Source organism: Nicotiana sylvestris, chromosome 7 (genome assembly GCF_000393655.2).
Source record: "Nicotiana sylvestris chromosome 7, ASM39365v2, whole genome shotgun sequence".
NCBI lineage: Eukaryota > Viridiplantae > Streptophyta > Magnoliopsida > Solanales > Solanaceae > Nicotiana > Nicotiana sylvestris.
In genome coordinates this window covers 45734651-45878829 of record NC_091063.1, presented here as the reverse complement: position 1 = coordinate 45878829, position 144179 = coordinate 45734651, and the positions used below count along the sequence as shown (strand labels likewise).

Sequence of the window (144179 nt, the reverse complement as noted above, 5' to 3'; positions counted from 1 at the left end):
TGAAACTCGGCCATTAATGGAGTTTGGATTAATGGAGTTTGGCAAGAAAAGAGTTCAGAGAGGGGAGTTTGGATGTGTCGATTACTGGAGGTGGAGGTGGGGTTTATTTTATTTACTTTATTAAATTAGTCAAAACAAATATATAAAATTATAGGCGGTCCAGTGAATTTTAGCGAAAAAAACGAGGGAAATGAATAACCGTTCCCGTTGAGATTTTTTTGCTAAACCCGTTCCATATACATGCCTATTGAGACGATTTACAAATCCGTTGCTAAACAAATCTCTATGGCAAGGTTTTGTTACAATTGCAACGGTTTTATGTCCAAAGTGTGCTATACCACCCAAAGTTCTATTGTAACGGTTGCAACCGTTACTATATCTACTCTATGGCAACGATTTACAAACCGTTGCCAAAATATCTGTTCCCATAGGCCCATTTTTTGGTAGTGTGAGTCCCCCACAATACTAAAATCGTCCATAAACACCTCCAAAATATCCTCCACCATATTGGCGAAAATGACCATCATACATCGCTGAAATGTAGCCGGTGCATTACACAACCCAAAAGGCATCCTAGAGAAAGCAAATGTGTCATATGGACAAGTGAATGTGGTCTTCTCCTGATCTTCTGGAGCAATCAAGATTCGGTTGTACCCAGAATAACCATCCAAGAAGCAATAGAAGGTTTAGTTGGTGGAGTCTTTCTATTCTCGAGATCTAATGGCTCATAAGAATAAGAGCTCATTCCATGTAAAGCATTCACGCACTCCACTCGGCTTGCATCCTCATTGACATCAAGATTCAACAAAACGGCCTCCAATGGGTCCTCCACATTGATCATTGCACTGGTATCATCAATTATTAATGTTGTGACGAGGTAAAAAAAAGAGCACACCTCGGTACTGTTGGGCTGCTTCATAGATTTGCACACATGAAAGACCACCTTTTCATCACCCACCCAGAAGGTGAGTTCCCCTACTTTCACATCTACAAATGCCTTCCCCGTAGCTCGGAAAGGTTTGCCCAGTATGATAGGAACTTCGTAGTCCACTTCGTAGTCCAAGATCACAAAGTCAGCTGGCAAGATAAATTTGTCCATATGGACAAGCACATCATCAATAATACCCAAAGGTTTCTTCATCGATCTATCCGCCATTGTAATCTCATGGAAGTCGGCCTAGGTTGCCCAATACCCAAAGTTTTAAAAACTGAGTAAGCCATCAAATTGATACTAGCTCCCAAATCACATAGAGCCTTGGCAAAATCCGCACTCCCAATGGTGCAAGAAATGGTGAAAGCACCGGGATCTTCAAGCTTCAGGGCCATTGAATGCACTATAGCACTAACTTGGTGAGTTATCTTTATAGTTTCACAATCCATAAAACGCTTCTTTGTGACCAAGTCTTTCATGAATTTTGCATAGCCCGACATTTGTTCAAGAGCCTCCACCAAAGGGGCGTTAATGGACAAGCTCTTCATTATGTAAATGAACTTATTAAACTGATTATTATTCTTTTGCTTCGCGAGCCTTTGAGGATAAGGTGGAGGTGGCCTTGGCAAAGGTGCCTTGGCTTTAGGCACAACCGGCTCCGGCATGTCGATTACGTGTTCCCTAGATGGGTTCACGTCATTTTGAGTTTCCACCTCGACATATTGAATATCAATCCTCACTTCATTGTTTAAATTTTCATCAACTATATCTTCAACTACCAAAGGGACTTCTTCTTCTTGCAACTCAACATCATCACCCAAAACTTGCTTTTGCTTAGAGGCATTCACATCACCGCCTCTCCCACTGCTTGTTGTAACCGCCATAACATGATTGTTCCCACCCTTTCGGTTCACTACCGTATCACTTAGTAGAGCACCATTAGGGCAAGTATTTAAAGACTAAGAGATTTGGCCTAATTGCACCTCCAAATTTCTGATAGAGGTATTGTGGGAAGCCAACTGTGCATTAGAATCAGCATTCTTTTTCATCATCTGTTCGAACATCATTTCAATTCTACCCAAATCAGTGCCAGAAGAACTAGGACCTTGAGAAGGAAAATAGGGTGGATTGTTCGGTTGTTGGTACATTGGGGGCCTTTGTAAGCCTTGCCCCCGGTTCTATCCACCTTGATTGTTATTGCCACCCCAATTGTTGTTATTACCATTCCAATTCCTTTGGTTGCCTTGATTGTTGTTCTGATTGCCCCAGCTGTTGTTTTGGTTGTTGTTCCACTAATTACTATTTTTTTGTTGTTGATTGCCCCAATTGCTATTGCTTTGTTGTTGATTGCCCCAATTACCTTGAGGTCTCCACCGTTGTTGGTTGGAAGAGTTGCCCCATTGGCGTTGATAATTGTTTACATATTGAACCTCTTCACTTTGTTCATCATAACCATCATTTTGAAACCCATCACAATCATCATCAAATTGCTCAGAATTTCCTTGATTTTGTTGCCTTCTTTTGTGCATATTAACACCCTTCATGGCATTCACTTGGCGAGGATTTTGAACTTGCTGCAACTGTACCTTTGCCAATTGGTTCATAGTAGTTGTAAGCTCAACTATAACTTGCCCGTGATCATGTAGTTCCTTGTACAAATGAATAACCTGGGGCCACCTTGAGGCACATTGGCTCTACTTTGCCATGTGGAAGAAGTGTCAGCCATCTCGTCAAGTACATCGCATGCCTCATCATATGACAGCTTCATAAAATTGCCCCCGGCAAGTTGGTTTACTATGCATTGGTTTGTGGTGTTAATGCCCCAATAGAAGGTTTGTTGGATTATAGTCTCAGTCATATCATTGTTGGGGCATTCCTTCACCATCGTTCTATAACGCTCTCAAATCTCATGCAAAGGTTCCGTGGGCTCTTGCTTGAAAGCTAATATCTCATCACGCAATGCCGCCATATGCCCCAGTGAGAAAACTTTAGCAATGAACTTATCCGCCAACTCATCCCAAGTTGTGATGGAATGGTTGGGAAGTCGCTCGAGCTAATCCAATGCCTTCCCTCTAAGTGAGAATGGGAAGAGTCTCAACCTAAGAGCATTCTCGGACACATTCGTCTGTTTGCTCCCCCAACATGTATCCACGAACCCCTTGAGATGTTTGTAGGCATTTTGATTTGCAGCGCCTGTAAAATACCTAAGCTGCTCAAGTAAGGTCAACATCACATTGGTTATCTGAAAATTGCACACCCGAATTCGGGGTGGAACAATAGCACTTACATAGCCTTGGTTCGGAATTACTTTAGGATCCACTCTTGGAGGTGGCGGAGGAGGTTCTTGAATATCACCATTCGGATTAGTATTGGCATTGCGGCCTCTACGTTTTCCTTGAGGTACAAGAGGCACCTCATCTTCCCCGACATCATCTACCTCCTCCCCCCCAATCACGTTTCCAAGAGGGTCATTAGCGTTGTCCGCTGCCATTAGGTACCTGAGTTGTGACACAAACAAGTAAGTAACAAATAAGGAAAGAAGAACAATACACAAAACTAACTAAATGGATAGCCAAAACCGTTATCTCCCCGGCAACGATGCTAAAAAGGTGTTCGCAGCCTACTCCGCACTACTAATTATGTAGCGAGAGAGGGTCGGAGCAGCTTTTACCCGATTTTAGGTCGGGATCGATTTCCACAAAGAGCTAGAATTTGGAATCGAGTATCTATCTAGTTTAGGATTGCGTATGTGTTCCAAATTACACTTCTAATCATTTTTGGGGTTTTCATTTTACTTCTACTATTATCAAACTACAAATGGTAAATGCAACTAGATAAAGCTAAGAGTTAATGCTATGGGTTGTTCAAATGATTTAAAAGGCACTAGGGTAGTGACTTTCGCCTAGGTGGTCAATTGACGGGTACTTGAGTCTAAAGCACAATTGACATGATTGGGGAGTATGATATAACCATTGCACTATTTTACCCACTCTACTCTCTCGGTGGTTCGAGTGATTTTGCCCGAATTGGTTTTCTCAAGACCAATTGGGTATGCAAATTTGCACAAGCAACTAGGGTTCAAGTCAGGTATTACTCTCTCGAGGTTTAACCCTTTAACTGGGGCTATCAATCTCTTGAGTACGCCCCAATTCCTTGTTGGACCAATTTCGGAGACTTAAGTTCTCTTTCTCAAGAAGAACCCAAGTCAACTAAACTCAAACTAGTGTTTGCAACCACTAATTCAGAAACTAACCATGAAATAGGCCCAAATATCAAACACCCATAGTCAATATAGCTCTAAAATACAAGATCCATCAATTACCCATACTAGGGTTGAGCCACAACCCTAACTTATGGGTCTAGCTACTCATAATTAAAGAAGGAAAATAAGAAATAGATGAAGAACAACTCATATTAATTAATTGATAAGATAAATAACAAGATTCAATGATGAAAAGTAAATGAAATTTCCCAAAATAGCTAAGAATCTCGAACCCACGAGTGCAGCTGCTTAATTACAATATCTGATACCCTAAAAAATGAAAAAGAAGCTATTTATACTAAGTTGAAAATTCTGAACAAAAATGCCCCTGTGGGGTTAGTGCAGACCACACAAAATGTTGTGTGGCCGCACTAGGGCTCTGAATATGAAGATCTAACTCTTTGAACTCAGGCACTGCGGACTGCAAAGAATGGACTGCATTCGCGAAGGTTCTAGTGCGGTCCACACAAAATGGAATGTGGACCGCATTGACTTGAATCCTTGAAACTGGTACTTCTCTGATCTTGGGTTCTGTGGACCTCACTAAATTGAGTGCAGATGCATTGCCTTCAGTGCGGACCGCACAAATCCTAGTGCGGACGTATTGCCTTCGGTGCGGACCGCACAAATCCTAGTGCAGCCGCAATGCCTTTGTGCCTTGAAAGTCATGCTCTATGAACCTCACAGTGTGGACCCTACAGAATGTAGTGCGGCCGCATTGGCCTTGCTTTGCCTGAGCTTTGTCTTGTCTTGGTACTTGTGCAAGTTCCACTCCTTTTGAGCTGATCTTTGACATCTTGTCACTTTGTTGATCAAATCTGCAATCAACACAACTTGTGAGCCTTTTGGGACTATTTTGTATGAATTTTTAATCAAAGCATAAGCAAGAAGGAGGATAAAATACGTTAAAATCCCTAGTTATCAATGACACGTCACACAAGGGTCCATAATAATATTTCTGATCACAATATCCGCCCGAAATCAAATTCCAGGACTAGCCATAAGCCTCATATTCAATAGGAACCCATTTCAAACCTTTACAACACTGATGATGATTCAAGAACCACGAAAACCTCATAACTAACACCCAAATAAACAAGCCACAACTAAAACCAATGGGAACATACCCCGCAAAGCTAAAATTTAAGAAGCATAAAACTAAAATGACTGGATATGTAAAGAGAGGCACACAAGAGAACTACCAAACAAGCCTGATAGGCACAACTCTCTATCAGTAAAAATTCTACAAATGAATACAAGGAAAAATCAAAATATTTGAACAAATGGCAAGGATCTCATCTTGATATACTCTCAACCACGGCATGCAGCCCGACTCAACACATATAATCACATGAAATCACGAAGGTCTCGCACTCAACTCTGAATCACAAGTAGGATATACATCAAACCAGCTAGAACCTCTCACTAGATCAATTCCGTCACAATTTACAACAAGTGTTGGCTCCCATACCCGTGGAGCACAAAAATCATAGCTCGTAGCCAAAAATACTCAAAAGTTACATCAAACCTACCATATTGGACAATAGGAATTTACTGCGAGTCTCATAACTCTCAATAATAAATAAAAAGAGACGATAGATGCGGCTATCACTCATAGAACCTCCCAACACTGTACCACATAAACGGAGTGCAAATCATGAAACACACCCATAAGTGGAGCAACAAATAGGGGAACTCACCCCGATAAGCAGAACTGTAATGAAATACAGATGGTGCTCATCTATAACAAATTAAAAGCATACCTGAATGAAATCATCTGGCAGAACGGCCTTAAGACTACTATATGAAATACATCAACGGGCCGGGCCTCCCCTTCTTGGTGCCCTCTACTCACTTGAATACCTCGTTGTGACATATCTGCCCAAAATCTGGAGAAATCTCTCACCATGTGGCTAGTATCTCTACACTCAAATCAATCCCTCTACTAACGTGGCTATGGGAACTGTGCGGTACGGGTACTCTAAGACCCATGAACACCTGAATCACTGTGCAAAGCCTGAAGCGCAAACTGAACTGGCTGACCCACGAAACCTATACCAAGTTGCACCCTACCTCCAAAATAAGGACTAGTAGACCTCTCCAGTCTACGAGGCATTCTCGCCTTCCCAAACTCTCTCTCCTGATCTCGTTTGTCCTTTCGCTCCCGGTCCAACATGCCCTCTAACCGGTGAGCGATCCCTACCACCTGCTGAAATGAAACATCTGACTCTAACTCTCGAGTCATATTGAACTAAATATCATGCCTGAGCCCCTCAATGAATCTATGAACTCCCTCTCTAACTGGGGTAACCAAGGTAGGGTCATGTCTGGCCAAATCACTAAATTTTGACGGCATACTCTAATATTGACATGGTGCCCTAACACAGCTGCTCAAACTCCGCGCGCCTTGCATCCCGAAGTGACTGAGGTACAAACTCTCTCAAAACATCCCTGAAAGCTGATCCCATGTAAGTGAGGTTGCATCCTCCGTCCTACCCAACTCATAGGCCCACCACCACTGATAAGCTGCTCCCTTAAGCTCGAACATAGCAAAAACAACTCCACTCGCCTTTGCAATACCCATAGTGCGGAGAATGCGATGGCACTCCTCTATAAAACTCGGTGCGCTCTCTGAAGCCCAACCACTGAATGTAGGAAGGTCATAGTCCTTGAACCTTGCAAATCTAAATTGCCCTTCCTCAAATGTTGTTGCCCTGACTATGAGCTGAACTGGGACCACAGGCTATGTCGCCCTGACACCTGGAACCTAACCAATGTGAAATCGATGCTCTGAATATGGTAGTTGTGGCATGTATTCCTCTTCGGCCTCTATCTCTGCCTCTAGCAACACCTGCTCTGGGAGCAACACCGTTGATAAGTGCAGCTCGTGTCCTCACTGTTGGTGAGAGAATGGAATGATAAAAGTTCAAACTCTGAGATCAATAAGCTCGCACGATAGGAATGAAAGAAGTGAGACTGTCCTAATAGTTTCGTAGCCTCTCGAAGATAAGTAGAGACATCTCCGTACCGATCCGCAAGACTCTACTAAACTCGCTTATGACTCGTAGCACCTATGAACCTCGAGCTCTGATACCAATTTGTCACGAACCAATTTTCCTTCTGTTTGGGTATCGTGATGGCACCTAGTCTTAGGGACTAGGTAAGCCTAAATCATACTGGAATACAACAATAATAAATGAATTTTAATAGTCTCTGTAATGACCCAGCCGGTCGTTGCATGAGTCACCGCTCAGTTTCCCCCATTTCTACTTTTTTATATGTTGTTCAGTTGTATTACGTGATATCGGGTTGTTTGGTTCGGGTTCGGAGTGACTTTGTAGATAAATGAGATACTTAGTCTTTTAGTTGAAAAAGTCAACCAAAAGTCGACTTATGAGTAAATAATCTCAGAATATGGTTTTTATGGTTCGGATAGCTTCGTTAGGTGATTTGGAACTTAGGAACATGATCAGAATGTAATTCGGAGGTCCGTGGTAGATTTAGGTTGGAATTGGCGAAGTTGGAATTTTGGCGTTTTCCGGTTGGTAGTGAAAATTTTGATATCGGGATTGAAATGGAATTCTGAAAATTGGAGTAGGTGCGTTGTGTCATTTGTGACGTGTGTGCAAAATTTCAGATCATTCGGAGGAGGTTTGATAGACTTTTTGACCATTTGCGGAATTCGAAAGTTTTGGAATCCTTAGGCTTGAATCCGAGGGTGATTTGGTGTTTCGGAGTTGTTTTGATTGTTTCAAAGATTGGTATAAGCTTGAATAGTGGTATATGACTTGTTCGTGATTTTGGTTGAGGCCCCTGGGGCCTCAAGATGATTTCGGATAGTTATCAGAAAGTTTGGGAGTTGGAGTTTGCAGCTGGAGCTGCTGAGGTTCTGTCATAACAGCACCTGAGGTTAGGGGACTGCATGTGCGATGAATGCAGAAGCGAGAAATAGCCGCAGGTGCGGCCACAGGTGAAGAAGGCAGAAGTCGCAGATGCGGAGCAAGGGACGCACCTGCATGACCGCAAGTGCGTATATTTCGTCGTAGGTGCGGTCAGGGAATTTAAATGAAAAACCACAGAAGTGGCTAGGTAGGCACAGGAGCGGTCCCGTAGATGTGGGAAATGGACCGCAGATGCGGTATCGCTGGGCAGAAGGTATAAAAAGGCCCTCTTCGCGAATTTTTCTAAGCTTTGCCATTTTTGAAGACGGGAAGAGAGCTAGGGCAGTGATCTTTCAAGGGAATCAAAGAGTTTCAGTTGGGTAAGCTTCTTAAGCCTTATTATTTATGTTTATGGCCATTTTTCCATTGTTTAATCATGGTATTAGTTGGAAATTAGGGAAGAAAGTTGGGAGATTAGGGCTTGGAATTGAAGTCTTTGATTTAGGGATTTGAGGAATCGTTTGTGGTCGGATTTTGGTGTATTTGGTATGTATTAACTCGTGAGAGTGTAAGGATTCTAGTTTTGTGAATTTAATCGGAATTCGAGACGTGGGCCCGGGGGTCGGATTTGGTTAATTTCGGGATTTTTGAGTTAAATTGATAAATTTCGTATGGGTTTCACTCCTTTAGCGTATATTGATGGTTGTATACTGATTTTGGTTAGATTCGGGGCATTTGGAGGCCGAATCGAGAGGCAAGGGCATCGCGAGCTAGAGTTTGGCTTGGCTTGAGGTAAGTAATGCTTCCAAACTTGGTTCTAAGGGTTCTAAACCCCGAACTATGTATTCTATGATTTCTATTGAGGTGACGCAAATACCAAGTGACAAGCGCGTGGGCGTACACCGTAAGAACTGTGGACTAGGTCATTCCATGGCATCGCTTAGTGACTCTTTCATGATGATATCTGTGTTGTAATTATGTGATTAAGTTAATGAACTACAAATCATGTTAATTATCATGTTAAGGCTTCACGCCAATACTGTTGAGACCCGAGAGGTCATTTCTTGCTGTCATGTCATTAGCTTCATTACTATTCTGTACTCAGTCATGTTCATGCATAATATATCATGCCTCAGTCTCGATTATATCTATTTGACATATCATATCATTGTTCGGGCTAGTATCATGACATTTGTGAGCCCGTGTGTGTGAGGGTAGAGAGTAATGAATTAGAGAGGCCGAGAGCCTGATGTTGAGTGACACTATAGGATCGGGTTGCATGCTACAGCGAAATATTAATCATGCCTTCGTTGGCTGGATATAGCGCTTGGGCTAAGAGAAGCCCCTCCAGAGTCTTTACACCCCCAGTGAGCGCAATTGATGATATTGAGGGATGGATCTTCCCTGGACATGGATCTTGTCCGAAGTACTAATACCTGGAGATTGATCTTCTCCATGGGGCAGGATGACCTTCCTCGGTATTGGATGACTATGGTCAGTGATGTGTATATATTCTGGGATGGATCTTCCCTGGGCCGGATGGCCATATACAGTACCGAGTGGTTGATCACTTGTGAGTGGTGGTATATGGAACATTGATCATACTGCTTTGTGCATTGTTACTTAGAGATTTCTTGGGCTTTATACTCTGTACTGGTCATATTGTATTTACTTACTACTGAGCTATTACTTGTATTTCAAGCATGCCTACTTTTCCGTACAGTTTATTTGTATACCTATTGAGGTTTGGTTCGTCACTACCATCAGTCCGTAGTTTGGACTTGTTATTTACTGAGTTGGTGTACTCACATTACCCCCTGCACCCCCTGTGTGCAGATCCAAGTATCTCGGGTTATGGTAGCGGTTGTTTATCATATCGGTTGGAGACTCTTCTTTGGAGATTGCGAGGTAGTTGCCTGGCGACCACAGTTCTGCCTTTTCCTTCCTTATCTTCCTTGTAGTACTTTTGTTAGATATTCTCAGACTATGTAGTCTTGTTTATTTCGAACAGTTATAGTATTTTGCTCATGACTTAATGACACCCGAGATCGGGCTTGTACTTTCTTTCCGCTTGTTATGACTTCTACTTTTACTTTTTATCAAATTTCTGTTAAAAATGTTGTTTTCTTAAGTTTTTAAATGAAATATGGAGTATTTTGAAAAGTGTTGGCTGGCCTAGTTTCATGATAGGCACCATCACGACTAGGCCGATTTTTGGGTCGTGACATGTTGGTATTAGAGCCTAGGTTACATAGGTCTCACGAGTCATTAGCGGGTTTAATAGAGTCTCGCAAATTGATATAGAGACGTCTGTACTTATCCTCGGGAGGCTGTAGAACCTTTAGGAAAACTTCACATTCTTGAATTCTTGTCGTGCCAATTTGTTGACTCTAAAACTAAACTTTTATTATTCTATTCTCTCACATATGGTGAGGACATGTGCTATCGGTCAGGACGGACGACCACCAATACCACCAGTCGAGGTCGCGGTAGGGGCAGAGTTGTGGCCCGTATAGTAGCTAGGGCAGCACATGCAGATCAACCCGCCGCCCTAGTTCATGATCAAGTTCTAGTGGGGGATGCTCCGGCAGTACCAGCTTAGGCACCGACTATGCCTATTGTTATTATGGGTCTCAAGGAGACCTTGGCTCAAATTCTGACCATATGCACCAGTCTTGCTCAGGCAGTCGCGGTTTCTACCACAGTAGCTACTTTTCAGGCCGGTGTAGGCACTCAGACTCCTACTGCCCGTACACCCGAGCAGGTTATTCAGGGACTCCAAACACCTGAGGCACCACCAGCCTAGTCGGTTGCACTTGCTCAGGATTTTGTAGTTCCAGTTATGCTTGATAACGAGCAACATCGATTGGAGAGATTTGGTAGACTTATGCCTCCGACTTTCAGTAGTGTAGAGGGTGAGTATGCCCAGGCCTATTGGTGCACTTCCCCTTACCTGGCATCAGTTTTTTATTCTCTTCCTAGAGAAGTATGTACTCATTCCCGCAGAGAGGAGCTACACAGGCAGTTCGAGCAGCTTCGTCAAGGGGATATGACTATGTCGCAGTATGAGATGAGATTTTTCGAGTTGGCCCGTCATTCTATCTAGCTAGTTCCCACGGATAGGAAGAGGATCAGGAGGTTTGTTGATGGCCTCAACTATCAGCTACAGATTTTTCTGACCAGAGAGAGGGTATCTGGCGCTCCTTTTGAGGAGGTAGTTGACATTGCTAGAGAGATAGAGTCAGTTCGCCGCCAGGAGCGGGATGAGAGGGAGGCCAAGAGGTTTCGAGGATCTAGTAGCTTCAGTGGTATTCCCTCGGGAGGTCAGCTTCAGCACGACAGATGCAGTCCATTCAGACATGCTCAGCCAGCCCGTTTAAGTTACCGTGGTGGGTCATCTAGCCATGCTTCTCACAGTTCACATTAGGGTCACTCATCTCTCAGTGCCCTTCTAGCTTAGAGTTCGACTCAGGCACCATCAGTTTAGGGCTCATCTATGCCGGGTCCTTCTAGTGGACATCCCGGTACTCGGGGCTCCCTTCTGTCTGCACCGCCACTTGCTGCAAGGAGTTGCTTTGAGTGTGGAGATTTGGGTCATATCAAGAGGTTCCATCCCCGTCTTACGGGAGGCACATCCCAGTAGAGGAGTCAGCCTTCGACTTTAGCACCAGTTACTTCCCCACCCGCTCAGTCAGCTCGGGGTAGAGGTTAGTCAGCTAGGGGTCGCCTTAGAGGGGGAGGTCGATCAGGTGGTGGTCAGGCCCATTTCTATGCCCTCCCAGCCAGACCAGATGTTATTACTTCAGATGTAGTAATTACAGGTATTATCTCAGTCTGCCACAGAGATGCCTCTGTATTATTTGATCCCGGTTCCACCTTTTTATATGTGTCATCATATTTTGCCCATTATTTGGATACTCCCTGCGAGTCTCTTGTTTTATCTATTCATGTATCTACTCCGGTGGGTGATACTATTATTGTGGACCGTGTATATCGATCGTGTGTAGTGACTATTGGGGGTTTGGATACCCGAGTGGATCTCTTGTTGCTTAGTATGGTTGACTTTGATGTGATATTGGGCATGGATTGGTTATCTCCGTGTCGTGCTATTTTGGATTGTCATGCTAAGACAATGACGTTGGCTATGCCGGGAGTACCATGGATTGAGTGGCAAGGTTCAACGGATTATGTACCGAGTAGAGTGATTTCATTTTTGAAGGCCCAACGGATGATTGGGAAGGGTTGTTTTTCTTATCTGGCATTTGTGAGGGATGTTAGTGCAAAGACTCCTACCATTGATTCAGTTCCGGTAGTGAGGGACTTTTGGATATGTTTCCTGCGGACCTGCTGGGCATGCCACTAGGCAGGGATATTGATTTGGTGGCGGGCACTCAGCCCATTTCTATTCCAATGTATCGTATGGCACTGACGGAGTTGAAGGAACAGCTTTAGGAACTCCTTGATAAAGGGTTTATTCGACCTAGTATGTCGTCGTGGGGTGCGCCTGTTCTGTTTGTGAAGAAGAAGGATGGAACTATGAGTATGTGCATTGATTACAGACAATTGAACAAGGTCACAATCAAGAACAAGTATACTTTGCCTCGTATCGATGATTTATTTGACCGGCTTTAGGGAGCGAGGGTGTTCTCCAAGATTGATCTCCGTTTTGGGTATCACTAGTTGAAGATTAGGGAATCGGATATTCTTAAGACAGCCTTCAGGACCAGATATGGTCATTATGAGTTCCTTGTGATGTCGTTTGGGATGACCAATGCCCCAGCAGCGTTCATGCATTTGATGAATAGTGTGTTTCGGCCTTATCTCGACTCATTCGTTATTGTATTCATTAATGATATTCTGGTATATTCGCGTAGTTAGGAGGAGCACGCAGAGCATTTGAGAGTTGTATTGCAGAGATTGAGGGAGGAGAAACTTTATACAAAGTTCTCTAAATATGAGTTTTGGCTCAGTTTAGTGGCTTTCTTGGGGCACGTGGTGTCCAGTGAGGGTATTCAGGTTGATCTGAAGAAGATAGAGGCGGTTCACAGTTGGCCCAGACCGTCCTCAGCCACAGAGATTCGCAACTTTCTTGGTTTGGCGGGTTATTACCGCCGGTGCGTTCAGGGATTTTCATCTATAGAATCACCCTTGACCAAATTGACTCAGAAGGGTGCTCCTTGCAGGTGGTCAGATGAGTGCGAGGCGAGCTTTCAAAAGCTAAAGACTGCTTTGACCATAGCTCCAGTGTTAGTTTTGCCATCAACTTTAGGTTTATATACAGTGTATTGCGATGCTTTGAGAGTTGGTATCGGGTGTGTGTTGATGCAGGAGGGGAGAGTGATTGCTTATGCTTCTCGTCAGTTGAAGCCCCATGAGAAAAACTAACCCGTTCATGATCTAGAGTAGGTTGCCATTGTTCATGTGTTGAAGATTTGGAGGCATTATTTGTATGGTGTGTCTTGTGAGGTGTTTACTGATCATCGTTGCCTCTAGCACTGGTTCAAGTAGAAGGATCTCAATTTGAGGCAGTGGAGATGGTTGGAGCTGCTAAAGGATTATGATAGCACCATCTTGTACCATCCGATAAAGGCCAATGTAGTGGCTGATGCCTTGAGTAGGAAGGCGGTAAGTATGGGGAATTTGGCGTATATTCCTATTGGGGAGAGACCTCTTGCAGTTGATGTTCAGGCCTTGGCTAATTGGTTCGTGAGGTTGGATATTTCGGAGCCCACTGGGGTATTAGCTTGTGTGATTTCTCGGTCTTCCTTAATTGATCGCATTAGAGAGCGCCAGTATGATGATCCTCATTTGCTTGTCCTCAAGGACAAGGTTCAACACGATGATGCCAAAGATGCGACTGTTGGTGATGATGGGGTTTTGAGGATGTAGGGCCGGATATATGTGCCTAATGTAGATGGGTTTCGGGAGTTGATTCTAGAGGCGGCCCATAACTCGCGGTATTCCATCCATCCGGGTGCCACGAAGATGTACCATGATTTGAGACAGCATTACTGGTGGAGAAGAATGAAGAAGGATATTGTAGGATTTGTAGCTCGGTGTCTCATTTGTCAATAAGTGAAATATGAGCATTAGAGACCGGGTGGCTTGCTTCAGCAGATAGATATTCCAGAGTGGAAGTGGGAACAGATCACAATGGATTTTTTAGTTGGACTACCACGGACTTTGAAGAAGTTCGATGCTATTTGGGTGATTGTGGATCGGCTGACCAAGTCCGCACACTTCATTCTTATGTGTACTACCTATTCTTCGGAGCGTTTGGCAGAGATCTATATTAGAGAGATTGTTCGCTTGCATGGTGTCCCATTTTCCATCATTTCAGATAGGGGTACTCAGTTTACTTTGTAGTTTTGGAGAGTCGTGCAGAAAGAGTTGGGTACTCAGGTTGAGTTGAGCACAGCTTTTCACCCTCAGACGGACGGGCAGTCCGAGTGCACTATTTAGATATTGGAGGACATATTGCGCGCTTGTGTGATTGATTTTGGGGGTTCATGGGATCAGTTTCTACTGCTCGCGAGTTTGCTTACAATAACAGTTATCAGTCGAGCATTCAGATGGCTCCATATGAGGCTTTATATGAGAGACGGTGTACATCTCTAGTTGGTTGGTTTGAGCCCAGCAAGGCTAGGCTTTTGGGTACAAACTTGGTGCAGGAGGCTTTGGACAAGGTGAAGGTGATTCAGGAGTGGCTTCGTACAGCGCAGTCGAGACAAAAGAGTTATGTTAACAGGAAGTTTGTGATGTGTCCTACATGGTTGGGGAGAAGATTCTACTGAAGGTTTCGCCCATGAATGGCGTTATGATATTTGGGAAGAAGGGTAAATTGAGTCCTCAGCTCATTGGGCCTTTTGAGGTGCTTCGGAGGATTGGGGAAGTGGCTTATGAGCTTGCTTTTCCACTCAGCTTATCGAGTGTGCATCAGGTATTTTATGTTTCTATGCTCCGGAAGTATATTGGCGATCCGTCTCATGTTTTGGATTTCATCACGGTTCAGCTAGACAGTGATTTGACTTATGATGTGGAGCCAATGGCTATTTTGGAGCGTCAGGTTTGAAAGTTGAGATCAAAGGATATAGCTTCAGTGAAAGTGTAGTGGAGAGGTCGGCCCCTGGACGAAGCTACCTCGGAGACCGAGCGAGAGATGTGGAGCAGATATCCTCACCTATTTGAGGCTTCAGGTATGTTTCTTGACTCGTTCAAGGACGAATGTTTGTTTAAGAGGGGGAGGATATAACGACCCGGCCGGTCGTTTCATGAGGTACAGCTCCATTTCTCCCATTTCTGCTTCTTTATGTGTCATTCAATTGTATTACGTGGTATTGGGTTGTTTGGTTCGGGTTCGGAGTGGTTTTGTAGAGAAATGAGACACTTAGTCTCTTAAATTGGCCTTTTAGCTAGAAAAGTCAACCGAAAGTTGACTTGTGAGTAAAAGATCTCGGAATATGGTTTTTATGGTTCAGATAGCTTCGTTAGGTGATTTGGAACTTAGTAGCATGATCGAAAGGTAATTCGGAGGTTCGTGGTAGATTTATGTTGGAATTGGCGAAGTTGGAATTTTGGCGTTTTCCTGTTGGTAGTGGAAATTTTGTTATCGGGGTCAAATAGAATTTCGGAAATTGGAGTAGGTCAGTTGTGTCATTTGTGACGTATGTGCAAAATTTCAGGTCATTCGGAGGAGGTTTGATAGACTTTTTGACCGTTTGCAGAATTAGGAAGTTTTGGAATCCTTAAGCTTTAATCCGAGGGTGATTTGGTGTTTCGGCATTGTTTTGAGTGTTCAGAAGATTGGTATAAGTTTGAATAGTGGTATATGACTTGTTCGTACTTTTTGTTGAGGTCCCAAAGGCCTCGGGATGATTTCGGATAGTTATTAGAAAGTTTGGGAGATGGAGTTTGCAACTGGAGTTGTTGAGGTTTTGTCATAACCGCACATGCGATTAGGGGACCGCAGGTGCGATGACCGCAGGAGCGAGAAACAGTCGTAGGTGCTTCCATAGGTGAAGAAGGCAGAAGTCGCAGATGCGGAGAAAGGGACGCACCTGCGTGACCGCAGGTGCGTGTATTTCGTCGTAGGTGCGGTTAGGGAATTTAAATTAAAAACCACAGAAGCGGATGGGTAGGCGCAAGAGTAGTCCCATAGATGTGGGAAATAGACCACAGATGCGGTATCGCTTGGCAGAAGGTATAAAAAGGCCCCCTTTGCAAATTTTGCTAAGTTTTGCCATTTTTGAAGAAGGGAAGAGAGCTCGGGCAGTGATCTTTCAAGGGAATCGAATGGTTTCAGTTGGGGAAGCTTCTTAAGCCTTATTATTTGTGTTTATGGCCATTTTTTCATTGTTTAATCATGGTATTAGTGGGAAATTAGGGAAGAAAATTGGGAGATTAGGGCTTGAAATTAGAGGCTTTGATTTAGGAATTTGAGGGGTCGTTTGTGGTCGAATTTTGGTGTATTTGGTATGTACAAAACTCGTGAGAGTGTAAGGATTCTAGTTTTGTGAATTTTACCAGAATCCGAGACATGGGACCGAGGTTCGGGTTTGGCTAATTTCGGGAATTTTGAGTTAAATTGATAATTTTCGTATGGGTTTCACTCCTTTAGCGTATATTGATGGTTGTATACTAATTTTGGTTAGATTCGGGGTATTTGGAGGGCGAATCAAGAGGCAAGGGCGTCGTGGGCTAGAGTTTGGCTTGGCTTGAGATACGTAACGCTTTAAAACTTGGTTCTGAGGGTTCGAAACCCTGAACTATGTGTTCTATGATTTCTATTGAGGTGACGCAAATGCCAAGTGACGGGCGTGTGGGCATACACCGTGAGAACTGCGGCCTGGGTCATTCCATGGCACTGCTTAATGACTCTTTCATGCTGATATCTGTGTTGTAATTATGTGATTAAGTTAATGAACTGCAAATCATGCTAATTATCATGTTAAGGCTTCACGTCAATACTGTTGAGACCCTATCGCGCCCCTTTTTTCCCCTTTTTGCGGGGAAGTTCGGGTTTCGACATTCATGGGGGAACAATTCATTTCTTTTTTGGAATTGGGTATTTGAAGAGTCGCCACCTAACGGATTATGGTGCGTTAGGGCACCTAGAGGGATTGACCTATGAACTAGTTTGCATCACCAGAAATTAGAGTAAGGGCTCGAAATAACCTTAAGGGGAAGGTGCCTCGCGATCTACAATGGTGGGTCCCGACCAAACTTAAACTATATGAATTAGTCAATTAACAACCAAGCAAATATTTGCAAAATAAAGTAGCTTTCCCCATGCATATATGATCAAGGAAGTTCAGATAGTGAAGGTAAAGAGATTTGGACAGCTTATGTATATGTAAAGGGGGTTCAGAGAATTTAAACACATATGGGAATTGGGAAAGGGGAGTCCTAGGTTGGTTAGCCTACAGGATTATACCCATGCAATGCCCGGTAATCACTCCTCAACGAGGGGCTACACATGACTTTAGCACGCAGGTCATTATATCCTTACTACCCAATTCCCTCCCCTTGGTCATAGCTTAAAGCGTTCTAGCAACCTTAAAAGATATCTTATGTGTGCACTACCTGTCCCTTTCTTGTGACCTTGGGGGTATTTAGGACCTCTAATTTAGGTAGTTCTAGACTATCCTAAGGTACTTAAAGGAGAAAATTCTAGGTGACAACCAAAACAATTAGGACTGGACCAAAGATAGAACAATTAAAGGCTCAAGTTTTACCTCCACAAATAGAGCAAGCAAATGCACGTCTCAAACACAGTTTTCAGATATTTAAGAGAAGCCCTAGAAAAGGATATCTAGGTGAGCGGAGAATATGCATTATTGTGTTAAGACCAGAGTGTAAAAACTTAATCAGTTTGCCTACTGATTTAAAAAAACCTGTTGAATATGGGCAGTCACAAATAACAGAGCATAATTTTACAGTTTTGCAGGATTTTAATTGCCCTACAGGCTTTCCTAGGCGTGTAATATTGATGTCCTATAAGCATGATATCTAATCATTAATCAGGAGTGTAGTAAATCAGTAAACAAGTTTAGGCAGGCAGTTTGTATCCTATAGGCTACTGTCTAGGTGTAATGACTAATTTAGATTTGCAGAAATCGGTTTTCAAATACCCTATAGGCGTAATATCTAAATGCAGTAGTTAGCTAAAACTTTATTGATATGCAGAAACTGTTTTAAACCTTGGCACTATTTTCAAAAAGATTACATGCGTAATGTCTAAACACACAAGATTGATTTTTTTAAACCTTATAGGCATGGTATCTCAACATTGCAATAAACTATAAGCTTAGTTTTCTAAATGAACAAATATTGCAATAATTATAGGCATGGTGTCTAATGTAGGTAAATAACCCTAAGAAACATGGTTTCTAATGCATGCAAACAGTCATAATAACCTAAGACATGATTTCTACCCAAATTCCCACCAAAAATACATATAATAATCCCTCCTAATTTACTAATTTCCCCAATATATGTTTATAAAGTAATTAATATTACAAGCCAAATGTAAATAAATTACAGGAATGGTAATAGTATACTATAGGGAGCCTGGATAGACCCAAAGTAAAACTTGGGGAACCAGGCCTTCAAACAGTCTCAAATGCCACATCTCATAGTGCCAGTGAGGGTATCTTAGTATGTCAAAGTTCCCAAGGGCCTCAAGGACCCAGGGCAGTGCTCACACCAAGGCCTCTTTTAAAGATCAACAACTTGTGAAGTGTGGAATAGCCAACCCCAGTGTGTCAAAGTTCAGAGGGGTCTCATGGACTCCAAAGCAATACTCACACTGGAGGGGCAGGACCCTAAGTGTTCTAAGAATTAGAAGTGGATAGTGATCTACAAGAGTAGTTTTGAGAAAAAATAGTTTTAAACTTTCAAGAAACCAGAAACAAATAGAGTCATTCAATTCCTGGAACTTAGGCAAAGGTTCCAGCAAACAAACAACATTCAAAAATGGGATTACTTAAGTTAGCTATTACTAAGTGACCAAACACAAGGCAAGGCATGCAGAGGATCAAACAGCCACATACAAAAGGGAAGCAGGGATTGGGGGTCATATTGGAAATGAGGAATGAGCATGAGTCTAATTCATATGGATACACAGAAGTTTTACTGAAGCAGGAACCAAACAGGTTGAGAGCAAGGTACACATGGATTCAACGAAATAAAAGCAAACAAGTGATAGCAGTGGACATGCAAGTTTGATCAGGACAGAAGGGAAATGCCTACTAATTATAAGGAATCATACAAGTCAAGTCAAATAATAGGAAGCTTGCAGCATAAACAAAGGTGATACATAGGCTGACTGAGAACAAATGGTATGAAACACATAGGTTCAGTTATAGATAGGCTAGTCTAGAAGATTCTACTGATTAAATAACATAAGAAAAGACATGTTAGGAACATGCAGTGTATAAACTAAATGCATGCAGAGGTTTGCATGATAGTAAAATGGGAGCATACCAGTTGAAAATTTGCAATAAAAGAATGAGGTAAAAAGGATCCAAGACCTAGTCTTGGCTTCCAGCCGGATAGATAGTGCAGTAAACATATGACAGAAGTTTGCAACAAAGAGAGAGCAAGAATTTTTTAGTGCTTTGTCTTAAGTCTATATGTGTATATTGTGAACTGATGCCCTTTCGAGCCAGAACAATGGGGGGTTTTATAGTATGCAATAGAGTAGGACACATAAGGTAATGAGCCAATCATATGCACATAAGGTATGGAAATTAATTAACCATCAGTCATGGCTCAATTAAGGGGCCAGAATCCCATAGATGGTACTTAATTTAGGGAAGTCTCACACGGAATCCCTTAGCAAATCAAAACCAGGTTAATAAGGTAAGAAATAATCAGACAACCTATCAAGTGGAAGCAGTCACGAACAAATTAGCCACAAAATCAGATTAGTATTACTTAATTTAAGGAAAGTTACATATGGAATCAACCAGTAATTAAGGGCTAGGCTAAATAAGGCAAGAATCAACTCTGAAATTAATCAGAAGTTAGTTATGAACAATCAAAGCATAAAATCAGGCTAGTAGTATCAATTACTAGTTACACATAAGGCAAGAAGGTAAAATCTAATAAGGAAAGCCCAATTTCAAGCCTTAATTTAAGTAAGTAAACTAATTAACATTTAATTGACAAAATCAAAGGTGAACGAGCAAAAGATAGTAGCATAAATAGTTGTATAACTGAAACCCTAAGAAATACAAAGACATATAGATGGAGATTGATTAAATCAAGTAAAAATTAGTCGAAAAGTAAAATAAGAAAATCAGAGATGAAAACATTTAAACGCTAAAACCTTTTTGCAGAAATCTATCATAAATAAAAACCCTAGCTTTTTAAGGTAAAATAAAATCAGTTAACAAATAATAGTAAGACGGAAAATCTTAAGGGAGAAATACCAAACAAACTCAGAACCGCTTCAGATATCTAAGCTGATTCAACCAGAAAATAGCTAGGTTTGTAAAAATTAGACATAAGCGAATCAAATCTGGTTTGAACCAGAAATTTGAAACCATAAGAACACAAAAATCAGTATTCACGGATATCGGAGCGAACATGGATATAATAATCGAGAAATGAGAAACTTTGAACCTGATTTGGTTCAATTCTCTTGAGATTCACATTAGGAAACATAGAAATCATATAACCAGTAGAGAGATGAGACCGGATTGGGCATGAAATCGAAGGAAACCCCCATGAATCAAGAGGGATATTAGTGACGATAGGTTAGGGTTAGAGGGTGAGGAGAGGAGATGAGAGAATTCAGAGGCGGCGGGTTTGGGCGAATGAGTTAGGGTTTGGGGGTTTTGATACATTAAAAGGGAGGTTGGTTTAAGGTCGTTGATCTTCTGAGATCAACGACCAGGACTGAACATTAGGTGGGGTGGGTTGAAACTAACGGGGTATTTGGCTCTGGGTTTGGGTCGGACGGGAAGGGGGTAATTGGGCTAGGTTAAGTTTGAAATTTGGGTCTTTGCTATGGCTATATTTTAAATACTCAATTAATTTAGTAAAATAATTTTATAAAATAATTTATAAATGATAAAAATGTGATTTATGTGTGAAAATATTTTAAAATACTTACTTAATATTATAAAAATATGAAAAACCATTTTCTGTATAGATAATATAATTTTGCACATATATAGGCTACTTCTGCAAAATACAAATTCTAGACTAAAAATGCAAATGTGATTGTAAAAATATAATTAAAATATTGAGGGTTTATATGGGCATAAAATGATGAATTTAAATAATCAATCTTAATAAAAATAATACGAAGAATAGTTATTGAATATTTGTATAAATAAAATACAGAAATAAATTAGTTTTTAAGTCCTTTCAAAATTATAAAAAAATTATAAAAATATTTGTGCATGTTTGTGAGTGTGTATGCAATATTTTGAAAGTATGTATATATATATAAATATATATGAAGGAAAAATTGTGTATCAACAGACCCGAGAGGTCGTTTCTTGCTGTCATGTCATTAGCTTTATTACGATTTTGTACTCAGTCTTGTTCATGTATATTATATCATGCCTTAGTCTCGATTATTGCTATTTGACATATCATATCATTATTCAGCTAGTAACATGACACTTTTGAGCCTGTATGTATGAGACTGGAGAGTAATGACTGAGAGAGGCCGAGAGCCTGATGTTGAGTGACACTATAGGATCGGGCTGCATGTTGTAGCGAGATATTGATCATGCCTTCGTTGGCTGGATATAGCGCTTGGGATAAGAGAAGCCCATTTAGAGTCTTTACACCCCTAGTGAGCGTAGTTGATGATATTGAGGGATGGATTTTACCTGGACATGGATCTTGTCTGAAGTACTGATACCTGGAGATTGATCTTCTCCATGGGGCCGGATGGCCTTCCTCGGTACTAGATGACTATGGTCAATGATGTGTATATATTCCGGATGGATCTTCCCTGGGCCGGATGGCCATATACAGTACCGAGTGGTTGAGCACTTATGAGTGGTGGTATACGGAATATTGATCATACTGCTTTGTGCATTATTACTTAGAGATTTCCTGAGCTTTATACTCTATACTGGTCATGTTGTATTTACATACTACTGAGCTTTTACTTGAACTGCAAGCATGCCTACTTTACCGTAAAGTTTATTTGTATACCTATTGAGGTTTGGTTCGTTACTACCGTCCGTCCATATTTTGGACTTATTACTTACTGAGTTGGTGTACTCACGTTACCCCCTGCACCCCTGTGTGCAAATCCAGGTATCTCGGGGCACGATAGCAATTGTTGATCATACCAGTTGGAGACTCTTTTTTGGAGATTTTGAGGTAGCTGCCTGGCGACCGCAGTTCCGCCTTATCCTTCCTTATCTTCCTTGTCGTACTTTTGTTGGATATTCTCAGACTATGTAGTCTTATTTATTTCGAACAGTTGTAGTATTTTGCTCATGACTTAGTGACACCAGAGATCGGGCTTGTACTTTTTTCGGCTTGTTTTGACTTCTACTTTTACCTTTTATCGGATTTCTGTTAAAAATATTGTTTTCTTAAGTTCTTAAATGAAATATGGAGTATTTTGAAAAGGGTTGTTTGGCCTAGTTTCACGATAGGCGCCATCATAACCGGGCTAATTTTTGGGTCGTGACAGCCCCGAAGCAGAAATCTCTACAAAATTTATAACTCTCAAACCCGGTAGTACAAGTCATAAGCTCTATAGAGTTTCGCTACAACTTCTAAACACAATCGTATGGAAATAAGTACAACAGTGTGAATATAAAAAAGGATGGTAACTCTAAAGCCTATGAAACGCAGCAGCAGGGCTACCTTGAGTCTCCTCGGTAAGGATCCGCATAGCTACTAGCGAACAATACCTGAATTTGCACAAAAAATATGCAGAAGTGTAGTATGAGCACACCATAGCAGTGCCTAGTAAGTATTAAGACTAACCTCGATGGAGAAGTGATGAGGAACAGTCAAGACACCTACTGGTCTAATAAACAAAACATGATATTTATATAGAGACTACGTAGTATGTCTAACAATATAGTAATTGCAATAAGGAAAGAAAACAGCAAGTACTCAGCGGAACACCATAAGGAAAACACGGAAAGGTAAGCGAGGATACAACCCAAATCCGAAATCACAAATACAGTAAAGACAAGTCATAACTCAACATCTCCGATAGTTTTCACCTTAAGTCTTAACCAGCAAGCGTCAATCAAATAGTCAAACCTTTCAAGTGATAAAAAAAATATTTCGAAATATACTTCCTTCAAATAAATGTTCTTTTCAAAAGAGTTCTTTCAAAAATAAATGCTTTTCGAATATAATCTTTTCAAACAAATATCCATCGCATATAAGTCACCCTGTAACATTTCAAAATAGTTAATTAAAAATAAGTACCTTCGAATATATTCTTTTAAAATAGATAATCTTCGAATATAAGTCACCCTTATCTCATAATCATACAATACGGGTCTCAATACCTGAACCCTAACACTTGGCATCCTGTGCCCTCATCACACCTCCTAATCATACTGACAACTCACGTGCCCAAAAGGGTCATTCTCACATGGAAGGCAAATAACAAGGGTGTGCGTCTATACTCAGAAATCTCAAGGAGCCTCCTATCCGATAAGGATGCTTGGCCATGTGTATGCTTGTGCAAGTGTCCTATCATAGTTCATACCAGCTAGTAAGCATTAGGACAAAAACGGACAACACATATACAGTTTACACAGGGATAGGATAAATGAGAACAACAGCTCAGAACACAGTGATTTTAACAAGGGATCTCCCAGGATATCGTCCCGTAGTCCCAAATGTAAATGTGCAGAGGATCTCCCAGGATATCGTCCCGTAGTCCAAATCGTAAATATGTAGGGAAATCTCCCAGAATACCAATCCATAGTTCCAAAGTAAATATCCAGTACGTGGGGATCTCCCGGGATATCATCCCGTAGACCCAATTATAAATGTGCAGGGGGGTCTCTCTGAATACTGATCCGTAGTCCGAAAGTAAATACATGAAGAAACTGTAGGACCAACTCACAAGGAATAACCACACAAAAAAATGATGGCATAAAGGGAACAGTTCAACAAAAGGGAAATCTAACATATAGCAACGATCCACAATATACAAGTCAATAACAAGAAAATTAACACGAGTTAAGTAGTCCCAAATAAAAGCAAGTCAGCAAAGGTATAGGTTATCTAACTCCTTTTAAGGTTGGACAAATATGAGGATATCCGACAATTCAATTATGGAAAGATGATCTTAGCTTCACTTAAGACTAAACAGTTATAGGAGGGGATGATGATAAATTCCCAATTAAGACAAGCAGTTATGAAAAGATAGCATGACAATAGGAGAAGCGAAATTCTTCAGTTAAGTCAAATAGGAGTCGATTAGGCAATAACAGTGAATCATGAAGCAATTAATTCTAATTAAGCATATAGAGGTGAAACTAGTAAATAGGAAACTGATTCATGTCAAGAACACATTCATACACAGTGAATATAAAGATCTAAAAACCCTAAAGGCCAATTTTCCACAAAATAAGTCCGAGCACGCACTCGTCACCTCGCGTACATGAACTACAATCAACATAGATGACTCAAATCCTAAGGGAAAGTCCCCCACACAAGGTTACACAAGATAGTTATTTCGACTTGCTCCAATTTAATCCACTAGTAGGCCTTTTTCCTCGATTATCCAATTATGAATGGCTCGAATCTAGCCAAAGAAATTCGATACAGTCAACAAAATTTATAGAATCAATTTCATAGAAAAATACTACATTTTTCAATAAAAATTCGAAATTAACTCAAAAATCACCCATGGGGCCCACGTCTCGGAATCCGATGGAAGTCATGGAATATGAAAGTCCACTCATTCACGAGTCTAACCATACTAAAATTACTAAATTCCGATAATAATTTGACCCCCAAATCCTCAAATCTATCTAAGAGGGTTTTCAAACTTTTCCAACTTAAATCACAGATTAAATGCTAAAATTAGTAATAGATTCGGGTAATATAACCAAAATTGAGTTAAGAACATTTACCCCGTTGTTTTCTCTAAAAATCCCTCAAAAAATCACCTCATCCGAGCTTCCTTGGTCCAAAAATGGAAGAATGGGACGAATTTGGACTTTATTCTGCTGCCTAGGGGTTTGTTCTTCGCATTCAAGACCCTTCTCTCGCGCTCGCGATGAACAAATTCCTCATCAGCAATTTCCAAACTCATTCCAGACAGCCTTTAGTATAATGGTCATAACGTTTTGCACACCTCCAAATGACAAATGGTTTGATGTTCTGAAAACTAGAAACCAAGGGCTATAGTTTCATAGGTTGCTCATTTCCTAAGTCATTATATATTGTGAGATATAAGCTTCTAAAGTCAACCATGTGCAGCAGAGATTTTTGAACTCTCCCCGGACAGCCAGTAGTGTAACTACCAAAAATTTTTGTACACAAATATAAATGACAATTAATTTAAATTTCTGAAAACTAGACACAAAGGGCTACAACTTTTATTTTTGGATCACCTCCAAATTCCTTATAGATTTTGAGATATGAGCCTCCGAAGTCAGACCTGTGCAACCGAGATTTTCTTCTTCGCGAACGCGAAGAACAAACTTCCAGAAGCCAAATTCTTCTTCGCTAACGTGAGAGGCTCCTCGTGAACGCGAAGAACAACATCAGATATCAGAAAATCAGCGTCCAAAGTAGCCCAAAATAATCCGAAACACACCCGAGTCCCCCGGGACCCCAACCAAATATACCAACAAGTCCTAAAACATGATACGGACTTGGTCGAAACTTCAAATCACATCAAACAATGTTAAAACCGCGAATCACACCCCAATTCAAGCTTAATGAAACTAAGAACTTCCAACTTCTATATTCGATGCTGAAACCTATCAAATCAAGTCCGATTGACTTCAAATTTTGTACACAAGTCATAAATGACATAACGGAGCTAGAAAAAAATTTCAGAACTAGATTTCGACCCCAATATCAAAAGGTCAACTCCCTGGTCAAACTTTCAAACTTAAATTTCTTATTTTCACCATTTCAAGCCTAATTTAGCTACAAACCTCGAAATAAATATCCGGACACACCCCAAAAACCCAAAATCACCATACGGAGATATTGAAATCATCAAAAATTCATTCCGGGATCGTTTACACATATTTCACCTTCCGGTCAAATTATTCAACTTAAGCTTTCTTCTTGGAGATTAAGTGTCTCAATTAATTTCAAAACCTTACTAGACCCGAACCAATTACCCCGGCAAGTCACATAACAACTGTAAAGCATAAATTTAGCAGTAAATGAGGAAACAAAATTGTATTATTCAAAATGACTGACCGGATCGTTACAGTTCATGCGATGCATTAGTTTAAACCAAATGGTCTTCTGGAGGATTGATTAGAATGTTATAATATTTAGAAGAATTAACTCAAATAATCACCCACCCAACCGTTAAATTGAAAATATCAGTGAATGTATAATATATGTATTATATAATATAAATTGTATATAAGTAATATATATATATATATATATATATATCTAAATTACACATAACTTTATTGTTTTCCCAATGTTTTAAAGGGTTTTCTCCTATTATTTCTATTTCATCTAATATTTTTATTATATTATCTAAAGCAGTTTTATATCTATCTGATTCAGATATCTGAATTTGCCAATAACCTAATTTAAATCAAATTTGGAAAATATAATGGCATCATGTAATCTATCTAATAAATCCTTTTTATTAGGAATAGGATATCTAATCCATTTTAACACCTTATTAAGGGGTTTGTAACTAATGACTAATCTAGGAACTCCTCGTTCCTGTTCAGCATGCTTATTAATATGGTTATGATTATTTGCCTGGTACAGAAGTCATATGCATCTGTTATAGGATTTATTACAAACTTTTATATACTTTAAATCCTATGTGTAAAATTATGGATTTCAAAAACAAAACTATTCTTATAGAAACCAACTTTGGTAGATCTAAAGTAACCACCAGAAGACCTATCAAATGGGATGAAATTGATTTCCCTAAAGAATGGGTCATAGAGGAAGCTGTTGCACCTCGAAACACTGGTAATACTGAGGTTACAGAAATAGACCAAACCTCATATGGCATTGTTAAAATTAGGTTCAATGAACCCGATCAAACTGATAATATTAGTTTATCATCTAGACTAACTAGATCAAATTCTTCATATATTTCTCCAATTGATTATGTGGTAGATTTTTCATTTAGAGCATCCATATCTCAAATTAGAGAAAATAATAGAGTTAATGATGTTATTATCAGTAAGGATAATATTGTCAAGATTAATAATACTGCAGATCTTGACCCTACTCCATCCGATATGGATTTTTCAAATGGGTTTGAAAATGATTGAAAACCAAATAGATTTTAGTCCGGGTTCACCGGCAAGAAAAATGATTTTAGAAGAATTTCTAAAACCCAGATGGGCTGTTGTCAGAAAATGGTTTCATGAAAACATGAGTCCTGAATTGGTACAATTTTTTAGACATGACTTTTATGCAGACATTAGCAAGAACAATAAAATTATTGCTTTTGTTCCATGGTTTATGTCTAAGCATGTTTATTACTATATTTTTGTGTTAGAAAGAGATTATATGCTCACAAATGGAAATATTGTTTATTCTATTTTTCCATCCCAACAATCTTTTCATATAGGGAAAAAAGATAAAATTATTTACTGCACTGCTTTTTCAAAAATATTTAAACATGATGTTGCTACTATAACTGCTAAAAATTTGAATACCATGCTTACTCAGAATAATTATACTAATATATATGTGAGTATTCTGGGTGAACAGGTTATTAAGATCCATGAGAAATTGGACAAGCTTATAGCTGAGGTCCAAAATATCCAACAGAAGGATACTAAAGGTAAAGAGAAAATCGTTACTGCAAGTATCCAACCACCTCCTGAGGTAAAAGACTTTAAATTGAAAAGTCTGGATGACGTAAGTCTAGAAAATATTGAAGAACTTCTTGTTAAGAAGCTAGGTGAATTTAGAGCTAGTCCTCTAAGTTTTGAGCATGTATCTACTAGCAATCTGAAAGTAGATGACGAGATTAATAAAATCTCTGAAAAGTATGCTCGAAAACCATACCAAAGAATGTTTTATTATCCAAGACCAACTCCTCAAGATGTCCTAATAGAAGAACAGGACAATGACCACTACCACCAGGGTTATAGTGGGTCAGATATCTACGAGTGGAATATAGATGGTATTGCTGAAAGACAGATCTATATGACAGTACATAGAATGCTTATGTACAGTACTATCTGTAAGGTTAATAAGAATACAAATAGGGCAATTGGAAAAATGATTATTGCCGGATTTACTGGTCAGCTAAAAGACTGGTGGGATAATTATCTCACTCATGACCAGCATTTTCAAATAATGAACGCAACCAAGACTGAAGATGATAAGACTGTTCAAAACTTAGTCTATTGTTTAGTCATGAATATCATCGAACACTTTTCTGGAAGATGGTTTGATAATAGTGAGACCATTAGAACGATGCTCCAGAATTTGAAGTGTAAAACCCTCAAATCTTTTCGATGGTATAAAGATGTTTTCTTATCCAGAGTGATGGAATTACCAGAGAGTAATAGTACTCATTGGAAGTCTAAATTCATAGATGGACTCCCGCCCTTATTTGCTGAAAGGATTCGAAATGTTCTTAGAGGCACAGGAATGAGTATTGATTATAATAATTACTCATATGGTAAACTATTTAGTGTATGCACTCAGGAAGGTTTAACTCTGTGTAATGAGATCAAGATAAACCAACAAATTAAGAAACATCGTCTCACAGAGAGACAGCAATTAGGTGAATGTGAACAGTTCGCCATTGATATATCTTCCAAGAAGAAGAAATCCCATAAAAAGGATTTTAAAAGGAAAAAGGGTTCGCCGGAGAAACGACATGAAAAGACCCGAAGAAGAAAGGCTTTTCATAAAGCTAGAAAGAGTTTTATTAAATCCAAACCCTCAGGCCTGTTATAAATGTGGTAGAGTAGGTCATTACGCTAAGGATTGTAAAATCAAGGACAAGATCAAGGAACTTGATTTAGATGATCATATCAAAGATTCTTTATGTAAGATTCTTTTAAATTCTTCTCCAGAAATATCTGACACTGATGAAGGTTCTTCATTAACAAATGAAGACCTAAGGGTCCTTCATGAAGAAAGTTATACTTCATCTTCTGAAGAAGAGCAAGAGTCCTGTAATAAGGAACAATGCTCAAATCATTGTTATAATACCGACTATGAATTTTTTAATATTTACTCCCAATTTAGAGACTTGAAGATCAATGTTCTATCTAACAAAAATTTGATTGATCTTTTAAGGGTTATTAAAGACCCTAAATTAAGATCCCAACTAATAGATAAGATTCCTACTAGTGCAGAAGTAGGAACAGAGGTGAAAAATATTCCATCTCAAAAAGGACCTTACACCATGTCTGAAATAAGAAAAATGGTGAAAAACAAGTTTCAGCCTGAAAGGCTTGCTACTATCCAAGATTTAAGTATTGAGATAAATTATCTCAAGAAAGAAATCTCGGAATTAAAGGCTTCAAATGTAGACTTAGATGAAAGGATTTTCAGATTAGAAAATTCTGTGGTGATTAATACAGATCCCAGTGTTAAGATTACTGAGGTAGATAATATTGCTAGTTCTTCAGAAGAGAAAACTGCTAATACTTTACTGGCAGTAAGGGATTTTCCTGAAGATGAATTTTTAAAAAAATTGCAATATTTTATTACCCAAAAGTTTTAAATAAAAATAACTCTTTTAATTGACTACAATTTCAAAAAAGAGTTTGTTGCTTTATTTGATAGTGGAGCAGATTTAAATTGTATAAAAGAAGGAGTAATACCCTCCAGATATTTTCATAAAACCACTCATCGTTTAAAAAATGCTAGTGGTGGTGCAATGGGTATTTCATATAAATTACCTAGGGCTTATATTTCCAACAGGACACATGCATTCCTGAAAGCTTTGTTTTGGTAAAAGACATTGATAGGGATGTAATACTTGGTGTCCCATTTTTTATTAAATTAATGTCTTTTTATATTGGGATACAAAAAGTTTTACTGGTACTTACAATAGTAAAAGTATCACTTTTTGAATGAGATTATTTCTAATAATATTTCTTCAAAAATCAATCAAATTGAATTTTTGAAAAATGAAATTTGTTCCATTACGATTGAACAAGATTTAAAATATCCTAAGTTAGTAGAAAAATTAATTTTCTCAAAAACCAATTTTCTACTTCTATTTGTGGTGACCATTCGAATCAATTTTGGAGTAGAAAAAAGCATATTATAAGTCTTCCTTATGAAGAAGACTTTTCTGAGGATAATATCCCTACCAAGGCTCAACCTTGTCAGATGAACTCTGAGTATTTGGAGTTATGCAAAAAGGAAATTGATTCCTTACAACAAAAGGGTTTAATTAGACCCTCAAAGTCCAAATGGTCTTGTACTGCTTTTTATGTTAATAAGCATGCTGAACCGGAACGAGGAGTTCCTAGATTAGTCATTAATTACAAACACCTTAATAAGGTGTTAAAATGGATTAGATATCCTATTCCTAATAAAAAAGATTTATTAGATAGATTACATGATGCCATTACATTTTCCAAATTTGATTTAAAATCAGGTTATTGTCAAATTCAGATATCTGAATCAGATAGATACAAAACTGCTTTCAATGTGCCAATGGGTCAATATGAATGGAATGTTATGTCCTTTGGTTTGAAAAATGCTCCCTCTGAATTTCAAAAAACTATGAATGATATTTTCCTTTCTTATACGGAGTTCATAATTATTTATATTGATGATATTCTAGTATTTTCAAAAAATATAGAATCTCATTTCAAACATTTAGATTTGTTCAAAAAGATTATTATTCAAAATGGTTTAGTTATATCAAAACCAAAAATGACGATTTTCCAAACTTCTGTTAGATTTTTGGGTCATAACATTGAGAAGGGTAGGATTATTCCTATAAGTAGAAGTATTGAATTTGCTTCTAAGTTCCCTGGTATAATTACTGATAAAACCCAGCTTCAGAGATTTCTAGGAAGCTTAAATTATATTTCTCCTTTTATAAAGGACCTTGCTAAAGATACTGCTCTTCTTTATGAAAGACTAAAGAAGAACCCTAAAGCTTGGACTGACAGTCATATTGAAGCAGTCAAGAAAAGGTTAATAACCTTCCCTGTTTGACTCACGTCAATCCCACCTGGGCAAAGGTTGTGGAAATTGATGCCTCTGATATTGGTTATGGCGGGATATTAAAACAATGTTCTCCAGTAGATAAATAAGAATATCTTGTTCAGTTTTATTCTGGTAAATGGAATGACTCCCAGAAAAATTATGCGACTGTTGCTAAAGAAATTCTTGCTATTGTCAAATGTGTTATGAAATTTCAGGCTAATTTATATAATCAAATTTTTTTGATTAAGACTGATTGCCAAGCAGCAAAATTTATCTTTAATAAAGATTTTAAACATGATGTTTCTAAACAAATGTTTGCAAGGTGGCAAGCTTTATTAGCCCCTTTTGATTTCGAAATTATATACAAAAAAGGGTCTGATAATACCCTTCCTGATTTTCTTACAAGAGAATATTTGAACTAATAGTTCTCCATTTGTCTCTACAGATTATGAGGCCTGTATACAGACCTCCTCGGCAACGAGGAAGAGAAAGGGCATCTACTAATAATAGAGAGAGTAATACTCTCGCCCAAATCGGAAATCAAAGGCTAATAGCCACTAATCTGACACAAGGTAATACCGAAAATCCGTTATACAAGGAATTTATGGATTTTATACAATCCAAGAAAGATGAAGGTACATCATCTAAGGTATCAACCTATTCCTCAGTTATATCAGAGGATAGTAATGAAAATTTTGAGTTTTATACTCAAAAATAAACAAAAGGGTTAATAATTCTTTTGGAACAATCTGACCTTAAATGGAAGGATAACCCTTGGCAAATAATGGCCAGGTATTTTGATACAGCGTCATACGCTACTCCTGCTTATAAATACAGGATGCACTATGAGATTATACTCTCAATAACAGGATCTGCTGAAATTCAGCACTTTTATCCTGCTAATACCAGAAAAACTTATAGTTTTTCAAAGATCATTATTAAAAAAGTTATACCTTCTGATGAATGGGGTATCAGTACCCTCAAGGATCGTGAATATACACATCCTGACCAAAAAAATTTTGTCAAATTTAATTATTGGGACTATGTAGAGAGTTTTAATAAAACTTTCCTTTATGAAAATCCTAATAGAAAACATTCTTGGTTTATTAAACTCTGTCCTAATATGTTCGGACAGCAAATTCCAAAGTGGTTTTTCAAATGGTGGAAGTTATACGGTCCATCATTAGAAATTCTTCCAAGCCTATTTAAAAGCTTAAATTCTCAATGGGTAGATATATCTCCCAAAATTATTTCACTACAAAAAGATAATATCTTTTATAAGGGCATTGCTGCCATGTACTTTTTCATAGAATTTTCTATCACATAGATAATGAAATGCGATGTACAAGTTGTTTATACCAGTGAAGAAATTCCCTGTTTAAATAGAATCTTTTATCATAAGTTTTGGACAAAATTACTCCAGTCCAACCAGCAAAGGAAGTTATATGGTGAAGAGTTAATCGAACAAATACAGGCTAAAATAGAGGCATATGTCTTAGACAGAACACAGGTTGCAGAGGAAAAATTAAGTCCTTTTGAAATGATCACAAAGAGGCTCCAAATGAAGAAAGGGGCTATATCGAAGAAAGAGATCCTTGCTCGTACTTCGAAGAAATAAAAAGGATCTAGCAAACAAATTTGAAACAACAATCAGAGATGATATCTCTATGGCCTCCATTGGAAGTACTTCAAATGATTAAGTATGTCTAGCAGGTGAAGCGCAGAGCCCCTCGGACACAGAAATCAATATTGAAGAAATTGAAGATTTCCTTACAAAGCTGAAGGAAAATGCCGAAGAATCTTCGGAGAAAAACGACAAAAGGAAAAGCAAAGTCTGAATTATTGAAGGCCCCATCAGATAAATTATTGGGGTAATAAAGACAACTTTAATAAAGTAAAGGGTCCCTCCATTATTGAAGGGAATCTGCTTTTATAAAGCAATTTTTCTGTTTGTAATTATAGGATTTTATCTTTTTATCTTGTCTGCCACACCTGTAATTATTTTGTCGGCCAGTTCTACTTTTTAGTTTTGTTTGTTTGTAGGTTGATCCATTATATAAGGATCATTTTCCATTCTTTAGAGGCAGGCGTTAGCCAAAGTATTAGATCTGCCTTCTCTCTAGTCTCTCTCTCTACTTGTAAAGAACCCCTTCTGTAATATTTTCCATTTTGAAATAAAATCAAAAAGGTCGCTTGGCCACAACTAAGGGTCTCTGGTCTGGTACTGTTCTTCTCCTTCCCTCTTCTATTTTTGCAGTACTGTTAGCCTAAATGATAGGTTAAACAGGTAAGTGTTAAACTTGATTCTCGAAGGTTATTTACTATGCATGTTTGGTAGTTAGGAGTTTACTGTGTCAACCCGATAGGGTTTTGGGTTAAGAACTATATAGACCAGGCAGTTACCAATCTCGATAGTAGACCTTGGTTAGGCCAACCTAAACGGTGGGGCTCGTAAACCCATTTAGGCAGGTGGCCGTTGAAGGGTTGTGAGGAGCCTCATGGTTTAAGGTTTACTGTAGAGGTTAGTATCTGGCCAGGACTGGTGTTCTTGTAATTCATTCCTGAGCCCTAATTGGAAGCGATCCTGTAGCCCCTTTTTTCTGGTATTAGCAGGATAAAAGTGCTGAATTTCAGCAAATCCTATTGTTGAGAGTATAATCTCATAGTGCATCCTATATTTATAAGCAGGAGTAGTGTATGACGCTGTATCAAAATATCTGGCCATTATTTGCCAAGGGTTATCCTTCCATTTAAGGTCGGACTGTTCCAAAAGAATTATTAACCCTTTTGTTTCTTTTTGAGTATAAAACTCAAAATTTTCATTACTATTCTCTGATATAACTGAGGAATAGGTTGGTACATTAGATGATGTACCTTCATCTTTCTTGGATTGTATAAAATCCATGAATTCCTTGTATAACGGATGTTCGGTCTTTTCATGTCGTTTCTCCAGCGAACCCTTTTTCCTTTTAAAATCATTTTTATGGGATTTCTTCTTCTTGGAAGATATATCAATGGCGAACTGAGAGGAGTATGAGTTACCTCAACAATTAGACCTACTTAATAAGTGGACTATCCCATTAGTCAAACCTAAGGTAATATACCAATTAGGTACCTTCGAAAGAATAGGTTTAAAATAAGTAGTTAAACTACTGAAGAGATTATCACTGTAGATAGTGGCCTTGCTACGTTCAGATTATTATCTGAAAGTGATTTAGACCCTTATAGGGATTCACATAGATTCATGCATATAGGCGTAATACAAGTCGTCTTTAAGCCACTTACTTTAAGAGGCTTACCTGAAAGCTTTATAGCAGCTCTCAGAGATGGCAGACACCAAAACTGGAAAAAATCTCTCATAGGGACTGTGCAAACCAGTTTGGCCTATGGCCCTGTTTATTTTAATGCTTATCCTAACTTGCAGATTTCTCTTAATGATGAGAATTCTTTAAATGCTTTAATACTTAGCATTAAATTACATGGTTATGATTATTTGCTTGATACAGAAGTCATATGCATCTGTTATAGGATTTATTACAAATCTTTATATACTTTAAATCTTATGTGCAAAATTATGGATTTCAAAAACGAAATTATTCTTATAAAAAACAACTGTGGTAGATCCAAAGTAACCACCAGAAGACCTATCAAATGGGATGAAATTGATTTCCCTAAAGAATGGGTCATAGAGGAAGTTGTTGCACCTCGAAATACTGGTAATACTGAGGTTACATAAATAGAATAAACCTCAGATGACACTGTTAAAATCAGGTTCAATGAACCCGATCAAACTGATAATATCAGTTTATCATCAAGACTAACTAGATCAAATTCTTCATATATTTCTCCAATAGATTATGTGGTAGATTTTTCATCTAGAACATCCACATCTCAAATTAGAGAAAATAATAGAGTTAATGATGTTAGTATCAGTAGGGATAATATTCTCAATGGGTAGATATATCTCCCAAAATCATTTCACTACAAAAGGATAATATCTTTTATGAGGGCATTGCTGCCATGTACTTTTTCATAGAATTTTCTATCCCATGGATAATGAAATGGGATGTACAAGTTGGTTATACCAGTGAAGGAATTCCCTGTTTAAATAGAATCTTTTATCATAAGTTTTGGACAAAATTACTCCAGTCCAACCAGCAAGGGAAGTTATTTGGTGAAGAGTTAATCCAACAAATACAGGCTAACATAGAGGCCTATGTCAAATTAAACAGAACGCAGGTTGCAGAGGAAAAATTAAGTCCTTTTGAAATGATCACAAAGAGGCTCCAAATGAGTAAGGTCTTTTTTGAAATGGATTATTTTCCACTTCTGTTCCTACTTCTGCACTAGTAGGAATCTTATCTATTATTTGTATTCCTGTTTTAAATTATATAATTTTGTTTCGATATCTATTGAAGTATAGTCTTTTTCTAATATATCTTTGTCTTCATTTTCTTCTAGTATTAAGGTTTTAGATTCTTCTTTAATCTTACAACATGTATTTTTATCTTTAAATTCTTTACAACATTCTTTCTGATTTTTTTTATACGATTAAGGGTCTGATTTGTCCCTCTACTATCATAAATGGGCCTTATTTATCCCTCGTTTAAGTTTTCTAACAAAAATATCCCTACAATTATATATTTGGTGCATATTTATCCCTTACACGTTAAAAATACCCTCCCAGATTTTAAAATTCACATGGCATCCCCTTATTGGACCAACTGACTCTCCCCATTTTTTAATTCAAACTCACCCGATCCCTGCAACAAAACTACACCCACCCATGTGTTAAAAAAACTTTTTTTTTTTCATCTGACTAGTTCCTTCTCTCTCTATCTCCTTCATCAAGAAGCCTTTTTTTTTATTTGACTATCTTTTTTTTATCTGACTATCTTTTTTTCATGTAGTGATGTTTTAATATTATTCTCTATATTTTCTAGTGAATGTGTTGCTTTGTTGCAAAATTCTAAGTAAACAGAGAACTATGATTTTCTTTTCATGTGCCCCTTTCTCTAGGATAAATTTGAATAGTTTTTAGATGAAGTATGGTAATTGATACTTGCATTTACCAAAAGAAGTTAATATAATGGTAAACAATAATCAACAAAATGATGCGAACATAAAATTAGATCCCGCAGAGTGAAGAGACGAAATGGGATAAAACAAAAATATTAATTCTAGGAAGTGCAATACTAAAATAATAGGAGTACAAACTTCAACTAAAATCAACTGCATATTGCTTAATACAAACAAAGATAACTGCAAAGTTCATAGTGGAAATCCACCATACAAACTTCAACTAAAATCAACTGCATATTGCTTAAAACAAATAAAGATAACTGCAAAGTTCATAATAGAAATCCACCGCACAAAAACTAAAATCAACTACATATTGCTTAACTTAGAAAACTTGAGAATTCAGTTTGATGGACTATTCAGTTTGATGGACTGTTGGATGCAAAATTATAACCTCCAAAAACTTACAGACCCTTGGTAAGTTGAAGGAGATAGAGAGAGAAAGATATAGTCAGATGAAAAAAAAAAGATTTTTTAATGGATGGGTGGGTATAGGTTTGTTGCTGGGATCGGGCGGGTTTGAATTAAAAAAAATGGGGCGGGTCAGTTAGTCCAATAAGGGAATGCCACGTGGATTTTAAAAGCTGGGAGAGTATTTTTAACGTGTAAGGAATAAATATGCATTTAATGTATAATGGTAGGGATATTTTTATTAAAAAACTTAAACGGAGGATAAATAAGGCTCATTTATGATAGTAGAGGGGTAAATCAGACCCTCCCCCGCTCTCTCTCTCTCTCTCTCTCTCTCTCTCTCTCTCTCTCTCTCTCTCTCTCTCTCTCTATATATATATATATATATATATATATATATATATATATATATATATATGGTTAAAAAAAGTAAACAATGAGTATGATAGATTATTTCTATAAAAATCCCTAAAATTCAAGTCGAAAAAGTAAATTTTGAAATGTCTAACATTTATACTTGTTTGACTTAATCTATACTTGTTTAAGTCTCGAATAATATGAATATTAATATAGGCAGAGGCAGACTCAGAATTTAAAATTACTGAATTTAAATTTGTACTAACCTCATTATACTGTTAAAACTATGGGTCCAAACCTAGTATATATATATATATACTCCGATTAAAAGTTACGAGTTCAAATGTAACTATAGGCTCTAGGCTACATCCGACTCTTAATTTGGATTCTAGAAAAGGAGAAAAGTTACTAGTATTTGAAGTTTAAAAAAAAAAAAAGGCAGTCTCTCAGATTAAAAGTTTTTTAATAATTTTTTTAACGGAGACATTTTTATTAACCATTTGAAAAAGAAAATATCTGAAAGGTTACCTACCTTGGGCTTCATTTTTTTCTTTGGTCTTATGAGTTGGACTTCTAATAAACAATTACAGGGATCACAGCTGCAAAAGCAATGCCTGGAGAATACTCCATGGTAAGTTTAATTTGACTATTTAAGCACTCTAGATATTTTTATTATATTAATTAATACTCCTAGAAAAGTAGATTGACAATAAGAAATAGGCATGTGTTTCATTTAGGTATTTTAGGTTTCTTAATTAGTTACAACCATTCATAGTGGGACTACTTATTCAGTACTTTCTACGTAGTCAAAAATCAAAAGTTGTCTTCCTTATCCTCATTAAAATAACAACTTGTTAAAAGAGAGGACAAGACATCAGCATTGAGTAAGATTCTACTAAAAAAAATGTTGTATTCATGTTTTTAGCTATACAATGACGTATTGATAAGTTAGGATTATACTAATCCGCAAATGGTTTCTTGTGGGAATAAATAATTGAATCACTGTTTTCTAGCACATCATAACAGCAAGAAAAAATCATATATAGAAAAACCTGTCTTTTAATTATATCTGTGTGCCAAATGCAAATCAGATGAGTCATGAAACGACATAAAACGGATATTGTGGTACTAAGAATATGTCAACATACAAATACCCCACAAATATAACCAAAATTATAAGTAATATATTTACGCTTACAGATTATTGTCTGTAATATACGCTTACAGATTATTGTCTTACAATAGATTAAAAAATAAATGCAGTAACTTCTAGAATATAATAAATATATATAATACTGACACGTGGAATTACAACAAAATGGCATGTAAACTTTACAAAATATTTAATTAATATACATCCTGTACTTAGGAAAGGGGGTGAGTGAATTGGCGAATCTTGTCTAATGGCAAAAACTTCTCAGAGGCGAATCAAAGCATCTAAATTGTGAAGTTACTTCAAATATTGTTTTTTTTTAAAATTAAAATAATTTTAATATTAGAAATGTTTGACTCAAAAGATATTAAAATATTTTTTGAACAAATTAATTAAAGATGAAGGGGTAAATTGTAGCTGAAGATAATAAACTCTAGGATGATAATAATAGGGAAGAGAATTGTAAACTTTCTTTTCTTTCAAGGTTGGTGAGTTTTACAAAGTGTTCATTACCTGTTACAAGGCTCTCATCCCTCTTATATACTGAGGAATTCCTTCCAACCGTAGAAACGAAATGTCAAGAATCTTTTGAGGAATATTTTCCATATCTCCTAATGGGCTTACTCTACTGCCGAGGTCGTATTGTTCCTTCTTTTACCACAAGGTCGTATCCCTCTGGGCGTCGACTCGCGAATGCTCGGTCGTTTATCGTGCTTACTGTAGATCGTGGTCGGTCAAATTCAGACCCATACAGTTAGTCCCTCTGCTCGTCGGGGTTGCGACCGGGTGCATCCTTGATGAGCGGACGCTATGCCTTCTTTGGGAGAGATTTGACCCGTTGGAACGTTACGACGTGGCCAACGAGAGGTGGCTATCACATTCAGCGAAGCCCCAAAGAGTACACGCTACCCGGGGGTGATGTCAGCTTTACGTGCGTCATCATTACGCGAATTTTCGAGGCAAGGACTGACGGTTTGGCGCTTTGATTCTTGCGCCGATTTGAGGCCAACCGCCTCGGTTCTGGTGCCACCCAACCCTATAAATAGATTAGGGGTTTATTTTTTGAAAAAATTTAGCCATTTCTCTCTTGATAGCTCAGTCTTCTTCATTTTGTTCTTATATCCTCCTGCTTCTGTTTCCATTCTTCACCGGAAGTTTCTTCTTTTTTTACTCCCTTTGTGTTGCTACTTCTTTAAACGATACTATATCGAGGTCTCGTCGTACTAGCGAAAAGGTTCCTGAAGTCACCCCATCATCCACAGTGCCTATTTCCGGCAGCGGAGGAGTGGTGGTAGAAGAAGGTGACAGCCCTCTTACGGTGGATGAGCTACTACTGAGGCATCCCTTGTCTCGGAGTGATTTCCTCAAAGATCCACCCCCTACTCCAAACCCCGTATTTTCTGAGACGGAGCGGTTCATCTTGATGCCCTCCGTATAAAGTATGGTATTCCCGCCCATGTAGAGATGATTCCGGTGGGGAAAGATTACGTTGACGTCCACAGACCTAGGTACTGTGCTTTCTACGAGTATCCTTTCATGATCGGCTACACCCTTCCTCTATTCCCTTTAGTGGAGGAATTCTATAGATTTTACCAGGTTTGCCCAGCACAGTTTTCGTCGTACACGCTTAAGGTGCTTCTACTATTGACTAAGTATGCAGAGTTGGCGGAGTGTAGTGTCTCTGTCCATCATCTTTTGCACCTATTCACGCCCGGTTTCCTCAGGGGTACCATGGTGCATTTGAGACTTTGTGGTACGAAAGGGCTGGTGGTCGGGACGAACGATCGGGCAAGCCGTAAGTTTTGGCACAAGTATTTCTTTATCAAGACCGAACACGTCGTTTCTGACTTCGCCAGGTTTTGCGGAGCGATGGAACGGAACCCGTAAGTGCCGTCGTTTATTATGTTCCCCTCTCTTCTGTAATTATCGTAACTTTTACTTACTCGTCGTTTTGTAGCTATGGGCCGTCCACCTTGCCCTATTGTGGGTATTAAGGATTGGGTAGCCCGCTTGTTGCCTCATGCGGTAGAAACTCGGACTTGGCCTGCCTTCGTGCAGCGTTATAGCCCTAGGGTTTCCTCAGGTAAATATTTGACTCACTGCCTTGTTGGCCATGCGACCTCGCTTAATAGTACGACCCTTTGTGATAATAGGTCGGGGAGCTTCTAGACGGAGGGCGCCAGTTTCTGCCTTTAGATAAGTCGTTGCTACTGCGGACACGCGATTAATCTTGTGTGAGTCTGTTCGGGAGGGTCGTCCTCAACCTATTCAACTGGGAGATTCATCTCGAACTGTGGCCACGAGGGAAGAGGCTTATTCGGTACCAACCTCACATCCTTTGGATGGATCATCCGATAGGGATGAGCCGTTGAAGAGAAAAATGAGGAGGCTAGAACTGGGGAAGGGAGCGGCTACGGACGCCGACGGCAGCAGGGCATCCCGGACAGCCCCGGTGCCCGTATTTATGGCCGATGCCATTTTTGTCGGGGAGATCCCCCCAAGTGGAGGGAGTTGGTCGGGAGCCGGTTCAGTGCGCTCCATTGAAGGTGGTGCATCGTCTAATGTCGGAGGGCCTCGTGTCGAGGGTGACGGCTCTGGTTCGAATATCGACCCAGAGGATGTTAATGAATCTGTGGGTCGCCATACCCATGTAGAGGTTAGGATGGACGGGTCCGATCGTCATATGGTAGTACCGGGGAACTACAACATGCTTCTGAACAGCGAGTAGGTGGCGTCGACCCTTGCTCCTCTATGTGTCGCTCCTGAAAGCGAGATGCTTGGAGCAATGAGCGACGTGGAGTTATCTCAGAAGGTCGTTGGTATGGCCCTGCAGGTAGGTGCCTTTCCTTCTCTTTTTGTCGTTGGATTGGTGCGATAATCATCGTTTTGCATTTTGCTTCTAACTTCTGCCCTTCTCTTTTTTCAGACCCTCGTCCTGGAGGTGGAGAGATAGCGTCATGAGAGAAAAAGGACGGGCCTTTATGAGAAGATGCCGTCCAAGTATCAGTAGTATCGTGCTAAGCATCGGGCGATGTCCAACATCTATCATCAGGATCCTGAGTTCCAGGTGTTTCGTGAGGGGCTCAAGCAATGGGAGGACCAATTGGAGCGCAAGATAGAGGAGTTGAAGGAGAGGGACGAGGTGCTTGTGAAGGCGGTCGCCCGTAATAGTGAACTGGAGGCCTCCCTTAAGGCGAAGGAGGACGAGTTCGAATTGAGCCAGGGGTGATGGCTGAGAATGCCGACTTACAGCTGAAGGTGTCCGATTTGATCGCCTAGTTGAGTGCTAAGGTAGCGGAGATTGTGGGGCTCAAGGGTGAGATGAACGTAAGCAGCAGCTATTTATGACTCGGTATCTTTGGAGGATGCCCTCCGTATTTCCAAGTCAGAACTGACTGGGGAGAGGGAAGCCTCTGGTCGTCAAGTTGCAGGGCTCGAAGGGCGTGTCAAGGAGCTGGAAACGGAGTTGGCCGCATTGAAAGGACAAATGGCCTCGCTGAGGGTGGAGGAGGCAAGTCGATGTTCTCAGCCTTCTATGTCTCGTGCCTCAGCTGATTCGGACGTGCCCCGCCGTTTGTACGAGTTGTGGGTCCATGCGGAGGCTCGGCTTGACGTGTATAAGGCTTTTCACGACGAAGGTAGGGCTACAGAGGCGGAGGTTCAGGTTGTGCATGCCGAAGCTCGTGTAGCTCGTGAGTCATACGGGTACGACCCCTCGCACACCTAAGGAGGAAGGCTTCAATTCTAATGACGCGAATCGCCTTACTTCAGATTCGTGGTATGAAGGCGCTTACCCCATTGAGGATGATGTGTAGTCTTGGTTTGTATTTACTTTTGTTTAGGAATTTTTGCACGGGTCATACTTGGGCCTGTTTGTAGGGGTGAATGTAAATGATATTTTGCTGTAATGTAAAATTTACTTTTGTCGGCTTGTTTATTCGTTTGTTGTTTTTTCTTTGCATTTTATCGCACATGATATTGACACCCTTGGCTATTGGGATGTCGCTTCGACTGTCGTCGAAGTAGAATCCCGTCATGGTTCGAACGAGGTCGAACTTAAATTGTCGTCGATGGCCTTAGCCATTGGGATGTTGCTTCGAACTGTCGTCGAAGTAGAATCCCGTCGTGGCTCGAACGAGGTCGATCTGATATTTTCGTCGATGGCCTTGGCCATTGGGATGTTGCTTCGAACTGTCATCGAAGTAGAATCCCGTCGTGGTTCAATTGAGGTCGAACTTAAATTGTCGTCGATGGCCTTGGCCATTGGGATGTTTCTTCGAACTGTAGTCGAAGTAGAATCCCATCGTGGTTCGACTGAGGTCAAACTTAAATCATCATCGATGGCCTTAGCCATTGGGATGTTGCTTCGAACTATCGTCGAAGTAGAATCCCGTCGTGGTTCGACTGAGGTTGAACTTAAATTGTCGTCGGTGGCCTTGGCCATTGGGATGTTGCTTCGAACTGTCGTCGAAGTTGAATCCCGTCGTGGTTCAATTGAGGCCGAACTTAAATTGTCGTCCATGGCCTTGGCCATTGGGATGTTACTTCGAACTGTCATTGAAGTAGAATCTCGTCGTGGTTCGACTAAGGTCGAACTTAAATTGTCGTCAATGGCCTTGGCCATTGGGATTTTGCTTCGAACGGTCATCGAAGTAGAATCCCGTCATGGTTCGACTGAGGTCGAACTTAAATTGTCGTCGATGGCCTTGGCCATTGGAATGTTGCTTCGAACTATCGTCGAAGTAGAATCCCGTCGTGGTTCGACTGAGGTCGAACTTAAATTATCGTCGATGGCCTTGGCCATTGGGATGTTGCTTCGAACTGTCGTCAAAGTAGAATCCCGTTGTGGTTCGACTAAGGTCGAACGTAAATTGTCGTAGATGGCCTTGGCCATTGGGATGTTGCTTCAAATTGTAGTCGAAGTAGAATCTCATTGTGGTTTGAACCAGGTCGAACTTAAAATCTTTGAAGACGGTCGTATTCCCGTAGGAAGACATCACATGTCAATTAGGGGAGATCTGATTCTGCACTTACAATGGATATTTGATTTCGTAAATATAATGGAGATTTGATTCCGTAAATATAATGGAGATTTGATTCCGTACATATAATAGATATTTGATTATCTATATGTAGTCCCTTCATTACTTCGATCTGGAGATCACATTGACGGGTCGATGTAATGAACAACACATCGCTTCTTAAGGCGTCCCCCTTGCCACCTCATTAAAAACCTCCCCAGGAAAACCTGATTGGGACAAAACTCGGGTAAGGAAAAAAGAGTACGACATAGGTGACACCTTTTAGAAGTGGAAATACTTGAGATAGGCGACGTTCCAGTTGTTTTGGAGCAGTTTTCCCTCCATTGTTTCTAGTTAGAACGCTTATTTGCTTGCTGCTGCTACGATTTTATATGGTCCGTCCCAGTTCGTCCTCAATTTTCCCTCATTAGGGTCTTTTGATGCTTGTGTTTTGGCCTTGAGGACGTAGTCGCCAACTTTGAGTAGTCGCACCTTGGCTCTCTTGTTGTAGTATCTTTCTACTTGCTGCTTCTGGGCTACCATTCTTATGTGGGCCATGTCTCTTCGTTCTTCTACTTCATCCAGATCTTGTAGCCTACTTTTGTCGTTGCCTGTTCCGCTCTCGTTGGAGTATCTCAAGCTGGGCTCCCCGACCTCGACGGGTATAACTACGTCGGTCCCATAGACCAGTGAGTATGGCGTTTCTCCTGTGCTGGATTTTGGCGTAGCGCGGTATGCCCATAATACTTCAGGTAGTAGTTCAGCCATAACCCTTTAGATTCCTCAAGCTTCTTTTTCAACATGTTCAATATTACTTTATTAGAGGACTCGGCTTGGCTATTGGCCAAGGGTGATATGGCATGCAGAGTATTCGTTTGATGCGCCACTTTTCAAAAACTCCAGTCGTTCTTTTTCCAACGAATTGAGGTTCGTTGTCACAGCTGATTTCCTTGGGATGCCAAAACGGCATATAATTTTTTCCATATGAAGGCGATGACCTCCTGCTCACGTATCTGATTGTATGCACCTGTTTCCACCCATTTAGAGAAGTAGTCAGTTAAAACCAAAAGGAAGCGTACCTTACCTCGTCCTGTTGGGTGGGGGCCGACTATGTCCATTCCCCATTTTATGAATGGCCATGGAGAAGTGACGGAATGGAGGAGTTCTCCTGCTTGATGTATCATAGGGGCATACTTTTGACATTGCTCACATCTTCGAACATAGTCCGCGGCTTATTTTTTCATGGTAGGCCAGTAGTTGCTGGTGCGGATGAGGCATCGAACGAGGGTGCAATTTCCTGTGTGGGAGCCGCAATGCCCTTCGTGTACTTCTTCCAGTACTCGTCTTGTTTGATGTGGTCCAAGACATTTGGCTAGGGGGCCGCCGAATGTTCTTTTGTAGAGATCGTCGTTTACTAGGCTGTATCGGGTTGCCTGTACCCAGAGTTTTTTGGCTTCTTTTTTATCTTGCGGGAGCATTCCATCCTGTAAATAGGCTATGAAGCAGTTATGCCAGTCCCAAGTTAGGTTTATAGAATGTACCTCGACGTGATCTATTGCGGAATGAAGGAGGGTGACCACGTTTTCTTAGTTGATATTCCTGGTGGCCACAGCTAGTTTGGCGAGGCCATTTGCTTCAATATTCTGTGCCCTGGGTATTTGGTCGAGGCGGCATTCATCGAATTCTGGCAGCAGTTTGTGGATTTCTGACTAGTATCTTTGTAGTCTCTGCTTTTTGATTTGGAAAGTCCCGGTGACTTGATTTACAATGAGTTGAGAGTCACAGTGGAGGATGAGTCGTCGGGCACTGTATTTATAACAGCCTCATATTCAGCCTCGTTGTTAGTCATCTCGGGGAATCGTATGGACTAGCGAATTACTTCGTCCGTATGAACCTCGAGGACGAGTCCCAGTCCCAATCCCGAGGCATTAGAGGCACTATTAGTGTAGAGTATCGACGTATGCGTAGAAGCGCGGAGTGCTTCTTGTTCTGCCTTGGGCAATGTCTCCGTGCTGAAATCAACGACGAAGTCGGCGAGCACCTGCGACTTAATTGCAGTTCGCGGTTGGTATGTTATGTCGTGCTCGCTTAATTCTATGGCCCACTTGGCAAGTCTACCTAATAGTTCGGGTTTGTGCAGGATACCTCTTAGGGGGAAGGTTGTTACCACTTTTATAGGGTAACATTGAAAATATGGTCTAAGCTTTCGTGAATCCACGACCAGTGCCAGAGCTAATTTTTCAAGGTGAGAGTACCTTGTCTCGGCATCGATTAAAGTTTTGCTGATATAATAAATTGGAGATTGCATACCTTTATTTTCACGGACCAAGACTGCACTTACTGCGACTTCAGAAACTGCTAAATACACAAGCAGACACTCACCTGGATCCACTTTGACGAGTAGTGGTGGCGAAGACAGATATGCTTTTAGTTTTCTCAGTGCGTCGACACATTCCTCGTTCCATTCCAGCCTATGGTCTTTTCTCAGCACATTGAAGAATTTGTGGCATCTGTCTGAGGATCGGGAAATGAACCTTGATAAGGCGACTATTCGCCCTGTTAGCTTCTGCACCTGCTTTTTGCTGGTTAGTACCTCTGGTATTGCGTCGATGGCTTTGATTTGATCCGGGTTTACTTCAATTCCCCTTTGTGATACGAGGAAGCCAAGGAAATTTCCTAAGGTTACACCGAAGGCGCACTTCTCGGGATTTAACATCATCTCGTACTACCTTAATATTTCGAAGGCTTCTTTCAGATGGCCAACGTGATCCTCCTTCTTTGTCGACTTTACCAGCATGTCATCGATATAGACCTCCATGGTCTTGCCGAGCTGCACTTTGAACATTTTAGTGACTAGCCTCTGGTACGTGGCCCCTGCATTCTTGAGCCCGAACGACATCACTTTATAGCAATATATTCCTTGGTGAGTGATAAAGGTTGTCTTTTCTTGATCTTCTTCAGCCATTATAATTTGGTTGTAACTGGAGTAGGCATCCAAGAATCTCAGCGATTCGTGCCCCGCTGTCGCATTGATCAGTTAGTTGATATGGGGTAACGAGAAGGAATCCTTTGGGCATGCTTTGTTTAGATCGGTGAAGTCAACACACATTTGCCATTTCCCGTTCTTTTTTACCATGACCACGTGGCGACCCATTGGGGGTATTTCGATTCTCTGATGGAACCGTTGGTGAGTAATTTATCCACCTCTTCATTGGCTGCCTCATTGATTGCGGCATTGAACTTTCTCCTCATTTGTCTTACCGACGGATAGAGTGGGTCGACATTCAGTCTATGAGTGGCGATGTCCTTTGGGATTCCTGGCATATCTGAGTGGGAGAAGGCAAATAAATCGGCGTTGTTAGTTAAAAATTCATGATACTTACCTGGCCGAGAGGTTGTGCCCTATATAAGCCTTTTTGTGTTATCGGCATCGTCCAATTGGACGGGGTCAAGATCCTCTATAGTTGCCTTGCAAGCTTCTATGATATCCAAGTCTTTGATGGCCTCTGTTGGTAGGTCGGGTTTAGTTCCCGACATGGCTGATTGCTATACCTCCGCACTTGCTCCTTTCAGTTGTTTGGTATGCGTGCAATCTTGGGCGATCCGATAGCATTCTTGGCTAGTGCATGGCTCACCTCGGATGCTTAATATCCCCCACGGGGTGGTAAATTTGATCACTTGATAGAAGCTTGAAGGGACGACTCGCATGATGTGTATCCATAGTCGCCCTATGATGGCGTTGTAGGCTGTTTCCTGGTTCATGACGTGGAATGTTGTCTCCATGGTGATCCCTCCTGCTAGGACAAGGAGCACTATTTCTTCGGATGTCCACTCTACTGCATTATTAATAACTGTTAGTGTTATGCAACGCGGTATTATTTTATCCTCAAGCCTCATTTGCGTGAGAACCCACAGGTGAACGATACACGCGCCGCTTTCGTTATCTACCATGATTCTTTTTACATCTGTATCAGCGATGCGTAAAGTTATAACCAAAGCATCATATTAAGGGAAAGACAAACGATCAGCATCCAACTTATCAAAGATGATACTGTCTTTGAGGTCATCATACCGTTCGTGGGAGACCGTCCGTTTGAGTTTGTGTGTGGTGGTGAACTTCACATGGTTGATTACTGTGTCGTCGACACCGCCAATGATCATCTGTATGGTGCGCGCTGGTGAGGGTGGCTTTGGAGGTCCTTGAGATGGATCGCGCCCTCGAGCGAAGTTGGCCCTTCCTTTATCGCTGAGCAGTTCTTTTAGGTACCCTTGGTTCAGCATCCTAACTACTTCCTGCCGCAGACCTATACAATATTCGGTCTTGTGTCCTCTTTCTTGGTTGGAATTCACAGAGGACGTTTGACCTCATGGTGCTTGGGTCCGATTTCATTTTTTGCGGCCATTACACCTTCGTGCCCAGCTTCTCCAGTGCGTACACTATCTCTAAAGAGGAAACACAAAAGTTATGAGTAGATAGTAGTGGAGGCATACCTTTTTCACTTCGAAGGGGTGCAGTGTGTCGTAGCACGACATCTGTATGTCTTGAAGGGGGCGGGTTAGATGTTCGGACATAGGGCTGATGCCTTTCTCGATTGAAACGTGGTAGTTGATCTCTTCGCCCATCGTTACATCGATCTCTCCTTGCCTCGGTCTGAACCGACATTAATCGTTGAATCGGGGTCGTCCTCATCTGCCCTTACCTCAGCGCAATAGGCGTTGTGGATCTCTTCCTATGTGGTGGGGGGATACTTCATGAGTCTACTGAGCAGTTTTTTGGTTGATTTTGATCCGTTCCTATTTAACCCATTTTTAAAGGCTATTACTGCCATCCCTTCTGACACATTTGGCAGGCTCATCCTTACTCTATTAAATCGGGCCGAGAAATCCCGAAGTCCTTCGCCCATCGTTTGCTTGATGACGAAGATATCATTGACCCTAGCAAATTTATCCGCCATCTCTTCAAACGTTGATATAGATCGCGCTGGTAACTGGGAGTACCATGTCAATGCTCCCCCTGTCAAGGTCCCACCAAACTTTTTTAACAGCACAGATGGTACTTGTTCCTTTGACAGATCGTTGCCTTTTATCGCAGTAATATAATAGATTAGATGATCCTCCGGGTCTGTGGTCCCGTCGTATATTTTCAAGTATGGTAGCATCTTTAAGGTTTTTGGAATAGGATGAGGAGCAGCCCCGTCGCTGTATGGCTGTTCGACTAATCGGCCCATATCGCGTTTTGGTAATAGCTTAGGGGCGCCTGGTATTTTGTCAAACCCCTGATGCTCCTTCATTTGATCACGGAGTGTTTTGTTCTCGTTTTTCATCTCTTCCATTTTCTTTAAGATGGCCATGAGTGCATCGTCACCTCCATCAGTGACAGTGCGGGTGTTACCCGTTCGCGTAGTGCTCGGCTCATTGGTGATAGTTGCAATTTCTGTAGGTGGCAAGTCTTCGACATCTCCTTGAGGAGGTTTTTCGAGCATGTTGTTCCGAGCACTTGTCAACCATTCTTCTAGCAGCTTTTTGACTACTGGTGGTGCTTCCCCCACCGTGGACGTTGAGGCTCCCCTTTCCCGCAAGATCGTTAGATCCCCGTGTGGAAGAAGTGAGATCTCCCCCTCCGGTGTAACTCTTGGTGTTGTATTCTCAGCGTCTTCTCTACCGTCTTCGTTGAGGGAGTTCAGGAGATTATTTGAGACATCTACTATCGCCTTCAGCCTCGCTTCCTTTTCCGCCATTGTTGGTTTTGATGAGGTTTTAAGAGCAGTAATCGTCACTTTCAAGAACCTAGATGAGAATTATGATATCAGTTATGAAAATCTCCACAGACGGTGCCAAATTGTTTGACTCAAAAGATATTAAAATCTTTTTTGAACAAATCAATCAAAGATGAAGGGGTAAATTGTAGCTGAAGATAATAAACTCTAGGATGATAACAATAGGGAAGAGAGTTATAAACTTTCTTTTCTTTCAAGGTTGGTGAGTTTTACAAAGTGTTCATGACCTGTTACAAGGCTCTCATCTCTCTTATATACTGAGGAATTCCTTCCAACCGCAGAAACGACATGTCAAGAATCTTTTGAGGAATATTCTCCATATCTCCTAATGGACTTACTCTACTGCCGAGGTCGTATTGTTCCTTCATTAACCACAAGGCCGTATCCCTCTGGGCATTGACTCGCGGATGCTCGGTCGTTTGTCGTGCTCACTGTAGGTCGTGGTCGGTCAAATTCAGACCCATACAAGAAACTAAATAAAGATACAAGAAATTATATATTTATTTCTTATAATTATACATATTTAGAAAAGGATAAAACATAAGAATTAATGTTTGTTCCCATATGGTAATGGTAACATTACTATGAACTTGGGGTGTACAAAGGAAACCGACAAACCGCATCAACCTGATAATCCAAATCAAACCGAGAAAAAAAACCCGACTATAATTTGGTTTGATTTGGTTTGGTGTTGGAAAAAAAACCTGACCATAATTGGTTTGGTTTGGTTTTAACTAAAAAAAGTTAAACTGAAACCAAACCAACCCGACATTACATATATAAAAAATTTAGATATATTTAATATATAAATATACTTATTGTGATATAATTTATAAATATTTCTTAAACTTTTTCATAATTTTATCCTTTAAGGTATTATTTCAAGGTTGGACTTAGAACTTTTGAATGTTCCAATAAGTTTTATATCCATTAATATTAGTAACTTAAATAATGCTAACTAAAGCCCAAACCAAAATCAAATCAATATTAATGCTAACAAAAGACATTAAATTCAATCTTACGAACTGCAATGTATTGAATATCTATTTTTTGTTTTGCAATAATTTAGATAAAAATGCTTAATCTATTTTTCTTTTTTCTTTAGCGTTTAGTCATGTAATTAATACTCCCTTATTAATCTACTTATTTTAATATGACTTAGTACTTTTAGATTATGTTTATTTTTATTATGGCTGTTTTAATTAGCAATATTTATATTACATAATTTTATTGTCTTTATTGTTGAATATTGTAGGATAATGCCATGACACATCTCATATTTTATATTATTTTCTTGGAATATACCTTATATAGTTGTATCTAGGATTAAAGAAATATTTTGAGCACAAGTTATGTGTTTTGTTCTACGAAGAAAAAACCCAAATAACCTGAAAACCTGAGAAAAACTGAGATTGAAAATCCGGGTTTTATTGTTTTGATTTGGTTTATAGATTTGATAATCCGACACAATTGATTTGATTTGGTCTTTAGATTTGATAACCCGACACAATTAATTTAATTTGGTAATTGCAAAATCCAAATCAACCCGACCTATGTACACCCCTACGGTATGAACTATAAAGCATAGTGAATGGAACATTTTATGAACACTAAATCTATGGGTCACTATCATTTCTTTTTCATCATCAAGGGAATTAATAGGTGTTAGAAGCAAGGGATTTAAAATATGTCATTTTCTTCTCTACTGCAATATTCGGATTTTTGGAGTGCAGAAATCACGAGCATCACGAGATGAACGCCAGGTTATAATTATATACACTGCCGCCAGGAGCGGAGCTAGAAGTTCAAGTACGGGTTTTGTCAAATACAACGGCTTTTGTTTAAATAGTATATTTATGTTAATAAATTTAATTAATATGTATAAATATTAAATTTAGAATTCAATTATTAGCATTTGAATTTTCGTCGTTTAAAAATTTAGTAGAACTTATAAAGTTGAAATCTTAGTTCCGCCTGTGATCGCCGTACACATGGCTGCAATGCGTCTTCACAACTTTTTATTATCACTTCTTCAATTATTATACATATTGTTTACATATTAACATTGTTAACTTGGTTTTCCTAGTTGTAAGTTAAATAGCTTTTAACCTTTCTTGGCACCTACTGGCTACTCACTAGTAACCTTTCCTCCAAAACTCGGAATTAAGGCCAAAAGCAAGTGATAATCACATCATTTTGGTTTTAGTTTGGATTAGGGATGTATGAAATTCATAAATTAAATGCTGAATTAAAGTCAGAGGCGAATCCAGAATGTTAACTGTACAGCTCAAAATCTGATCAATAGAATTTTACTTAAGGAAGAACGAGCAGGAGTCAACCAAGCCGAAGTCACGTACAGGAAGCAATATACCGGCGAATGATTCAGCTACGGTCGAGGTCGAGCACTTAGTTCGGCCTGAACGGCTAGTTCAATACTTAGACATTTTTAGAGGAATATTTTACAAGATATTCCAGGAACTTAGGTACTCCGGTTAAGGACCGCTGGGTAAGGAAAATATTTTGTATAAATATCATGAGAGAGAGTAACAGAAGGGGGCTGATGGGAACATACACAGACACATACATCTCTCTGAAGGAGAAGATGTTCCCTCCTCTCAAGCTCTTCGCCAAAAAAGGAGAAAAGAGCTTAGAATCCTGGCATATATTCACTTTTAATTCAACTTTATCAAATGTACGGAGATTTGTCTTGTTCAAGAATGGTGACTCTTTTCCTTTATGTATTCTTCGTTATCATTTGATATTATTGAAGCTATCATCCTTTTCTTACATTATGGAATTCAATCGCAACTGTAATCAAATTTTATGCTCGGCAATGCTTGTTTATTCATGTCTTCTATCTCAGATCTAGAATAAATTATCTCTGACTAGGATTTACCTCATATTTTCTTATTTAATTAGTTTAACAAAAAGGGCTTAAAACTTTTTAGTCAAACATTAACGCCTAACAGTGACCTCAAGGGCTAATAAGTAAATTCGGAATTAATATTTATTCATATTTTATCAAGCTTTTGGTTTTTTGTGAAGAGACAATCCAATCAATTTCCCGTGACAACCGTAAATTAAAGATGAGAACACTATGACTTCATCTAGTTAAATTACTTGGCTTAGGTAATGGAATTGATTCTTGAATTAACTATGCGTGAAGCTAGTTAAAGAAAAAGAAAGAGAGATACACTACCCATAATTAAGAAGCTTTAGAAGAAAAGAAAAAAGAAAGTGTGGAGGAAAGCTTCTTCGATGGAAGGACCATAAAATTAATTAATATGGAAATTGAGAAACTAATTGAAAAGGAGTACTTAATTAAAATCATATTCCAATTTGCAACCATACATCTAAATTGGTCTATTACGTACCACTAGACTATTCCGTTAGAAGTTCATGTTCCTAGAAAGAGCACAATTCTAGAAATAGAAGTATGATAAATCTTCATTGAGAAAGGAGCATGCATAGCATCTCATGCCCAAGAATTTAATATAAATTATTAGTTTGTATTGCGTTAAGAAATTATGTGTAGTTAATTTTTTAAAGTATCTTAGGCTTCACTGAGAAAGGAGCATTTATAAAATATAAGTCGCGAGTTCGAGTCGTGGAAGCAATCACTAATTCTTACATTAAAATAAGATATTTATATCATACTCTATTGGGTGCGGTACTTCTCTGAATCTTACGTGAATGCAGAATACTTTATGTATCGAACTGTCTTTTTTTCCAGAAAGGATTCTTTTGATTTTGCATCAGTGTTTGGTATCTGCCTCGCACCCGATTAATTTGAATTCGTGCTGTAGAAGGTGATATAGCTTCTCATCTTAATCTTTTTCATTCTAAAAAATACCACAATTCTTGATGATTAGAAAGATCAAATACGAAACTTTTTACCAAGGAAAGACTCTTATTATCATAATTAAATTCAACAAGTAAAATTATGAAATACTAGTAGAGAACAAAAGGACGTCCGGGTTATGTGGCGGACATTATTTTGTCTTTGTGGTCACGTCCACGTCATCAGCTACGTGGTACGCCACATTATTTTTTAAAATTATTTTGGAGCGACATTGTCAATGCCACGTTGTGGGACCCATCGCACCTCTAGATCCTATCTATTGCTTATGTCATCCCCATAAGTGCTGACATCGACTATTACATATGTTTTCCGAATAAACTGTGTCGTTTAGATGACGTTCTCATTGCGCATCGTCCGCTTATCGATTCTCCTTTTTCTCTACCTGTTTACGTCACACTCCATGTGCTTCTAATGGCTACACCTTTTTTTATTTTCCTTTAAAGAAACAATTATTGCGAAATTCTTTTTTTGATAGAGTCAAAAGCTCAAAAGAGTAGAATCAATATTCCTTGTTTCGTACAAAATCATCATAACCCAATTGATGAAGAGTCCGGAACCAAAATGTGGTTCTTTTGGACTCAAACTACACAAATAGATGGTAAAAAAATGATATTTTTATATATAGCGCCATAATACCTGGCGCTATATATTAACAGTAATAGCACCGTTAATGTATAGCGCCAGGTATTGTGGCGCTATACTGTAAAATCTGACACGTCCAGGTATAGCGCCACAATACCTGGCGCTATACATACATCATTAATGTATAACGCCAGGTATAGTGGCGCTATACATAGATATTCCTGGCCCCACCAATAATTCGTGACTTTAATAATTTAAAAGCGTATAGTGCCAACTTTTTGGGCGCTATACCTATATAAAAAAAATCTCTGCTAGTCATTTCCTATATAAAGAGGTTAGGATTGTATAGAAATTCATTCAAAAAAAATTTTACCTCTTGTTGAAACGTTTATTGTTCTTAAATTTCTCCAGCATTTTTTCATTATGTCTGAAGAGCGTAGAATAAGAGTTTCATTATATTGGGGAGGGGGGGGAGGGAGGGGTGAAGTTGTGATGGAGAATAACTTTGTGGGCTACAGTTTATCTGCTCAGTGTCATGTTAAATTGCCACTTACAATAGAGTACGATAAATTGATATCGTTGTTATGCAAAAAACTGAGTGTGAGGAAACGTTCAGTGATACTTAAAATAACCGGAAGATATCCGTATTCCGTCACTCCGCAAGGGGTTGTTTTTTACTCGAAGTTTAACATCGACGATGATGAAACTTTGAGTGATTTTCTGAGGACTCCGGACGAATGCCGGGAATTTCTTGTAATCACAATGTTGGAGATGTACGTGAAGGTCGAAGACGTTCCAAAAAACGAGGTTGTGCGTAGTAGAGATAACTCCCAGTCATCGGGTGGTTATTCTGGAGCAGTTTTTGCCGGACAGATTTCGGATGAAAGAGTTTTCCTTGATTTAAACTTATCACCGCCAGCGAATGAGCAGCGAGAAAATAATTTATACCCTGTTTTCCGTAATTCACAAGACGAGTGGTAAACTTCAATTTTCATTTGTGCTAATTATGTATATTTTTGGCGTATTGAATTTGTATTAACGCTCATATATTTAATAAGGGGTACCGGCCGGATATGAATTTTACAAGTGGCCCATCCGGTAGTTATCACTTAATTGAAAACGTCCATCATGAAATTTCATCACATTACGACTTGTAAGTGAAGTGATATAGCCATGTGGAAATCATTTATTAATTCAGTAGCTTATATTTTGTTGGTTGTGCAGTGAAAACGAGCAAGTTGAACCACCCGTACTCACTCAATTTACCGAAAACGACGTATTACATCGGGATCTGGTAGATGCACAGAGTGAGGAACAGAACAGTGATTACGATAACAATGCCGATGAATCCGGAGACGAGACACCCTTTTTCGTGAGGATGGTGATGAGCAGGATGAGGAGGAAGGACCTGATTTGGAGAGAGACCCCCCTAGACGAAGAGTGTATGAGTCTGAAGTGCCGTTTCATTCAAGGGAGATTTCTTACATTGATAACTTGCCAACCGTGCCGGATGTGGAAGCACTAACAAGGGATTTTGATGAAATCCGGATAGCAATGTGAGATGAGTCTAGACCAACGGTGCTTGCAAATGGGATGCTTTTTCCTGATAAAACGCGCTTAAGCAGGGCTTGTAAAATGCACAACGTAAAAGAGTGTCGTGAGATGCAGGTATAGGAGTCAAGTCCGATGGTATACAAGGTTGTTTGCCGCAGGTGGTTTTGGCCATGTAATTGGATGTTGCGTGCGACCAAGAAAAAGACAGGTATGTGGAAAGTGGGTAAATACATTCCCACCCACACATGCAAAATGGACACATTCAACGGGAATCACTTCAACTTGGATATTGACTTGATTTCTCTTGTACTTATTCCGCATATCGAAGCGTCCATAAGGTATATAATCAAAGAGTGCATTACATAGGTCCACTAGGAATATGGCCATACCATTACGAAAAGAAAGGTAGTTCTCGGGCGCAAACGAGCGTTTGAAATTGTCTACGGTAATTGGGATAAGTCATTTGCATCTCTGCCAAAGTACATGGCCGCACTGCAGCACTTTAACCCCAGGACAGTTGTTGAATGGAAGCTTGAGCGGAGTCCGGGAACACTAGAATACATATTCAATTACGTGTTCTGGGCGTTTAAGCCAGCAATTGATGGTTTTTCGCATTGTCGTCCAGTAATATCCATAGACGGAACTCATGTCTATGGAAAGTACGGTATCAAGCTATTGATAGTTGTGGCAATAGATGCTAATGGACAGATATTTCCTCTAGCTTTTGATGTTTGTGCCAATGAAAGCACAGAGACGTGGACGCTGTTTTTGAACCACATGAAAGAGCGCGTTGTCAAACAGCGTTCAGGTATTTGTCTAATATCTGATCGGCACGGTGGTATATTAAATTTTGTGGAGCACTTTCCTACATGGCAAGAACCTTATGCATACCACTGTTACTGTGTGAGGCACTTTAAGGCCAATTTCCAGAAGGCACGTCCCAACAAGGATCTACATGATTTGATGTGGATGGCAGCAACAGACTACCAACAACATAAATTCCGGAGGCATATGGATTCTATCAGGCAAGAAGACGAGGCGGCCTATCGTTGGTTAATGCGACATGACCCTGAAAAGTGGACGTTGTATGCGGATAGTGGCAGACGATGGAGAATTCTTACTACAAATGTGTCAGAGTCCTTCAACGGGTTATTGAAGTCGGCAAGAGGATTGCCCGTCACAGCCATGGTGCGGATGTCGTTCAAGCAGATGGCGGAGAGGTTTGTTGAACGGTCTGCAGCTGCAACAGAATTGATGGAGAGGGGTGTTGAATTTATGCTAGTGCCTATGAAGAGATTTGAGAAATACAGACGGCGAGTACATTGGCATTCATTTTTGCAGTATGATAACGAAAGAGGTATTTTTGAAGTTCGCACCGCTATCCATAATAATCGGGGTAATAATGTACATACTGTAAATGAATCTGTAAGGCTATACTCATATGGGAAATGGTCCATCTACCACATGTCTTGCTCACATGCCATCAAGTGTTTTCAACGTGTTGGTTATGCGGAGACCAACTATGTTGATCAACAATATAGTGTTTCCAAATACCTAAACACATATAGTGGTCAGTTGCAGTCAGTGGGTGCTGACATTATTGGCCTCCGGAACCATTTAAAATGGTGTGAAACAAGTCCTATTTGCGTAAAAGACAGGTGCAGAAGAGAACACGTATACAGAACCAAATGGATGTTAGTGACACCGTTTATGCGCGCAAATGTGGTATATGCTCGCAAACAGGACACAACCGTCGTAAATGTCCTTCGGCTGGTTTGGGTGGTAAAAGTAATCAAGCTCGTGGTGTGTGTTCTTCTAGTGTACCTAACTACCCATGAGTTGATATTGTAATAATTAGTTGTTATGTCTATGTTGCAAGATTTATGAAATAAAATTATGCTTGTTAACTGTGATTTGTACTTTCCCATTTTACCTATTTAAATAATAATTTAATAAAATTATCTGTATATTTATTATATGTGCGTTGTCTTGTCAAACTGAAAAGGCTGACCAGCTGACATAAAGTTGTCTTGCCAACATCATGATATTTAACACGCAAAGTATAACGCAATTAGATAGTACGTTATGTGTGCATTGTCTTGTCGAACTGAAAAAGCTGACCAACTGACATAAAGTTGTCTTGTCAACGTCATGATATTTAACACGCAAAGTATAGTGCCATTAGATAGTCCGTTATGTGTGTGTCGTCTTGTCGAACTGAAAAAACTGACCAGCTGACATAAAGTTGTTTTGTCAACATCATGATATTTAACACGCAAAGTATAGCACCATTAGATAGTCCGTTATGTGTGCGTTGTCTTGTCGAACTAAAAAAGCTGACCAGCTGACATAAAGTTATCTTGTCACTATCATGATATTTAAACGCAAAGTATAGCGCCATTAGATAGTACGTTATGTGCGCGTTGTCTTGTTGAACTGAAAAAGCTGACCAACTGACATAAAGTTATCTTGTCAACATCATAATATTTAACACGCAAAGTATAGCACCATTAGATAGTACGTTATGTGTGTGTTGTCTCGCCTATAAATAACGGGCTTTATTGTAGTTATGTTGTGTGCTCAAAATTTACTAAAAACAAATATTTTATTAAAAGTAAGGTTTTTTTTACTAAAATCAAATGTTACACAAATGGCTCAACCTCTTCATCCACCGAAGTGCAACTGTGGAAAAGCATGCTTGATGCAAAATTGTTGGGACAATGGTGAAGTTGGACGCCGCTACTGGCACTGTATGAACCAGTTTTACAAGGTTCCCAGCGAACCTATTTGTGATTTTCAGGAATGGGTTGATGAACCATGTTATCAAGAATGTTACAGAGAACAACTGCAGTTTCTTCATAATATGTGTTTAAGACAACAGGAACATGAAAAAGAAAGCAATATAATTATTGCAGACTTGAGGGCGAACCTGAAGGAGGTGGGAGAAGAAAAATGGAAAACACAATGGAATTGTGAAGCACAAAAGGATCGAAAAAAATATAAACTGGAACTTGCGGAGGTGAAGGCGAAACTGAAAGAGGTAGAAGAAGAAAAAGAACAATTGGAAGAACGATTTAAGTGGTTGGAGCGGAGAATAAATAGCAACCACGGCTAAACATTGGCATATATGTGTTTAGTGTATTTTTCATATTTCATGTATTTTTATTATGTTGGTCTGCTATGTTTGTGTTTGTGATTGTGTTTGTGCTGTAGTAATGTTTTCCTTGTTTGTTGTACTAAATTTTATTTTAATTGAAGTAGAAGTTAAGTTTAAGTGCTTGTGTTGTACTACATTTTATTTTAATTGAAATGGAAGTTAAGTTTAAGTGTTTGTGTTGTACTAAATTTTATTTTATGAAACTATCAAACGAATGAAGAACTAAAAAAAGTAATGCGCATATTCGATTAAATAATATTGTTAATGTATACAAAAATATTATTTACACCATGTCAATGTGTCCCGCATCCGGTATGTCTCAATGCAGCCGCTGGCCTGAGGCGTATCCCCTCCCGCCCGGGTACGTTATCAGGATCATCATCATCAAGTCGTCTCCTTATAGCCAGATGCGGCGTAGGATGACATGTATCGGTGGTGCTGTCAACTCCAGTAGAAGGCTACATAATAATATGAAACTTAGTATAGAAAACTACATAACAATTCACAACAATTTATATTGTCTTACCATCATCGTCTCTAGATCCTGAATGTAGTCATCTGTCGCTGCATCGCATGAAGCCTTAAAAAGGAAATTAATAAAGTTAAAGAAAATAAATAAGTTACAATTAAAACAAATTCAAATTCAATACTAATAAACTCATACCTGCGCATGTGATGTGGAGCCATAACTCAGTCGCCGCCCACTATAAAAATCTCGGGTCGGTCGATCCTCAACAGTGGTAGACAGGCCTGGGAAGTATCTACCCCAATCCACTCCTTGAATATCCGAGCCCGTGATCAATAATTGACCCGATGGGGTCACCTGCAATGACACTGGAGTGCGATAAATTCCAAGGCTGTAAGACGGCATGTCCGTCTCATGCATGTCACCTGCCATATCAGCAGCAACATCATCAGCAGGAGCCTCAACGCCCCCTTGCTGGGGACCACCTCCTCTCCGCCCACGACCACGTCGTCCGGCACCACCAGCTCATCGGCCACCACCAGCTCGTGGGATACCACGACCCCGATGGTACTGTGCTGGGTCCATATAATCAGCCTCGTGTGCCAAACGCTGATCCGATCGGGCTCGCTGCAGTGTCTGGGCAACCACATCCATGAATCGACGACTAAACTCCTGCATGGCCACAGGATCGTGGACATAATTGCATCTGCTGCCCCATATGATAGACGGTATGCAATCCAATCGCCTACACAAAGTAAAAAATATAAACTACACATTTGGCACTAAATTACAGCTATATAACTAATAATAACAGAAAACATACCAGGGCCTCGTGTCTCCCGGCAAATGGGACGTACCGGCCGTGTGCCTGATGAACTGGGTTCCCGATAAAAAGTCGGGAAACAGTGCAGTACCATGCCATATAACGTGGAATAGGAAAGTGTTGCGGAGGTGGGGTCAAGTCCCCTCGCCTGTCCCAGGTACCCTACTGCTCGTTAAGCCATGCCATAAATGTGTCATCCGCCCTGGACCGATCATCCCTCTCATAATGTAAAGCATGTCATGCAGGCGGAGTCGGTATAGGTTGCGGCAGGCCAAATTGACTAAATACCCGCTCGGAGGCATGGTGCTCGACAATATCGAGGCATATGAGCGGGACAGAAGCCCTCCAAGTATGTCGGCCGAACATGCAATACGCTGGCAGGGTACCTATCACCTCATCGTTGTACGGTGTCCAGATGAACTATCAAATAAAAACACAAACCGTTAGTATGCACAACACTAAGTTAATCTATAACAAGTAAGTTTAGTTAGATATTCACCTGTATGTCTTCCAGCAGATCCAACACATCCCTGTAGAGGGGGAGATTATGATGGGCATCATACTCTCGTGCAAGAGTACGACACATAACCCACCTACAGGCTAGAGGGAGTTGCAGAATTTCTACATTAGCCGGTAGCTGTGGTAGAGGTGGCCAAAACTGCAGAAATCGCTCCCAGACCCAAACCTAACATACAAAGTTGACGTAAAGTATAAGATTAACTATAACTAGGTAGAATTGTAACTAATGGACATATTATTTGAATATGTTGTCACCTGTAGAAGCGGCATAAAGCCACCAACGTCTTTCTGTGTGCCGATGCAAGCCCGACACATCTGCCTGTATTGATATGAGATGACAACACCACCCCAGCTGTACAAAGATATATCCTCGAACCGGGCAATATAATGCAGAAAACGGAGGCTCACTAGGTTCCCCGAAGTATTCGGGAACAAGACCTCCCCAAATAGAAGGAGCAACAGCAGCCTCGTATATCGCTGTACATCCACCTCCGCTGACTCATCGGTGATAGTCTGGTGGATCTGCACCAGGTGTCTCTAATGGGGACCAACTATATACGACTGGACCCAGATGCTACCGCCTCGTCCTCCGGCATGAAACCCGTGAGCATGTACAGCATATCCCAATATGCCTGCCACGAATAATATCTCATGGTCGCAGGCAGTAAAACTGGCAAGCCATCAGCGGACAAGCCATATAAAATCTCAGCGTCCTGGAGTGTGATGGTGACCTTGCCGATGGGCAAATGGAAAGTATGTGTCTCCGGTCGCCACCACTCAATCAAGGCCGTGATCAAAGCATAGTCGAGTTGTATCCGGCCAATCCTAATAATCCTATATAATCCCATCTCCTCCAGTTAATGGACCACGCGGGGATGTAGAACGCGGGGAGGACTCAAAAACTCCCACAATAGATTCACTCTCCTAGCCTGGAAAGTCTACGTAAGCAACTGTCCGTCCCATATATACTCGGATCTATGCTGGGGCTGTAGGGCTAATAGATCCAACGTCCGGGGGCCGGGATGTATAGTCGCGTCCATGTCGTCAACTGTAAATTCATATTTTTTAATAACTTAATTGTACAAATTATATATATATATATATATGGGTTCAGGGCTCGATATTTTGAGGACCAGTGACACCAAACTATCATTAATAATTATGTGTTTTTATTATAATTTAAATTCATATTTTTTAATAACATAATTGTACAAATTATATATATATAATTATGTGTTTTTATTATAATTTAAATTCATATTTTTTAATAACTTAATTTTACAAATTATATATATATATATATATATATATATAATTATGTGTTTTTATTATAATTTAAATTCATATTTTTTAATAACTTAATTGTATAAATTATATATATATATATATATATATATGTGTGTGTGTGTGTGTGTGTGTGTATATATATATGTGTGTGTGTGTGTGTGTTTTTATTATAATTTAAATTCATATTTTTTATTAACTTAATTGTACAAATTATATATATATGGATTTTTATACAATTATTAACTTAATTGTACAAAGTTTGCATTTTCAACAACCAGTATAAGTTACTTAAACAAAAGGAATTCTAAGCTAAAATACTACAAATTACTACGCTACAAGGCTCTAAATTTTACTACACTATAAGGGTCTACGTTTTACTATGCTAAAAAGGTCTGAATTTTACTACGCTAAAAAATAATCTAAACTAATCATAAATAACAAATAAATTTAATTGCAAATAAAATACAAAACGGCATGAAAACACATATATATAAATCAGGATATTAACAGACAAATTTATTTTACTAATTTATATTTTTTTAGAAAACACTAATATTAAATCCGGATAAATTTAACATGCTAGTTTCGGAAAAAAAACACAAACCGAAATAGAACACATACAAATCAAATAATATGCATTATTATAAATGTTTCAACTTAAAATAAATAGAAATACCTCGATTTAGAATTTTGGCAAAGCAAAAAGATTAAAATTTTGACTCCGGAATTGTGAATCAACAATAACACGAAGCTCTACTCGAATATGGGACCCTTTTTCTTCGATTTTTATGTGTCGGGGGGACTCAATTTTTTTTTTTAAAATGGCAGAAACGGGGTGGTGTGGGACCAAGAAGAGATGGAGTCTTTAAAAAATGGAGGATGAATTGAGATGGAAGACGGAGGGGTATAAAATATCTATGTATAGCGCCACCATACCTGGCGCTATACATTAATGATGTATGTATAGCGCTAGGTATTGTGGCGCTATACCTAGACGTGTCAGATTTTACAGTATAGCGCCACAATACCTGGCGCTATACATTAACAGTGCCGTTACTGTTAGTATATAGCGTCAGATATTATGACGCTATATATAAAAATGTCATTTTTTTTTACCATTTATTTATGTAGTTTGAGTCCAAAAGAACCACATTTTGATTCCGAAACCAATTGATGAAGACCTATCAACAATCTAAAGTCTCTTTTTGATTAGTGTTTGATATTTATATTGGGATTTTGATTAATTTGAGTTGTATGGAAGAAAGATGCTTCGTATCAGAATTTTTTCATTCCAAAAATTTAAATATAAAAGTTTTGATTAAGAAAGGAGAGATTGTATCCATCCTATCACGACTTATGTATAACCTAATGTTTCTTCAAACATTATGGCGATAAAACAAATTGCACAAATTTCAGATAAGACTTTTTTGCAAAACTGTCTTTCAATCAAACATCAATTTTCGTAAAAGCTCGAAAACTATCTAAAAGCAGATTTTACCTTTTCTTAAAAAGCAAAAGAATATTTTTAGTGTTTTTCGAGAAACAATTTTTACCAAAAAAAAAAAAATCAATTTACCAAAAATTTCTTTTTGTTATGAAACAATAAAATAAGAAGAAGAGTATTGCAAAGAAAAGTAGGAAGAGAGAATCCTTATTGATTTGGGATGAATTACAATGGAATAGAATCTCTCTATTTATAGGGAGAGAGTGACTTAGCCACCAAGTAATAAATCCTAGAATCTCTCAAAATATAGATATTCACCATAAATAAAATTCTATTTATAACACTTCCCCTTGAATGTCTATTCAACAGAAAATGTGCCTCGTTAAAACCTTAACTAAAATAAATCCCAGTGAAAAAAAAATTCTAGTAAAGAAAAAAGAGTACACATATCTAACAATACGCCTTTTGGTTGTCTCGTTAAGAACCTTGCAAGGAAAACTCAGTGGGACAAAACCTTGTAAGGGAAAAAAGAGTGCAACGCGCATTAACTCCCTCTGATGAGAGCATCAATTCACATACTTGAGCCTTCACATTCCAATCTTGTGCACCATCTTCAAGAGATCATTGTTAGAGATTTGATAAATAAATCAACCATATTAACTTGAATGAATATTTTGCACCTTGAAATCATCATTCGTGATACATATATAATGTCTTCATAAATATCGTGAAATGACTCTTCAATATCTCCATAGAGGTATTCTCGCTATCACATTATCATGCTTATAGTTATAGTAAAATACATTTGTGCACAAATTGCACTAAGGAAGTAGTACTTCAAGATCAAGAATTGTATATGCTTCAAGCAACTTAAATCCTTCATGGAATGTCATATAAGTTAAGTCATATAATAGACTTTAGATGTATATCAAGTTTTCATGTCATGCTAGACATATAAGATAACGAAAACTGATTGCACGTGCCATTGACTTTATACTTTCAAGTGTTTGAACTACGTGTCCAAAACTACATGTATTTCATATGAAACCAATTCTATTCGAATTGTTTCTTCAGACTTAAGATCCTCATATATATTTAGTGTTATCATAAATGTCGTCAACGAACATTTTATATCGGTTCCAACCTCCTTATTTTTCATAAAGACATAACATAGAGATCTCTTCATTCATATTTTCAAGTATCTGAATCTCTCATGAGATTTTATGAAGTGTTATGTCATGTGATATTCTAGATCACTTGCCTCCTTTATTATGATCATTTTGATCATTTGCTCATTTGCTCATCTTCTTTATGAAGAAGTTTATTTGAAACTGATTTATCTATACGCTTAAGCGTACCATAGAATTTGTCCTTCTAGGACTTAATATGAGCATTTCCAATGAGAATATAGTTACTTTCTTTGGGTCAGCAAATGCGTATGGCATGCTTTGCAATATGTTGCAAATGAATTATCTTTTTATGAATTTCAAGTTCATATTATCTTATTCGAGGATCTAGATATACAAATGATAATTCATTCCACGTAACCTTTTCTCAACTGTTTATCATGTCTCCCCCTCATGTTAGAAAAACTAACTTATTTTCTCAACTTTGAGAATCCACCTTTGTGCGTTATGGTGTTAATCCAAATGTAAACCACACATCAATAATAATAAGATGAAATTATTTGATGGAATTATTTGGTTCCTGACCTTGAACCACTTGTGAGGGGAGAATGTAATATACTTTGGTATATAACATATATCAAATTGATATAGATAACTTTGTTCTCATAAGCAATTGTTTAGCTATTAAGTGAAGGCACTCAATAAATTATTTTGCTAAACCAACTGTGATGTAAACCAACTTATCAAGATGGACTTCTTGAATAGAAAATCTAGAAAGTATGCTCAAAATTAAATTATTGAGCAAGTTACCTCGCAAAACATCATGTTGCGGGTTAATAATAATTGCACATGTAACCATCTCATAGATGCATCTTGCGTGACATACATGGCAGGTGAATGGGCCCATATTCACCTTTGATATTTCCAGCATTCATGGGATTTAATCCCAATTTTAATTGGTCTATTAATTAATGAGAACAACATAAGAGAATTCGTACAGAATTTTTTAGTTCTTTAATATTTATCCATGTGAATTCTCTTTTATTTTTCACATCATACTTAAATTAACATAGTTAAACCAATTATGCCAACTGAATAAACTATCAATATTGATAAAGTTCAGATTTACACTATAACGTGTGCAATTATCAATAAACTCCAAGTTTATTATGATATGGGTTTTTATATCAATAAACATCCACTTTAGTGTGGTATTCTTTTATTTATGTAGTACAAACTGGAGAATAAAGCGGGTAATTTTTCACATACATATTACTCCGCTACAAGTTGTAGTAATAGAAAATATTAAATCTTTCCTTTTTTTATAGTCTCAATATAATCAACTGCTTTCGCGTATACTTTGGAAACTGAATAAGTTTCTATGAGGCTTGCTACAACATAATACCTTATTGGTAATCAATTGTGTTTCTCCAAAATAGTATAATTGGCTCTTGCATAGTTCTCAATTAATTGTGTAGTACCACATATTCGTCAACATCCATATGGTGAATATCTCTTTTAAGGAGAAAGTTATACCATTATTATGGTCAAAATTATATGCAAGATTTGTTTCTTGCATTACCCACTTTTAATAATTACATTGCCAAAGTATTTTGGCGTACAATAAGTACGTGGCCAATAACCATTTATGCCATAATAATGACATTATTTTCTTATTTCCTTTCAAACCCCCTTCTAGAGGTGAGTGTGGTACACTAGCACGTTCATATTCTTCCAAGAATGAATATGTATTCATAAATCAGATGTTGTCACATTCACATCATGAATGGACTATAATCATCTATATGTGCTTTATAAAATCTCATGTCAAATCGATGATAAATATTACTTTCACAAAGTGAAGGATTATTTTGAGAATCCTTTATTGTTCTCATTACCACAATGATGACGATTAATAATTTTGTCTATTGCCACATACACATCCATTGATACATTCATAGTAATAATTTTGTCTTCTTTCAGACTTATCACATATTTCTATCACATTCTCTTAAGGGAATGAGAATAGAGCAAATTCAATGGAACGGGTTTTTACTTCTTGTGCTCACGATCATACATGACTTTGATCATGGCAAGACATGAAAATTTTACCACTTTGGGTGGTTATAATTTCTTTTAAACTCCATTAGAGTTACAATCAAAATTTACTGTCTTTGCTTGTATTTAAAATCAGATTATAGAATAAAAGAAAAAAAATACGATAAAATACATACTTTAAATCCAGAATTTAATCATGAAGGAAGTTCATGGAACAATTGACAATTATTATGCTCAATCCCAAAGCTTTTACTCAATTGGTTAGAGTCTTGTGTTGATAACGTGTTATGAAAGAATAAAAGAAGAAGAGTATTGCGGAGAAAAGTAGGGAGAAAGAATTCTTATTGATTTGAGATGAATTACAATATAATAGAACCCTCTATTTATAGGGAGAGAGTGACTTAGTCACCAAGTAATAAACCCTAGAATTTCTCTAAATATATACATTCACCATAAATAAAATTCTATTTATAACATTTTTAGATTTTTTTTAAGCCAACACCTTTTTTGAGTTCCACATTAGTAAAGTTTATTTTTGTTACCAAATAAAAAGGAAGACGGACAACCCAGAAGTAATTTAAGCTTATACCTCTTTCTAATTGGATAACCGGAAGACTAATTCAAAGAGTACTCTTATAACTCAATTTATGTGTATATTTTTTAGTACCGAAAAGAATACCTTGCTTTTTTGTTTAAAAATTATTTAACGTTAAATTTCATATTCTATTCTTACTGAGATACGATAAATACATAAATATCTATGGCCATTTTGGACTAAAAATTTCAATTTTATCCCAAAACTTTTTGTTCAATTAAAAATACAAGTAGTTTTTTCCACAAAGAGAGATAAGGGAAAAGCCAAAATTAGAGAAGTGTTACAAATTGGAATCTACGACGAAATAAGCCAATAAAGGGATAAAAACGAAATGACTGACGTCAAGGAATGATGCAACATAATGCTTGGTAGAACTAAAAACAGTTAAATGCATGATTTGTTTCCAATGCATGATTTGCTTACGACATGCCTGATATCATCTTTATTTAAGCTATCCAAGCAACTTATTAACAATTTTGAGTTGTTGACTATAGTTTCTTAAACATTCTCTACATATTCCTAATTGATTAAATAAAGTCTTAATTTTTATGTAATTTGAAATTTTAAACTATATAATACTATACTAAGAAATTAAGAAATCAATATTTAAATTTAGGAAAAAATTAAATGCATTAAAATGCGTACTCTATACTAAAATTTAGATATAATTCACCTTAATTTCTTTATTTAAATTGTAACTGAGTATGGAAGATTACTTCGTCTCCATCTAATATAGATAAATCATCCTTATCTAAAGATAGATAATAGATGGGGTATCTTGTATTGTCACATTTGAATTTGAATGGGTCAATTATAGCGTAAATCAGTAAATGACCTAACTTACTAAGCACCTTTTCCCATGAGAGTATGAGATTAGGCCAGCCATTTCTCATCAATTATAGATTGGATAAATAGTCATCAAAAGTAATTAGTACGTCAACCAAATTTTAGATTAGTTTATCTATAACGTATAATCCCACATCAAAACTTCAACCGAAAGCTCGACTACCAAATATACCAATATAGATAGATTACAGCATATTCCCCACTTTCTCCAAAAACTAAACATATATATATATAATTTGGTGAGATTGTTTTTTATTATTGGTTCGTAGAAGTTAAACCAGTCAAATTTTCTTAAATTTTTATGGAGCAAGTGCACAAATATCTATTCTCAAGGTTATTATTTAGAGATTACCCAATACTTATTATTGTGCTGAAATGTTAAACTAAAAATCTTAATATCAGGACAACTCCGGGCATTTTTGTCTCGAAAAATAGATAGATTTATGATTGACATAAATCTAAAATTAATTTAACTTCTATAAATTGATGGCGTAGGTGATTAATTTATATATATATATATATATAATTTGGTGAGATTGTTTTTTATTTTTGGTTCGTAGAAGTTAAACCAGTCAAATTTTCTTAAATTTTTATGGAGCAAGTGCACAAATATCTATTCTCAAGGTTATTATTTAGAGATTACCCAATACTTATTATTGTGCTGAAATGTTAAACTAAAAATCTTAATATCAGGACAACTCCGGGCATTTTTGTCTCGAAAAATTAAACTGAAAAACTGAAATCCAAGATGCACTGACTAATTTTTAAATGGCATCCCTTTGAAGTGGCTATCTGATGTCATTTTTACAATTTTTATAAACTATATCCATATATATAATTTGCATTAATTTTGCACCCGATACAGAATATATACAAGACCGACAATAGAGGTCATAATCAGGATTACCTAAGGATAATGTAAGCAAATGGTACCCACACTTAGATACACAGCATAGGCAAGTGATGACATATTTTAACGTAAGCCACAACCTTATGTTACGCGTATTATATCGTAACTACCGTTGACACCCACCCCCTTATAATTAGCGCCCCCCCCCCCCCCGTCCCTACCTACAACCTCTCGTATATATATATTCATATCCAACTTATGTATAGATCTTACACTACATATAATCCTATATATCTCCTATATGCACAATATCTAAGCTACACAGAGAAAAAAAAACTAAAGAAAATCATAGCTACAATCTCTCTTTCTTCTTCTACTTCTCCTTTCTTATTATTACGTTTTTGACCATGCAACAAGCACTTCCTTACAAATCATCATGTTTATCTTTAACTTTAAAAGATCCCAAACCCCTCAACCAAATGAATCATAGTACCACCAGCAGCAGCAGTAGTACTTGTATGTATGTTAAAGGTTCAAAAGAGGAATTGAAGAATATGGTTAAAGACAACGCTGTTATAGTTGTTGGTAGACGAGGTTGTTGTATGAGCCATGTTGTCAAACGTTTGTTGCAGTGTTTGGGAGCTAATCCTGCTATTTATGATATTGAGGAACAAGATGAAAATGAGGTTATTGATGAGCTGGAGAATATTGTCGACGGCAGTGATGATCGGAAAAAGGGTGGTCGTTTGCAGTTGCCGGCGGTGTTTGTCGGAGGAGAATTGTTTGGAGGTTTGGATCGGATTATGGCAGCTCATATTACTGGCGAGTTGACTCCTGTATTGAAACAAGCTGGAGCTTTGTGGCTTTGATTTTCCTTTCTTCTTTTTTTTCTTTCCTAGTTTGTTCTCTGCTACTAGTAATTGCGACTAATTGTTGAAGTTAATTCTTTTCCTTTCTCTTCTTTTTATTTTTTTCCTTTTTGGCTGTTGCCAAATAAATCAAACTTGAGATGTGGAAATTCTTGAACGGAGTACAACTTAATTATCGTAGCTTAAATGGAGAGATGAATCCTTGGGATTAAGGCATAATTGTTGTTATATAAATTGATTACGGATAATTTCAATTATAAAATTTGGGGTTAGAATATAGATAGTTGGATTTGTGTTTTAGCCTTCGCCTTGATTGGTGCTGTGCTTTTTTACTTGATAAAATTGCAGGTTGTATATAAAAGTCAGTTGGTTAGTAGTGGCTTCTAAACTACGTACTTGTGATATTGAGATTTGGATCTTTTTGAAATTATAATTTGGCTAGTGGTTACTAAGAAAAAAGCCAAGAGAATGGTGGTTGCAGGTTATATTATTTGATCTAGAATTTCCTAATTACTTGTATTTGTTTGAGTTGTTGACTAATGAATAGTACTTCTTTTCGGTCTCACTCGTATAGCTTGTTTGGTCAAACTTCTAAAATCAGTTTATCTTCTACTTTCAAAAAAATGCTTTTGATGAGAAACAGTTTGTCTTTGGCTAATTAATTTGAAACGCACTTTTGAACAGTAATTAGTGTCTCGCCAAGCTTTTAAGAATGGAATTTTTACCTCCTATAGCAAAGGTTAACACCTTATTTATTTTAAATAAATACCATTTAAAAATTATATTCTATAGATACTTTTTAAGGTTTATGGCAAAATATTTAATTTTGATTACCTCCTAGCCCTAAGCCACTAAATACTCTAATCAGTTACACTTTTTTCTTTCTCTCTCTACTTTGATACATCTCATTCTCTTCCCTCATCCTATTAAAATTTCCGATGGCGGAAGGGAGACAATCTTTGCTTGAGTATCACGGAGTTCCAGTTTATCAATCTATGGATAGCTTGAAATCCAATAATGGCATATTTTGGGGTTTTGCAGTATTACTTCATATGTCATGAATGTATTCTACTGGTTTGATTCTTCTCCTGGTTGCTTCGATTCACCGAGCAAATACCCAAGGCAATATGCCGTTTGAGATGGCTGGTGCCTGATTTCAACACGTTAGCTACTGACGGATCTAAGAAGTACGATTTTGTCGTGCAAAATAACGGTAACGTTGTGACATTGAAGACGAAGATTGTGAAGATTACCGGAACTCTAATTGATGAATAGCCGTTGGCTATTTTTATGGTTTGTTGAACTCTAATTTGCCGGAAATTAGAGTTTGTTCTTGAACAAAGACGATGAAGTTTGGGGTTGAGCAACTTGATTTTCTGTTAATATATTTCAATGTATTTTCATGTATTTCATTGTATTCATTATCTTTTTTTCTCATTGTATTTCAATGTATCCCACTATATTCTATGTATTTCATTGTATTCACTGTCTCGCTCTATACCATGAATGTATTCATAAGTTTTTTTTAATTAATATAATTTATGTATTCAGATATATTATATAATTTCTCTGAAGATTGCTATGTTTTTGGGGTATTTTTCGGTTGAGAATCTTTTTTATAACTGAATCTCATGTTTCACTCCATGAATACAGTCAAATACACTCGAATACAATAACTGATTAACTGGACTTCCCTGATTCACGCCTATTTTTGCTATTGTATTCATGAATACAACAGCTTAAATACATCAAATACATCTTATAACCACATAAAAGGTATCTATAATCTGTAATATAGCAAATTGTATCTATAAATGGCTAACTACTACTAAAAGATAGTGCTTTATGAAAATTTTTCTTTAAAAATTGATTCTAAGTGTATTTTTCTCAAAAAAATATTTTTGGAGAAAAGTTAGGAGTACTTTTTTCTGCTTCTCCTTAAAACCACCTTTTTCCATTAAAAATTTGACTAAATACCTCAATTTTTGGCCGAAAGCACTTTAGGCCCCAAAAATCACTTTTGCCCTCCCAAGAAAAAGCTTGGCCAAAGAGGCTTCTAAACCACTACATGTATTGCGTTTTTCCACAACGCCGTCTGCCAAACTATAAAATAAAACAAAGGGAAAGAAAAGAAAACCTAACAAACATAAGATAATTGGGGAGAATGACCCTTACTTTGATCTCACCAAATCTTCCATCTCTATCTTCAAAATTCAAAGGTTGCAGCGAATAGTGTGTTTGGTATGACGAAGCCATATAGAGTGAAAACTACTTTTCATGCTTGATATATACACACTCTCATTAGTAAATTGGAAAGTAAATTACAAAATATTTTTGAGTAACAAATATCGTGTCTTCCCTCGGAAATGTTTTCCTCAAAAAATGACTTCTGCTATACCACTATAAAATAACTTCCCCATTAAAATATTCTCGAGAAAAATATTTCAGTCATACAAAACACACCCGATCTCAAAGTAATTGGCTCTTTTCATTCCAATTAATTATTCTCAAATTATTTAATAATGGAATGCGATGAAACCGGGTCAAACAAAATAATTACTGATGATTCTTATAGTTTATTACAACTAATTGGAATTGGAATATATTGATGATTGCCAGCAGAAATTGGCAATTGTTTAAGATCATCACTGTTGTAGACCACTCCACTTTCTACATACAGGGTTTAATTAGAAAGGATCAAGTGGGTAAACATAAGGTGGTGCTTAATTCAAAACATTTCTTCACACTCTGGTTTTTCATTCTCAAACAAGAAAAAGAAAAAGGAAAGAGCAGAAAAGTCTGGTGCATAGTTCAAACAAGAAAAAGAAAAAGGAAATCGCCATGGATTCCACAATTTGACTATTTATATGTGGAAGTGGTCTCAACCTTTAGGATCATCTTTATCCATGAACTTTTAGACAATCAAATTACTAGTTAGGTGCTGCTATATATGTGGAAGCGGTCTCTCCATATTAGCACCAAACCAAGAATTTACTTTGGTATCGCAGCTTCAGTTGACCAAATTGGACTTTTAATACGAGTTGTAGAAGCGCTGAAAATCAGAATTTGACATTTTGTGCTGTGATTTGAGTACACGGAAAAATTTCCCAAAGGATGAGGTTCAGTTACACATTACAATGTGTCAAACCATGAATCAAAATCATCCATAATTTTAGACTTGGAGACCGGTTGAGAAGCAGAGGCTGTATGACCAGCAGTGGAGTTTACTTCATTAGATGGCAAACCATCGTTTTTGTTAGTTACAGTGGATGTTTCTCTGAGAAGGTCATCCAGTGAATCATCCAGACTGAGATCTGATATTGCAGGTTTAGCCAAATCATGGTCTCTCTTGGGCTGGCTGGAGTCCTCCGACCTAGATGAAGTCCCTTCTGATAACGGAGTTGGTGTTCCTGCTTGTGCCACGGAGCAAGGACTAGACTGATCAATTGCATTAGTGGATTCAAAAATTTCAATCTCACTGACTGAATCAAGAAGCATGTCAAGCTCTGCTTCTGCAGCTGTTGCCTTAAATGCAGACGGTTTCTTCGCAACAGAGCTCGTGTTTAATTCTGAAGCACACAGTAGTGAATCATTTATTCCAGCTCCTTCAGATTTTCCAGCCTCGTCCCCATAAGCACTCAAAGGGTTAGAGGGCTCATCAGCTGAAGTTGGATGCCAACTGCTGCCGGTTGTGGTGCCCAGATGCGAGAATTCAGAATGCTGATGTCTGTTTTTGTTGCCTTCATAGACACTAGTGGAGGTCAATGAATTGGAATCTTTTTCCGCGGTTGAACTCTTGCTTGAAGATAGACCCCCTTGACGTTTCTCTTCAGCTGCTGCTTGCGACGCCTCGGCGCACTGCCAGTTATGCAATACATGTATTAGACTAGATTACGAGATACTACAAAGATATCCTACAGGAATTCACAAAATAAAATTTTACACAATTATTGAATATTCTGAACTATAAAGTACTTGATTATCTTAGCTAGAATGGCCGAGAAAGGTACAGATTATTCTGAACTATAGTATACTCTATATATGATGTAAATCCCTACTTCTTTGGATTTACAGTGAACAGCCTGGAGTCACAAACATCAAGACGGTCTCAAGCAGTAACTATACAGAGTCATTAAATATGACAACAGCCAAAATTTTAGTGTCCAACACAAACTACAGAATGAAAAGAAGAAATGAGGTAATGCTGCATTCAACTTAAAATGATAGTTTAGAAAGGCATTGTGTGACTGCAGCATATTCTAACCAACCGAGAAGGTATTATAGCTGACATCCCAAAACGACTAAACACAGAAAACAAGGTTATCTTGCAGGGTAAAGAGGAGATTGACTAGAATTTAAAGCCTTACAAAAAAAAAATTCTCAATAATGGAACACTTGTCGCTAACTATATATGCTATATAAGACGAGAAATCGTTTAATGCTATTTTAGCACACTGAAGCAGTAACATAATAAATTTTTTGGAGTAGCTGGAGAGGAAACCATATATCTTTTGATGATTCATCTGCATCATATATACTAATGCAGGACTTTTCTATGAACAGACATTGCCGCATCTCAATTAAATGAGAGGTCTCATGTTTCCAGCATATATAACCATTAACCAACATTAAATTCTGGGAGATATAACATAGAAGGAAATCATAGATAAAAGTACATACTGGTTCCAAAGGAAGAAGATCTGGTTCAATGAAAAGCCTCTCTGATAGACTTGCTCTTTCAAGCTGCTCTGAAAGAGCATGCAGGTCAAGTGAAAGAAATGATGCCTGCAAATATAAGAGTGGCATAGTTATCATTGAGTTTAACCACATGGTAGCCTAGCATCTGGCTATCAACACAGGCAATAGTGCACGTCAATACACATCACATCACATCATCAGGAATAGCTAGTGAGCAAGCATCTTGCATGTAAACAACTTTCTTGCCTTCATCGGTGGATAATCTTACTGTCAACTGATTGAGCCAAAACACATAAAGCATGTCTCATTTGACAGTCCATTGAAAGAATGATAGATTTCACTTAATTTATAAGGCAGGTACATTAACTGTTAGTAAATCTAATAAAGCATAGTTAACTTATGCATACAGAGGAGTCATCTATGGATAATTGGAAAATATTAGTGTAGCAAAAGGTACATGTTACAAAGCCATACGGTAAAGGAGTGGATTTTATTCAATCATAGCTTGATTTAGGAGGTTATGCAAATACACCTCCTCTTCATACTACAGCTTCTGTTTCTATTTGCTTCCAATGAATCAGCAGGGTCTGAGACTGACCAACCACCTATTTAGGTGGATTAAGGAAGAAGTCTTGGTGACTTGCAAAGATAAAAGTAAAATTCTTAATGTTAATCTTTCCAGAAGTCTGTATGGTCTGACACTAGCCTTCTTAAATTGATGGAAATTCAAATAAGGAAATTGTTTTGTTAAATAGTTGCCCCACATTGTTGTATAAGAGTTATTCTATGCCTTTTGGGTTGGGTGCTCATATTAGTTCACATGGTATGAAAAGCCATATTTTGCAAGCCCATTCTAATGCCTCGTGAGTCCCCATTAAAGTCCATGTCTGGATTCCAGAATCAGATTATACGTGCTGGAGGATGTTAAGTTATATATGTCATACGTTGGGGGCAAAAACGCATCTAAATAGTTTTAAAAACGTCTAGGCCACTTCATCGAGTGTCTTAATTTTTGAGTTGGATACTTAGATCTTTTGGTATTAGAGCTTGGGTTCAAATCTCATTACCACGGCACCACCCATAAACAAAAACATTTTCATGTTCTTGGCTCAAGAAAATCAGCCTACACTTAAGGAGTCTTGTTCAAGATCAAAATAAAAGATAAAAGTATCCCCATCTAATAGCTTAGACTTTTAAATTAGATCGTTTTAAAAGGCACAAAGAAACAAATTCAGATTGTAAAATTCAATTGCATGTATTACTTGTATTCCTGGAAGGATGGGAAAACTATTTTTAATTTGCATGATGTGCTAGACTTGCTAGAATATTTAGGAATTTGATGAATTCAAGCCTAGCTTACTTTTTTTGTAATTCCCCAGTATCAGCTTGATACTGTTTTTTAATAAAATCTTACCAAATGAAAAAAAAAATTAGATCGTCACAATTTAAAATGACATAGCAGGAAAACTATGTAATGATTATCTCAAGATTATACTACTCATTAGAATCGTCACAACTTAATATTGATATAGCAGGAAAGATCTATAACAACTAACAATCAGCTAAAGATTATGCTTCTCACTGGAAATCTCCGGCGTGGCTTTTCTTTAACCACGATAAAGCCAAAAATCTCGGGCTTAGATGACCTTACAACAAAGAATAGCAAAGATAATGCACATGGACGAAGGCAACAGGGGCCAATGGGTGTAATTGAACCGACTACCTTTTGGCTTATGTAGACACACATCATTGCGCCAAGACCCATCCTCCTTAGTTCTAAATATACAGTAGAACAATATATAAAAGTATACTCCCATCATTCCAGTTTATATGAATTTATTTCCTTTATAGTCCGTTCCAAAAAGAATGGCCCATCTAAATTTGGAAACAATTAACTTAAAATTCGCATTTTACCCGTTATGACAAGCTTTTACAGCGATACAAGTTTTATCGCATATCTGAAACACAAGTTTCAAAAGTTTTATAAATACTATGACACATTTAACACCACAAATTTCAAAAAATTTCTTTTTTCCTTCTTACCCTCTATGTCCAGTAAAATAGATTCACATAAATAGAAGCTAAGGGAGTATATAGTAATACTAACAATAGATTCACATAAATAGAAGCTGAGGGAGCATATACTAATACTAACCTTAGAGTTAATTCAATCCTGAAAGCTAGCTCATTAGATGAGGACAACAACCCATTCTACAACCAATGTGGAAAATGCCTGCCGCACACATATGACTGGATATTTGGAGCACACCCTTACGTAAACCAAGAACGAGCATGAATCTGGCTCTGATAGTGATACCATGTTATGAAAATAGATGTTGTGCCTAACTCGATCACAAAAGCTAGCGCATGAGGTGAGGTTGCCCAAAACCATATAAGAAGACAATATCCCACCATTTCAGCCAATATGGAAAACTTAACACTAAGCACACACCCGCTACCATAAGGTCATAGTGGGTACTACGATGTCCGCCCAACAATTTGCTTCTAGTTAACAAACTAGGACATACGTGACATTTCAGTAAAATTTTGGAATATAGGGCATACATATGCACCCTAATTACTTAATCCTCCTTCTAAGGTTATTATAGCAGTTCATCCAAATTCTCCACTTGTGGAATATGAATGTTTATGGCAGCCCACAAGAAGAAGGTTCATATACCGAACGAGTTGCAAGACATGGACAAGGCTGGACCAAAGAAGTTCGTCAGAGTTGGAAACAAAAAGAAAGTTGAAGGAGTTTCTGGAGGTAACTGAGATATCTTGGAGATGAAAATCCAGATGTATTGCCAAGAAATAAGGACATAGAAATCTTTCTCCAAAAAAAAAAAAGGAGACAGAAACATCAACCTTTTCTAGAAAATGAAAAATATACAAAGAAATACAATCATATAGATAAGCTGAAAGTGAAGGAAGATTGTCACTGATCTTATAGGTATAACTTATAAGCAAGAAGATATTATGGTTTTGTACCAAACTGTTTCAACAGGAGGAGCAGTGCCGAGTGGCGGCTACTTTTTAAAAATGGTAATTTACCAATTCTACGCGAGGGGGGCAGAGTGTGGCTCCAAAAACCATTCAGTGAAAAAGAAATGAATGAGTTAGCAAAGGTACATGATGGTGATAAAACCCCAAGTTCATATGGAGACACAATTCATTTTATAAAAAATACTGGTTAAGTAATTAAGAAAGATTTCATGGATGCTCTTCATACACCTCATTTTATGGATATTTTTAGTCACTTCTATCAACTTGAATTCACTTAAAGGAGTTCTAAAGCATCTTACAAAATTTTGGTATATTTATAGGTTTGCAAAGAAAAATGTTTCCATTTGTAACCGATGTTATCAACGTAAAAGTCATGAGGAACATATTAATCTGTGTTCCTGCAATATGTGGTGGCAAATCAGCTATGCGTTTGTCCCTTTGGCTTTGTGGATTTAACTTGATTATGCAATGTTCGTGTAGAGTACCATTTTATGCGGCTAAGAAAGGCGGGTGGAAAAATAAAGCAGATGTATGGAATATAAATTATTTTCTTTTAAATAACCAAAACCCTGTGCTAGCTGGACTGACCTTAGTCACAAGTTTAAAACACATGGGGAGCATGGATCCACTTCTCTACCCTACTTACACATAGTACCAGGCTTCTATCAGCGGCAGCGTTCAAACCCGTGATGTGCGCTCAATCCCCACATAACGTATTGTGCTTCCTTACCACTGAACAAAAGCCCTCGGGGAAACACAGTTTCTGTCTGTATATATTTTGGGTTAATCTAGAAGGAGATGAATCAGAATTGTTTCGAAGGACGAGCTGAACCAATACATAGGCTCAAACACAAATTCCTCTATTTTTGGCTTATGGTGTAACATGGCAAATCTATGTGACTTAGATACTTCACTTGATTTATCCATATAATGTGGATCCCATGATTAATGTCGAGCTAAGTTCTTATCACTGTAGATATAATGAAGTGTTGTTTGAGGAATAAATTGCTTGTTTACAAGAAAGATTACAGTTCATTTGTTCCTTCCCACAGTTTTTCTATTAAAACAATAGAATCAAGAACAATACCATTGTAATAGAAGTTTCTAGCCTAACCTAAATGTTTGTGGCATTGAAAACAGAGATTAATTGTAATAAAAGAATGGTATCAGCATCCCAAATTTCTGTCCTTATAATTCCAGTAAATAAGACCAAAGACCACCCCATGGATTGAGATCAGAAAAATCACCTTACTCGGAGGAGGTGCCTTATCTTCCATTGCAAAATTGTCTTCCGCTATCCATGACAACTTGCTTTGCCTTTTGGCAGAGAGTAATGCACCAAGCCCCTGATAAAAGTCTAAAAGATATTGGGTCAGTGCACTATAACTTTGCAAAAGGAAATTTCTAGACTGGAAGAGCCACAGAAAGACTTGAAATACGGGAGTCTGCCCAAAATTTCGTAGTGTAACAACAATAACTGAGCAATGAATTTAAGATGCAATAAAATTGAAGACAAACCTTCACATTATCAAGCATTACATTGAGGTGGTAAACTAGTACAGCCAAAGTACAGCCAAGATAATATTTCATTATTGAATTATTGAAACATCACTTTTATAACTATGTTTCTGAATCTAAACATGCGTGAGACTGCTCTGAGTCATGCCCAAAAGCAGTATGCATACATAAAAGTTCTGGGACAAAGCATTACCATCTAAAACATCATCATATAAAGGAATACTCTCAGAAGAATATTGAAACTGAGCCTGAGCCTCGGAAAGCAAATACGCATAATCTGCTCCTTTACTTTTCGGCACGACCACATCACTTGCCTTATTTGCACCTCCCTGGGGTGCATTTTCAGAATCAGAAGCATATTCTTCTTCATACCGATCCCAATTCGAAGGGAGCTTCGATTTAGGTTTTTCCTTAACTTGCTTGACAGTAGGCTTCTTATCGCCGGTAGTAGAAGCGCCAGAACCAGCGGAAGAAGCCTTAGATGCATGATGTGGATTATGCTTCTTATTTAAATGTAATGAATGAGCTCTCTTCGACTTTGCCAATGCTTTTGCATCCATTTTGCTGTAATCTCAAATAATCACCTCTGTAGAACCAAAGAATTCCCAATTTCAGTTAGGATACTTGATTCTGGATCCACGTTTGGAAGATCAGAAGTTCGCAGAGTGTGGTTTCAGGTTCGGGCCTTTCAACTGGGTGCCCAGTGAGAGGTCGGGCCGGGTTGTTGGACTTTGGGTTTGAAAGTCCAGTTGAGAGGGATTGGGCCGGGCTATAGGATTTCGGGTTTGAAAGCTAATGGACTTTTTGCGTAAAAATTGCACGGGGCGTCCTATTTGGTCGCTCCCATTTAACCTATACCCATTTTTTTAAATTTTTTAAATTTGTACCCACTTTTTAAATAATTTCAGCCCCTTTTTCCTCCTCCTTCGTTTTCTTCTTCTTCTTTTTTTTGGGGGGGGGGGGGAGGGGGTTTGGGGGAGGGGGAGGGGGTAATCCAGTTATTAAGTTTTAGTCCAAAAGTTGGCTGGATAAGTTGTGTCTGAAAAGACAAAGATAATTCACTTAATGTATGTTGTTTTATTCATTGGAATAGTAACTTATATCTTTTGTTTACTGTCATAGATCCATGGTCACTAAGTCGAACGATGCAAATCATAATTCGAGATGACACTTACAGAGATGTGATTAAATGGTGTTCGTTACCAAAGTCATTTTTATCCAAGTTTAGACCTAGGGACAATATAGATGGTACATCAAATCGCGATTTAGAATCAAAAACTTTTGTCATAATGGTTGAACCAAACATACAATAGTTGCAGTGAAAGCATACATTCAAGAGGAAAAAGGGATCTCTTTTAAAAAAACTTCAGCTCTACAAAAACTTCAGCTCGCCAGGTACAAAACAAAACTTCAGCTCTAGAGCTGAAGTTTGCCAGTTACAAAACAAAAACTTCAGCTCTAGAGCTGAAGTTCGCCAGTTACAAAACAAAAACTTCAGCTCTAGAGCTGAAGTTCGCCAGTTACAAAACAAAAACTTCAGCTTTAGAGCTGAATTTTGCCAGGCCAGTTACAAAACATAACTTCAGCTCTAGAGCTGAAGTTCGCCAGTTACAAAACAAAAACTTCAGCTCTTAGTGATTCTTTTCATGATAATTCTGTTCTTTTCACGTTTATTGTTTCCAAAATTTATGATTTAGATACTGTTGGCAATCTGATTATTTATCTAGTATGTTAAAAAGCTTTTTCAAAAACTTCAGCTTATATAGTGCTGAAGTTTTTACAAATGAACTAAATAACTTCAGCATCTTCTGCTGAAGCTTTTGAAAAAGCTTTATGACAAAACTAATGAATCCAGGACAAAAAAAACTTCAGCTTATTTGGTGCTAAAGTTTTTACAAATGAACTAAATAACTTCAGCATCTTCTGCTAAAGTTTTTGAAAAAGCTTATCCAGGACAAAAAAACTTCAGCTTATTTAGTGATCACGCCCAACTATGCCTTATAAAAGGACAATGCGGACGTTGCAAATATAACCTGAGTATTTATGCCCAGAGTCGAATCCACCGAGAATTAACCTATCAATTACTTTCGTTGGACTTACTAAATTCTTTAGAATCAACTTCCCCAAACGTTGTGAATAACAGTTGATGGTATATTTAATAACTAAGATTGAAAGTTAATAAACAGTTGTAAACTAAATTTGCTTAAGTTGTGAACAATAATGAGAAAGTTCTAAGGTGCATGCATTGGGTTGATAATGAATTTTTGATTTGTTTAGATATGTAAAAATTTTCTATAGTAGGATAAGGTCAAAATGCATTACTCATAGTGATACAAGTTAGTGATTTCCCCTATTGATGGAATCCCTTCTGTTTATATTTCATATAGATTTACCAACACATCTCTATCAACCATGAACACCCTTTTTACCTTGAATCTCTCCCGAGTAATCACGATAATTTACTAGACGCACTCTCCCGAGATACGCTAGCTGGCTTTGTTTATTATAGTTCACTTTAGATTGCACCCAAGACTTCATTATCCCTAATTCCGCCTTTAAACCCGCAGTTATAGATCCCTCTTATACTTTGGGAGTGGTATTGTTCAACAATTACCTAAATATGCACTCTCTCCCGAGTTATGCATACTAAATAGGCACAACTAATTGAGGATCCTGTCAATTAACTACAACAAACACGTAGTTGAACAAATAGAGATTAAACTGGCAAACAATATTAACATAATCAAGAAGTTCATCCTTCAATAGGTTCCATCAAAACCCTAGACAAAGGATTTAGCTAGTCATGACAATGGGTAAATAAACTATGAAAATATTCATGATCAAAATTGCAAGAAAAATAAAGAGAAGAAGAAAATATGATGTTTTGGGTGATCTCTCAAACTTGTTTCTCTTGCCAAAGTACTTTCTAAACATTACATGCCTCCCTTGGACGAGTTCTATTGTTTAATATAGGGTTTTGGGCTAAAAATCCCGTGTTTTGCACTTCAGTCCCTCAATTTTCCGCTTCATATCGCGGTCCTACCGCGGTCACGCCAGGACCGCGACCAACTAGCCTCTCAGAATCCGCAACAGCCTTCTGCCATGGTCCGACCGCGGTTACGCCGGGACCGCGGCAGTCCATCTCCAGTTCTGGTTTTGCTGCCTTCGCGTGGTGCACTTAGCGGATATTGTAAGATTGGCCTCTCTTTCTCCGTAATTGATCTCAAAAGTACTCCATAGACTTCTTTTATTGTATATAGCCTGCAAAACATGAAAAGTACTAATCAGAGCATTTTGTTATCACTTTTTACCATAAAAACTATACAAAAAGGTGGTTCTTTAGGGCCTAATTATAGTTCAATTCACCTATTATCAACACCCCACACTTAAATCTTTGCTCGTCCTCGAGCAAGTTGAACCACACTTCTAGGCCTAATCGTTCGATGCATTACCCAGTTTATGTCACACCCGCCATTATGAAAGAACAACCTAAGCAGTGCAACAGCCACACCTCATATGAAGACTCTAATGCCATGCCACACTCGTGCTTACTTTAGTTACTCTAAACAGAGGTGAAAACTTGCCTTTTCTTCCTGAGTCACATGCCCTTACATAATATTTCTGAGAGAAGTTCCACACACATAAAATCAAGCAACAATGAACTATAGATAGAACGAATCCACTCACTCTCGGCAAAGAACATTCACATGCCACACAGATGCACCATAAGCTTGCCCTTAGTGTAATACTCTACTAATCGAGTTGTTCAGTCCAAGATCAAGAGGAGTTTATTTGGTTATAATGTAGGCTAAGGGACGGGTAAGATATATTTGGATATAGTGACTAACCTCCCTAAGCACTTTTAATACAATTGTTCCCTTTATTCCAAATTTCATGTTCAACCCAATCATTCTTCCACTTTTCATAGGCTACCCACACCTTTTTTTTAACAGCCATTGCACCATTCAAGTATTTTCCTAATTTTCCTTTTCCCACTCCATTACTACCCCACACTTTGACTTTTATATGCTCTTTAACGATTCAAGTGCTTCTAGGAGGTACAGGTTCAAACAGTCAAACTATTCAAACACATGGAAGTAGGTTGTCGTAAGATTATCAAAGAACAGGCTTCAGGCTCGAAGGGGTTAACTATGGCAATATGTACAGGTGGATTCATAATTATACAGGCTACATAAGGAAATGCCTCAATCATCTCTAAGACCAAACAACTTCTATTTCGCTTTGCAAACACACAGGGCAAGTTCTAGGTATCGCATGCAAGCACAGAATACAAGTATTATCTCACACACACTTGGCATGTAACTCATTCCGAATTAGTTTGTCAACACACTCACGTGAGCGTTCAAGAAAGACAAGGTGTGCAGAATTAAGGCATAAAATTACGAGTCTACAAACGAGCCTAGACGTCGCACCCTCAAGTTCGTTTTAGTTATTTGCAGGTGTGTACATTACGGGTTGCATTCTTGCCTTCACCCATCTTGGTCCAATAGAGTCCTAAGGGTTCTAAAAATATTAAAGAAAAATCTACCTGACCCGGTTCAAGAAAAGCCCTTGGAAAAGAACCGTGGTCAAAAGAAAAACCAAGGAGGAATTACTACACTACCTAAAAAGAAAAATAAAATAAAAAAAATCTAAATGGACTACTTCCCTCAAGAGTACTGTCCAAGTGGTTCGTCCTCAGGAAGAGTCTCCTACATTTATTTATTTTACAATCAATGTATATGTATACTAACAATACACCACTAAAGCAAGTCTCTCACCCCACACAAAAAGAATATGGCATGTCCCCATGTCATAACACAAATAAAGTGCAGAAGGGTAAGAAGACTTCCCTAAGCGTCAATCGGAGTCGAAGACGGTGCTGGGATCCACATGAAAAGCCCTCCCCAAAGCACGGAACCAAGCCATCATCCAGCTCTCAGAAACTGACATGCCGCTGAGACATGGCATCCATACGCACATGCAGGCTATCCACCGAGGAACGAAGATCTGCCACCGCTTCCTCCAAAGAATACAACATGGGTCGGCTGAACTGTGATCTAGAGAACCCTGCCCCAGTATCGGGTTGCTGAGAGGATCCGGCTCTATCATAGGATCTCCTGGATGGTGCCATGGGTGTTGGGGCATCATCCTCATCATCAAGCTCAATGGTTGTGGGTGCATCTCTGCCCACTGTGATCTTTGAAGCTCTGAATGTCGCTTTTGCGGGCAAAGCTCCATCTGTAGGATTGGTGGGGACACCATCCAGCAGACACAACCTCGTCACAAGTGAGGGGAAGTAAAACCCCTTAGATAGCAGAGGTGACCGAATGATCATTTCATCTCCACTAATTCTCGCCACATCAAAGTCTTTCTTGGTGACGAAGCACCACACCAATAGAGCCCGTAGGTGGTTCACATCTGTCGTGTTGCCTGTGGGCAATAACCGGCTGCAAATAATGGTGAACCAGCACTTAGCCTCATATGTGAACGACTTGGAGTGAAGGGTAATGTTTTCCTGTATCCAGATTGGTCGACCCCCTACGCAGATTGTCTCAATCATAGTGTCCCAAGTGACCCCTTGGGTGTCGTGGTAATGATCAATATCACCAGTGAACTGGGGCAGCTGCAAGACCTGGGGAATCTTCAGAATTGAGGCATCCACCACCCTGCCCCGCATAATCATAGACCGTCACAAATTTTCCGGGCAGTTCGCGTAGAACTCCCGGACTATCATCGGGTTTGCTGTCTCAGGTTCATCAAACAAGAACTCCATCTCCCTCCATCTGATTTCCTCATACATGTCTGCTTTTTCCATACGGAGGGCAGCCTTGTCAACAGGAATCTCAGGGATAAAGCTTTTGGTGGCCTTAGCATGAAACGCGTCCTCGGCCTCCTGTGACTGGAACCTGGTGGCATCATATGTTGGCATTTGGGAAGTTCTTGCCGAGCTTTTTCGCCTTTTTCGGGCCATATTACCTCCAAACAATTCAGGGTAACAATCAGATGCATCCTAACCTTCTAAAAATCGCCCCCAAGTTAAGCACAATGAAAACCCAACCATTTAAACATCAATCATGGCCAAAAGAAGCAAATAATGGATAAAAGGAAAGAAAAGGAAGAAAGAAAAAAAATACACTAAAACACTACACTAAGTTATGTAAAAGAAAGAGAAAAGAATAGAGAAGCTTACCTTGAGAAGTAATGGAAGGGATAGGTTGTGGAGAGAGAAAGATGGAGAAGAAAGGAGGGGCAACAATGTGGGTTTGAGGGATGGGAGATGGTGTGAAAGAGAGAAGAGAAGAGAGAATGGGATGGGGGATGCGGGTGGTGGGAAGAAAAGAAGGGTTTGGGGGAATAGTGGGGGTTAGGTTTATTAAAAAGGGGGGAAGAAAATAAAAAAAAGGAAAAAAAATATGCACTTACCTGGCCCGCGTTGGTCTGTCGCGGTCCTACCGTGGTTACGCTGGGACCGAGGTAGACCCCTTTCATAGGGTGTATCTGACCGCGGTCCTACCGCGGGTACACTGGGACCGCGGTAAACCCCTTTCAGAGGGTGTATTTGACCGCGGTCCGACCGCGGTTAGCTGGACCCGCAGTCTGGGCGTGTTCCTGCTACTTTTTTTTGAAGTTATGCATTACACTTACAACACATTCGTGGGTTGCCTCCCACGCAACGCCTGATTTAACGTTGCGGCATGATGCAGATGAGCGTATTTAAGGCTCGCTCGACCTCTGTGGTTCAGTCAGGTGTAGCTTAGACACTTCCTTTGGTTCGCTCATGCCCACATATAGTTTCAATCTCTGCCCATTGACTCTAAATGTACGAGATTCTTTCTCTGTGGCAATCTCGAGAGCACCTGAAGGGAAAACTTTGACCACTCTAAATGGTCCAGACCATCGCGACCTGAGTTTACCCGGAAATAGCCTTAATCGTGAGTTATAAAGCAACACCATATCTCCAGGATTGAAATTTCGCTCCACAATTTTCTTGTCGTGCAACCTCTTCATTCTTTCCTTGTACAACCTTGTGCTCTCAAAAGCAAGATGTTTGAACTCATCGAGCTCATGCAATTCTGTGATCCTTGTTGTGCCCGCAACCTCGATGTCTAGATTCAGCTGTTTCAGTGCCCACCACGCTCTATGTTCAAGTTCCACTGGCAAATGGCAGGCCTTCCCGAACACCAACTTATATGGTGACATACCAATCGGTATTTTAAAAGCAGTTCTATAGGCCCAGAGTGCATCATCTAACTTTTTCGCCCAATCAGTTCTTGTGGCGTTCACAGTCTTGGTTAGCACACTCTTTATCTCTCTGTTGAACACTTCAACCTGCCCACTAGTTTGCGGGTGATAAGGGGTAGCCACCTTATGGCGTACATCATACTTTGCAAGCAACTTCTAGAAAGCTCTATTACAGAAGTGGGTGCCTCCGTCACTGATAATCGCTCTTGGTATCCCAAATCTGGTGAATATGTTCTTCTTCAAAAACCCCACCACCACTCTTGCATCATTAGTGGGCAACATTGCAGTTTCTACCCATTTGGACACGTAATCCACAGCAACAAGTATGTACTTATTACCATAGGAGCTAATGAAGGGACCCATGAAGTCAATCCCCCAGACATCAAACACTTCCACCTCTTGAATTGGGTTCATGGGCATCTCATGGCGACGGGAAATGTTCCCGGTCCGCTGACATTCATTGCAGCCCTTCACCCATTGGTGCGCATCTTTAAACACTATTGGACAAAAGAATCCGGCCTCAAGCACTTTCACAGCTATCCTGACCCCTCCAAAATGTCCTCCATAAGCCGATGCGTAACAAGCCTGCAAAACAGAAGATTGTTCTATCTCGGGGACACACCTCCAGATCATATTGTCAACACAAATTCTAAACAGGTAAGGCTCATCCCAATAATACATGCGACAGTCATGATAAAACTTTTTCTTTTGTACAGATGAAAGGTCATAGGGAACTATACCGCAGGCCAGGTAGTTTGCAAAATTTGCATACCATGGCACTTTCTCAAGATTAGTAGCGAGCAACTGCTCATCTGGAAAGGTTTCTAGAATATCTTCAGCCTCAACTGCATTTTCAGCTCCCTCAAGTCGTGATAGATGATCAGCGACTTGGTTCTCTATGCCCTTACGGTCACGAATTTCAAGGTCGAATTCTTGCAGTAGCAACACCCAATGAATCAGGCGCGGCTTAGACTCCTTCTTCTCAATCAAGTACCTGAGAGCTGCATGATCAGTGTATACAATTACCTTAGAACCAATCAGATATGATCTGAACTTGTCGAAGGTAAACACCATAGCCAACATCTCCTTCTCAGTCACAGTATAGTTCAGCTGGGCTCCACTCAGCTTTCTACTAGCATAGTAGATTGGATGCATCAGCTTGTCCTTCCGCTGTCCCAGCACTGCCCCCACTGCGTAGTCACTGGCATCACACATGAGTTCGAATGGTTGCTCCCAGTTGGGGCAACAATAATAGGTGTTGTGACCAGTCTCTTTTTCAGCTCCTCGAATGCTACCCTGCAATCATCAGAAAACAAGAAAGGGCGATCTTTTTCTAACAACTTACAGAGAGGGTTGGCAATTTTTTAGAAGTCTTTTATGAATCTCCGGTAGAAACCGGCATACCCAATGAAGCTTCTGATTGCTTTGACTGAAGTTGGATGAGGTATTTTTGCTATTACATCCACTTTAGCATGATCCACCTCAATTCCTTTGCTTGACACCCGGTGCCCCAAGACTTTGCCTTCTTGTACCATGAAGTGGTACTTCTCCCAGTTCAAAACCAGGTTAGTCTCGATACACCATTTCAGCACACGCGTCAGATTTATTAGGCACTCATCAAATGAATTCCCTACCACTGAGAAGTCATCCATGAACACCTCCATTATGTCCTCTACCATGTCAGTGAATATGGCCATCATGCACCGTTGGAATGTGGCGGGTGCGTTGCATAGGCCAAAGGGCATCCTTCGAAAGGCATAAATGCCATAAGGGCAAGTGAAAAAGGTCTTCTCTCTGTCCTCCAGTGCAATGGAAATCTGGTTGTATCCTGAGTACCCGTCCAGAAAACAGAAGTGTGACCTCCCTGTCAGTCTGTCTAACATCTGATCAATGAAGGGAAGTGGGAAGTGGTCTTTCCGGGTGGCTAGATTTAGCTTTCTATAATCCATGCAAATTCTCCAGTCCGTGACTGTTCTTGTAGAGATCAATTCATTGTTATCATTCTTAACTACCGTCATACCACCCTTTTTAGGTACACATTGAACTGGGCTAACCCAGCTGCTGTAAGAGATTGGGAAGATAATTCCCGCGTCTAACCACTTTATTACTTCCTTCTTCACCACTTCCTTCATGTTGGGGTTCAGCCTTCTTTGGTGTTCCCTGGAAGGTTTGTGTCCCTCTTCCAGTAGAATTTTGTGCATACAGTAGACGGGGCTGATCCCCTTTATGTCTGCCATGGTCCACCCAATGGCAGTCTTGTACTCCTTAAGTACCTGCAAGAGTTGTTGCGCCTAAACATCTAACAAACTAGATGAGATAATAACAGGTAATGTGGAGTTAGGTCCAAGGAATTCATACCTGAGATGGTTGGGTAATGGCTTTAACTCCAGCTTTGGTGGTTCTTTGATAGATGGCTTGGCTGGAGAAGTCTCTCGATTTTCCAAGTGCAAGGGCTCAAATTCTAGAGTTCTATCCCATAACCCTCTACCCTCTAATGCCAACACCCATTCCGCCAGTTCCTATCCATTCACCTCATCCAAATTCATCAAACATGCATCAAGGGGGTCCTCAATGGTTATCACCTTATCATCAGTCTCTACGATTACATCCACGGCATCAATAAGAGAACAATTGGCGAATTCACTTGGTCGCCTCATAGATTTCTGCACATTGAATGTTATCTCCTCATCGTTCAATCTCATCTTGAGCTCCCCGGTTTCACAATCAATGAGAGCTCTCCCTGTGGCCAAGAATGGTCTTCCCAAAATTATGGGAATCTCTTCATCCACTCTGCAGTCTAAGATCACAAAATCTGCAGGGAACACAAATTTCCCTACCTGAACTAGCACATCATCCAGTATACCAGAGGGTCGTTTCACTGTCCTGTCAGCCAGTTGCAACAACATAGAGGTGGGTCTAGCTCTTCCAATGCCCAGCCTCTTATAAATCGCCAGGGGCATAAGATTGATGCTGGCCCCTAGATCACACAGTGCTTTAGCAAAAGCAAAATTACCAATAGTGCATGGAATTGTAAAGCTCCCTGGGTCAGATAGCTTTTCTGCAATTGGTCTAGTCACCACTGCACTACATGTCTGAGTAAGAGTAACTGTGGCCAAGTCTTGGAAATCAAACTTTCGGGACATCAAGTCCTTCATCATTTTTGCATACCCAGGCATCTCCTTCAAAGCTTCAATCAATGGCATGTTTACCTGGATTTGTTTCAGCATTTCGAAGAACTTCTTGTATTGTTCCTCCTTTTGATACTTAGCCAGCCTCTAAGGGAAAGGTGCAGCAGGTCTCTTCTTCCCAATCAACTGGGATTGATCCTTATCAGCTGCTACATCAACTACTGGTTCCTGGACTGTCTCAGCTTCTTTCTCGGTCGCATTCTGGATGCTATTTTCTTCCTGGGTAGGCTGGACTGGCACCTCCATCAGTTTCGTTGACTCATCCAGCTCAATGGGCACTAGTATAAGTGTCTCAGCTTGTCTAGTTTCTCGAGCCCTCTCTTGATCTACATACAGATCTCTGCCATTACGTAGACTTACCGCCATCAGCTGCTTTGGGCCTTGATCTTTTGGATTTATCTAGGTGTCTGCAGGTAGTGTCCCATGAGGACGATTGTTCAGAGACAGAGAAATTTGGCCCACCTGCACTTCAATATTCTTGATTGATGCATCATGTGCATCCACTCTCTCATTAGTCTTTGCATTAAACCCAATAATTTGCTGCATCATTGCCTCAAGTCTAGCAAACCCATCTTCCTGCCTTCCACCATGCTGCTGCTGAGGAGGGTGATACCCCTGCTGCTGATTCTGATTATTATATCCCTGTGGCCTTGGGTAAGGTGCTATATTGTTAGGGGGTCTCATACCTCCCATGTTTCCATTGTTGAACTGTGGATGGACTGGCCTGTATTGCTGATTTTGCTGGCCCCAATTCTGACCACCCTGTCTCTGGCCTCCATAATTAGACACATAATTCATGTCTTCAGGGTAGTGGTGATGATCATGTTCTGCATTCTATTGGTTACCGATTGGCTGACTAATGCAAGATGTGCACAAGCCCCCATTAGTAGTATCTATAATGTGTACATGCTGTTTCTGCCCTGACTCTTCCACCTTTTTGGTGAGTATACTCATCTGTGTCAATAAGGTGGCCATATTTTCAGCCATAGAGTTGGATGGATCTAAGGGCACTGAGTGAACCACTGGAGTGATCGGTGCATTCCTGGTTGTCCATCCCGAATTTTGTGCCATCTTGTCGAGCAGACTCTGGCCTTCTCTCCATGTTTTGCTCAAAAATGCTCCACCAGCTGAAGCTTCAACAATGTTCTTCACGCTATCTGACAATCTCATGTAAAACCGCTGCCCCAACATCAGATCTGGAATACCATGGTGCGGGCATATAACCAACATCCCTTTAAAGCGCCCCCATGTTTCATGTAGTGTCTCCATTGGTCTCTGTTTAAAACTCAAAATTTCATCAATTTGTTGAGCAGTCTTATTGGGTGGGTGGAACTTGTTATGGAATTGCCTGACTAACTCATCCCAAGTTGTTATAGAATTTATAGGAAGTGAGTTTAGCCAAGTCTGAGCAGCTCCTATCACTGAGAATGAAAACAATAATAGCTTGATTGCTTCAGGAGTTACGTTGGGCTGCCTTTGGGTTTTGCAGATAGAGAGGAAGTTCTTCAAGTGCTGCTGAGGATCTTCGACTTGCGACCCCGAAAATAGTCCCTTGTTCTGCAACAAGTGCAACATGTTATTCGTAATTTGGAATAACTCAGCCTGTATCTGCGGAACTACAATGGCTGTGGACAAATTTTCAGCTGTGGGTTGTGCCCAGTCATAGAGAGCAGCCTCTGGCACTATTGGTACCGCTGGGTTTTCCTCATGATCCCCCATGACTGTTTCGAATTGTGCAGTTGTTGGTTGTTATTTGTTTTCCGATTAGCCCGATTCAAGGCCTTGAAAACTTTCTCGGGATCTGATAATGCTTCAAATACTTCACCAGATCTCGATGAGTTTCTAGGCATGCACCTGTGCAACCAAGTCAACAAACGTTAAAATTTCAATATAAAAATTGGGTATAGAGAAAGAATGACTACAATAAGAATTTTTGTACTTCTTTCAATTGTAATTGATAACACCGTTAATTCCCCGGCAACGACGCCAAAATTTGATCACGCCCAACTATGCCTTATAAAAGGACAATGCGGACGTTGCAAATATAACCTGAGTATTTATGCCCAGAGTCGAATCCACCGAGAATTAACCTATCAATTACTTTCGTTGGACTTACTAAATTCTTTAGAATCAACTTCCCCAAACGTTGTGAATAACAGTTGATGGTATATTTAATAACTAAGATTGAAAGTCAATAAACAGTTGTAAACTAAATATGCTTAAGTTGTGAACAATAATGAGAAAGTTCTAAGGTAGTGATTTCCCCTATTGATGGAATCCCTTTTGTTTATGTTTCATATAGATTTACCAACACATCTCTATCAACCATGAACACTCTTTTACCGTGAATCTCTCCCGAGTAATCACGATAATTTCCTAGACGCACTCTCCGAGATACGCTAGCTGGCTTTGTTTATTATAGTTCACTTTAGATTGCACCTAAGACTTCGTTATCCTTAATCCCGCCTTTAAACCCATAGTTATAGATCCCTCTTATACTTTGGGAGTGGTGTTGTTCAACAATTACCTAAATATGCACTCTCTCCCGAGTTATGCATACTAAATAGGCACAACTAATTGAGGATCTGTCAATTAACTACAACAAATACGTAGTTAAACAAATAGAGATTAAACTGGCAAACTATATTAACATAATCAAGAAGTTCATCCTTCAATAGGTTCCATCAAAACCCTAGACAAAGGATTTAGTTACTCATGACAATGGGTAAATAAACTATGAAAATATTCATGATCAAAATTGCAAGAAAAATAAAGAGAAGAAGAAAATATGATATTTTGGGTGATCTCTCACACTTGTTTCTCTTGCCAAAGTACTTTCTAAAACATTACATGCCTCCCTTGGATGAGTTCTATTTTTTAATATAGGGTTTTGGGCTAAAAATCTCGTGTTTTGCACTTCAGTCCCTCAATTTTCCGCTTCCTATCGCGGTCCTACAGCGGTTACGCCAGGACCGCAGCCAATTAGCCTCTCAGAATTTGCAACAGCCTTATGCCGCGGTCCGACCGCGGTTACGCCGGGACCGCGGCAGTCCATCTCCAGTTCTGGTTTTGCTGCTTTCGCGTGGTGTACTTAGCGGATATTGTAAGATTGGCCTCTTTTTCTCCGTAATTGATCCCAAAAAAGTACTCCATAGACTTCTTTTATTGTATATAGCCTGCAAAACATGAAAAGCACTAATCAGAGCATTTTGTTATCACTTTTTACCATAAAAACTATACAAGAAGGTGGTTCTTTAGGGCCTAATTATAGTCCAATTCACCTATTATCATTTAGTGTTGAAGTTTTTATAAATGAACTAAATAACTTCAGCATCTTCTACTGAAGTTTTTGAAAAAGCTTTATGACGAAACTAATGAATCCAGGACAAAAAAATTTCAGCTTATTTAGTGCAATTACAAACAAAAACTTCAGCAAATAGAGAACAAAACTTCAGCTACTATGCTTAAGTTCAGCAATTACAAACAAAAACTTCAGCACACTTGGTTCAGCACACTTGCTACTTCAGGCCTGTCTACTAGAATGCTGAAGTTTTACGTGATTGCCTTTGCTACTTCAGCCCCGTATGCTGAAGTTACGCGAAAAAGTGGGTACGCTTGCAATTTTTTTTGTAAAGCAGACACAAGTTAAAATGTGCCCCAAAAAGCGGGTATAGAAATGCCCCCTATAAAATGCAAGAAGTGGGAGGAGAAAAAAACACTTGTAGCTTCGTCAATTAAAAGATAAGGCACCAACTGAGCCTCTTTTAATGCATTTTTGTATCCAATATAAGAATTATATTATTCAATGCCCTCTCGAACATGAAAATAGATGGATTTTAATGTAGCTTTACGATTACGAGTATAAAATGTGCTCGCTAAAAGATTGGTTTGATGACCATGTAAAAGGAAGAAGAATTAACCCAAATAACTGTCCATTCAACCACTTAACCTAAAATTAGATGGTGGAGGTATAATATGTGTATAATTTATATATTATATGTGTATAATTATGTATAATCAATGTATATGACTAAAAAAATGAATATGGCCGGCTATTTGTCTACTCCTCAAGAAATGTGATAGAGATTTCATGCGAATTGCAAGGTCATCCCTAGTGAGAATCTTACGATTCAGCATAAGCTTTTGGTTATGGATCTAGAGATCGAGTGGACGAGGAGGAGTAGGTTTATGTCTGGTCTACCTAGGGTCAGTTGGGGTGCATTGACTAAGGATAAAGCCTAGGAGTTGAGGGAAAAGTTGCTGGCTATAGGGCCTAGAGGAGTAGTGGGGATGCGAGTTGTATGTGGACTATGACAACGAACTATATTAGAGAGGCGGCGAGAGACGTATTAGGGGTCTCGAAGGTTTAATTTGGTGGTCACAAAGGGGACTGATGATGGAATGAAGAGGGTCAATAGAAAGTGGAAGCTAAAACAATAGTGTATTTGAAGCTTGTAGAGAGCATAAATGAGGAGGAGAAGAGGGTAACAGGGAGTGGTATAAGAAAGCTAAGAAAAAGACGAAGTTAGTGGTTATTGCGGCTAAGACCGCAGCGTTTGGTCGTTTATATGAAGAACTTGGGGACAAAGGCGGGGAAAAGAAGTTGTATAGGTTGGCGAAGGTGAGAGAGAGGGAGGCTCCGGATCTGGACCAAGTGAAATGCATTAAAGATGAGGAGGGTAGAGTTTTGTTGGAGGAGGCACATATTAGGTAGAGATGCCAATCATACTTCCGTAAACTCTTGAATGAAGAGGGCGATAAGAGCATTGTGCTGGGTGAGTTAGAGTACTTAGTGCGCCATCGAGATTTTGGGTACTGTAGACGCATAGGAGTGGGGGAGGTTGAAAGGGCTATGCGTAGGATGAGTAGGGGTAAAGTAACCGGGCCCAACAAGATCCCTGTGGAATTCTGGAAGAGCATAAGTAAGGCGGGCTTGGAATGGCTCTCTACGTTGTTCAACATAATTTTTAAGACGAAGAAGATGCCTGAAGAGTAGAGGTAGAGTATGATGGTTCCGTTGTACAAGAACAAGGGGATATTCAAAACTACAACAACTATAGGGGTATCAAGTTGTTGAGTCATACGATCAAAATTTGGGAGAGGGTGATAGAAGGGAGGATGAGGAGGAGTATGTCCATTTCTGAGAACCAATTTGGCTTCATGCTGGGTCGGTCAACTACTGAAGACATTCACCTTGTGAGGAGACTGGTGGAACCGTAAAATAATGTGAGCATTAAGCCCAAATCTTTAAGAGTAAGTAGTGAGTAGCTCAAGACCTTCATAGAGCCCTTTGGATGCGTATTAGGAACTATATAACTCAAAATAACATTTTGTTGGTGTTGAATGATCGAAATGATATTGTGAAGATTAAAAAAAAAATAGGGCTTAGTGGAGGTAACGAATTGAAAATCTTTTCTAGAAATATATAGCCGCAAAAAGAGGGATTAATTTGTCTATTAATTAGCTTCCCTCCACCCCTGTGGCAGTGGCTAAAAAATAAAAGAAGAAAATAATTCCCCCCATTACAAATGATAATCATAATTTGCCTAGTTAGAATGATATATGATGTGCTACTTCTGTATGTAAGGGCATGTACCTAGAGGGGTTTATAAAGAATTAACAACCGTTAAATTAGCCTTCAAAACTGCCCCAATACTTAAAATCTGGTTTATCTCGCAGAAATTCGTATTAAGACCAATCCCCGCGTTACCTGTGTAGAGAACTAGAGATTCTATGAGATTCAATTTGAATGGTTGGGTCGGGTTCAATTAGGGTGAGGCGGGTTCATTGGTGCAATTTACAATTTCATCCATGTGGATGAATTACAAGGTGCCACGTTAATTTGTTTAATCTCTCACACTTCTGGGGTACTTTAATGTCAAAAAATAACATTAAGGGTATTTGTGTATTTGTGACCCAATATGTGGAAAAAGGGTAAATTTAAACTAAATTCAATAGGTTTAGGGGCATTTTATCCCTTTTTCGTTATATATATATATAATAACTCAATATTTATAATAATTCACTTCTCTGGCTAGGTGTGATGATGATATAAGTTGAACTTAAAGAAGAAGTGATGATTTATACAGCTATGAGCTAATCCCAACTTATTTGACTGTTATTAGTGTATTAGTAATTTAGTATTGCCAGCACCCCAATCATGTATGAAGAAAAATATCTTTGTTAGTCATAACATAGACGTTGTTTTGCAATGTGCAAATAGGCCACAATTAGGTTAATTGTGCACTAGGTTAAATTAAAAAAAAGGCCATATAATCTCATGTTTCTTTTCTTTTTTAGAGTGGCAAACCAAGTGGGATGAAGGACCCTATTTTGAACGTTTGAACCCCCTTTTTGATCCTACAAACTAGCCTTTTCTCTTATCATTCTTCCTATCATCTATCTGTCAAGATTTATTTATTCCTAAAAAAATTGGCATATTTAGCTAGTGGAATTCTATTGATCTAAGGCAAATCCTAATTAAATGGTAAAATGTTGCTTTTGCTGGCAATTATCATATTTAAAATTCAAGATTTCCTTATCAAATTCCATGTCTGTTGTCTCATTTATAAAAGTGAATCATAGGACTACTAGGCAATAGATAGGGACCACCCAATTCACCTGGAGATGGAGAGAAATAAATGAGGTGAGAGTGGGTACTTTTAGCTAAATTTTGCTTTACAAAAGAAAATTAAGATTCTTTAATTATTGGTCATGGACACTCTATAACGCTAATATTATCACTTATCATCGCATTTTGTTTATGTGCTATATGATTAATAACCTAATCATAAGTATCACAATAACAATCTTATTCATTTAATTCACAAGCACAAAAATTGAAAATTTATAATGGACATTTCACTGAAAATCTGTCAGAATATGGCTCGTTGCAAACGATTTAACCGGAAATGTCTGTAAAAAAATCTCATTTCTTTGCGTGATATGTGATAGATGCAAACGATATATATATATATAGGGAGTAGTGAGCACCTCGATTTCCCGGTGAGGCAAAAGAAACAAGGACATGACTGCACGGAATCGGATTCGAAACCAAGAGCCTCTCGCATCAGGGCCGAGGAAAATACCTGCCCTCAGAGTCATCGAGACCACGCCCCCCGGGTACGGTTCGAGTTCTGGGACCTCGGAGAGCATTCCCGAACAACTATGCACGATTAACAAAGGGCCGTAATATCTGTGTCCGACCGGATTTCACGACGTGAATCTCCGCCCGTATCAACGGCAGACCAGTGATTAGCGAAGAGGAAGATTTTACCTTTCTTAGAGTTGTACTTAGCGTAAAACTCCTCTACTATATAAAGGGGAAGCTAATTATTCATTAAATACATGGTAGCACACATATCAAGGCAAAATACATTTGTTTTCTCTGCTTCTAAAGATTATTTTAAGTTCTTAGTTCTGTTCATAGCCCTTCATAAAGGTTTGGTTCCGAATTGAAGGCGGGCTAATTGTTAGGATCGCAACTGAGCCTGAACTCAGTCTTATAACTAGTTTGCCCATTTATTCTATCATTAATCTGCTCATCTAACGCTAATAATTATTTGTATTGAATTAGTCCATATATTCTTAAAATCGCACATAAATTCAATTGTTATCCATTTTTAAGGGTAAACAGTTTGGCGTCCACCATGGGGTTAAGGATAACAGTGGTAATTTGATACAAATTTATATAATGCACTCTGTTTTACGCTTGTTCTTTGAGATTTTAATTTTAGGTCAACTTAAGAATGTCAAACTCTCAATATGCTCACTTGAACTTTGATGCTGAGTCTGGCCACCATGGCGAAATCAACAATATAGTACCTAGCAACGAGGACACCCTGTTGACCCAAACGGAGTCCCAGTTACGGACCCTATCGATGCCAACTCACAGGTGCCATTGATGCAAACACGCCGACCGACCCCGAGAATAGCATTCGTGGAGGAGCCCGATCGACAGCTCGGGGTATGCACGATAGCGAGGGTGAAAAATCAATCTGCGGGTGATCTTCGAAATATTACAAGCTCAACAAATAGCGATAGCCCAACTGCAGAACCAAAGTTGTGCCCCCAGCAGAGTTGAGCCCGAACCATCCCAGAAAAACGCCCGAAGAAATGAAGAAATCACGGGGAGGCTGGGTAAAGTTGAGCCCGGGACCAACCCCGAAATGATAAATATGCTTAAGGAACTGACAAAGTGGGTGGAATCAGGAGAGAAGAATATTGAAGCCAATGACCAAAAAGTAGAGACCTATAACTCCAGAGTTGATAAAATTCCAAGAGCACCCCTGATATTGAAAGGCCTAGATTCCAAGAAATTTATCCTTTATCTTTCATTCCAGCGCGACACCGAAGCCAATCCCGAAGAAGTTCCTTATGCCCAAAATTCTGAAGGATAACGGAACCACAGATCCAAACGAGCACGTGACCTCCTACACATGTACCATCAAGGGAAACGACTTAGAAGATGATGAAATCGAGTCGATTTTTCTGAAAAAGTTCGGAGAAACCCTATCAAAGGGAGCGATGATATAGTATCACAATTTACCCCTAATTCTATTGATTCGTTTGATATGCTTGCGAATGCCTTTGTAAAAGCGCACGCCAGGGCCATCAAGGTCGAGGCCAGAAAATCGGACCTTTTCAAAGTTAGACAAAGAGATAAAGAAATGCTCCGGGAATTCATGTCGAGGTTTCAAATGGAACAGATGGACCTGCCTCCGATTGCGGATGATTGGGCTATTCGAGCATTCACTCAGGGGCTCGACCCCCAAAGCTCTTGGCTTCACAGCAGCTGAAACAGAATTTGATAGAATTCCCGATGGTAACCTAGGTCGACGTCCATAACAAGTATCAATCAAAAATCAAAGTCGAGGATGACCAGCTTGGGGCCCCCTCTGGGTCTGTTTATCCCATCAAAACTAGTGACAGACCTAAGAGAGTCATCGATCATGAACAAAGATCGATCAGAGACTGGTATCAACCGTATAGCGGAGATCGAAGGGGTAGCAGATCTACCCTTAACCCTGGGAGAAATGAAAAAAGGAATGATCGAGGCCACAATAGATAGGGGCTCATAAGCAAAAATGATTTCGACAGGCCACTTGGGACTAGAGAGGCACCGAGATTATCGGAATATAACTTCAATGTTGATGTTGCCGGTGTCGTATCCCCCATCGGACGCATCAAAGATACCAAGTGGCCTCGGCCATTGTAGTCTGATCCTATCCAAAGAGACCCTAATTTGATGTGTAAGTATAATAGCACTCATGGCCACAGGACCGAGGACTACCGATAACTAAGAGAATAAGTGGCCCGATTATTCAATAACGAGCATCTCCAGAATTTTTGAGTGATCGAGCCAAAAATCACTTCAGGAATAGGGATTCTAACAAACAGACCGAATAAGAGGAACCTCAACACGTTATTAACAAGATCATTGGTGGAGTAGACATCCCCTAGGGGCCAATGCTAAAGCGCACTAAGGTGTCCATCACAAGGGAAAACGAACCCGAGATTATATCGAAGGGAACCATCTCTTTCAACTATGAGGACGCTGAAGGCATTGTGCAATTGCATAATGATGCACCGATAATATCTGTACTCATAAATAAATCTTGAGTTAAGTGTGTGTTAATTGATCCAGGTAGCTCGGCCAGTACCATCGAATCGAGGGTCGTAGAGTAGCTGGGTCTATAAGATCAAATAGTGCCTACAGTCCGGGTTTTAAACGGATTCAACATGGCATGCGAAACTACTAAAAGAGAGATAACTCTGCCAGTGAACCCCGCCAGGACCATTCAGGAAATAAAGTTCTTTGTGATTGAAGGGAAAATGATATATAATGCTCTATTCGGACAGTCATGGATTCACAACATAAGGGCAATACCCTCGACGCTACACCAGGCACTAAAGTTCCTCACACCGGGAGGGATCAAGACTGCTTATGGAGAGCAGCCGACCGCAAAAGAAATGTTAGTGGTCAATGAGGTGATCCTGATGTCTGCACTATCAACATCAAAGAACTCAGAGCCGGTTAGGAAGGAAGAAATTAAATAGCAGTCACCGACACCAGCCCCGACCGAACAAGAGAAGTAGGAAGCAGGCGAGGATGATGATTACGGAGTTTCTAGGTCGTTCATCACACCTGACAATTTCGATGCCACCAAATCGACGGTCGAGGAGCTGGAGCAAGTTATATTGATTGAACACTTACCCGATCAGAAGGTATACCTAGGCACGGGGTTAACTCTCGACCTCAGGAAAGAACTCATTCAATTCCTTATAGCTAACATAGATTGCTTCGCCTGGTCCCATCTTGATATGATAAGGATCCCGCCAGAAATAACCACTCATAAGCTGAATTTGAATCCGAAATTCCACCCAGTTAAACATAAGATGAGGCATCAGTCCAAAATCAAGCATGCATTCATCAAAGATGAGGTATCCAAACTCCTTAAAATAGGTTCCATTCAGGAAGTTAAATACCCGGATTGGTTGGCTAACGTAGTAGTAATGCCTAAAAGAGAAATAAATTAAGAATGTGCGTAGATTACAAAGACTTGAACAAGGCATGTCCCAAGAACTCTTTTCCTTTGCCAAACATATATCGGGTGATCGATGCGACAGCCGGGCACGAGATACTCAGCTTTCTCGATGCTAATTCCGGGTACAACCAAATGCGGATGGACCCGGGCAATCAAGAAAAAACTTCATTTATCACTAAATTCAGTACCTATTGTTATAACGTAATGCCATTCAAACTAAAAAACACTGGTGCCACTTATCAATGCCAAGAAAACTGAATGTTCGAAGAACAAATAGGAAAATCAATGGAAATTTATATTGACGACATGTTAGTTAAGTCTCTGCGAGCAAATGGCCATTTGAAACATTTGTAGGAGACCTTTTGACATACTGAAGAAAAACAATATGAAGCTGAACCTGGAGAAATGCACATTCGGGGTAGGATCCGGGAAGTTACTTGGATTCATGGTGTCCAACCGAGGCATCAAGATCAATCCCGATAAAATCAAAGCTATAGAAGACATCACCGTTGTGGACAATGTCAAGGTCGTTCAGAGGCTAACCGGTGCATAGCCACCCTAGGCCGGTTCATATCGAGGTCTTCCGATAAGAGCCATCGGTTCTTTTCATTATTGAAGAAGAAGAATAACTTTTCTTGGAATCCAGAATGCCAACAAGCAATGGAAGAACTCAAACGGTACCTTTCAAGTCCACCTTTGCTCCATACTCCGAAGCCGGATGAATAGTTGTACCTGTACTTGGTGGTATCCGAGGTAGCGATAAGTGGAGTCCTAGTCAGGGAAGAGGAAGGTACCTAATTTCCTATCTATTATGTTAGTAGAACTCTAGGCGAGGCCGAGACGAGGTATCCTTAGCTGGAAAAATTGGCACTCGCTTTGCTAATCGCCTCCAGAAAATTAAGGCCATACTTTCAATGCTACCTCATATGTGTCATAACTTCTTACCCACTAAGGAATATAATGAATAAACCTGAGCTCTCGAGCCGGCTGGCTAAATGGGCCATAGAAATTAGAGGGTACGATATCAAATATCGACCCCGAACTACAGTCAAATCATAAATTTTGGCAGAGTTCATAGCAGACTTTACGCGTCCTTAATATCCGAAGTCGAAAGGGAATTGTTATTAACCTCGATGACTTCCTCGAGAATCTGGACCCTCTTTACAGATGGTGCCTCAAATGCAAAGGGGTCCGGACTCGGCATCGTATGAAGCCTCCTACGGGTAACATAGTTAGGCAATCTATTAGAACTGTGAAATTGACTAACAATGAGGCCGAGTACGAGGTCATGATTGCAGGTCTTGAATTGGTAAAAAGCTTGGGAGCCGAGGTGGTCGAACCTAAGTACGATTCCCTCATTGTGGTAAATTAAGTCAATGGGACGTTCGAAGTAAAAGAGGAACGAATATGAAGGTATTTAGACAAACTGCAGGTAACGCTGCATCGATGAAATGGACCCTACAACACGTACCCCGAGGCCAAAATAGCGAGGCTGATGCTTTGGCTAACTTGGGGTCATCGGTTGATGATGATGAATTTAGCTCAGGAACGGTCGTATAACTCATGAAATCGGTAGTGAAAAAAGGCCATGCCGAAATAAACTCAACAAGTTTAAATTGGAGAAACAAGTATATAGACTACTTGAAGACTGAGAAGTTGCCCTCGGATCCTAAAGAATCGAGAGCTCTACACACGAAGGTGGCCATGTTCAGCATGTCTGAAGATACTCTGTTCAGAAGAACATTAGATGGCCCGCTCGCCATATGCTTGGGCCGGGAGATACCGAATATGTTTTGAGGGAAGTTCAAGAAGGCACATGTAGAAACCGTTAGGGGGCATAATCTTTGGTTCGTAAGATAATCAGGGCTGGCTATTACTGGATCGACATGGAGAAAGATGCAAAGGACTTTGTACGAAGATGCGACGACTGCCAGAGGCATGCACCAATAATCCATCAACCTAGAGAACTACTACATTAGGTTTTGTCACCTTGGCCATTCATGAAGTGGGGAACGGACATTGTCGGTCCCTTGCCATGGGCACCTGGTAATACTGTTTATGATCGATTATTTTTCGAAATGGGTCGAAGCTCAAGCGTTTGAGAATATTCGGGAAAAAGAAGTCGTTGACTTCATTTAGGACCACATAATATGCCGATTCGGGATACCGGCCAAGATAGTTTGTGATAACAGGAAGCAGTTCATCGGCAGCAAGGTAAACAAATTTTTCGAAGACCATAAGACCAAAAAGATCTTGGTAACACCCTATCACCCTAGCGGGAACGGACAAGCGGGATCAACGAACAAGACTATACTTCAAAACCTAAAGAAAAGGTTGACCGGTGCCAAAGGGAAATGGAAGAAAATTTTGTCCGAAGTCTTGTGGTCATAACGTGTAACCTCGATATCTAGTACTGAGGCCACTCAATATTCATTGGTCTTCGGTGTCGAAGCACTAATACCGATCGATGTCGGGAGAACCGAGCCTCAGGTTCCGATATGCGACCGAAGAATCAAATGGTGAGGCCATGAGCACGAGCCTGAAATTATTGGATGAAAGGCGTGAGGCCGCCCTAGTCCGATTGGTTGCCAAGAAACAACGGATAGAAAGGTATTACAACCTTAGAGCCAACCTCTGACACTTAAATATTGGGGACTTGGTGTTAAAAAAAGTAACACTGCACACCCAGAACCCGAACGAGGGGAAGCTAGGGCCGAATTGGGAAGGACCATATTGAGTCATCGGGATTACCGTTAAAGGCTCGTACAAACTCAAAGCAAGAAATAGTGCATAACTACCGAACAACTGGAACGTGACATATTTAAAGCGATACTACTGCTAAGGTACGATCTCATTCACCTTTTCATGATATTATGAATCGGACTAACACTTGCAGACAACAACCAAAGGAGAATGTGACCATTAGGTCTGAAAGCATGCATTGCACTATTTTTCCCTTGAACCGGTTTTGTCCCAAATGGATTTTCTGGCAAGGTTTTTAAGGAGGCAACAAGTAAATCGTGCTAAATTAGAATCGAAGACCGGTTTTAAATCGGAGTAAGTGGTCTCATTCACAGTATCTGATCCCTCTCAAGATCAACCTCGAATACAGGGGGCCATCACCCTTGGGTCAAGCTTTATAGCAAGGAAAAAAGGAAGTTTTGTGCTTAAACAGCCTAAGATCGGTGGTTAGGATTTACTGTAAGGGCCAAATGGTCAAGTGAACCATACCCACGTAGGCCACCTTAGCCATAATACGAGCTTTTACACTCTTTCAATCTTGTACTTTACACACAAAAATAAAAGAAATCTTCTACCTCGCTATTACATATTTTTGCCTATTTAAGTGTTAAGCCTAAGGGCTATCCCTGCCCGGGGACTATCAAGCCCAAGGGATACCCCTATCCGAGCCCAAGAGTTACCCCCACTTGGGGACTGTCTTCCAAAATAAGTTCGAATAACTCGAGCTTTCAAAACCAAAAGGCACAAAACCTATTAGGTATTGCCTAACCCTAAAAGGCCATGGCCGTCTTGAAAAAATGGTTTGGAGATGTCCGAAGCCCGTAATCAAAGCGTAAGGACTTCAATAAAAATTCAAAACCTGCTAAAAGGTTACCCTCGGCAAAGGCATCATTTAAGAACACTTAAGCATCTTGGGAAAACTCCCGGTCACTCCGAGTTTTCAAAAGTTTCGAGAAAAAATCGCATCGAGGCATGTTCTGTTCGGATCTCCGAAAAATAAATGACTTATCACTATGTTTGATTCTATGCTAAGGCATCAAAAATATTTGCAAAAATGGAATTGTGAAGAGATGCTAAAAAAGTTGAATTGCCAAAAGGAGAAAGTTTTATATATTCCGAAATATCTTTACAAAATCCCAACAAAAATGGACTCAAAATGAACAAAAAAATGCACACAACACACAAAAAAAATCCTAAGGCATTCACACCTGATCTTCACCGGAGCCCGATTCATCACCAGAACCATCGGGGCCTTCAGATTCTTCAGAGCCCTTCTCACCTTCAGATTTAGCTAGCTTCTTCGCCTTGGCCTCAAATCTTTTTGCCTCATCGTTCTTAGAAGGTAGGTCGAAGCCTCGGGCATGGATCTCTTCGAGGGTCTCCTTTCGAGATAGCTGCCTCACGTACTCAAAAATGGCCTTCAAGCAGGCCTTGGCTGCTTCGACATCGACCTTGTATTGAGCCACTATCTCTTCAGCATTAACCGAGGTTTTATCCAACTTGGATCTCGTTTCTTCGAGCTCTTTACCAAAGGCGTCCCATTTTGTGATGGTCGATCCTAGCTGTGCTCGGAGATCTTCATTTAACTAAGCTTGTTTATCAGCTTTTTCCTTTGCTACTTGGAGCTGGACCTCCACCGAAGACAGATTTGCCTGGGCAGTTTCTTTCTCTAAGGCCAGGAGATCCATCTTGTTCTTCCACCCGTTGGCCATGACTTGGATCTCGTCCATCTCCTTTTGGAGTTCGTCGATCTTTTGTTGGACCTACGAGGTTTTGCCATTAGCCACTACGACTAGTTCTTCATTTCTAACTTCGAAAACCTTTACCTTCTCAACCAAGTCGGCGTCCTCCCGCCGCAGGACCAACGCCTCTTCCTGAGCCCTGTCCAACTCGGCGTGAAGATTCTTAATGACCCTTCTTGCTGCTCGTTGAGGAGCTTGTACATATCCTTTTTCTGGGCTAGCTCCCTAGCCTCGAGCTCAAGCTGATTGACCTCGACCTGGTACCAAAGGAAGCTGTTGTAATGAAGTACCGAGGCTTGCAAAAAGATGAAAAACGCGAGAAATATCAAAACCTAAGAAAGTTCGAAGGAATGTAATGATGCCTTACCCAGTTCAGCGCCTGCTGCGCCTCATTGAAAAGGCACGACACGTTCACCTCATTCATTTTTTCTTGGTCCTCCTTGGTCACCAGGCATCAGAGGTAGCTAGCTATCCCCATAGGAGTAGACAGGACTCGAGCATCCTCAGGGACGGATAGAATAATCAATCTCTTGCGATCGAGGACCACACTCGATGTAGGGAATTAATTGTTCAATTTCGGGCTAGACCTTGACCCGCCGGCTTCCGAGGATGTGTCCTTCTTCCAAACTTCCAAGTCACTGAGCCAGGAAAAATCTTCCAAAGCGGACGAGTCCACACCGTCAAAAAAGGAATGAAGGGGATCGTCCGCGCAATGGACCCCTTCATTGAACTTCTCCTTTCCTGCTTGAGCCTCCTCGAGCATGGATTTGGTGTAGAAGGGTGTCCCCATAATTTTTATTACACCGGGCGCTTCCTTCGGAGTAGAGCCGACATCATAGGGGTCTCAGCCCCTCTCCACATTAACCTCCCGAGCCCAAGGGAGGTCTGCCTCACGAATCTCCCCCTCGGCTGCCACCTGCCTTTTAGAAAGCATCGTTCCATGGGCAATAATAATGTCATCTTCTTCGGGTTCGTCCCTTAGCCGAAAAAGCAAATCGGAATCCAGCACCCCAGAATTGGAGCTTTTCTTGGGTTTACGAGCCACTCTTTTCTTTAGCTTCACCACGGGACTCGGGGAGCCAAAGGCATTTCTTTTCTTCTTCTTCTTTTCCCCCATGGCGACCACGGGTTGTTTCCGTAGTGGAGGGATCAACGGACAAGTACACGTCCTTGTCCCCTTCTAAAGGCCTAAGTTTGGTGGTCCTAGGAAAACCTACAACAATAAAAGGGAAGGAAAGTCAGTATGATGAAAGTTAGAAGGATGGTGTTAACTATTCAGGGAGAGATCTTACCATGAGAATGGGCCTCCCATCGGCCCTTCAAAAGTTTGCATCATGAGCGCTTAGAGTACGACATCTGTGTACAGATGCCCTTGATACATTCCTTTAACTGGGGGACCACATTCGGAACTAGGGCGACAGTTGCACAACCACAATTATGAATGAGAAGAAAGAAATTAAAGGAAAAATTTACAGTTAAGGAGAGACTACACTTACGAGATGCATTCCACTTCTCAGGGAAAGGTGTCGCGCCCCCTTTTTTCCCTTTTTGATGGGGAAGTCCGGGTTTCGACATTCATGGGGGGAGACAACTCGTTTCCTTTTGGGAATTGGGTGTTTGAAGAGTCGTCACCTAACGGATTATGGTGTATTAGGGCACCTAGAGCAATTAACTCATGAACTAGTTTGCATTACCAGAGATTAGGGTAAGAGCTTAGTACCTTTGAGGGGAAGGTGTTAGGCACCCCTCGCAGTCCACAATGGTGGGTCCCGGCTGAACTTAAACTATGTGAATTAGTCATTAAACAATTTCAACACGTATTCTCAAATAAAGGCATGTTTTCACATTCTAAATACATGTATGATTCAAGTAATGAAAACAAGGTTTGAACAATTTGAACATATATAAAGAAAAGCAAATTCATTTAAACAACGAGAGTTGGGGAAAGGGAGGTCCTAGGTTGGTTAGCCTACAGGATCATACCCACACAATGCTCGATAATCACTCCTCGATGAGGGGCTACACATGACATTAGCGCGTAGTCATCATATCCTTACTACCCAATTCCTTCCCCTTAGTTATAGCCTAAAGCGTTCTAGCAATCTGGAAAGATATCCTATGCGTGCACTACTTGTCCCTTCCTTATGGCCCTAGAGGTATTTAGGACCTCTAATTTTGGTAGTTCTAGACCATCCTAAGGTGCTTAAAGGAGAAAATCTAGGCGTCAACCAAAACAATTAGGACTGCATTAAAGAGGGAACAATTAAAGGCTCATATTTTACCTCCACAAATAGAACAAATAAGTGCACGTCTCAAACAAAAGTTTTCAGATAAAAGAGGTCCTAGAACAGCATATATAGGTGAGCAGAGAATATGCAGTATTGAATTAGGACCAAAGTGTCAAAGACCTATTCAACTTGCCTACTGATTTTAGACATGTTTGAATATGAGCAGTCACAGATAACAGAACATAGTTTTACAGTTGCAGGATTTTAAGCGCCCTATAGGCTTGCCTAGGCGTATAATAGTGATATCCTATGAGCATGATATCTATTATTGATTAGGAAGGCAGTAAATCAGTAAGCAGTTTTAAACGGGTAATTTGGATCCTATAGGCATGCTTTCTAGTGATATTGATTAACATGAAAAGAGTAGGTTATTTAATTAAACTGATTCAGAACTTACCAGTATAAGCTTAGAGTTAAACTAATTTTAGGTCTAACTAAACTGGTTTTAGATCCTATAGGCATGATTTCTATTTGAACATAAGGTGAAGCAAGTAGGATTTATTTGATCAAAGCGAAATCCCTATAGACATGATTTCTATTAAAATTGATTTTAATCTTATAGGCATGATCTAAGGAGACGAATTTGGATGCATGTTGTAAGGGAAACTGAACTTCAATTACTTTATACCCTGTAGGCATAATAGCTAATTATAAAACTGATTTGTATCTTATAGGCATGGCTTCTAATTGTGAAAGTAAAGCATGCAGAATTTATTTAAACCAAAGTAGATCCTATAGGCATATTATCTAACAAACACATTTGATTCTAAATAGACCCTATAGGCATGGTACCTTCTCAACTTTACTCATAGCATATAACTATCCTCCCTTTTTACTAGTCACCCCACTGTTTGTTTACAATAATTATTACAGACTAATAAATTGAATAAAAATACATAAATAGAATAGAAATTAATCTATAGGGAGCCCGAGGTAGGCCCAAATGATTTCCAAGCCTCCAGTAGTCTCAAATGCCAAAGTTCCATAGCTAATTTCATGTCTAGGTGTGTCAGAGTTTCCTAAGGACCTCAAGGATCCCGGGCAATGCTCACACCTAGACCTTGCTTAAATAACAACTGATCATTGTATAGTGTGGAAGTGCCAGCCCTGATATACCAGAGTTCAAAGAGATCTCAAGGGTCTCTAAGCAGTACACATACCAGAGGGGCATGACCTAGTATTCTAGGAGTAAGTGAAAGTGCATAATGATTTGAAAGAGTTTAAAAGAAAGGTCTTAAAACTGAAAAGAACTTCTGAAAACCATTAGTGATAAAACAGTTTGAGGAAAGTGTAAAGAAAACAATTTTGCAATCTGAACACAAGTCATAGAACAAACAGTTTTAAGGAGTACTTTGGCAAGCAGCCTTCACATAAGGGAAGATGGATTGAGAACATAGAGATTACACCTTAATGGAGCACACAAACAACAGGATACATAGAGTTTTGATGGGGTTCTATAGAACTAGTAGGTAGAATGCAGGTCATGCAGTAAAGATCACAACAGAAACATGTTGAAGCCATTCTAGGGAGAGTAATTAACTTAGTAGGAGTGAGGCAGAACAGACAAATACTTAGATAGGCATGCTAGGCAAGTATTAACAGGTGAAGGCATGCTAATTACACAAAGGCTGAGTCTAGGCATGCTAGATAAATAGTAGGCAGTCAAACAGGCTTAGTTTCATATGTAGACATGTTAAACAAGATAGCAAACAAGCAAGTAAAATGGAAGCATGCTAATTACATATTTGAATATACGGTATTAAGCATACTGGTAAGCAGTAAACAGAAGCAAGAATGAACTCAGGTCATATGGACTAAAGTAGTAAGTAAACACATAGGTTTTGATTCTTAAAATTAGTTAGAAGCATACCTAGTTAAAGAATGAAAAACACAAGATGTGAGAAAGGTATTGTGCAATTTCCAGCCTTGGCTTGCCGCTGCTAGAACAACAGAGATCACAAGTAGCAAGGAGAGCAAAGAGAGACTTTTTAGAGTGTAAAAGTGGTAGTTTTGAACTATTGTTCGTGTATTGAAGTTAAAATAAGAGGGAGTTTATATAGTAATCAAGAGTTAAACAAAATAAGGTAAGGGATCAATTATGTAGCAATTAGGGAAATTCGCAAAATCAGTCACACACGTAAAATCAGTAAGTCTTCCCCTTAATCAAGGGATAATCAATCAACGGTAAAAGCATGATAGATATTTAAGGAAGGGAATCAAGTAAGGCTTGGGTATAAAAAAGGTAATTAGGGGTGAATGAACATGAGTTCAGTTAAGGAAATAATTGGCAAGAATCAGCAAATAACAAATAAGGCAAGAGAAAATTAATTAAGGCAAGAAGTTGAATCAAACCGAGTAGAGAAGTAAGAATCAAAGGTTTTGTTAAGGAAAAGAGTTTCAATCAAACCAAAATAAGAACTTCAGAATAGTCCAGGGTTTAAGAGATGTCACACCTCCTTTTTTACCTACACCCCGAAGGGTATAAGGGAGTTTTTCCAATTTAAGTGACAATCAAAACGAGATTAATTTATTTAAAATTCAGAGTCGCCACTTGGGATAATTTATGGTGTCCCAAGTCACCGTTTTAAATCCCGAATCGAGGAAAGATTGACTCAGTTTTACAGTCCGCGAACACAAAAGTTCGGGTAAGGAATTCTGTTAACCCGGAAAAAGGTGTTAGGCATTCCCGAGTTTCGTGGTTCTAGCACGGTCGCTCAACTGTTATAATTGGCCTATTATATGATTTTAATACATGTTTTAGCCTATTGTGCAATTTTAAACTTTATAACCACTTTTAATTATTTTTTAAGGAAAAATTGCAACGTCATTTAAAATACGTCTTGAACCACGTCACATAAATGCACTCGCGGCTCTCGACATATTTTATCTAACATTGTTGAGATTTGGATTCGGGTCACATAAATGTGCATCTGAGTTTATGTATCATGACCATGTCACGGGAGCCGTACCCATAGTCACGATATTTATTTATTTTAAATACCGAAAGCAACTAGCAATATAAATTATCTAAAGATTATTTTTGAAAGGAATATGGGAGGGCCTACGGTAACATTAATTTTGATGACATATTAATTCTTATCTAACAATCCAAATTATGTGTACTTTTACAGAAAAGATAAACTATTTAATATCTATGTATTTATTATCACCATTAGAGGGTTTGTCTTGAATTAGATATGCTAAATCACAAAGTCACAATAACGTAATCAATTAGCACAGGAAAAAGCACAAGCAATTTGTAATCAAATAGCCATAGAGTAACTACTAGCATTCTAGACCAGTTTATTTAATAAAAAAACAAAATCTGAATCGAATGATATAAAAACATATGCTTACTAAGTTAATCCAACATAAACAATAAAACAATTCTAAGGATAATTACACTAACAACAGAAAAGTTAAAAATCACTTTAACTTCAAACAAAGTCCAATTTTTTTAATTGTCACTAATTCTCAGAAAATTCTAACCATGTAAAGCAAAACTACATAAACTTAAACAATAGCCTTAGATATGTACCTAATTGCCAGCAATCCAAAGGAAAATTAGAAGAATAATTGAAAGGGACCGTGACCGGATCAGAAACTAACGACGGCGACCTCGAACGGACCTCAAATCAGAAAAATCATGCTTAAATCCTTAAATAGGCAGCGAGCCTCAAAATAAAGAAACTGATTTTGCAAAGTGGATAATGAGAAGAGTGTTACAAGCAACCACTACTGAAGCCAAACCAGATTGTTTAATCCTTAAAGCTTCTTCTAATGCTATTTCACAAAATAGGTTCATTGACATCTTCACATTTTGGTCTCTACTCCACTCTTGTCAGGTTTAACTCGGATTTTGACGGCGTAATCAACGACACATTTGATCGCTACCATGATCTTCATCGTTGGTTGGAAATTGTTCGGAGAAAATAGAGATTATTTTGAGCTAGACACGGAAGTTGCTATTTGTTTTCTTAATGCGGTTGTTTCATTTTTAGAACTGGGGTGTGTCGTTTTGGAGATTAGAAAGGTGGGGTAATTTCTAAAATGGGTGGCTGCCATTTCTTCTTTTAGTCTAGGTCCAGGTCTTTTGTTTTTGTAAAGAAGATGATATGAGATCTTAGCTGATGGGTCTCCTTCTAAAAAATGGTTGCCCTTTGTTTGTAGGTCTAGGGTCCCTTTTAAGTGTCTTCCTAGGGTTTTAGGGTTATTGGGCTTGGGTCATTATGAGCTAGGTCCAAAAATTAGGCCTAAAAATGGGTTGTTCAAGCCCGAGTTTTATTCTTTCCCCGCGAACGAGACAAAAATACGATCTTATTTATTAATTAATTTTATTTAAGTAAAATAATTATTAAAATAAGACTGACTATTAAAACAAAATATTTTTGGTATTTTTGAAGATTAAAAATGACTACAAAACATTAATGAAACTATTTTTATAGTTTTTGTTTTCTTGTAATAAAATAAAGTAAAAGAGTAAAAATGAGTTGAAATAGCTATATTAGGCCTAAATTAAATATTTACGCGCTAAAATATGAAAAATCTTGGGGAGGGTCAAAAATCACATGTCTACAGCTGCCCTCTTTGACTGGAAACGCGAAGAGTTTTCGGACAAAGAATGACTAGACAGGTGTTTTGACCCGACCTTTATTTAAGGAGACCAAAACTAAGAGAAAAGGGGAATGTGGCCGAGCTCTGGTATCTGAGCTGCCTACATATCCTTAGCTATAAAGGAATCAGGCCACGTGTAGTTCAGAGATGAATAAGGTAATGGAGTATGTCGAGGTGGAGAGTCGATTGAGGTGCCGTCAAGGTTCCAGTCCGCGGTCCCGTTATTACATCAAAATCAAAAAATGAAAAAGACTAACCAAGCCTGTCAACTATGAGTTACAAGATTCCTATCTATAAGTCTTCTGAAGCTTGATCTGGAGTCTTGAATGGTTCTTCATGCATACTTTAGATTTGAACCTCGGCACTTGTTAGCTGCAGGTGCTAGCTCGTTCTTCTTTAGCTTTTTGGATCAAGATCGGACATGCAGTGCTTGTGACCTCAGTCATGTCTTGAGCAATCGCCTCTTGTTTCAGCTTCTGTATTTTGGATTCACTCCCCTTTTTTTCTTTTCTTATTTTTTTTTTGTTTTTTTTAATTCTGGGCTGAGATTACTTCCATTGATCATCTCGTATGTTGACTCGCCTTCTTGCTGCGAGCTTCTGCTACTTCTAACTTGAATTGTTTTCCTTTGAGACTTGAACTGCTTTCCCTTGAAACTCAAATTGTTTTCCCTTGTTCTCTAGGTGGGCGCCTGATTGCTGAAACTTGAACTGTCTTCCCTTGAAACTTACACTGTTTTTCCTCGAAACTTGAACTATTTTCTCTTGTTCTCCAGGTGGGCGCCTGATTCTACAACAAAACAGACAAAACAAAAGAAATTTTTCTGCCCCAGTTTACACTAGGAAGATTTGTGAGTTGTTAGCAAAACTATAAATCACCTACACTGCTGATGGAGGATGCAATGACTTGACTAGGACATGCGTCTCCTATGCGTGATTGAACTTGCCGAAACTATAAACTAAGCTTGACTAAAGTAAAGACTGACCCTATTCTCCAGGCGGGACCCCTGATTTCAAAAAAAACTAAAAATTGACCTTTTTTTTTCAAATCCAGACTTCCCTTCTTCTTCTTTTTCGAATTCAGACTTCCCTTTTTTAATTATTATCCTAGGAGAAAATTCATCGGACTAGGTTTTTTATCTTAGGAGAAAAAATCATCAGACTAAGATTTCGATCCTAGGAGAAAAGTTCATCAGACTAGGTCTCTTTGTTACTTCTTTTTTGGTATCTTAGGAGAAAGGTTCATCCGACTAAGATATTGATCCTAGGAGAAAATTCTTCAGACTAGGTCCTCTATCTCAGGATAAAAATTCATCAGACTAAGATTGTGATCCTAGGAGAAAGTTCATCAGACTAGGTTTTCTATCTTAGGAGAAAAATTCATCAGACTAAGATTTCGATCCTAGGAGAAAGTTCATCAAAATAGGTTCCCTTTTTTTGTTATCTTAGGAGAAAGATTCATCAGACTAAGATTGTGATCCTAGGAGAAAGTTCATCAGACTTGGTTTTCTATCTTAGGAGAAAAATTCATCAGACTAAGATTTATTGGGAGAAGATCCATCAGACTAGGACTTTTTATCCTAGGAGGAAAAAATATGAAGATCAATGGCGAGATTTTATGCACAATAGCAAGACAAATAAAGGCAAAGATTTGAGAAACTTCCCTTTGTCGGCTCTTCTCTTCTTTTCTTTTCTTCTTTTTTTCGTTTTTTTTGTTTTTTTTGTTTTTTTAACCACTTTCCTTGCACTGCTTTATCCTGTTTCACATAAAGAAAAATTTGTCAGTTTTGAAAATGATGGTCAGTTTGTGTCCTTGATGTCTTGGGCAGCTTGACTTTTGCTCGATCAGCTTGAGTCGGTTTCAAGAGACCTTTGTTCTACATCAACCTTGATTGTTTCATACCCAGTACCATTTGTATTTGCAGCTCAAACAGTCTTATCCCAACTGGAGATCTTTGCTTAGGTGACCTTTTCTGATATCTTGAATGACTTCCTGCTTTTGAACAATTTGTCTGTTAGAGAGAATCACCAGTTATCTTTGCTTGCGCCAAGTAGGCTGACAAGAGTCTTTAGGGGGAGCCTTTGCATGAATCCTCAAGGCATGTTGACAGTAACAACTTAGTGCTGGCCAAATTTTCTTTATGCAATTGAAAAGCTGGTAGCAGATTTTGAAATCTTTTCTTGCTTGTTTTGACAAGGACAGACTCGGAGTGAAGGACACAATTATGCAAAGAAACAAGTATTAACAATAAATGCCCCTGTCGGAAGGACAGAAGGAAGAGTTCTTTTTTTTCTTTTTCAATAACTAGCCTTAATGATCATGACATGCATTTTGGACTTAACGACCGATCTACCAAACTGATCCAATCTTCCCTTTTACCACTCTTATGACCTTTGAAGTCGGGCTTGTTTATGCCAATTCTTCGCATTAGCTTCGCTTCTCACTTTCGACAAGTAGTGCCCGAGGGGTTTTCACCAACAAGTCTCTCTCATTTATTCATCTCTGCTTACCGTCACTTTACAATGCCCGTAAAGGTTTTCACTAGTAAGACTCTCTTATTTTTCTTTTTCTTTTTCTTTTTCTCACTTTTTGTGAGTAACTTGACAGTGTTATATGTCGTGTGACAACCGTTGCTCATTGCATGCTTCTTTTGGCATTCTTGAAAGATTATCGGGAGAAGGTTTTTGGATAGGGTTGGATGAAAGGCCGACGTGAGGCTCAAAACAGACTAAAGATGACGGAGTTTTATACTTACAACTTTTGGAATTGACTCTTTTAAAAATGAAATAAAATCTTTGCCCCAGTTTCAGCTATTTGGGGGATTATTTTTTGAATTTTTTTTCTTTTAAATTCTTATTTGGTTGGACCGAACCGTGAGGCTGCCTACGTATCCTTTTTTTAAGGAATCAGGTCGAACGTAGTTCAAACATCTAACCTAAACTATTTTTCATCTTTCTTTCTGTTTCTATTTTTTCTTTTTCTCATTTTTTCTTTTTTTTTTTCCTTTTTTTTTCTTTTTTTTAGTTGCCCCAGTTTCTATTTTTGAGGGAATGGACCTTCGACAGTTCTTTTCTTCTTTTTTTTTTTTCACTTGAACTTTCAAAGAGCTACCCCAATTTGTACTCTTGGGGCATGGACTTTTCTTTTCTTTTTTCATTTTTTTTTCATTTTTTTTACTCTTGACTCTAAGCTTGATTCCAAAATGGGGTGGTCAAAGAAAATAACACAGGCTCAAAGGGGTGACAAAGGGTATAAAGTGTTTTGGGTAGCAAAAAAAGGGCTTCCTAACCTCGAGAACGCCAATTATAGTATCCTGTCGTGATCACATCATTGATGAACATGCCCGTCTTCTTGGTGTTTCGTGGTCACAAGACACTTTCCGTCTCTTAATGTCAAACTTTCCAACAAACTTCAATTGATTAAACATCCTCAAGCCCAATCTTCACAATAATTTGAAGGTGAATTTTACTCGACCTTAATTCCAAAGTATTTCAACTCTATATTCATCCTCAAAAGTGCTTTTTTCAGTTATCCAATTCCAGATTAAATCGGTTCCTAAGATCTGGCCAAAATTTCTGCATGTCATTAGAACTAGCGACAAAAGAACTAGGAACAGAATGACACTAAAGGACAAACTGTATTTTATTGAGTAAAGGATGAAAGGGTTTTACAACTAAACAAGCAACCCAAAATACGAGTTACAACCCTAAAATAACCCGAATAATGAAAATAGCAACAGAATAGACAGACAAGACTCAGACAAACAGAATGGAGGGATAGAAGGGTTTGACTCAATAAAACAAATAAAATCTGGATCACAACCCTGAAATAACCCAGATAATAGAAAAACATCAAAACAAGTTACCAAGATTCCATCCTAGTGAGGAGGGAATGATTTTTCAATCGCTAGGCTTGACATTTCGCCACAAATTTGGTCATCAGAATCAGCAGAGCCTTCTCCAATTTCAACATCATTAACTTCAGTTAGCAAGTTCCCAAGAGGATTCTCATACTCCCTGTCACCACGCAACATCCCCACAAAGTGTGCATCATCATGTGCAGGTAAAGGATTCTGCACGATATTCTGGGTGTCACTGTCTTGGATCACAATCAGGTTTTCCTGGATCATCCTTTCTATTTCTCTTTTCAAATCCCGACAGCTTTCAACATTGTACCCCTAGGCATTGGAATAGTTTTCACACCTTTTAGAAGGGTCAAAACTTCTTGCACGTGGGTCCACATGATTTGGAGGAATAGGTGCAATCATGTCATAATGCTTTAACTTCTCAAATAAGCTTGCATAGGACTCTCCTATTGGTGTAAAATTATCTTTCAACATTTGTTCCCCTTTATACCTCTGGCTTGGATGTGGGTTATAGGGCACCTGAAAATTTTGTGGAGGCTGTTGGAGATTTCGTGGTGCTCGTTCTCACCTTCTGGGTATTTTGGTGGCCGGGCAACATACTGAGGTGGAACAATAGAGTGTTGTGGGTTCTGAGGGGGATAATATTGCTCAGGGGATTCATAGATAACTTTAGGAGGCTGCTCATACCTTCGAGATGTTCTCCTAGGACCTCTTCTTGACCCTGATGTCATCATGATTTCTTCAATCTTCTCATTTGTGTCGCAAAAATTATCAGACTCAACCCGGACAGCGTGAGTTGCAGCTTTAAAAACTGCTTGACTTATAATTTTTCCTGTCTTAAGACCATTCTCTATTATTTCTCCCATTTTGATTGCTTCCGAGAAGGATTTGCCAACTGCGGACATCATGTTCTGAAAGTAATCTGGCTCTTGCGCTTGAAGGAAGACAGTTATTAGCTCGTGGTCATCCATGGGTGGCTTAACTCGAGCTGCTTGCTCTCTCCATTTAATGGCATATTCCCTGAAACTTTCACTTGGTTTCTTCTTCAGGTTTGAAAGGGAAATGCGGTCTGGGGCAATGTCGATGTTGTATTGGAACTGATTGACAAAGTCCTGTGCCATGTCATTCCAGACGTACTAGCGAGATGTGTCTTGATCCAATAACCATTCGGATGCTACTCCCGTAAGGATTTACCTAAAATAAGCCATCAGCAATTCTTCGTTTCTTCCCGAACATCTCAGTTGATTGCAATACCTTTTCAGGTGGGCTATGGGGTCTCCATGTCCATCATACTTTTCAAATTTGGGAGTCTTGAAACCAGGCGGCAAGTGGACATCGAGGAAAATGCATAGATCTTTGAAAGTAACACTCTTTTGACCTGCCAACTCTTGCATGTTTTTCAACCGTTGTTCTAAGCTTTTCACTCTTTGAGTCATTTCTTCCTGTACCATCTTTCGGGCAGGCTTTTCAATGTTTGCAGGAAGATCAAACGAGTACGAGTGGTACTCAGGAGAGTGGTACTACTCTTGTTGTGTAGCAAATTGTGACTCATGACGAGGCTGTCTTTGACCACTGGCCCATGCTTGACACATTTCGGTCATTTGCTGTTTCAGTATTCTATTTTCCCCAAACACAGTACACTCTTGTTGAACCCTCTGACCCTGAGTCTCTTGAGCACTTGTAACAGCTTCGATGTCAGTTATCATTTTTCCTTGGATCTTGTGTTTCCAGCTTACCACAAACCGACCACCTCAACTTTCTTCACAATTCAAAACAAAACATGTTAGAATGGACTCAGTCGGTCCTTATTATTATCAACATTTTTTCATTTTTTTTTCATTTCTTTTTAATGGTGATCGAACCTGATGTGGGTTGCCTACGTATCATGTGAAAACTGAATCAGATCTTGCGTAGTTCGGGAAGATCATGAATAAAGTAAATAAACTAAAAAAAAATTTGAATTTTTTATTTTATTTTTTCGAAAGAAAGACTTATAAAGAAGAAAGGGAATATTTTTGGATTTTGATTTTTCTTCAGTATTTTTGCAAAGAAAGATTTCTAAAGAAGAAAGATTTTTTTTGAATTTTTTTTCTGGAATTTCGAAAGAAAAACTTCTAATGAAGAAAGGAAATATTTTTGGACTTTTACTTTTATTTATGAAAGGAATGCTTCTAAAAAAAGAAAATATTTTTGAATTTTGAATTTTCTTTTCAATTTTGAAAGAAGAATGAAAATATTTTTGGATTTTTGGAAGAAATTAAAAGAAAATATTTTTGTATATTGTTTTGTTTTAAAACAATTAGGGTCTAAAAGAAAGGCTTTCTAAAGAAGCAAGTAATGGAAAATATTTTTGAATTTTTTAAAAATTGGGGTCTAAAAAAAAAGACTTTTCTAGAGAGGAAGTAAAGGAAAATATTTTTGGATTTTTTGAAAATAATGGGCTGGAACCGATGAGGTTTGCCTACGTATCTCACATCCGGTGAGAATCAGACCCGCGTAGTTCGCCCAGTTTTGATGGAACAAAAGAAAATATGACTTATTTTGAAATAACTTTTTTTTTTCGAAATTCAACAGAATTTCAGGGTAATTCAAATACCTACCTCTCACTCTCTTTTCTTTTCTCTTTTTTTTTTTCGATTTTTTTTCATTTTCTTTCCTTATTCTAGAAGCCAGTCAGCATGCAAGCCAAAATAGACAGATCCGCAAGTAGCACGTAAGATGTATCAGGATGGTCTTTTAATTTAGGTGCACCTGTCCTAGACGGACCCAACCCCTGTGTTGAGTCTCCAAAGTCAAATGCACATGATGCAGATAAGCGTTCTTACTAGGGATCCAGCATGAGGCTGAGTTATTCTAGGTTTAAAACCTGGGTGTATTGTTCTAGACCTGGCTTATCCGAGCGGACAACTCGAGCCAAGGGGGGGTTGCGTACCGGTAACCAAAAGATTATCCGGCTTTGCAACTTGTCCGAACCTCGTTCTATTTGGGATATGACACTAACAGAAAGAAGTCACGACCAGCGTGCACTCCTCAGGAGGGAGAAGAGTGGGGTTTCATAGCAGTTTATATACAGTTCAGATAATATCAAAGCTGTAAAAAGCAACATTTAGCACATTAGGCTCAAACATGTAATAAAATCAAATAAATATAGCGAAATATACCAATTATTCTAAGCTCGAATTCTTGAACCCTGAACCAGAGATTCTGGGTTCGATCCCCAGCAGAGTCGCCAGAGGTGTCACACCTCCTTTTTTACCTACACCCCGGAAGGGTATAAGGGAGTTTTTCCAATTTAAGTGACAATCGAAACAGGATTAATTTATTTAAAATTCAGAGTCGCCACTTGGGATAATTTATGGTGTCCCAAGTCACCGGTTTTAAATCCCGAATCGAGGAAAGATTGACTATGTTTTACAGTCCGCGAACACAGAAGTCCGGGTAAGGAATTCGGTTAACCCGGGAGAAGGTGTTAGGCATTCCCGAGTTCTGTGGTTCTAGCACGGTCGCTCAACTGTTATAATTGGCCTATTATATGATTTTAATACATGTTTTAGCCTATTGTGCAATTTTAAACTTTATAACCGCTTTTAATTATTTTTTAAGGAAAAATTGCAATGTCATTTAAAATACGTCTTGAACCACGTCACATAAATGCACCCGCGGCTCTCGAAATATTTTATCTAACATTATTGAGATTTGGATTCGGGTCACATAAATGCGCACCCAAATTTATGTATCATGACCATGTCACGGGAGCCGTACCCATAGTCACGATATTTATTTATTTTAAATGCCGAAAGCAACTAGCAATATGAATTATCTAAAGACTATTTGTGAAAGGAATATGGGAGGGCCTACGGTAACATTAATTTTGATGGCATATTAATTCTTGTCTAACAATCCAAATTATGTGTACTTTTATAGAAAAGATAAACTATTTAATATCTATGTATTTATTATCACCACTAGAGGGTTTGTCTTGAATTAGATATGCTAAATCACAAAGTCACAATAACGTAAATCAATTAGCACAGGAAAAAGCACAAGCAATTTGCAATCAAATAGCCATAGAGTAACGACTAGCATTCTAGACCAGTTTATTTAATAAAAAAACAAAATCTGAATCGAATGATAACAAAACATAAGCTTACTAAGTTATTCCAACATAAACAATAAAACAACTCTAAGGATAATTACACTAACAACAGAAAAGTTAAAAATCACTTTAACTTCAAACAAAGCCCATTTTTATTAACTGTCACTAATTCTCAGAAAATTCCAATCATGTAAAGCAAAACCAAATAAAATTAGACAATAGCCTTAAATACGTACCTAATTGCCAGCAATCCAAAGGAAATTAGAAGAATAACTGAACGGGATCGTGACCGGATCAGAAACTAACGTCGTCGACCTCGAACGGACCTCAAATCAGAAAAATGCTGCTTAAATCCTTAAATAGGCAGCGAGCCTCAAAACAAAGAAACTGATTTTGCAAAGTGGATAATGAGAAGAGTGTTACAGGCAACCACTACTAAAGCCAAACCAGATTGTTTAATCCTTAAAGCTTCTTCTAATGCTATTTCACAAAATAGGTTCATTGACATCTTCACATTTTGGTCTCTACTCCACTCTTGTCAGGCTTAACTCGAATTTTGACGGCGTAATCAATGACATGTTTGATCGCTACCATGATCTTCATCATTGGTCGGAAATTGTTCGGAGAAAATGGAGATTATTTTGAGCTAGACACAGAAGTTGCTATTTGTTTTCTTAATGCGGTTGTTTCATTTTTGGAATTGGGGTGTGCCGTTTTGGAGATTTAGAAAGGTGAGGTAATTTCTAAAATGGGTGGCTGCCGTTTCTTCTTTTAGTCTAGGTCCAGGTCTTTTGTTTTTGTGAATAAGATGATATGAGATCTTAGCTGATGGGTCTCCTTCTAAAAAATGGTTGCCCTTTGTTTGTAGGTCTAGGGTCCATTTTAAGTGTCTTCCTAGAGTTTTAGGGGTATTGGGCTTGGGTCATTATGGGTTAGGTCCAAAAATTAGGCCTAAAAATGGGTTGTTCAAGCCCGAGTTTTATTCTTTCCCCGCGAACGAGACTAAAATACGATCTCATTTATTAATTAATCCTATTTAAGTAAAATAATTATTAAAATAAGAATGGCTATTAAAACAAAACTATTTTTGGTATTTTTCAAGATTATAAATGACTACAAAACATTAATGAAACTATTTTTATAGTTTTTGTTTTCTTATAATAAAATAAAGTAAAAGAGTAAAAATGAGTTGAAATAGCTATATTAGGCCTAAATTAAATATTTATGCGCTAAAATATGAAAAATCTTGGGGAGGGTCAAAAATCACATGTCTACAAGAGAAAATCACGTAAAGAGTCAGCAAATATTGTAGACAATCCAAACATGCAAGGAAGGAATAGTCAGGGCTCAACACATAGTTTTTTAACGAAGCAAATTGGTAAATCAAAATTCAAAACAACCCCGATTTAAGGAGAAAAATATTGGCTTACCATGAATAGTCGGATTGGACATAGACATATAGAGTCAGTAGACAAGTTGAACTAAGAAACTCAATAGAGGCATATTAGGATGAGAAAATCACAAGACATCTAATTATCTAAAGAAAAATCACAAAACCAAAGCAATGACAAAATCAATACACAAGTAGCTCAGAAACCAAACAAAAAATACCGAAAAAATTAGGGCTTTTAGTATAAACGAGTTAAGGTTAGAGCAAACCTAATGAAATCGGTTGAAATATATAGGAAATAGAATATTAAACACTTAAAATTATCAAATGTTTTGGAAAAAGAAATTTCCGGAAACCCTAGTTTAGAGAAAATGAAAAATCCTTTAAAAATCAGATGATTCTTGTAAAACTCATATGAAATAGGTCCAAACCATCTCAGATCTATACAGATCTAAGACATTCAGAAGGAAGAAATTAGGGTTTCGAGAAGAACAACACAGAGGTGAAGAAGCAAGCTTAGAAACCCATAGATATAGGAAGATCTTACTCGGAATTGAATCGGAACAGCCTGAAACAGGCGAGAAAGGGCCATAGATGCAATCAGACTCACCCTGGTCCCTCGAGAACCTTAGAGATGGCAGTACCAACGTAAGAGAGGCCATTAGAGACCTGATGGTAGTGGGTAAACACCATGAAAGGCAGCAAATGACCGATGATGTAGGTAAATTAGGGTTAGGGCTTGAGAGCTTTTGGAGAGGAAAGTGATTTCAGGGCGGCAGTTGGTGAGAAATGAGAGGGTTTGGGGGGTCGTTTGGAACTAAAAAAGGAAGGGGTTAATTGTGGCCGTTGATCTCTATGATCAACGACCGAGATTGAATGAGATTGGGGTTGGGTCGTGCATTATGTTTTGGGCTGGTAGGTTTAGGTTAAAAATTGGGTCGGGTATTGGGTCAAATTTGAATAAAAATAGGGCCAAATTTTAAATAGCTAATTTTAATAACTAAAAAATTTATAAAAATAATAAATGAGTACCAAAAAATATCTTTGTATACTAAAATAATTTAAAATAGTTATTTAACATTTTAAAAATATAAAAGACCATTTTATGCATAAATAACGTAATTATACATTAGTATGAGCTATTATTGCAAAGATGTACAATTTAGCTTAAAAATGTAAATGTGATTACAAAAATGCGCGAAAAGTATTTAAACATTATGTTGGTATAAATAATGAATTTTGATGGCTAAATCATCACAAAAGTAATTTGAAGGATAATTATTGGATATTTATATAATGAAAGAGAAGAAATAAATTGATTTGGAGCTTTTTAAAACTATGGAAAAAATTAAAAAACTTGTGCATGCTTATAACTGTATATGTACTATTTTGAAAGTATATATACGTGTTTAAAATATGTGAGGAAAAATTTGGTATATGAACGAGTTAAGGTTAGAGCAAACCTAATGAAATCGGTTAAAACATATAGGAAATAGAAGATTAAACACTTAAAATTATCAAATGTTTTGGAAAAAGAAATTTCTGGAAACCCTAGTTTAGAGAAAATGAAAAATCATTTGAAAATCAGACGATTCTTGTAAAAAATCAAAAGGTTCTTATAAAATTCATATGAAATAGGTCTAAATCATCTCAGATCTGTATAGATCTAAGAAGTTCAGAAGGAAGAAATTAGAGTTTTGAGAAGAACAATACAGAGGTGAAGAAGCAAGCTTAGAAACCCATAGATATAGGAAGATCTTACTCAAAATTGAACCGGAACAGCTTGAAACATGCGAGAAGGACCATAGATGCAATCGGACTGACCCTGGTCCCCCGAGGACCTTAGAGATGGCAATACCATCGTAAGTGAGGCCATTAGAGGCCTGATGGTGGTGGGAAAATATCATGAAAGGGCAGCAGATGACCGACGATGTGGGTAAATTAGGTTTAGGGCTTGAGAGCTTTTGGAGAGGAAATGGATTTCAGGGCGGCGGTTGGTGAGAAATGAGAGGGTTTGGGGGTCGTTTGGAACTAAAAAAAGGAAGGGGTTAATTGTGGTCGTTGATCTCTCTGATCAACGGCCGAGATTGAATGAGATTGGGGCCGGGTCGGGCATTAAGATTTGGGCTGGGTAGGTTTAGGTTAAAATTGGGCTAGGTATTCGGTCAAATTTGAATAAAAATAGGGCCAGATTTTAAATAGCTAATTTTAATAACTAAATAATTTATAAAAATAATAAATGAGTACAAAAAAATATCTTTGTGTACTAAAATAATTTAAAATAGTTATTTAATATTTTAAAAATAAAAAAAACTATTTTATGCATAAATAACGTAATTATACATTAGTATTGGCTATTATTGCAAAGATGTGCAATTTAGCCTAAAAATGTAAATGTGATTACAAAAATATGCCAAAAATATTTAAACACTATATTAGTATAAATAATGAATTTAGATGGCTAAATCATCACAAAAGTAATTTGAAGGATAATTATTGGATATTTATATAATGAAAGAGAAAAAATAAATTGATTTGGAGCTTTTTAAAACTATGGAAAAAAATAAAAACTTACGCATGCTTATAACTGCATATGTACTATTTTGAAAGTATATATACGTGTTTAAAATATGTGAGAAAAAATTGGGTATATAAACGAGTTAAGGTTAGAGCAAACCTAATGAAATCGGTTAAAACATATAGGAAATAGAAGATTAAACACTTAAAATTATCAAATGTTTTGGAAAAAGAAAATTTCCGGAAACCCTAGTTTAGAGAAAATGAAAAATCATTTGAAAATCAGACGATTCTTGTAAAAAAAAATCAAAAGGTTCTTGTAAAACTCATATGAAATAGGTCCAAACCATCTCATATCTATACAGATCTAAGAAGTTCAGAAGGAAGAAATTAAGGTTTCGAGAAGAACAACACAGAGGTGAAGAAGCAAGCTTAGAAACCCATAGATATAGGAAGATCTTACTCAAAATTGAAACGAAACAGCCTGAAACATGCGAGAAAGGACCATAGATGAAATTGGACTGACCCTGGTCCCTCGAGGACCTTAGAGATGGCAATACCATCATAAGAGAGGCCATTAGAAACCTGATGGTGGTGGGGAAACATCATGAAAGGCGGCAGATGACCGACGATGTGGGTAAATTAGAGTTAGGGCTTGAGAGCTTTTGGAGAGGAAATGGATTTCAGGGTGGCGGTTGGTGAGAAATGAGAGGGTTTGGGGGGTCGTTTGGAACTAAAAAAAGGAAGGGGTTAATTGTGGCCGTTGATCTCTATGATCAACGGACGAGATTGAATGAGAGTGGGGCCGGGTAGGGCATTAAGTTTTGGGCTGGGTAGGTTTATGTCAAAAATTGGGCTGGGTATTGGGTCAAATTTGAATAAAAATAGGGCCAGATTTTAAATAGCTAATTTTAATAACTAAATAATTTATAAAAATAATAAATAAATATCAAAAAATATCTTTGTATACTAAAATAATTTAAAATAGTTATTTAATATTTTAAAATTATATAAAAAACAATTTTATGCATAAATAACGTAATTATACATTAGTATGGGCTATTATTGCAAAGATGTGCAATTTAGCCTAAAAATATAAATGTGATTACAAAAATGCGCCAAAAATATGTAAACACTATGTTGGCATAAATAATGAATTTAGATGGCTAAATCATCACAAAAGTAATTTGAAGAATAATTATTAGATATTTATATAATGAAAGAGAAGAAATAAATTGATTTGGAGCTTTTTTAAAACTATGGAAAAATTAAAAAAACTTATGCATGCTTATAACTTCATATGTACTATTTTGAAAGTATATATATGTATTTAAAATATGTGAGGAGAAAATGGGTATCAACAAGAGGCATGAATTCAGGGGAGTCAAGTCTTCGGTCTTCACCCGAACGTAGCGTCCCTGCCAGCCCCGGTCTCGGTCTTCATCAATACTCGAAAAGGGGGCCTTGCTGGCCCGGCGAGTAAGCTTGATCAGTCCCCCTCGGAAATTCAGGGACTATAAACGAAGTAGATGATCGATCGCGAACCTAGGAGACTCGGTCTTATTCATGAACTAGCAAAGGAGGATCACGATCCTCCACAGAGATGGATGGATTTGCCCAAGGCGCACCTCGTACCTCTTGCAAAAATCTAGAACAATCGGGTCGACCGGGCCCAGTGTGAAGGGGTAAGTGTAAACACTTAAGTACCCCTCCACGTGGGTAGTATAGCATCCTCGGGTCCGGGGACTACCACATCCTTGCCTTCCCAATTGCAGTCCTTCTAGACCACGGGAATAACGTCTTCAGTCACAGAGCATATGTACCTTGATGCTCCTTCACCCCGGTTCTGTTTGTGTGAGGGTTTCTCGACCTTAAAGTCGTCTGCAATTGAGCAGCCCTCCGGGAATAAACACTTCCAAGGGAGGCTCGGGGGCCGGTTCGTCGGCAGCCACCACGGGAGAAGCCATTTCGAGGGCAACTACTTCAGGAGCAGCCGCCTCAGTACCGGTCGCCGGTTGGGAAGATGAAGATGCGACTTGTTAAGGAATGGATTTAGATATTTTAGCCATTATTATCTGGTAAAATTTGAAGGTTTGAAGAAAAAGTATGGAGGTTTGGAAAACCGAGTTTGAAGGATGAATAACTGAGTATGAAAATTTGAAGGAAATCTGGGTAGAAACCTGGAAATCACTATGAAGATTTGAAGATCAAAATATAAAGGTATGAAGGTTTGAAAGAAGTTTGATGATAGCTCGAAAAGTATAAAAAGAACAAAGGATGGAAGCTTTTATAGGGAAACAGGCAATGCTTCGCATTCAGGGGCAACCTGTCGATGAGCGACACGTGTCCGAAGTTAGAACGACGTGACTGATGGGCCATTTCGGCTCCTTCATTGTAATGTACGGATTAAGGAACCGGAGAACATATATCGTTTCACATTGTTTCGGCAAACCTACTCTCTGAAAAACGAGTGGACTATCTGTATACGGGTAAAACCAGTGGTAGTGAGCACCTCGATTTCCCGATGAGGCAAACGAAGCAAGGACATGACCGCAAGGAATTGGATTCGAAGCCAGGAGCCTCTTGCATCAGGGCCCGAGCAAAACACTTGCTCTCGGAGTCATCGAGACCACGCCCCCAAGTCCGGTTCGAGTTCCGGGACCTCGAAGAGCATTACCGAACGACCATGCACGATTAACAAAAGGCTATGATATTCGTATCTGACCAGATGTCACGGCGTGAATCTCGGCCCATATCTACAGTAGATCAGTAATTAGCGAAGAGAAAGATTTTACCTTTCTTAAAGTTGTACTTAGGGTAAAACTCCCCTACTATATAAAGGGGAAGCTGATTATTCATTAAACACATGGTAACACACATATTAAGGCAATATACATTTGTTTTCTCTGCTTCTAAAGATTATTCTAAGTTCTTAGTTTTGTTCATAGCTCTTCATAAGGGTTTGGTTCCGAATCGAAGGTAGGCTAATTGTTTGGATCGCAACCGAGCCCGAACTCGGTCTTACAACTGGTTTGTCCATTTATTCTATCTTTAATCTGCTCATCTAACGCTAATAATCATTTGTAATGAATTAATCCACATATTCTTAAAACCGCGTATAATTGAATTGTTATCCATTTTTAAGGGTAAACAATATTGTTGACACAGAATACTACGTATTGAAAGTAGCATTGCACTAATTATTTAAAATCTTGAATCGTCTTAACTAATTAATCACCCCCTTGAGAAAATCCTACTATCCTAAGTTTTCCCGAAATTCAAATCACATCACACAAAAAGATTAGCAAGAGCATTTTTAGCATCTTTGTTACAAACTCTTATCTATATGGAAAAAAGGGAACAAACTGATAGAATTAGTGCCATAGAAAACCCTTTTCGGCAACTTTTTTGCCAATAGGATTAATAGACACAAGCACGCATTCAGAATCAGACGTACGTGGGGGGACTTTTCATTATTGAAACTTTACACTCATACTTGTCACACTCAACTAATTATGACAGCTACCTTATACGCTTGAAATTATTTCCTAATCTGCATGATCTCTCTCTCTTAACATATTTTACCGACAGCAATCAAACATATGTAGATATGTTTTAAGTTACATAAATGGATCGTATAATGATTATTTTTAAATCATCGGTATAATTTATCCTAAGCTACTAATTAATGCTATAAAATATAATTACTTATAATTTTCTTTTCAATGATCAGATCGTGTAAAAATCTTTTATGCTATCAGTATATAAAATTTAAATCTAGAGAGATAAAGGGAAACATGATTAGGTTTACTACTTGCCAACGTTTTAAATAAAGTTAGAATCCATTATAGTACGCTAGAAGACACTAGAACGTATTCTAGTTTTAACAGATCTTGCCTCAATAATTCATTTCATCTTTGAAAAAGGAAGTTTGAATTCCTCACTTTGATGGTCTTCTTCGCAATCATTGGTATATAGACTGTTAGTCATGGCATATGAAAGATAAAGTTCTCTTACCTAAGCCAATTGCATTAAAAGCTCCGAAATAGATAAGTAATTTATAGTTACTATAGTTCAATTAGCTAGAAACTAGTATTAGTATCCGTGCGATGCGCGGATAATTAAAAAGAACGATCTACACGATAAAGTTTAATATGTTAGTGTTAATACCATCTTTACAATCAAACATTAAAAATATTTTAAGATTCCAGTAAAACTTTCATTCCATCTTCTAATAAATGTTCCATACAAATAATGATACTATACAATTTATTTGATATGAATGTTCCACAAAAAATAATGATGCTATACAATTTGCTTGATATGTAGCACGTGCCTAAGAGAATATTTTTGTAGCAAATGCTCATGACATATTGCAGTGCATTTTTCAGAAGTTGTCCTCTGTATTGAGGTTTATCACTACAAAAAAACATGGGTAAAAACTCAAGAATTTCTGGTGAACCCCTGTCACTAACATTTTGGAAAATTGAAAACCTAATTATGCGTAAGACACCTTACATTTCCTAATGCTTGTATTGAAAGTACGAAAATCCCAATAGTTGCATGAATTCGATCTCCCTAAAATAAAAAAATTGAAAAGAAATTTAAGTTAGTAAGGCGCATAAGTTGAAGAAAATACATCACAACTCGAAAAAATAACATGTAAAAGAATATGCACCTTTTCATCTTGAATAATTAATTCAATTAAATTAGAATTTTTTGGTTTCTCGCGGTCTGGAATGTGCCATAATCTAACAACACGACCCTTCAAATTTTAACTCATTTTGGACATTAATATTTCACTGATACAGTCCTAAGTAATATAGAGAAGCCAAACCTAAGCAAAAGTTGTTTAAATAAATATTTCTAAGGAAAGACAATCTAGTAAATCAATTTTTAAATATATGAAATCCTAATATTTAAAAAGGTATGTGTAAATCAATTTGTATGAGTGAGTGCGCATAAAATGATACGGATGTTCATTTTTTAGCTTTTGTTCTTATTTTAATTTTCAACGTTTTTTTTTGTGGTTAATTAAAATTTGTTAATCACAAAGCCTTAATTTTTCTTGTCTTTTTTCTTTGTCCTCTTTTTTATTTTTCAATATTATTTCCTTTAATATAATATAGATGAAAGATACAAAACGTTTATTTAATTATTTCTTTCTTAAAAAAGAATACCTACAATAACTGAATTATACACAAAATTTAATTAAAGATATATATAATAATGTATATTGTTCGTAAATAAGGTCAGATACAAAGCTTTTACTAAATATAGAATTATTATTTCAACTTAAAATTAATGTGTAAGATACAAAACGAAATTGTAATTAAGTCTTTCTCAAAAAAAAGGATATCTACCATAACTGAATTATACACAAAATTTAATTAAAAATACCTATAATTATAGTATATTGGTCTGCTTAATGAAAATTGCGTCTTTTTTTTTTTGTGTACGACCAAAATATTCTACTTTGGTCATTAAAAAGAGAATATTTTAATTTAATTAATTCTTTCTTAAATTTTTCAGTCTATTTTCTTTAGTATAATATAGATGTAAGACAAAACATTTATTTAATTAATTCTTTCTTAAAAAAGAATACATACCATAACTAAATTATACACAAAATTTAATTAAAAATACTTATAGTAATGTATATGATACATATATTAATGTATATTGTTCGCAAATAAGGTCAGATGCAAAGCTTGTACTAAATATAGAGTTATTATTTCAACTTAAAATTAATGTGTAAGATACAAAATAAAATTTTAATTGATTCTTTCTCGAAAAAGGATGCCTACCACAAAAGAAATCCTTAATAGTATCACAAATCGGTGATCCTGTAATTTTGTATGGCAAGTGTGAGTAATCATATATTGTCATGTCACAATGATCTTTTTCTTTTACTTATTTTTGGACTTTGGTCCATAACACGTTTTTGGAAAGAATTTTTTCTTTCCATTTTTATATCAGCGGAATATTTCACACCTTTTTCTCTTACCCATATTAGCTAAAAGCATTAATTTCATATTTCAACATAATATTTGTCATATGTAATATTACTCCAAATATATGTTTACGGACAACTCAATTTCGTATTTCATTTCCACCAAAAAAAAAATTAAAATAGATATACATATAGATACAAATATACGTATAAAATAGATATATAGATTAGATTTGTCTAAGATCTATTTAGATTATGTATAAGATTCATTAAACTACTTCCATTAATTATATTTCTATTTTTAATTTTTAATAATTAATGTTATCTTAAAATTTTCAAGTGGCTTCATTTTAGCTTGCCACTTGGCTTAATAACATGCTTCACTACTCTCCTTTTAATATAATATAGATATAGATATAGATAGATTGAGTAAGATCTTATTTTGCTGCTTGAATTTATTTAATTTTTATACTCAATAAATTTTTATATCATAAATAAATTTTAATTTTATTTTATATTTTAACATACTCCAAAATATAAATAGTGTTGATACCCAATTTTTTTCTATGTATTTTTACATGCAAATACTTTTAAAATAGCATATATATGCATATATAAGTATGTCCAAGTGTTTCAATAATTTTTCTAATTTCTAAAAGATTTTTAAACTGATTTATTGCCCATTTTAGCAGTACAAAAACCAATATTTATTCCCAAAATTATCATTTTTGGTGAATAACTTACTTTATTCTCATATTTATACCAAATATTGCTAGGGTAATTTTGATACATTTTTTACAAATTTATTTGGTATTTTAAAAGATAAATTGCATATAATTGCAATTTTAGCCTATTTTAAGATTAATAACATTTTATAATTATGAAATTGGTTTCAATATTTTTAAATTAATATTTATATATTATTAATTGACTCGGTACCTTTAATTTATTTTCAGAAGTTGTTTTACTATTTTTATAAAATAAAAGGAAAATACTGGCTATTTAAAATCTGGCCCCATTTTATTTCAATTATAGCCCAAATTGATCCCCTAATTGACCCAATTTCAAACCCCTAACAGGCGAACCTAATTTTAATCCAACCCACCCCGACCCAAACAATTTAACCCGCCCGACCTTCTATTTTAATTCAGGTCGTTGATCATTTTGATCAACGACCACGATCATTCCTTTCCTTTTTAATTCACCCACACCCCCTAACCCTAGCTCATTCCACTCAAACAGCCGCCTCTGAATACCCTCTCTATCTCAAACTCTCTCGAAGGTTCTTGAAACCCTAATCGTCTTCTACCATTTTCAACCTCAATCTCACCAGAATCTATGGCCTCTCAGGCCATGGATGGCCTATACTCACCTCCCTCCGCTCTTAAACGCTTGGTGTTCGAAGTTTCGAGGTCTGACCTCGATGGTGTCCGTTCAGATCTTTTCCGATTCAAGGTTCTATGGCCCCTCCGGCCTTGCTCCGGCGTATCCAAGCATTATGAGCCTATGTCTGACTTATCTGACTCAGATCAGACATTTTCCAAGCCTTTCTCGCTTTAGGGTTCTTCTGAAATCCTAGCTATTCGAGGTTTTCTCTGATTTTTTACTTAAATCGGTTCTATATTTGTGCTCTACTTGAGTTCTTAAGCGTTTTCCCCAATTTTTCTTTCAAAATTTACTTCTCCTCGATTTAGGGTTTCTGAAAAGTTCAAAATGTTTCTCCGACTTTTCTGTTCCTTTTTCTTTGTGTGTATTTGTCATGCATGTGCTTCTACTGCTTTCTTATGTTTTTCCACTATATATGTTCTTTTGTGCCTTGTCTTTCTACTGTGTTTCTACACCATGCTCGCATGTTCATCCTGCTGTGTTTTCCTATATGTTTTGTTGATATACTTTTCTGGTATTTTGTGTTCTCCTACTGTATGTATTTTTTACTGAGTTCTTAAGTTCTTTGTTTGCCTTTTACTGGACCTTTGTTTGAGTTTCCTTTAAACATGTTTATTCTACTATTTTCTTAAATGCTATTCTATCTCTTTTCTCTTCTGAACCCTGTTTAAGTCCCTTCTAAAAGGTTTTTCTTAAACATGTTCCTTCTACTCTCACTATGCTTCAAATCAGTTTCTTCACTCTGTTGCTTCAAACTCGCTATTGTATCTGTTTGTTTTCTCATGAGTCTCTGAAAGAGACCTCTGAGCCTGTTTCAATTATTTGCCTCCTCGTCTTTGTGTCTGATTCGAGTTGGGAAACCCAAGAATTTGGAGGTTTTGGTGAGTTTTGATCTTGTGTTTGGACTAGGGTTCTATTTTGGAACTCTTGACTCTCTCAGACTCACCCTGAGTCTGTCAACTAAGTTTGAATTTCTTTGTTTACGACTCTGAACTTTCTCTTCTATGCTAGACTCTTCTACTGATTAGCATGACAGCTCTTCGTGCTTAAGCACGGCTGTATGTTTTTATATGTGTGATGAATTCTTTCTTCCGAAAAGTTTTCCAACTTATGATTGATTCAGAATCCTTTTTTTAGGTTTGATTGATTGTTACTGATCTTCCTTAAGTAAAACCTTTCTTCACCTTTTCTGACTGGATTCATTTATACCAAAATTCAGACTTTGTGATTTACTGGCTGTTAATTGATTTTCTTTCCTTATTTGCACAAACTGTGTGCTACCAGACTTTTGCCTTAAATAAATCTCTGTGCATTTACCCTTCTTGTACTGCAGGTTTTGATCAATCCCTTTCCTTAATTATTTTACCCATTTGAAATCAGAATACCTCAATTAAAGGGGAACTTTTGTAATTGATTTTAAAACTATTCTCCTACCTTATTCTGTTTGCCTTCTATACTATAAAAGGGGCACGACTCCTTTCTCACCAACACACTCTCAATTTAACACTTTTATACTACTCAAGTATCATAGTTCTCTAATCATAGCATTCTGACTATTTGCTTGCACTTTGGCTTCACAAGACTACTGCTTTCTTTTCTTGTTTCCCTGAAACTGGTATGTTCTAGTTTGATTTTTAGCCTCATCCCAATGTGTTTATTTTACAGCTTTTACACCCATGTCTTCCTTATTGCCTATGTTTAATGTTAACTAGCATATGTTTCTACTGTGAATCCCTGCACCTTCTATGTGTTTGAGTTGAAGTTCAGAACATGGCAACATCCAAGTTGTTGCTCATGTCTGGACTTGATCCCTTAGGGGATCCTAACTCCCAAACAATGTGGCTAACAGGCTGGTTGGGGTGTACCAGCACTCTAATTGCTAGGTATGACCACTAGCTTGTCTTGGCTTTTCCCAGAATCCCCTCTCTGCACTTACACTCTCTCTTAGATTCTAAGTTCTGCCCCTGCCTATGAGCCTTGCTTTGGGACCTTGAGTTCCCTCTAAACTTGGACATTCAAGGGCTGGCCCTTCCACACTGCACTATAACTCAATTCTGCAATATATTTGGGTGTAAGCACTGCCCGGAGTCCACTTGAGACTCTTAGGGAACTCTAACACATCCCAAATAAAAGAAAGGCTTCGGAAATTTGATCTTCGGAGTTGGTTTACTTCATGCTTCAGACAGAAGTCTGAATCAGACTCTCCTTGTTTGGAATTTTAAGTTTCTGGTGTAATTTTTATTCATTTTCTCGGGCTGTAATAATTTGTAATAACTTATGGGGGTTTTAGTGAAAAGGGAAGGGTCAATCATGCATGCAAAAGGGGTAGATATCATGTTCATATGGAGTTGTTATATTTCTGCACTCATATCCTGCTTACAATTGTCGCTTCTTCATTTCATATGTAGAAACCATGTCTATAGGTTTCTGCACTTCTACATTTCATAGAAATCATGTCTATAGGTTTCTGCATTTCATATAGATTCTATGTATATAGGATCTACATTTTCACGTTGAAACCATGTCTCTAGGATCTGCATTTTATATAGAAAACATGTCTATAGATTCTGCATTCCCAAACGCTGCATATCATATAGATAACATGCCTACAGGACTTCCTGAATTCTGCATATGCATCTATTACTAGGCAAACGGTTTATAGGTTTAAACAACAATCAGTATTCTATATGTCGCACCTCCTTTTTACCGCGCCCGCGGGGGCGCGTGGGGGAGTTTTCTCCAATTATAGGACAGTCGAAACGGGATTTATTTAATTTCAGAGTCGCCACCTGGGAATTTTAGGGCGTCCCAAGTCACCGGTTTTAATCCCTGAATCGAGGAGAATATGACTCTGTTATTTATTCTGCGAACCGGAAATCCTGAGTAAGGAATTCTGTTAATCCGGAAGAAGGTGTTAGGCATTTCCGAATTCCGTGGTTCTAGCACGGTCGCTTAACTGTTTTTATTATTGGCTTAATTATCTCGATTTTTATTAAATATATTTTTATCACGTAATTTTACTACCGCTTATACTTATTGTGATTAAGGACCCTTCTTTGAATCGAATTACGCGTACGTATATTCGTGTTATAAATTTAAAAATGCGGAATTGTGTCACGCGTACGTGTACACGATAACTTTTGATAATATATTTATTAAACAATCATTTTTTCGAAATTGTGTCGAATCAAGAAAATTTGTTTTTCTTAAATAGTGAACCGCACATCTCGGGTTTTTTATGAAATTGTTTTAACGCCTTTGGAAAAATCCTTTTCTTAAATATTCGCTCGAAATTGCGCGTACGCATAATCCGAATTTGCTTTTAAAAATATAATCAGGGTACGCGAACGCATCCCTAATTGCGCAAAATACTTGTAATGGTATTAGGGATTTTCCACAAATTGTTTATTATATTCATATATTTTTTATGTGAAAATCATGAGAACTCCCATTTTAGAGGCCTATAAATTCTTTGAAAAGAATTCACAATCTATTAAAGGTTGCCCGTCGATTATAATTTCTGAGTATAAATTATATTCATTCCAACTATTCAAATTCAAAGAACAGAATAAAAATATGATTAATACTATTTTTTTAACAAATATGACATATATATATATACCAAATATATATATATATATATATATATGCCAAAGAATAAATTGCATATGAAACTGAAAATGAATGATTCATAAAGGGAGGAAATATTTTCCAAGAATTTTCATTATTTTTATTTAGTGCAAATTCTATTTTTACTTACCATTGATTTAAAGTGTTGCAATCTGTGCATGTACATCTCAACTTATTCTCATATACTTGTTTTTAATCTAATAGGCGAAATTATTTTAATTAATTATGCTTATGATTGAGTTGGGATATATATATATAATCAAACCCATATATATATATATATATATATATATATATATATAATCAAACCCATTTGATTCTCAATCTATATGAATTATTGCTAAGCATTATCTTTCACATTGTATAAGTTCCTAGGCCCTTTATTATTAAGAAAGAGAACAAATCTTCCTGTTGACTTAATAAAAAGATATTGCATACAATATTACTCATCATATTTGACATCGTGAACATAGCGGATTATACTAACGCGTCTTTCAACTATTGATTATAACATAACCAAGGTTTGTGCCAAAAGATAGCAAATTGCAACCAACATCATCTAGCTTTAAACAACAACTAACTTACTAACAAAATAAACCAATAGCGTATTTTTCCTTGATATTTCCATATTATACTATACCTAGCTAACAATACCATAAAGTGTAAATAAAAGCCAACTTTCTACCATGCTTCCAATTTACACAACTCAAAGATAACTAAACTAATGAAATTTTGACATGGATAACATTATTACAAAGTTTTATATGAATTTCAAAATAAGACAATTAACTTGTATCCATCGAGTCGAACTCACTACTGGTTAACCAACATGAAACCAAAGCTGAAATTTTTAACTAAAGAACTCAAATGAATAGAAGACAGTATTACAATTCAAACTTTATTTATTTGTCATGTTGAATCTCTTTCCAACATAGAATTTAAGAGATATATACCTGAAAATGAAGGTAGAAGGAGTGAATTTCAGCAGTAGCAGCAGTAACAAAAATCAGCAGAACAACAGTATTTCCACAGATTTGAGCAATAATAAGACTCGAGGAACCCAGATGCACAGTGACAGTACTTTTAAGAAATTTCAGATTTTTTAACTGAACAAAGAGGTCGAACAAATCTGGACAGATTTAATACAAAAATAATGTTTCTGATTTTGGGACTTAGAACAAAGCAGACTAAAAAGCTTTCAATTTCAAAACACAGAATCAGCTTCAATACTAACTTCCGATGTAGAATTCTGTTTTAATGTTTCTGTTTTCCTTTCTTTCTATCTTCCTTTTCAGATTTCTGTTTCTGCTTGATTTTCCTCTCTTTTATCTGTTCACTCTTTGTATCTCCCTTAAAAATCTCTCTCTAAATCTCCTTCCAAATCTGTCTGAAAACTTCCTAAATCAGTCCCAATTCCCTCTATCTTATACAGGTCTATCCCCCCCCCTTTTTAAGTGCTGCCCGGACCCTTTTTATCTTTTTTAAAAACAGAAAATTTCCATTAAAAATCTGTTTTTTCCACTTTAAATCCCATTAGGCTAACTTTTCCCTGATTTTCAGCAGCCCATACCCTTTGTTTCCCATTATCACACTAAACAATAGCCATTAACTTTCCACTTTCAGCCCACTACTATTAGCACATTACCCTACTGTTTCTATCCCAGAAATACCCTTAAAAATCCTACTGTAATTACAGTCTTTACTGCCCCAGACCAAAGACTGCCTAAATCTTAACAGGTTTATCTGAATTAAACTGTTTAGCAGCTAAGAACCAATTCCTAAATCAAAACAAACATTTTGTCTTTTCAATGATAGCTAATTGATCCCACACCCAATGTCTAATAGCTAATGGACAAAACTAAATTCAGATTGAACACTGAACTTGTATACAAACGTATTAACAATACACAGCACTTAACAGAACAAAAATCTGAATTGAAAATTGAATTTAGCATAAGTGCAGGGGCATGGTCAGTATATTGACACTGCCTGAAACTTAATGCTAAGAAATCAACATCATCTTATTGAATTTCAAACAAAGCTGATTTAATTAACGAGTATTAGTCAAACTGATTATTTACAACAATTGTCAACAAACAACTGATAAACAGATTATTTCAAACAGCATTTTCAGAAACAGAATTCTATAATATAACTAATCGACGAACTTAATCGAGTCGATTACACACATTGTAATTAGTCACAACCAACAGAAACAATTCACATTCGGATCAAGTAGATAGGTAGGAGGCAGAATCACGGAATTAAACAAAAATATGCAACATTACACAGGTTACTGAAACAAACATATATAATACAAAAAGGAAATAGAAAAACATACCTCTGAATCTTTAAATTTAACCAGACTCAAACTCAACTTGGATTTGGACTTTTTGAAATCAAACAGACCTTAGTCGAAGTATTTTCAACTGAAAATACTTCGACTAAGGTCGATTAAACCTCAATCCTTCGTTTGAATTGAAAAAAATTTCCAAGATTGGAAAATTTAGGTTTTCAGATCTTGGATTTTAAATCCGAACATTTCCGGGTAAATTCGAAGGGGACCAAATATGACACAAGGGTGAGGGTAGCCTAGAGGTCATTTGGTGTCAGTTTAGAACAGATCTGAGTTTGTTCTTGTTTGGTCCGAATCTTCAAAAGAAGATTCGAAAAGCTCGGAAACGATTCGAGCCAAACAAACTACAGATCCATACTTAGGGTGGTTAGGGGAAGCTATGGTGTCGATTTGGGGCTGTTAGGTTTAGATCTAAGTTTGGCTCGAATCTTCAAATGAAGATTCGAGAACCTTCAGGAAGATTCGAGCCAAGCGGCTAACATATTTAGATAGAGGGTGTTCAGGGGGTTCTGGGTTGTTAAGGTGGTGACCGGCGGCGTTGATGCCGCCGGATTTCAAGCGGTGGGGAATAAGGGCGGCTAGGGTTAGGGGTTTAGTTCAGGAAGATGATGAACAGAAGAGGAGGGGGGGTGTTTAGCTAGGGGGCCGGGGTAAGGATATTGGGCTTATATAGGGACGGAGTGGGTTGATGCTGACCGTTAGATCTAGTAGGATGAGTGGTCAGGATTTATTCACTTAACCAAACGGTGTCGTTTGGTTTCCTGCTGGGGTCGGGCTGAATCGGGGCACTGGGTCGGGTAATGGACATCGGTTAAAGTTCGTGGGATCTCAGCCGTTGGTTGGCTTTGATCCAACGATCCCTGATAAACCACAATCAAACGATGTCGTTTTGACTCGTTTGATTTGGACCGGATGCCTGGGTTGTTTGGATTGGGCTGTGGGGGGGGGAGGTAAATTGATTTGGGCCTGGATTTTAATCCAGGTCCAATTTTTTTTTTACAACTTGTATATATATTTTTTTATTCTAATTTCATTATTAATTAATAAAATCCTAATCAAAAATTATAAAAACAAAATTATCATTACAATAGTATTAACTATCTTTTAATAACCATTAACGCGTAGATGAAACACTAATCACACAGTGGAATAAAAAAAAATAGAACAAAAATGCATATTTTGGTGATTTTATTTAAATTATCTTTCAAATACATAATTAAATCCTATATGCATGCAACATGTATTTTATTTTAATTTTCATTTTATTATGACAAAGTAAACACTTACGGACATAACACAAATATTTAACACCACGCAAATTCAAAAATTATACAGTAAAAGAAATTTATTTTATTTTTTTGATTTATTTTGGAGTAGTTTTCGTAAGGCAAAAAATTACGTGCTCACACTAGATACCATGCCTATAGGACTTCTGCACTTCTATAAATGTTTAAAAATCAATAACGCCAAGAAAACATGCCTATAAGAGTAATCAACCAAATCTGAATCATCTATCTCGCTTATAAGTCTAAAAATCAGTAGTAGCATTGCTTAATAATTGCAGAACTTATGTTTTATGTAACTAATAAGTCCTCTTCTCTAGAATCGGTATACTTCTGCATTAATAGATATCATGCCTATAGGTTTTACCTAAGCAAGACATAAGGTAAATTAGCTATCTGAATCAGACTTCGTTAATTACAACCAGCAGGCAGGTCTGATTCGGATTTCTTATCTGAAGTATGTAATAAACCAGCCTGCCTCACCCTTTTAAGTTTAATTAGACCATAATCAGTACGTGCAAGACATGCTAAACACTCTGTATTTAAGTTGAGGAGGCCTGTTTGAGCCTTTAACTGTTATATGTTTCCCAATAACTGCTCTACGTGTTTTTGATTGTCGCCTTAGATTTTATCCTTTTAAACCCAAAAGCCCAAATCTCCCTTCCCTTTAAGACTGTAGTCCCAAATGCCTCTGAGACTAATAGGATCGGGGCGAGTAATAGCATACAATAAGTAACGAAACCATTCCGCGCTTTAATACCTTAACGGGGTGGGAAAGGGTAGATATGGATATGATGATCGGTGTGCTAATACCACGTGTAACCCCTCTTCTGAGGAGTGATTACCGGGTATTGCATTGATGTGATCCATATTATTTGTAAACCTAGGACCCCCCTCCTTTTTTCTTACTTGTTTGCTTTATTTTCAGAACTTTTTTAACTACTTCAACTTCAGCTTTTCTCTATTTTCTCTCAACTTCAACTACTTGCAACCATTATGTGAAAACCCTCTTTGTATTGGAAACCCTTACGTGTCTATTTGTTGTTCGCACTTAAAGTCACAATTGTAGCATGGCCGGGAACCACACTATTGGATCTCGAGGGGTGCCTAATACCTTCCCCTCGAGATAATTTCTAGCCCTTACCCAATCTCTGGTTTTCTAAATCAAAATCCTTCTTAGTGTCCTAATTCACTTTAATCATTAGGTGGCGACTCTTCAATCCAAACCCAATTCCCAAAAGGGAACTAGTTGTCCTCTCGAATGTCATAAACCCGATTTCGTGAGAAAAAGGGGGCACGACAGCATGGCGACTCTGCTGGGGACATTTAGGCTTTTACCATTTCAGGCTATTATTATGAATTATGCTTCTTTATGCGCAATTATTTGTTTATTTCTTTTAAGCATTCAATTTTCTTTTCGATTGTGAAACTGACTCGTCTCTTGTTTCTCTCACTTGTCTCTTTTACTGCTTTCCTCTATTGCACTCCTTTATGACTGTTTTAAATTATTGTAATTATTACTTTATAACGTTTAAATATGTGACAACTTGTTTAATCATTGCATAAACATGTTTTCAACATCATATTCCACTCGTGCCAAACAAAATACCATAGCAATGCTTATAATGAGTGGTTGCGCCCTTCCGATATTATCACCCCTTAAATCTGGCAAAGGCATATTTGCGGTAAAACCAGTCGATCAAGGTATAGTCGACGGTTCCGTGCCTTTCCCTCTTGAGTTGTCCGCTCAAGGGTACCAGTCTAATACCCCATAGAAACCCTACTCTATTTAATTGTGCATGCATCATTGTCAAACCTAGCCGAGTCAATTATGTTGTCCGAATAATGACTCTTTAAGATAGCCTTGTCCAAAGTCCACTAGGTTTCCTTGAAACCCAAACGGACACTACCACGTTCTGTGCATTTATTTGGAAAACTAAATGCTTGTTATGCCGATTATTGATATTTAATAGTCGAGTCTGTTGGGGGTAAGGGCCTAACACTTTTGTCTTGCATAAAATGAGGCACGAAGTCCCCAAATTCGGCATGGTAACCAACATCCACCCAAGATTGCTAAGCTGGTGGGAGGACCTTCATTCCAATGATCAGACTCTTGTCCGAAAATACCTAGGAAATCTACCTTCTCTCCTGGAGGTCCAACCCAAGAACAAAATCATAGAAGCTGCTACTCTGTTCTGGGTCTGTGATCGGTCTGTGTTTCGCTTCAGGGAGATTGAGATAACACCCTTGCTAGAGGAAATAGGAGGATTGACTGGTATACCATGGGAGACTCCGGGTTTGTTAATGCCGGAAAATCGCAAGGGTAGAGGTTTCCTCAAGATTATGGGCCTAAAGAAGAATCCAGACTTGACATGTTTGAAGGAGTCTTACATTCTCTTTGATTATTTGTACGAAAGGTACGGTCACAGCAAATCCTACCGTACTTATCCGGATGAGTTTGCCCTTACATCGTTGGGGCATATTCACCAAAGGGTCTTTGTCTTCATGTTCTATTTCTTGGGGATGATAGTGTTTTCAATGAAGAAAGCAAGGATCCACACCAGGCTAGCCATGGTCACCAAAATTTTGATGGAGGGAATTGGGGGACAACCATTTAGCATAGTGCCTATGATCATCGTAGAGATATACCAAGCCCTGGAAAAGTGTCAACAAGGAGCCCCACACTTCGAGGGCTGCAACTTGCTACTCCAACTCTGGCTCATGGATCATCTCCAAAGGGGTGAATATCGGCAAGAGATTCAACATAGAGACTGGGACGATCATATAGCCTTCCATCAACCAAGGCGAATAAACTACATGCCCAACATGTTTGCTCAGCCAGAAGATATCAAGGGATGGGTGAAGCTGTTTGAAAATCTGACTGAGGATCAAATATAATGGATGTTCTAGTGGTTCCCTACTGAAGAGTTCATCGCCTGATCCAGGGACGCACCATTTCTGATACTGATCGGTTTGAGAGGAACCTACCCTTATGTCCCTCTCCGGGTTATGAGACAGGCTGGTAGGAAACAGGTTATACCAAGGATCGACAAGATGAGTCACTTCCGGGCCGACTTCCAAGCTGATGACAGTCCTTATAAGTGCCAAGCTCAGCATATGTGGCATTGCGAGATCATCATGGGGAGAGATACTATTGAGCCAGACAGATACCATGCTGGTTGCACCCCATACTATTCAGGATGGCTGGAGGACAATCACAATGGTCTGGGCCAACCTGGGTTTGTTCGAGGTCACAGAATCATCGATGAAAGGGCTGAAGCACATGTCAAATACAACCAACTGCACAAGAGGATTCGGGAATGTGAAAGAGAATACCACAAGATTCAAGAAGCCCACCAAAAGCTGATTGAAGAATGGAAAGACATGGTTGTCAGCGCCAACAAGCGACTAGGATACTTGGAACAGGGTCTAGTGGAGCTGGAAAGGAAATTCATCAAGAGGATCGAGGACTGCCAGAATGCTGAGGGAAACGAAGGTGAACACCTGGTTAGAGCCTACTTGCTGCTGGGACTTCGCGAGCTGGTGAAGCTGTTCGATGGAGCCAAAAATGCCGAGTCTTGGGAAGGTCCTTCTGGGACCAAATAGATAGGAATTTACCTTTTCGTTTTACGAATGTAATAAGGCCAATGGCCATTAGTGACATTTTTATTTCCTATTATTTAGTGTCATTTTGGGATTCGTCTACTTTTTATCAATAAAATGAGGCATTTAGCATTATAAGATCTCCAAATCAACTTGTCGCTAGGCCTACCTCGGGCACAAAGAGGTTCCCCAAATTAGGACACGATTTACATTCTTGCACTATGTGTTTAAATATCGCAACATTTTTTCTTGTAATCCTCACTGACTTGTTACCTTTTTGTTTTAATTTTTGTTTATTTATTCCCTTCCCCTAAGGTTAGTTCGTGCACTCTGGCATCATCATCATACTCCACAAGATCAAAGGGCCCTCCACCCACTCCTCTTCCAAGTCCTGTCAAAAACAAGAACATAGAAAAGATGGAGGATCTGAACAACTCAACTGAACGGGTAGAGGTCACTCATGGTACTCAGGTCTCCAAAGAAAGTGCGTCCCAACTCGAGCAAAAACTGTTGAAATTTCAGGAGGAACTTGATCTGGTTGGGAACTTAGCGAGCTTATCATTTTCCCTCACCACCCCAGATGTCAATTTTCCTAACGGTCAGAACCCCACACCTCCACAAAATATTTCGAAACCACAAAACCATCCCGCTCCCCATCATCACTGCAATATTGCTGCACTTCCAACAACACGCCACTACTCATCCCTGAACCATTGAACCCCACAAACAACCATCTCCACACTCACCATAACACCCCCATCTATGTGGAAACCATACCACACTCCATTCAACCTATCTTAAGCACATCCGAGTCTGATGATAAAGATTCACTCATCAGGAGTCTAGCTAAAGAACTTAAAAAGTTGACTAGATGAATTCAGGGCGTCGAAGGAAGCAAAGGAATTGAGGGGCTAAAAAATGAAGATCTCTGCATACAGCCCGATGTTGAACTGCCCGAGGGGCACAAACCTCCGAAGTTCGAGATGTTCAATGGTATAGGAGATCCGAGAGTTCATTTGAGAACATAGTGCGACAAGCTGGTCGGAGTAGGAAAGGATGAAAGGATCTGCATGAAACTTTTCTTGAGGAGTCTGAAGGGAGATGCTTTGTCTTGGTACATTAACAAAGATCCGAAGAAGTGGTCGAACTAGGTAAGCATGGCGTCCGATTTCATGGACAGGTTCAGGTTCAACACAGAAAATGCGCCCGATGTGTTCTACATCCAGAACCTAAAGAAGAAACCCACAAAGACATTCCACGAGTATGCTACTTGTTGGAGATCAGAAGCTGCTAAGGTCAGACCAGCTTTAGAAGAGGAACAAATGAACAGGTTTTTTGTCCGAGCTCAAGACCCGCAGTACTATGAAAGGTTGATGCTGATTGAAAGCCAGAAATTTTCCGACATTATCAAACTAGGTGAGAGGATCGAGGAAGGCATCAAAAGTGGTATGGTCACAAACTTTGAGGCTTTGTAGGCTACCAACAAGGATCTACAGTCTGGTGTCACGACCAAGAAAAGGGACGTAAGCGCCGTGATGATTGCACAAAGAACCAAGTCCCTTATCAAATACCAAACCTAACCGATGCCTCCACTCACATATCAACCTACCCCAAATTACCAAGCACCCTCGCCCTCTTACCAAGCTCTACCTCCTACTTACCTATCACCTCCAACGCCCACATATCAGCCTACTTCACCCAGATATTCCAAACTCACACATTTCTACCAAGCCTATAATACTCAACCCTTTCACTATCAATCACCTCCCACTCACCAAAAATTTCCTAGACCCCGACCAAATTTTAACCGCAGACCCCCCAAACAGTATACCGCCATTGCTGAACTGATCGGCCAGCTGTACAAAAGGTTTAAAGTTGCTGGTTATGTCACCCTCATCCCTATTATAACCCCTGAAAACCCTTCTTAGTGGGTCAATCCAAATAAATCATGTGCATACCATTCCGGCATGAAGGGACATACCATTGATGAATGCCGCTCTCTAAAAGATAAGATCCAGACTCTGATCGATAATAAGTTCATTATAGCAAAGGAGCCTACTCCGAACGTCCACAACAACCCTCTGCCAGACCATGAGGGTGGAGGTGTTCACATGATTGAAATAGAGGATGATTAGGATCTCGAAGGATCGATCGGTTTAATCACAGAAGGTGACGAACCAAAGAAGCCAATAGTCACCCTGAATCTGATTGTAGTCCAGACTAAGCCTTTCGGGGATGCCAAGGTAAACATGTATGTACCACTTGAGTTTGAAGCACCACCCCCCACAAAGACGCCAATACCAATTGAGGTCAAATTTGGGTCTCCAGCAAATGCACCTGCACCATTTGAAGTTGTTGTGTTACCTTCCAAAGTACACATTCCGCTCGGAGTAAAAGTGCCCATTCCGGTAGCAATGTCAACCGTAACACGTTCCATACAAAGGCCATACCATGGGATTACACAGCCGAGGCAAGAAGAAAAGGGAAAGCCATGTTCGGGGAAACTGTTGCCGCACAGGGTATGACAAGAACCGGTAGGGTCTATACTCCGAAACATTTGGCTGAGCCAAGCAAGCAGACCTCTGGTCGACCGACCATCACTAAAACCGGGCCTGATGATCTCTGGAGGAAGATACAAGCAATGGAGTACTCAATCATTAATCAGTTGAACAAAATACCGGTATAGATCTCTATCCTTGCTTTGCTGCAAAGCTCTGATGCACATAAGAATGCTCTGTTAAAGGTGCTGAGTGAGGCATATGTACCGAGCAACATCACTGGAGGAGAAATGGCAAATATGGTAGAGCAGGTATTGGAGATTCACAAGATCACTTTTCATGAGGATGAGTTGCCGCCAGAAGGGTTGAGTCACAACAAGGCATTGCACATCACTGTGCAGTGCGAGGATTATTTCATCACCAGAATCCTAATTGACGGAGGGTCCAGCCTCAACATTTGTCCATTGGTAACGCTCAGAACATTGGGAAAGAGCCTGTATGAGATCAAGGATGGGGCCATCAATGTCAAAGCTTTCGACGGTTCCTAAAGGTCCATTATTGGGGAAATTAGCTTATGTCTGCAAATGGGGCCTACTTGGTTTGATGTTGTTTTTCTAGTAATAGACGTGCCAGCATCTTACAACTTGCTTTTGGGACGGCCTTGGATTCATGTCGTTGGGGCTGTAGCATCGACCCTACATCAGGCAGTGAAGTTCGAGTGGAACCACCAAGAGGTGATCATTCACGGCGACGGTAGCAATCCCATATACAGTCGCCAAAC

General features: G+C 38.5%; 4 protein-coding genes, 1 long non-coding RNA gene and 1 other non-coding gene across 6 annotated transcripts; 2 read left to right on the top strand and 4 right to left on the bottom strand.

Moving 5' to 3' along the window:
• Nucleotides 1-43780: 43780 nt before the first annotated feature.
• On the bottom strand, nt 43781-44185 carry LOC138873075 (uncharacterized). Its single transcript, XM_070151510.1, has one exon. The coding sequence runs from the start codon at nt 44183-44185 to the stop codon at nt 43781-43783; it is 405 nt and encodes a 134-aa protein (XP_070007611.1).
• A 24586-nt stretch (nt 44186-68771) lies between these two features.
• On the top strand, nt 68772-69233 carry LOC104218777 (glutaredoxin-C9-like). The gene has a single exon (XM_009769391.2). It carries the CDS (start codon nt 68772-68774, stop codon nt 69231-69233), a length of 462 nt encoding a protein of 153 aa, XP_009767693.1.
• Nucleotides 69234-71768: 2535 nt separating this feature from the next.
• Nucleotides 71769-79157, bottom strand: LOC104218862 (protein ECERIFERUM 16). The gene is made up of 4 exons (XM_009769484.2): nt 78649-79157; nt 78185-78294; nt 73914-74018; nt 71769-73091 (listed from the first exon to the last, which is right to left on the bottom strand). The coding sequence occupies exons 1-4, from the start codon at nt 79013-79015 to the stop codon at nt 72366-72368; spliced, it is 1308 nt and encodes a 435-aa protein (XP_009767786.1). The 5' UTR covers nt 79016-79157; the 3' UTR covers nt 71769-72365.
• Nucleotides 79158-89287: 10130 nt separating this feature from the next.
• On the bottom strand, nt 89288-90607 carry LOC138873074 (uncharacterized). Its single transcript, XM_070151509.1, has 2 exons — nt 90094-90607; nt 89288-89715 (listed from the first exon to the last, which is right to left on the bottom strand). Exons 1-2 carry the CDS (start codon nt 90605-90607, stop codon nt 89288-89290), a joined length of 942 nt encoding a protein of 313 aa, XP_070007610.1.
• Nucleotides 90090-90196, top strand: LOC138874336 (small nucleolar RNA R71). Its single transcript, XR_011401375.1, has one exon. It is a non-coding gene; the product is annotated as a small nucleolar RNA R71 (small nucleolar RNA).
• Nucleotides 90608-91743: 1136 nt separating the features above from the next.
• On the bottom strand, nt 91744-119614 carry LOC138874187 (uncharacterized). Its single transcript, XR_011401224.1, has 3 exons — nt 119019-119614; nt 108078-108144; nt 91744-92064 (listed from the first exon to the last, which is right to left on the bottom strand). It is a non-coding gene; the product is annotated as an uncharacterized lncRNA (long non-coding RNA).
• Nucleotides 119615-144179: the final 24565 nt, after the last annotated feature.

Bases quoted from the DNA above. Each gene is read 5' to 3' on its own strand.
- LOC104218777 (XM_009769391.2), top strand. From the start codon at position 68,772: ATGCAACAAGCACTTCCTTACAAATCATCATGTTTATCTTTAACTTTA.
- LOC138873074 (XM_070151509.1), bottom strand. From the start codon at position 90,607: ATGGGGGATCATGAGGAAAACCCAGCGGTACCAATAGTGCCAGAGGCT. The intron at 89,716-90,093 runs GTATTCCAGATC...AATAGAATGCAG, and splicing joins GGTTATATGCCCGCACCATG to AACATGATCATCACCACTAC.
- LOC138873075 (XM_070151510.1), bottom strand. From the start codon at position 44,185: ATGGCTGAACTACTACCTGAAGTATTATGGGCATACCGCGCTACGCCA.
- LOC104218862 (XM_009769484.2), bottom strand. From the start codon at position 79,015: ATGGATGCAAAAGCATTGGCAAAGTCGAAGAGAGCTCATTCATTACAT. The intron at 74,019-78,184 runs GTGATTTTTCTG...TTATATTTGCAG, and splicing joins AGGCACCTCCTCCGAGTAAG to GCATCATTTCTTTCACTTGA. The intron at 73,092-73,913 runs GTATGTACTTTT...CATAACTGGCAG, and splicing joins ATCTTCTTCCTTTGGAACCA to TGCGCCGAGGCGTCGCAAGC.